Source organism: Schistocerca cancellata, chromosome 12, assembly GCF_023864275.1.
Source record: "Schistocerca cancellata isolate TAMUIC-IGC-003103 chromosome 12, iqSchCanc2.1, whole genome shotgun sequence".
Classification (NCBI taxonomy): Eukaryota; Metazoa; Arthropoda; class Insecta; order Orthoptera; family Acrididae; genus Schistocerca; species Schistocerca cancellata.
Window position 1 is genome coordinate 40,944,638 of NC_064637.1, and position 144,179 is coordinate 41,088,816.

Sequence of the window (144,179 nt, forward strand, 5' to 3'; positions counted from 1 at the left end):
AACAGCCAGTCGGCCAGAGTGGCTGAGTGGTTCTAGGCGCTACAGTCTGGAACCACGCGACTGCTACGGTCGCAGGTTCGAATCCTGCCTCAGGCATGGATGCATCTGATGTCCTTAGGTTAGTTAGGTTTAATTAGTCCTAAGTTTTAGGGGACTGATGACCTCAGCAGTTAAGTCCCATAGTGCTCAGAGCCATTTGAACCATCTACACCTTCTACCTGGTTCATGCATCTCCCCCTCGCCCCATCCCTCTGTTCACCCATCCCTACTCACTGGATTTTTGTAGCCTCGACTTCTTTCTGTGGGGAACCATGAAATCTATTATGTATCTTCATCCGTTCGCATCTAAAATGGATTTCCTCACAAGAATCGTCTGCCCAGCTGTTACAAGCAAAGAAACTCCCAGTGTGTTTGAGCTAGTTCAGCAGTCAGTGCTCTATGGGTGTCAGGGATGAATGGTGTCTGATTGTGCTAACTTCGAACATCTGTTGTAACATTTGACCTGTTTTCATGCTGAACAACATGTGTACTCCTTATGTCCAATAAATGTTTCAAACATATCACTCTTTTCCTTTTTGATCTTCAGCCTCTGCTACCACTCACTTAACTCCGACATTTGTGGCCATGGGTTGCTGTGCAATGCTCAAACTTTGTTGTTCGCCAACTCCCTCAGAAGTTGGCTGCAACATTTCTGGGACACCCATATAACAGGTAACACTCCCTTGCAGTACACCTGAAGTCCTTTTCATGTCTGAAAATTTCTTTCCGTTAATAGCGAAATACTGTGTTCTATTTGCTACTACTAACTCTCCAATCCAATCACATAAGTGCTCTGCGATTCATGTCATTTCAGTGAATCTAATTCAGTTGTCAAATGTAAGGAGTAATAACTGTAGTACTTTACCAGAACTGTGGCATGCTTCCCCTGAACAGAGCGCTAGCGACTGGCTGAGGGGTCTGCAGGTACTGTTGGACAGGTCGTTAGGGTCCATCTGAAACCCCTCCAGGCAGGAGCATGTGTTGGTCGCTGTGCAGTTGGCGTTGACACAAGTGGCCTCGCACATGGGACGACAGGTGGAGTTGGTGGCGTCTTCAGGGTCGAGCTCGTAGCCATCCAGGCACTCACATGTGTCAGGCAGCACGCAGGTGGCATGGAGACACTCAGGGGTGCAGATGGGCAGGCAGGTGTTGTTGAAAGCTTCCCCACCGGCTTCCGGGCTCATGGGGGTGTTGCTGTAAAGATAAATGAAGTGGTGTGATATGTCGCTTAATGACCTACAGGCTACTAGGTAATTGCGTAGAGTTGCCAAGTTACTTATTTATAGAAACCTTACAGTAGTATCAAATAGAAATGAGTTATATCATTTCCTCTCCATCCCTGTGTACATTCCCAGCAGTGAAACATCATAACTGTAACCTGGCAGCCCAGCAGCACCAAAGACGATGGATTTCACAGTAACAATGTTATTTTAAGAAAATGATGGTTTACAGCCAATCAATATTTTTGAAAATCGTGATTTTCATAATATTTGTATCTCAGTATCTCAAACAACAGTTCACCATCAGGTAAAAAAAAGACATTAATTGCAGGATATGCATCAAGTCATGATAATTTGTGTCAAGATCAACATTATACCTTAACTGCAAGATTGTGGAATATAGAAAAGTACCTAATTCATACACATGGTAAAATGTAAACACTGTGAAGCACATGTCCAAATTCTTACATGCTACTAACTTTGCACATTCCCTCTGCTCTTAACATTGCTGTAAAACTAATGTACTGTAATCATAAAAGTGTTGTTCAGAGATGAATACAGGCATATGATATAAATATAATTTCGTATGGATAATTCCGTATGTAGAAGCCAAAACAGAATTGAGTCTTGTTTAGATCTTGTATTTAAGACAGATGGATAAACTGTAGATACTTTAAAACATTTGTTCTGGTAAACACTGAAAGTCAATCTCCCAGCACTATTCGAAAATGTCCTTAGAAATGGCTTGAACAAAAACAAAACTTTAAAAATTATTCTACACTGAAGTCCTAATCACATGATGTGCATGTTAGTATCCAGCAGAGGTGCTGATGACCATGTTGTTGCATGCCCTCAAATCCATCATCATCATCAGTATCCTCTTTGTTCAAAGAGAGGGCTGTTAATTGACTGGTGTCAAAGGAAAGACAAGTAAATCATGTCTGAGGAGAATGGTGTTCATCTATAGATGAAAGTTACGCATCTCTTCAAGGCGCTAGTCATTTTAAATGGGCGTCACAGTACATACAGGTATATTCGCTAATGAAATTCGTCACAAATAATAATAATTTGAGAACAACGATGATGTCCAGACCAACAACGCTAGAGGGGAAAAGTGAGAATTATTACCCATTACTCAAGCTGTCAGTGGCTCACGAAGGCATTAAATACAGAGGAACAAAAATCTTTGATCATTTGTCCAATAAAATAAAGTGCCTGACAGGTAACAAAGCAAATTTTAAATCTAACCTAAAATCATTTCTATTCCGTGGACAAATTTCTAAGGAAATTGGTAAACTGTAAAAAGAAAACTTTGTTTTTAAGTATAGCTAAAAGAGGAGGATTAAAAGCTAATGTTCTCATTAATGTTAACACTAATCATGTGTACATTCCCTGTGAAGTGATTCGTTACACATTTCCATAAAAGAATCGTTCAAATGATCTATGGAACAAGCAAATAACTTTCTGAAGGAGGATTATCCTTTAGTGGGACTGTCAATCTCCTACACAATGAAATATTTTTATATATGATGACATTACCTGCTAGACTCTAGGCTGCTGTTGGATGGCATAGGACCCACATAGCCATCAAAGCAGCTGCATGTGTCCGGAGCTGTGCAATGGCCATTGATGCAGGCCAACCGGCACACGGGCAGACACGTAGAGTTGGTCGCGTCCTGAGGGTCCAGCTGGTAGCCCGGGTGACAGCGGCACGTGTCCGGCGCCACACAGTCGCCATGTGAGCACACGTGCTGGCAGATGGGGCTGCAGGTGGAGCTGGTGGTCAACTCGTAGCCCTCGAGGCAGGCGCACGTGCCGGGTGCCACACACTTCCCATTCTTACACTCGACTTTACATGTCGGACGGCAGATGTACTCTGTCTCCGTCTGCTTGTCGAACACATACCTGTGCAGGAAAATTGGGATGGTCAAGTATTTTTAACTGTGTGTTACTAATGCACCAGCCTCTGAATACTGTGCATTTTATCTTTAAATAGCTCAGACAGGTTCTCCCTTTCTGACCTAATAACCCATGCTGATTTTTACCCATATTAGCATTTATAGCCCTAGCCCACTATATTAAAGATGGGTTAAGGGTTCATTATCTCACATCCTTCCTATATTCAGACGCCAAATTACTTACAGCACCCAGATATATCTGTTATATCCTACCCATGCACTTCCCACAATTCTACAGGACATTGTCCCCACAGTCACTGTCTCCGTATCTTTTCCATTTCACCATCCTTCCATAATAAACTAACATGGAACTGGTTATACCAACTAATTTTATTACATAATTACTACCACCAACTTTCTCACGATATCATAACACCTATGGTATCAACGTCAGAGTCTTTCATATTTACATCAGTTTTAACTTGACGACCATACCCGAATTTTTCCCTCAATTCTTTCCAACCTTGGGTCACTGTCATGTCATTCTCCCACAACCACCAAATCCTATCCCAAGAAGAGTTCCTGTCCCTGAACCAGAACTTTGTGCTACCATTTACATAGTCTTACCAAATACAGTCGTAGACCTGATACCCTCTTTCTACCTACATATAATATTTTTTTTTTATCATCAGCCTTCTGATTGGTTTGACAAATTTCTCTCTTGTGCAAACTCGTAATCTCACAGTAACACTTACAGAACATATCAGTTATCTGTTCAATATACATTGATCAGCCAGAACATTGTGACCACCCTACCAATAGCCAGTATGTCCACATCTGGCACAGGTAACAGTTGCGACGCATCATGGAATGGAAGCAATGAGGACTTAGTAGGCCGCTGAAGGGAGTTGGCATCACATCTGCACACGCAAGACACCTAATTCTGGCAAATTCCTGGAAGGGACTGCAATGAGTTCTCACACCACGTTCAGTCACATCCCAGATGTGATCGATCAGTTTCAGATCTGGACAGTTGGGGGGCCAGCACATAAAGTGGAACTTCTCACTGTGTTCCTCAGACCTGACCACAACACCCCTGGCCTTGTAATATTGGCATTATTTTGTTGAAAAATGCCACTGATTGTCATGAAGGGGTGTACATTGTATGCAGACAATGCACAATACTCCTTGGCCATCATGGTGCCTTGTACGGGCTCCACTGGACTCATGGATGCCCATGTGAATGTTCGCCAGAGCACTGGAGCCACTGCCAGCTTGTCTCAGCCTTACCGTACAGGTGTCAAGGAATTGTTCCCCTGGAAGACGACAGATTCGTACCCTCCCATCAGCATGATGAAGAAGGTATTGGGGTTCATCGGACTGTGCAATGATCTGCCACTGCATCACCGTCCAGTGCCAATGGTCATGTGTCCATTTCAGTTGTAGTTGCCGATGTCTTTGTGTTGACATTGGCATATGCATGGGTCATTGGCTGTGCAGGCCCATTGTTTGGAGTGCAATGTGAAATGTGTCTTCAGACAGTTTCACTCTGCTTAGCATGAAAGTCTGATACTAGTTCTGCCACAATTTGCTGTCTGTCCTGTTTTACCAGTCTGCCCAGCCTACGATGTCCGACATCTGTAATGAGGGATGGCCAGCCAACCCAGTGATGTCTGAATGGGGTTTCAGCATCGCTTCACCACATGTCGAAGACACTCATCACAGCACTCCTCAAATACTCGACAAATCTTCCATTCTCCAAAATGCTCATGCCAGGCCATCACAATCTGCCCTCTGTCAGATAAATTGCATGCCCTCCCCAGTCTACACAAGGACCGCACACTCATTGATACTAGATGCACCGTACATGTGTCTGACTGGCAGTCATTCCTCGCCAGGTGACGCTGCTATTGCCTGGATAGGTTTATATCGATAGTCACAATATTGTGGTCTACGAGTGTATACCAACATCTGTCTTCGCATTTACACTGTTTGACACAAGAAGTGAAGTGCCTGGAAAGGGAGGAGGAAACGAGACGAAATTTTACGGGTTGAGAGAGTATGTGATATTGTTTCACTGATTACAAATTCTGAAATTTGCAAAGAACTCGTCAGTATGACATTGCCTCCCCACTAGCCTGGTGTATGCGTGCACTCATGTGGTAAATTAGTGTGTCATAAAGCCACTGTATCCTCTTCTGAAGCAAACTGGTCCACAGGTGTTGTAAATGGTCCTTGATATTCCGGATATTGGCACTGGGCCCAATGAACATGCAAGACAGCCCAGTACAAGCTCTATCACAGAGAGTTCTGAGCATCTCGCTGGTCACAGAAGTACCTCAACATCACACGGACCATTCACAGAAACATGTGCCATCTGTGGGGAAGTATGGCCTTGTTGATAGACAACACCACAATACTATCATTTCACAGTAACATATGGGGTCAAAGGATGCCTATAGCGTGCCATTACACTACCAGAGTTCCCTCAGTCAGAATCATACCCAGTGGCTCACCAGATCATGACGCATGGAGTAACACCGCTGAGTCTGTTCAAAACACCAGAAGAATGAGACCTCCCCCAGATCACTGCCATACTTGCCGACAATTGTCACCTGGGATAATTCAGATCCCCAATTCATTGCTGAACATGCCGGTCATCAGCAGACCATGCTTCCTGGTCATAGCACTGCTCCAGACATAGTCGTATGTGTTATGATGTTGACAGAAGCATACACATGGAACAGTAATTCCCAAGTCCGACTGCTACTCTCCAACCAATGGTATGGGCTGGTACAGAATGTCACAAGGAATCCATTACTTATCCTTGGATGTGCAGATGCAAAGGCTTTGCAATGCGTTTCATGCACAATATGACAATCGTCCCTTGTGGTAATCTGGTGTGGTCGTCCAGAACTTTGACGACAAGTATGCCTACCCTAACACTCCCATGCAGTCCAACATTGGGCCACCATCACATCGGAATGACTCACAACTTTGGATATTGCATGATTAAAGCAGCTAGGCAAGTGGAGTCCCACAACTAGGCCTCCTCCATCTGTGTTGGGTGCTGATAACACAATGCTGAATGTGTACACAGCATATCAGTATTTATCACAGTGATCACTCAACATTTGACCCTGTTCATATCCCTTGTGTATCCTAACAGGCCTAATTACAGCTCTAAATAACAGAGAATTGCATAACCGCCAATGGTGTGTATGTGTATAAAGGTACAGTGGCAACTGACCATGTCTTATGGGTGCTTCAACTATTTTTTTGTCAGGCAGTGTAATTTTTGTCCCCTACCACAATTTCTTGTGCCATGGAAGTTATTCCCTGATGCCTCAACAGATATCCTATACTTCTGTCCCCTTTTCAAGTCAATATTTTCTGTGTGTTCCTTTCATCACCAATTCTGTGGAGATACTCCTCTATTTTCAGTCATATTAACACACCCTACATACAGAGTGTTTTGGAGCGAATAGAAATAATTTAGGAGGTGATATATAGACTAATTCGAATAAAATATCCCAAATAATGTTTCCAATTATTATTGGTTAGAGAGATATGCTTGGTTAAAGAGGGAAGTTTACATGCCCCATGTGCATGTTCCAGTTACTATGGATTTATCAGTTGTCTATTTGATTTGGAGTTCAATTTGTGAAGTTGCAGCTGAGTTTGGGTAATGGAATTTTTCAGCTGAGATTGTGACTGTGATTCGCTGGCCAATACTACTGAATCATTTAAGTGTGATGCACGTATTTACAGTTTCTGAGTACAGAAATACTACTGTTGCTTGTAGACCATATGTTAAATGATTTACCAATACTGGTGTACCAAATTCAAAGAAGTTTATTCATATTTTCATTAAACTGTGTAAGAGTGGTGGACAGCCCAGCAGTAGTATCTCATCTGAAGATGCTAGTGAACAGTGTGTGGATGAACTGGAAGACTTCATTCAGTTGGTAGAACATAGTCCTTCATCAAGGCCATGCAGAACTGACACAACATATGTAACAGAATGTAACATGTTCACAGTCCATAGTTGTACCCAGCCTACAGTCACAGCCAGACACAGATAATGAGCTGTCAAAGCAACAACTGCCGGCTGCTGGGCCACTTTCATATCGAGCTCTATCCTCGTAAAGAGACTCTCACCTAGAACATTGGCATCCGCAGCTCGTGATCTAGTGGCTAGCATTGCTCCCTCTGGACCATGGGGGTCCCGGTTTCTATTGCCGGCTCAGTTGGGGATTTACTCTGCCCAGGGCTGGGTGTTTGTGCTGTTCTCATCATTTCATCATCATACTTCATGACTGTGTCCACAATTGGACTGTGTCCACAATTGGACTGTGTCCACAATTGGACTGTGTCCACAATTGGGACACTGTAAGGGTACTGATGACTGCAGAGTTGGGCAGCCCACAAACTGAACATCATCATCATAGAACACTGGTGTCATTAAAGACATTTCCACACGACGCAGTCAGTGCCAGACAACAGTATTTAAACCCAACAGGAATGGCCTGTTATAATGAGTACAGTTGACTCATATAATGACCCTAGCCTGCAGAAGTCGACACCATATTCATGACACAGCTGTCAGCTCCACAGCCCTCATCAGGATGTGAACTACCAATGAATGACTGACTGGCCAGGCCCCTGGCAGCCCACAGCTGCTCTCCAGTCAGTGGTTCCACATTCATCACCCTAGCAGTACCACTGATTCAGCCTGCCCAGTCCAGCTATCAGTCAATGCACTGCTTCCCTGCCATCCCACGTCAGCCAACAGGCACCACCCACAATGCTGAGGTAGCAAAATCTGTGCTCTTCAGTCTATAAGTAACGCCAGTGTCTGCATATCTGTTCCAGCACACTCGGATCCAATGGTCATCACCCACCGACTGCTGAATACCCAGTACACATACACTGCTGAACGTTTTTGAGTCATAGTCTTCTGACTGGTTTGGTGCGGCTTGTCATGATTTCCTCTCCCGTGCCAACCTCTTCAATCTAACAGCAGTAATTGGAACATACATCCTCAAGTATTTGCTGGATGTATTCCATTCTCTATTTTCCTCTATAGTTTTCGCCCTCTATGGCTCCCTCTTGTACTATGGTAGCTATTCCCTGAAATCTTAACAAATGTCCTACGATCCTGTCCCTCCTTGTGAGTGCTTTCCATACATTCCTTTCCTCACCGATTCTCTGGAGAACCTCCCTATTCCTTATCAGTCCACAGAATTTTCAACATTCTTCTGGAACACATCACAAATGTTTCGATTCTCTCCATCTCTGGTTTTCCCACAGTCTGTATTTCACTAGCTTAACACTGTGCTCCAGACATATTTCTTTCTCAAATTAAGGCCTATGTTTGATGCTACTAGATTTCTCTTGGCCAGGAAAGGCCTTTTTGCTAGGGCTAGTATGCTTTTCGCGCCCTTCAAATGGTTCAAATGACTCTAAGCACTATTGGACTTAACATCTGAGGTCATCAGTGTTCTAGATTTAGAATTACTTAAACCTAACTAACCTAAGGACAGCACACACATCCTTGCCCAAGGCGGGATTTGAACCTGCGACCGTAGTAGCAGCGCAGTTCCAGACTGAAGCTCCTAGAACCGCTCGGCCACAGCGGCCGGTTCCATGTCCTTCCTGCTCTGTTATTTTGCTTCCTAGGTAGCAGAACTCCTTGACTCCATCTACCTGATCACCGCTAATCCCGATGTTAACTTTCTCAGTGTGGCCATTTTTGCTATTTTCCATTAGCTTCATATTGCTTCGATATGTTTGTTGTCTCATTGTCCGTGTAGAGCTGTACCATGGAAACAAGGACAGGATGATGTTTGGTGGTCGGTATGCTCATTCTATAGCACAAACTGCAACCATAAATTAACTGGGTTCTTTATTCATAAGAATGGAAAGTTTACTTAACTGAATATATTCGTTGTGGTACATGCTCATATGTACAATCCATGTCAGCCTCACTGCTGGTAAAGTACAAAGTCCGCTATGGACGCTGGTACGGTTGCTACGTGCTGCCTTTCTCCGAGTTAGTGGCGAAGCTAACTGCTACAGCGATTCCCACTCGGCTGCTGCTGATGACACTGGAACTTACTCAGTGCGACAGACTCGCCCTTCTTTCCGCAGTGGCGACCTTAAATACTGGCAAGAGGGCATTGGCGGCGCGTTTCCTGTGAGGCTGTTGTTGGCCTCTGTCGATCTTCTCGCAACCTCTTTGCGCATGGTGTTGGCGCCAGCTCACGCCAGCACAGGTCTACTCTCAATTCATATTCTGTACTCATCAGACTGTACATTACATTCATCCGATTCTTCACTTCCATTGAGGGTAGCAATGTCATCAGCAAATCTTGTCACTGATATCCTTTCACTATGAATTTTAATTCCACTCTTGAACCTTCCTTTTATTTCCTTCATTGGTTTTTCGATGTACAGATTGAACAGTAAGGAACCAGACTACAGCCCTGTCTCACACCTTTTTCAGTCCGAGCACTTTGTTCTTAGTTTCCCACCCTTGTTCCCTCTTGGCTCTTGTACATATCATATATCTTTCTCTATAGCTTACCTTTATTTTCCTCAGGGTTTCGAAAATCTTGCACCATTTGACATTGATGAATGCTCTTTCCAGGTCGACAAATATTATGAACGTTGTAATGCATTAATGTAAGAAGAATAGATGCTGAATGATGAATGCATGCAGCTTGCCGCTAACTTTGTGTAATGTTTTGTCTGTATACACGTGTATCTGTTGCCTTTAAGATCCCTTCACTTTCACACATAAATCTATACAGTAAAGTAAGGGCCTCCCGTTTTGTCTTTAGGCTGATCCGTGATAAGACAGGCGAAAAGTTAGACTAATGGAGGCTTATGAGTATTTTCTCTAATTTCATTCGCTCTCTCTCTCTCCTTTATCTATGTACAGTTTTAAATATAATATTTCATTACGTGAAATCAGCCCAATAGAATCTCTGGTGGAGTCCTTCGTCTTAGTATTCAGCGGCTGGCTTGCTGTAAGAGATCTTTACATTTATTATTATTGTTAAGCGCTGCATTCAGTTGGGAAAATCGATCGTTTGAACAATTCGTTCCTTTTACGACAGATTTGGAATTCCAGATGTGTACGAAGCCTTTTTGGACGATTTAACAAAGACTCGGTGATTGCAGGCTCTCTTCGACACAGCTGAAACTTCCCCACTAATTACAGGGCCAACGCGATCATCAATTATTCAGACAAAGAACTCATTCGTTCATTCACTCCAGAATAAAAGGGGTCACAAACCTTATTTATGAAGGAAATTGTATATTCAATCCATCTCCATTACATGTCCATATCTCTGTTGTTTCCAAGTCTTAATTATTTTCCGTTACAATTTCTTTCTCTTCAAACAACCCGCTAGTGGCACAAATGTTAATAGCTCGCTTTAGCGCGAAGAAAAGCAAATATGTCTCTTTTAGAAACCCGTCAATCTTTCAACAGATACTTCCGAAGCTGTCCTAGTTACCCGTCTAACAACCATGGAGAATACATACATGTATCTCTGTTATTCCAAAGAATAAACGCACTAGAAAATACTTTGGCGTCGACGAGCTGCCGCCGCATATGTTACTAGAAAATCAGATCAGATACTTTTCCAAAGTAAATAAATGTGGATGGTTTGATTGACAATGATTAATTGGTGCGTGGTAGAGGGTAATTTTCCGTGGGGAGATTACAACTTGTCTTGATTTTTTTAATGTTTTTTATCCATGATGAACCGCAACGTCGGCCGGCCGGGGTGGCCGAGTGGTTCTAGGCGCTACAGTCTAGAACCGCGCGACCGCTACGGTCGCAGGTTCGAATCCTGCCTCAGGCATGGATGTGTGTGATGTCCTTAGGTTAGTTAGGTTTAAGTAGTTCTAATTTCTAGGGGACTGATGACCTTACAAGTTAAGTCCCATAGTGCTCAGAAGCATTTGAATTTTTTGAACCGCAATGTCCAAACTGTCTCTATGGTGCCTTTATCTCTCCTAAAGCCAGACTGATCGTCACCTGACACATCCTCAGTTGCCTTTTCCATTCTCCTTTGTATGGGCAGCAATGTGGATGCATAAGCTCTTAAGCTGATTGTGCGATATTATCGCACTTGTCGGCTCTTGTAATATTCGCAATTGTGAGTGTGAGGTTTTTCTGAATGTCAAATGGTAGGCCCTATATCGCGACACTCATACAACAATTTTAGAAATTATGGTGGAATGTTATTACATCTTCTGCCTTCTTCGATCTTAAGTCTTCGAAAGCTCTTTTCATTTCTGATTCTAACACTGGATCTCCCATCTTGACTATATCGACTCCAGTTTCTTCTTCTATCACTTCATCAGATTAGTCTTCCACGTAATGGAGGTTTTAGCAACAGACTGGCTGTCCATATCGTCTGCTCGTCTGCACCTCCAAACACCTCCGGCAGCGACCCACTCACCGACACCTTCCTATCAGTACCAATAATACAGGGTGTTTCAAAAATGACCGGTGTATTTGAAACGGCAATAAAAACTAAACGAGCAGCGATAGAAATACACCGTTTGTTGCAATATGCTTGGGACCACAGTACATTTTCAGGCGGACAAACTTTCGAAATTACAGTAGTTACAATTTTCAACAACAGATGGCGCTGCAAGTGATGTGAAAGATATAGAAGACAACGCAGTCTGTGGGTGCGCCATTCTGTACGTCGTCTTTCTGCTGTAAGCGTGTGCTGTTCACAACGTGCAAGTGTGCTGTGGACAACATGGTTTGTTCCTTAGAACAGAGGATTTTTCTGGTGTTGGAATTCCACCGCCTAGAACACAGTGTTGTTGCAACAAGACGAAGTTTTCAACGGAGGTTTAATGTAACCAAAGGACCGAAAAGCGATACAATAAAGGATCTGTTTGAAAAATTTCAACGGACTGGGAACGTGACGGATGAACGTGCCGGAAAGGTAGGGCGACCGCGTACGGCGACCACAGAGGGCAACGCGCAGCTAGTGCAGCAGGTGATCCGACAGCGGCCTCGGGTTTCCGTTCGCCATGTTGCAGCTGCGGTCCAAATGACGCCAATGTCCACGTATCGTCTCGTGCGCCAGAGTTTACACCTCTATCCATACAAAATTCAAATGCGGCAACCCCTCAGCGCCGCTACCATTGCTGCACCAGAGACATTCGCTAACGATATAGTGCACAGGATTGATGACGGCGATATGCATGTGGGCAGCATTTGGTTTACTGACGAAGCTTATTTTTACCTGGACGGCTTCGTCAATAAACAGAACTGGCGCATATGGGGAACCGAAAAGCCCCATGTTGCAGTCCCATCGTCCCTGCATCCTCAAAAAGTACTGGCCTGGGCCGCCATTTCTTCCAAAGGAATCATTGGCCCATTTTTCATATCCGAAACGATTACTGCACCACGCTATCTGGACATTCTTCGTGAATTTGTGGCGGTACAAACTGCCTTAGACGACACTGCGAACACCTCGTGGTTTATGCAAGATGGTGCCCGGCCACATCGCACGGCCGACGTCTTTAATTTCCTGAATGAATATTTCGATGATCGTGTGATTGCTTTGGGCTATCCGAAACATACAGGAGGCGGCGTGGATTGGCCTCCCTATTCGCCAGACATGAACCCCTGTGACTTCTTTCTGTGGGCACACTTGAAAGACCAGGTGTACCGCCAGAATCCAGAAACAATTGAACAGCTGAAGCAGTACATCTCATCTGCATGTGAAGCCATTCCGCCAGACACGTTGTCAAAGGTTTCGGGTAATTTCATTCAGAGACTACGCCATATTATTGCTACGCATGGTGGATATGTGGAAAATATCGTACTATAGAGTTTCCCAGACCGCAGCGCCATCTGTTGTTGAAAATTGTAACTACTGTAATTTCGAAAGTTTGTCTGCCTGAAAATGTACTGTTGTCCCAAGCATATTGCAACAAACGGTGTATTTCTATCGCTGCTCGTTTAGTTTGTATTGCCGTTTCAAATATACCGGTCATTTTTGAAACACCCTGTATATACGAGAGTATGAAGGACATCAGGCACGAACAGCCTTTATCCTTGTTTACAGCGGATTCTACACCCGCGAGAAGGAGACGACAGTGAACGTTTGAAACTTTTTCACTTTCTAATTGCCAACCACCAAGTAATCACGTAGACACTGTTTACTGATGAAGCCATTTTCTCTCATGACTGTATCAATAATAGTTGTAACTCACATTGGTGGTCCGACGAAAACCCACATACCTTTGAGGAGACATTTTCAAGAGCGCCTCTCTGTAAATGTGTGGAGTGACGCAAGAGATAATGAGTTCATTGGGCTTTTCGAATTATTACATCATCTTTCAGGACCTTGATATGTACACTGTCTTGAACCTGAGTTTCCATAATTATTGGAAGAGTTTTTCTTTGGCCACAAAGATAGGTGTTACAAATTAGGCTCACCGATAAGGTAAATCGGCGAGGAAAGGAATATATGAAAAAGAGTGACAAGAAGAAGGGACAGGAGGGTAGGTCAGCTGTTAAGACTGCAGGGACTGGCTTCCATGGTACTAGAGGGAGCTGTAGAGGTAAGAATTGTGCAGGATACATCCAGTAAGTAATTGAGGACGTAGATTTCCGTTGCTACTCTGAGGTGAAGCAGCTCGCTCGGGAGAGGAATTCGTGGCGGGACGCATCAAACCAGTCAGAAGACTGAGTACTCAAAAACAAACAAAAAAGGATGTGACCCTCTAGTGTGACAGGGATCCCACACATTCTAGTCATCTCGTGACTCATCATCTGAACCTAACATTCCGTGGAAGATGGACCGGCAGAGAGAGTCATATTGCTTGGCCACCTACATCCCTGGAATTTACCTCATAAGGTGTTTGTCTATGAAGATGCTTGAGAATCGAAGTGTGTAAATAAGAAAAACTGAAGACGGAACGTCAAGATGAATACATACGAGTTACATCAGTGTTATGAAGAGAATTCAGTATTGCGTTAAAGCAAAGGTGTGATTCTGCGTTTTGTTAACGTTTCTGTATGTATTTGTTAGGGGTACCTTGTCTAACAGCTGAATTCCTGTGAGCAATAATGATTGGCTACATGTTGTATAGAATCTTCTATTCGAATTAGCCTTTAGTTATCACCATCTAAGATATTTGTTGTTACTCCTGAAATACCCTGTGTACTGGGTCAAAATGATAACTCCAGAATGAGATTTTCACTCTGCAGCGTAGTGTGCGCTGATATGAAACTTCCTGGCAGAGTAAAACTGTATGCCGGACCGAGACTCGAACTCGTGGCCTTTGTCTTTCGCGGGCAAGTGCTCTACCTTTCTTTCAGGAGTGCTAGTTCCGCAAGATTCGCAGGAGAGCTTCTGTTAAGTTTGGAAGGTAGGAGACGAGGAGATACTGGCAGAAGTAAAGCTGTGAGGACGGGACGAGAGTAGCGCAGGTGGTAGAGCACTCGCCCGCGAAAGGCAAAGGTCCCGAGTTCCAGTCTCGGTCCGGCACACAGTTTTAATCTGCCAGGAAGTTTCAAAATGATAATTGTTTACAATGTACCACAGTGGTGCAGGCGAAGTAGAAAGGAGCAAATCGGCATGGGACTCTTTGGGGTCTATTAACCCGGAACATAACCTTAAATTCCCCTAGAGAAACTGCCTAAGCGACAGTGCATGCACGAAACGAGAGCTTTTGGCTAAAATCGTCCTTGAATGTTTAAAAAATCCTGTTCTTGCACTTAAAAATGTAAAATTGACGTTTGTGATAATTTGTACTCGCCTGGGTCCGCTGCGTCGTATATGTCATGTAAGGACATTATACTGGGCGCTTATAATTAAGACTTCCCTAGTTAATATGTTATAATACAGAAACTAATTACCGTATGAGGACCAAACTTGGTAGCATTTATGTCAAGGATATGGGACGAGAAATAATGCAGAATCCATTCAACTGAAATACTTTGAATGTGCTGCTACGGTTCATCATACCATTACATACCAGTATCATTACTGCTACAAAAGGGAGTAAAAAAAATGGTTCAAATGGCTCTGAGCACTATGGGACTTAACTGCTACGGTCATCAGTCCCCTAGAACTTAGAACTACTTAAACCTAACTAACCTAAGGACAGCACACAACACCCAGCCATCACGAGGCAATGAAAATCCCTGACCCCGCCGGGAATCGAACCCGGGAACCTGGGCATGGGAAAGGGAGTCAAAACGGCGCCCATCACAGTCAAGAAGAGACTGAAAGTGCAGGGTTGCCTTCTGCACAGCAGAACGAAGCATGCCCGTAGGTATGCTGGCTGCCTCTCTTGATATGCTGCTCTTCAGATCAGCACATGTGTGTGTATGTTCCCCTGGTAAGCCCTGTCAGAGTAACCCTACAACCAAAAATCACAGGGAGTGAGATCAGATGATCGTGCTGGTCAACTATTTGGAAACGACTGGCTGATAATTTGATCGTTTCCAAATATGTTTCGGAGAAGCAGGTGAACTTCTCGAGCGATGTGCGGTGGGTCCCCATCTTGCACGAAAACTATTGAGTTTAATGCGTCTCTCTGCTGTAGGGCGGGTATGACATACTGGCGAACCATATCGCAGTAACGCTGGCCAGTCACACTGCACGTGTTTGGTCCTTGAGCGCCAACCTGTTCAAAAAAGAATGGGCCAATCATGAACGTAACCGTGAAGCCATACCATACGGTGACACGTTCACCATACAGAGGAACTTTATGCACAGTGATTCCGGAGGACGACGGTTCAATCCCGGGTCCGGCCATCCTGATTTAGGTTTTCCGTGATTTCCCTAAATCACTCCAGGGCAAATGCTGGGATGGTTCCTCTAAAAGGGCACGGCCGACTTCCTTCCCCATCCTTCCCTAATCCGATGAGACCGATGACCACGCTGTCTAGTCTCCTTCCCCAAAGAACCAACCAACCAACTATGCACAGTGACTGGAGGTGAAGATCCCCAGACTCGGTAAATCTGTGTGTTCGCCTCACCCATCAGAGAAAAATGAGATTCGTCTGTCCATAAGATGATCCAGGGCCAGCCCTTGTAAACTTCAATCGCTGCAGGAAAGTGGGCAGTGTAATCAACAAGTCGTTGTGCTTCCTGTGGTGCAAGCTGCTGTGAGATATGGATCTTGTACCATTTGAGAATGGTTCGAAGCACCTTCCGTACAATGGACCACGGGATGTTCAGCTGTCGTGACTGAGTTCGCGCACTGCCTGATGATCGGGAATTGCGCACAGCGTTGTCTGCCATAGCAACAGCGATTTCATCAACCATCTGTGGTCAGCCTCTTCCCGGAGCGACGTCCGGATCTTCAGTTGATTCGAACTTCTTCATCGTACTCTGCACAGCAGGTGGAGAAAGAGGATCCTTCTGTAATCCTTCCAGCCGGTGACATTCTCGATGTGCAGCTGCAGCATTACTGTTGTTTTGATAACAGACCTTCACCATTGCTGCCCTGCTCCTTTTATCCAAGCTCATGTTGACACGTCAACAAGTGCTCTGCGACTGGTCGGGTGTGTGAGACAGTGAATCACGATGAGTGATCACGACTCCTGGTGGTCATAATTGGAACTGGACAGTGGCGCTGTGACTCATGGAAATCTACATCTACATCTACATCCATACTCCGCAAGCCACCTGACGGTGTGTGGCGGAGGGTACCTCAGTATCTCTATCGCTTCTCCCTTCTATTCCAGCCTCGTATTGTTCGTGGAAAGAAGGATTGTCGGTATGCCTCTGTGTGGGCTCTAATCTCTCTGATTTTATCCTCATGGTCTCTTCACGAGATATACGTAGGAGGGAGCAATATACTGCTTGACTCTTCGGTGAAGGTATGTTCTCGAAACTTTGACAAAAGCCCGTACCGAGCTGCTGAGCGTCTCTCCTGCAGAGTCTTCCACTGGAGTTTATCTATCATCTCCGTAACGCTTTCGCGATTACTAAATGATCCTGTAACGAAGCGCGCTGCTCTCCGTTGGATCTTCTCTATGTCTTGTATCAACCCTATCTGGTACGGATCCCACACTGCTGAGCAGTATTCAAGCAGTGGGCGAACAAGCGTACTGTAACCTACTTCCTTTGTTTTCGGATTGCATTTCCTTAGGATTCTTCCAATGAATCTCAGTCTGGCATCTGCTTTACCGACAATCAACATTATATGATCATTCCATTTTAAATCACTCCTAATGCGTACTCCCAGATAATTTATGGTATTAACTGCTTCCAGTTGCTGACCTGCTATTTTGTAGCTAAATGATAAAGGATCTATCTTTCTGTGTATTCGCAGCACATTACACTTGTCTACATTGAGATTCAATTGCCATTCCCTGCACCATGCGTCAATTCGCTGCAGATCCTCCTGCATTTCAGTACAATTTTCCATTGTTACAACCTCTCGATACACCACAGCATCATCTGCAAAAAGCCTCAGTGAACTTCCGATGTCATCCACCAGGTCATTTATGTATATTGTGAATAGCAACGGTCCTATGACACTCCTCTGCGGTACACCTGAAATCACTCTTACTTCGGAAGAGTTCTCTCCATTGAGAATAACATGCTGCGTCCTGTTATCTAGGAACTCATCAATCCAGTCACACAATTGGTCTGATAGTCCATATGCTCTTACTTTGTTCATTAAACGACTGTGGGGACCTGTATCGAACGCCTTGCGGAAGTCAAGAAACACGGCATCTACCTGTGAACCCGTGTCTATGGCCCTCTGAGTCTCGTGGACGAATAGCGCGAGCAGGGTTTTACATGACCGTCTTTTTCGAAACCCATGCTGATTCCTACAGAGTAGATTTCTAGTCTCCAGAAAAGTCATTATAGTCGAACATAATCATGCACCCCATGCTCCGGACATTAATGCTACCAACTCTGTGTGACGGTACGTCACATAAATGGACATTTGCAGAAGGGGAAAGGAAGTTTTTGTTATGAGACGTGTGAATTATAAATTATTTCAAGGCTGTGTACGTGTGCGCGATGTATAACAAATAGTAAAGAACGTAAGTTGTTGTTATCAAAACACAAATATCGATGTAATTAACAAAACACAGTTTTTTTGGTATAATCTCTGTGTAACATAGGCGATGAAGATAAGACTATGCTTTGATTGAACTATACCTCCTATTTTTGTTTCGTCTAGCGGTAGGCCGCCATTGTAGTGCTGTCTGATAATTAACGTAATTTTTATCTGTATTTTTGAAAAATATGATAGAAATTGTTATTAGAAAGTGAGTGTTATTGACTTAGTTCTCACCTCTCATGATAGCAACCGTTAATTATAATCAACAAAGTTTTTACAGGACTTCGTAGTGCAGGGAGCTCATGTCCCCTACCAGGATTTAGTCAGCCATTACGCTGACGATTCATGTTATTAAATGTAAATGCGAGAGACTTCTCATTTTTGATCTTTCATTAATTTCGAAGTTAAAATTAATTTCAGTTACCAAAATTCACAGCACTGAATGACTTCAGTATGTTTCATTTTGGCCGCCTAACGGCAGATGAGATTCTCTCCAGTTTTGCCTTGCAAATAATGAACAAGAAATATTGAAAATCATTACATTCCGCAATATCTCAGTTATTCTTTATGTAATTTGGTACACAAATAACCAGTAGCCTCTGAGTCCCATATTAATAATTACAGTTTGCGTAAGAATACGCATATTTCCCTTTCTAAAGCGCTCACGCAAACTATTTATTAGAAGCCGGTGAGTCGCGCGCTGTGTTTAAAAAATATTATATCGTACATACTTCGGGGCAGCCGATGTCCGTACGAGTGTTATCGCGGTGTAAGTTAATTAAAAGTCTCGTGCTAGCCCACAGTATTTAAAGCCACCCAAAATCAAAATCATAAAATATATAATTATAAAAATAAAAATATACACTTATACCGCGATATTTGGTACTCGTGTGGTAATTAGTTTCCGTGTAATAACGAGTTAAATATGGAAAGTTAAATTGTAAGCTCATGGTATATTATGCTAGGAGACCAATACGCTACTGTGTTGTTTACTGTAATAGGCTTACTTTGGCCTGGTGGCCACCTTCCGGTTATCTGTGGAAAGTAGACAGTTTGTTCAATATTTCTAACTTTGGTGTAGATGATGATGATGATGATGATGATGATGATGATGATGATGATGATGATGATGATGATTAGCAGGAGGAGGAGGAGGAGGAGGTCGATGCGGGAGACCCGCACCGTCGTACTAGGCAATGTCCTAGCGTAGGTGGTTTGCCACTGCCTTCCTCCGATCGTAACGGGCATGAATGATGGTGATGGAAGACAAGACAACAACACCCAGCCAAATGGAGCCAGGGAAAATCTCTGACCCCGCCGGGAATCGAACCCGGGCCACCGAGCGCGGGAAGCGAGGACGCTACCGCCAAGACCACGAGCTGCGGACAAAATGAAATGACCGTATGGCATTGTTGGCCGGGAGGCCCCATTCGGGGGAGTTCGGCCGCCGTATTCCAAGTCCTTTTTAGGTGACGCCACACCGGCGACTTGCGAGTCAGAGATGATAAAAAAGATGGACACACAACACCCAGTCCCCTGCCGGGAATTGAACCCGGGCCACCTGCGTGGTAGGCGGTAACTCTACCGCTACGCCTAGCAACCGGACAAAGGTGTAGATAATTTAACGTATTAGGGAATTACGGTTTGCTACGTACATCAGGTGGCGTTCATATCCATATTACATCGATGTCTCACTTCCTGTCACACTAGTGGTTCAGATAGCTCTGAGCACTATGGGGTTTAACTTCTGAGGTCATCAGTCCCCTAGAACTTAGAACTACTTAAACCTAACTAACCTAAGGACATCACACACGCCGGCCGGTGTGGCCGAGCGGTTCTAGGCACTTCAGCCTGGAACCGCGCGACCGCTACGGTCGCAGGTTCGAATCCTGCCTCGGGCATGGATGTGTCTGACGTCCTGAGGTTAGTTAGGTTGAAGTAGTTGTAAGTTCTAGGGGACCGATGACCTCCGATGTTAAGTCCCATAGTGCTCAGAGCCATTTGAACCATTGAACATCACACACCTCCACGCCCGAGGAAGGATTCGAACCCGCGACCGTAGGTCGCGCGGTTCCAGACTGTAGCGCCTAGAACCGCTCGGCCACTTCGGCCGGCTGTCACACTAATGTATAAGTTTCCTCCTGTAGTGTTGGTGCAGCAATAGTAGGTCTTAAACTTTTGATGGAGTAGTTATTTGTGAAGTTCTGGCATTAAGACACTATCTGGCCCAGCGAATTTAAAAAGAAAGAAATTAAATTACATACGAGCGTAAAACCACATAAACACGAATCGTATAAACAATATGATATACCAGGTAGGAACAAAGATACGAGCCATAGAATTCCATAGAAGCAAACAGCCTGCAGCCGTATAACGCCGCAGAGTGAACTGTCAATACTGTTGTCAAGTAACGTTATGAGAAAAACTTTCGTAATTCGACAACTTCACAGATAACTGCTCCAGAAAAAGTTTAAGGGGCTCCGGAAAGGCTCAAAATCATGAAAAGTTCAATTTTTACTTTTTGCGTTTTCTGAATCTGCAGACTATTACATTTTAATAGATATATAATTTATTCAATTCCGAAGACTACAACTATTTTTTTTGAAATGTGTTCTACATGGGCGTGACCCACTGTGGCGCTGTTAAACTGCTGTCAAATGGTGTTATTATTAACGTCCGTGTTCATCAGGTACATTTTAGTGATGTGAGATAAAGTATGTGTTGTGGCTAACCTGTGATGGTTCAATATGTATCGCTGGTGTGATTGTCGATTGTTTCATGTTTATTTACTCCGTCGTTATCTCGAAAATATTCGTAATTAATTCTGTTTCCTGAGTGTCTGTTTTGTTGAAGTATAATAATGAGTAAAAGTAAAGTTGCTGTTGCGACTTTCAATGATGGCAACATTGTAAGGTGCAAGGTATTTAGAAATATGGGAATGAAGATAGGTTCTAACATGGTACGAGCGATGCTTACTTTAGACAAGGAACGCCTTCGGGCTGCAGACAGGGCTGTAAAGAGTCTAGAAATACAAGCAAGAGTAAACAGGAGGAGGAACAAGAGGAAGCTAGAGGAGGAGTTTGCAGAGGATGAAGATAATCCATCCTATGGGCCTGGAATGCACTAAAAAGTTAATCCAATCTTTGTCGCTCGATTCCCAAAACTTTTATTTTCTCATACTAATTACATGTTTTCTAAGGACCTTCCAAACATATTTGTTTCAAACTTTCAGTAAATGTTACACAGTACCTTCTGCATAATTTAACACAGCCTTTTTCCAAAAAACTGTATATTTTTGAATATATAAATAAAAAATTGCAAAAAACTGTTGTGAATTTTCATTACAATTGAAAAAAATCATCTTTAATAACTGAACTAAAATTTTGTAAAATCCCTGTGTTACGTTGTAGCCCATATTCCAATAAATAATCTGTAAAAAGTTCAACTTCCTACCTCAAATACTTTGTGAGGAAAGATGTAATTTATAAGCGTTATTTTAACATTGCAAGTATAGGGCGTTCCGGAGCCCCTTAATACCTACTATAGCACAACCAACACCAAAGGCCCTGAATTATACAGTAGCGTGACAGCAACCAAGACATCGATGTCATGTGGATATCAAGACTACCTGATGTACGTAGCAAACCATTATTCTATAATGCGTTTAATTAACTACTTCAAAATTTGAAATACACTACTGCCCATTAAAATTGCTACACCAAGAAGAAATACAGATGATAAACGGGTATTCATTCGACAAATATAGTATACTAGAACTGACATGTCATTACATTTCCACGCAATTTGGGTGCATAGATCATGAGAAATCAGTTCCCAGAACAACCACCTCTCGCCGTAATAACGGCCTTGATACGCCTGGGCATTGTGTCAAACAGAGCTTGGATGGCGCGTACAGTTACAGCTGCCCATGCAGCTTTAAGACGTATTGTGATGAGCCAGTTGCTCGGCCACCATTGACCAGACGTTTTCAGTTGGTGAGAGATCTGGAGAATGTGCTGGCCAGGGCAGCAGTCGAACATTTTCTGTATCCAGAAAGGCCAGTACAGGCCTGCAACATGTGGTCGTGCATTATCCTGCTGAAATGTAGGGTTTCGCAAGGATCGAATGAAGGGAAGAGCCACGGGTCGTAACACATCTGAAATGTAACGTCCACTGTTCAAAGTGCCGTCAATGCCAACAAGAGATGACCGAGACGTGTAACCAATGCCACCCCATACCGTCACGCCGAGTGATACGCTAGTATGGTGATGACGAATACACGCTTCCAATGTGCATTCACCGCTATGTCGCCAAACACGGATGCGACCATAATGATGCTGTAAACACAACCTGGATTCTTCCGAAAAAAAATGACGTTTTGCCATTCGCGCACCCAGGTTCGTCGTTGAGTACACCATAGCAGGCGCTCCTGTCTGTGATGCAGCGTCAGGGGTAACCGCAGCCATGGTCTCCGAGCTGATAGTCCATGCTGCTGCAAACGTCGTCGAACTGTTCGTGCAGATGGTTGTTGTCTTGCAAACGTCCCCACCTGTTGACTCAGGGATCGAGACGTGGCTGCACGACCCGTTACAGCCATGAGGATAAGAGGCCTGTCATCTCGACTGCTAGTGATACGAGGCCGTTGGGATGCAGCACAGGCGTTCCGTATTACCCTCCTGAACCCACCGAGTCCATATTCTGCTAACAGTCATTGGGTCTCGACCAACGCGAGTAGCAATGTCGCGATACGATAAACCGCAATGGCGATAGGCTACAATCCGATCTTCATCAAAGTTGGAAACGTGATGGTACGCATTTCTCCTCCTTACACGAGACATCACAACATCGTTTCACAAGGCAACGGTGGTCAACTTCTGTTTGGGTATGAGAAATCGGTTGAAAACTTTCCTCATGTCAGCACGTTGTAGGTGTCGCCACCGGCGCCAACCTTGTGTGAATGCTCTGAAAAGCTAATCATTTGCATATCACGGCGTCTTCTTCCTGTCGGTTAAATTTCGCATCTGTAGCACGTCATCCTCGTGGTGTAGCAATTTTGATGGCCAGTAGTGTATTATACGTTAGTACGTATTTCCCATCACGCCGAAATAACTTTTTGTAATAAACAGTGTAATCGAACAACGCAGCGTCTTAGTCTCATAGCGTAATAAACACTGAAGAGCCAAAGAAACTGGGACATCCTCGGAATATCGTACAGGGTCTCCGCGAGCACGTAGAAGTGCCGCAAGACGACATAGCATGGACTTGACTAATGTCTGAAGTCGGTCTGGAGGTAAATGAGACGACGAATCCTGCAGGACTGTCAATAAATCCGTAAAAGTACGAGGGGATGGAGATCTCTTCTGAACAGCACGATGCAAGGCATTCCAGATGTGCTCAATAGTGTCCATGTTTGGGTAGTCTGGTGGCCAGCGGAAGTGTTGAAACTCAGAAAAGTTTTCCTGGAGCCACTCTGTAGCAATTCTGGAAGTCTGGGATATTGAATTGTCCTGCAGGACTTGCCCAGGTTCGTCGGAATACACACTGGACATGAATGGATGAAGGTGATCAGAAAGGATGCTTACGTACGTGTCACCTGTCAGACTCGTATCTAGACGCATCAGGGGTCCCCAATCACCCCAACTGCACACGCCCCACACCATTACAGAGCCTCCACCAGCTTAAAAAGTCCCCTGCTGATATGCAGGGTCCATGGATTCATGAGCTTATCTCCATACCCGTACACGTCCATCCGCTCGATACAATTTGAAACGAGACTCGTCCTACCACGCAACATGGTTCCAGTCAACAGCAGTCCAATGTCAGTGTTAAGAGGACCAGGCGAGGCGTTAAAGCTTTGTGTCGTGCAGTCATCAAAAATACATAAGTGGTCCTTTGACTCCGAAAGCCCGTATCGATGATGTTCCGTTGAATGGTTCGCACAGTGACACTTGTTGGTGGCATAGCATTGAAATGTGGAGCAATTTACGCAAGGGTTGCACTTCTGTCACGTTGAACGATTCTCTTCAGTCATCGTCGGTCCCGTTCTTGCAGGATATTTTTCCGGCCGCAACGATGTCGGATTTGATGTTTTACCGGATTCCTGATATTCGCGGTACATTCGTGAAATGGTCATACGAGAAAATTCTCTCTTCATCGCTACCTTGGAGATGCTGTGTCACATCAATCGCGCGCCGACAATAACACCACGTTCAAACTCGGTTAAGTCTTGATAACCTGCCAGTGCAGCAGCAGTACCGTATTTACTCGAATCTAAGCCGCACTCGAATCTTAGCCGCACTTGAAATCTGAGACTCGAAATTCAAGGGGAGAGAAAAGTTTTAGGCCGCACCTCCAGCTCGAAACAAAGTTGGTCCGTTGAAATATGAGACACAATTTAGGTCGAATGAATTACGATATAGCTACAGTAGTTCGGTTCGAGTTGAAAGCTTAGCAGTTAAGCTCTACCAGGTAGCCACTGCTATGCGTCAGGCGCTCCGTCCGTGTTTATACGGATACCCTTCCTTTTTCACGTGCTTCGTCTGGTTTGAATCGATTGCTTATTTTGCTTTGATCTGATAAGTGCCGTTTTCTATGTTATAGGTGTTTACGTCAGTCACTCTAAGCTGAAAATGCATTACTATACTGTGTCATGCATTGTTTGTCGTATTCTGATGGTGCGTGTTTATGGCCTGTCGCTGCTCGCGGCATGGCTTGCTTTTGTGCGCGCTACCGCCGCCTACAATTAAAAAAAGAGAGGAATCGTCTCATTAGCGAAACAATGGCAAGAGACTGCTATTTGTTGTTACTTACACTGCTGCTTTCTTTGATAATGATCAACAAGAACCAAATAATAGGCTGCGTATGATAGAACATGTTCTGAACGAGAGTTTGGCGAAAATTTTTCTCCATTTGAAAATCTTTGCGGCCGCTTCTTTAGTACATCAAATTCTGCACAGAAATTAGTCATCTTAGATTTAAAACTCTAGTCAGTTGCCGTGCTTCATTTCTGACTGTATCACTATTAGGCATAAGAGTAATACGAATATAAACATGACACGATACGTATATTCTTCCGCGTTTGCTATTGTCTCACTCTAGTTTTGTAGTTTATTTGGCAGACAGGATTTAAATGAGACAGAAGCAAACACGAAAGAATACATGGCAAAATGTTTATATTCGTATTATTCTTATGGTGAAGAGAATAGTGTATGTGATTCACATTTCATCAGGTTCCTATTAGCAACCATCTCTTGTCACAGGTAGGAAAAAATTCAGAACGTAGAGTTGGCCATATTGACAAAAATCCCAGTATTACCAGTCGGATTTTCGTAGTACATTGAAATTCGAAGATGAACAGTACGGAATTTGTATTTACTTCGTTGGATAATGTATGAAAATGCAGTGGTCGAAACTCGGGCGGAGAAAAAAAGCTCGTCTTCCAATTTTTTTTTTAATTTTATTTACTGACGCAGAGGTTTTGGCGCCAGTATTTATCTTTGTGCCTACAACGGATACCTGTGTAGCGCTATATACGTATATTCGACGGCAGAAGTTGGTTGTGGCGGCACCTATCAACATTTTTCAGAACTTCCGCTTGCTTTGCACTCGATTCTAAGCCGCAGGCGGTTTTTCGGATTACAAAAACCGGAAAAAAAGTGCGGCTTAGATTCGAGTAAATACGGTAACCGATCTAACAACTGCGCCAGACACTGGTCGTCTTATAATGGCGTTCCGATCGCTGCGCTGAATTCTGCCTACATATCTCTCCATTTGAATACGCATGCCTGCACCGGTTTTCTGGTGCTTACGTGTATAATGTGTGCACCCTCCAGGGTAGCCGAGAGTGATTACGCGCTACTTCTTGGACTCTGGCAGGAGCGCCGGCCCTGGATCGAATCGGCCCAACAGACTAACGACGTGGGCTGGTCTGACTAGCCTAGATGTGGTTTTTAGGCGGTTTTCCACATCCTGCTAGGTTAATACCAGGCTGATCTCCCCGTTCCAGCTCAGTTAGATGACTCGCAGACATTTGCAACACGTTCACACCTTTTCATGGATTACACTTGGTGCAGACAGCTGGGGTACAAACATTCCGTCTTGGGGGGTGGGGGGAGGGGGGTGGCGGCAGAAAAGGGCATTCGGCCACCCCTTAAAATTAACACGCCAAATCCGGTTAACCGTAACAGCAAACCCTGCAAGTCGGGATAAATGGTTGGAAAGAAAGAGAGAGAGAGAGAGAGAGAGAGAGAGACAGAGAGAGAGAGTGTAAATTATATCCTACAAAATTCAGAATTATAACAGCATAAAATTAACAAATAAATCATTTCTTTGTCTGCCCTTCTTACTATAAAGCTTCTGTGTTTGTAAGAGATAAGTTTAGCTCGAACTGTAAACGTAATTAGTTTTTGCATAACATTTCCAAAAGTATTTCTTTTTTATTATCCTCATGGGGAAGTTTAAATAGTCATTTTAACGAAATGGTCGACTAAGCTGGTAGCATAAGAGATAATGAAAAACTGGTGTAGTACGCGCGAGTTGTAGCATACTTGTCTTTCGTAGGCCAGTCTGAGGTTTTTTTTCCCCTCAGCTTCATAAATCGCAAGTGTGCTTTATCAAATTGTTAGTCTCGGTTTCCCTGGCACTACTGTGGGTATACAGTAGACAGTTATCATTTGCATCCTCTATATCTAGAACTTAGCACTGCTTATGCATTGTAACGAAATCTACCTAAATTAATTCGTATTTAGCTGACCAGTCTGGGACGGTAGCACATAGCACAACGTGGGAAATGAATAGAGGCAGAGCCGTACCGAGGTGAGCTGTACAGATTTAATAATATAACGTTACTTAATTGAGCTATATGGGTGAAAAATACTGCATACAACAAATTAAATTTATCACTGTAGTAAATTAACAACAAATTGCGTAACTCTCTAGAACAATTGGAAGTGAAATAAATCTAGGCTTTTTGTTTATGGCAGCTACTGTACATGATGTATAATAAAAAAACATTTTACTTCCTTTTTGTATATTATTGGTACCGTAGAGTATGAATTAGTAACTGAAAATAAAAGAGAAAAGTTACAATTAATTGTTGAAAACACATTCATTTCAAAGAAATGTGCTTTTATTATAATTTTACTTTTCCATTTCCTTACTTTGAGCGAAGCAAACTCATTAATTATGTCACTGACAAATTTAGCAGATATATCGTATTCCATCGACAAGCAAGCTGAATTTGCTAGTCTGCTTCACCTGTGCCCTACGTTAAGTGCATTATTTGTCATCTTTAACTTTCAAAAACTGCTTTGATAAGTCTTCAGTCACTGAATTACCACAAATACCCTCAAAGAGATTTCTATGTTTGGATAAACATCTCGTAACGCATAGTTTGTAGGAAAAATATTTTAAAATATCAAAATGGCAAGTTGTGTCTGGGTTCATCAGTTATTTTTACTGGAATTTGAAAGCCACTGTTTCTTTAACTAGTTTCGTTAACTACCTCAGCTGTGTCGATATTTCTGCTACATTTGGCACAATAAATTTGCTGCGTATTTTCCAAAATGAGATACAGAGCTTTCATTTGACTTATTCCTGACGGCAAACAAAAGTGAGATGAGATGTTGTGTTATATGTGAGATCTATTTCCCATTGCACTTTCAAATACTTTCCCATTGCACTATCAAATACTTTCAAGCACTCTAGCTTAAAGAGCTACATTGCAGTCCTCAGATGGAAGAGATCGGCAAAAACCAAAGCATTCGTCAAACAGCATATGTGTTTCAACATCATGTCGCCAAATTTGAAATCCTACGATACCATAGGGAAGTAGCAACTGAGGTGTCACCGCCAGACACCACACTTACTAGGTGGTAGCCTTTAAATCGGCCGCGGTCCGTTAGTATACGTCGGACCCGCGTGTCGCCACTATCAGTGATTGCAGACCGAGCGCCGCCACACGGCAGGTCTAGAGAGTCTTCCTAGCACTCGCCCCAGTTGTACAGCCGACTTTGCTAGCGATGGCTCACTGACAAAATACCCTCTCATTTGCCGAGACGATAGTTAGCATAGCCTTCAGCTACGTCATTTGCTACGACCTAGCAAGGCGCCAGTACCAGTTACTTTTGATATTGTGAATCATGTACCGTCAAGACCGACGTTCATCATCAATGGATTAAAGTTAGGTATTCCACCAGCTACGACCGCTTTCTAAATTCTAATTTCCTTGTCCTGTTCCAGACCTCACGGCAGCCTGCGTGAGCTAAAACGCGTGCATTTCGGCCTCCTCTAGTAATACGGTGTTGGCTCTCCTGCCAACCACAACAGCAAGAACTACTCCATTATTTAACAGGAGCTGGTTGTGCAGGTACAACATGTACTGTTGACACATATCCCACATGACACCTCCGAAGCATCAGTTATTTATTTATGATGTTAGTTGGAAGAAATGACACGGTGGCAACAGTGAGAGTTTACAATCACGAGCCAAAAGAAACGCTTCTTCTCACTGGCAGAAGTCAGGCACACGTGGGGCAAGAGAACTCTGGCACTTCTCCCAGTTAATTCTTAAAGCGTCTTTCTTTATTTTCGGTCAGATTTTGCGGCTCCCCCTCTCCTGCACCTGCGCCATTGGTGTGAACCTATCTCGCCAAGGCCTCGGTGCAGCCCTGTATAGGAGAGGTGCCCGAATGGATCCCTGTGGAACACCATTCCTCCGATATCTTTGTTTCCCCATAGCAAATACTTCTAACCGAAGTCGCATAAAGAAGACCGCAGTGGGAGGGTTGCAAAACGTGGATACTGAATAGGAGAGATGCCAGAATCGATCCCTTGCCAGATAATTTAGTATCCTTGCAATAAATATACAGGTTTATTCCAAATGATGGACCCACTTTCAAAACTACGTATTTATTCAAGTATAAATCCAAAATGAACAAGCTTTACGCTAATGAAAAGAGGAAGTTTCAATTTTTTCATGATACACTCCTGGAAATTGAAATAAGAACACCGTGAATTCATTGTCCCAGGAAGGGGAAACTTTATTGACACATTCCTGGGGTCAGATACATCACATGATCACACTGACAGAACCACAGGCACATAGACACAGGCAACAGAGCATGCACAATGTCGGCACTAGTACAGTGTATATCCACCTTTCGCCGCAATGCAGGCTGCTATTCTCCCATGGAGACGATCGTAGAGATGCTGGATGTAGTCCTGTGGAACGGCTTGCCATGCCATTTCCACCTGGCGCCTCAGTTGGACCAGCGTTCGTGCTGGACGTGCAGACCGCGTGAGACGACGCTTCATCCAGTCCCAAACATGCTCAATGGGGGACAGATCCGGAGATCTTGCTGGCCAGGGTAGTTGACTTACACCTTCTAGAGCACGTTGGGTGGCACGGGATACATGCGGACGTGCATTGTCCTGTTGGAACAGCAAGTTCCCTTGCCGGTCTAGTAATGGTAGAACGATGGGTTCGATGACGGTTTGGATGTACCGTGCACTATTCAGTGTCCCCTCGACGATCACCAGTGGTGTACGGCCAGTGTAGGAGATCGCTCCCCACACCATGATACCGGGTGTTGGCCCTGTGTGCCTCGGTCGTATGCAGTCCTGATTGTGGCGCTCACCTGCACGGCGCCAAACACGCATACGACCATCATTGGCACCGAGGCAGAAGCGACTCCCATCGCTGAAGACGACACGTCTCCATTCGTCCCTCCATTCACGCCTGTCGCGACACCACTGGAGGCGGGCTGCACGATGTTGGGGCGTGAGCGGAAGACGGCCTAACGGTGTGCGGGACCGTAGCCCAGCTTCATGGAGACGGTTGCGAATGGTCCTCGCCGATACCCCAGGAGCAACAGTGTCCCTAATTTGCTGGGAAGTGGCGGTGCGGTCCCCTACGGCACTGCGTAGGATCCTACGGTCTTGGCGTGCATCCGTGCGTCGCTGTGGTCCAGTCCCAGGTCGACGGGCACGTGCACCTTCCGCCGACCACTGGCGACAACATCGATGTACTGTGGAGACCTCACGCCCCACGTGTTGAGCAATTCGGCGGTACGTCCACCCGGCCTCCCGCATGCCCACTATACGCCCTCGCTCAAAGTCCGTCAACTGCACATACGGTTCACGTCCACGCTGTCGCGGCATGCTACCAGTGTTAAAGACTGCGATGGAGCTCCGTATGCCACGGCAAACTGGCTGACACTGACGGCGGCGGTGCACAAATGCTGCGCAGCTAGCGCCATTCGACGGCCAACACCGCGGTTCCTGGTGTGTCCGCTGTGCCGTGCGTGTGATCATTGCTTGTACAGCCCTCTCGCAGTGTCCGGAGCAAGTATGGTGGGTCTGACACACCGGTGTCAATGTGTTCTTTTTTCCATTTCCGGGAGTGTATTGTATATCAGTTTCATAATTGGTAATTAATTAGTTTTAATAATTATATAATAATAATTATAAATGTGATAGGTGTTATAAATGTTCAATGTGGCCACATCGACGCGGTAGCCAAACTCGCCCAACACACGCGGAAGTGTATCTGCTGTTGTTGAGTGCACGGCAGCAGTGATCCGGTTCTGCAGATCATTCAGAGTGGTCGGTAGAGGCGGGACGTAAACAGCGTCCTTCACGTAACCCCATAGGAAACAGTCACAGGGTGTGAGATCAGGAGGTCTCAGAGGCCAGAAGTGCAGAGCCAGGTTCTCAAGTCCCCTGCAAGCAATCCAGTGCTGAGGAACGGAGTTATTCGAAAAGCCTCGTACATCACGGTGCCAATGGGCGGAGCTCCATCCTGTTGGAAAATGGAGTTCTGGGAATCTTCCATAACTTGAGGGAACAGCCATTGTTCCAACATATCCAGGTACCTGATTCCCGTTTCAGCTCTTTCCGCAAAATAAAATGGTCCCTACACCTTTGCACGGGTACAGCACAGAACACGTTGATCTCTGGTGAGTCTGTTTCGTGTTGCAGTGGTGAATGTGCATTTTCCAACCCCCATGTGAGCGAACATTGTGTCTGTCTGTCTTTTCCACTTAAGTGGAACGTCGCTTCATCGCTAAAAACTACGCGATGAAGAAATGCGTCATCCTCCATCTTTGCTAGCACATAACCACAAAATGCGAGACGCTTCTCTTTGTCATTTGGGTTGACAGCCTGCACAAGTTGTAATCGGCAGGGCTTGTAGAGCAAACGCCATCTCAGAAATTTCCATACAGTCGGTTACGGTATTCGAAGTTCTCGACTGGCTCTGTTGGTAGACATACTGGGACTGCGCACAGAAGTTTCTCGAATCCGTCAGACATCATCCTCTGACACACGCTGTCAGCCGTTTTCCTTTGCACACACTCCCAGTCTGTTTAAGTTGCTTAAACCGACAGCTAATGCTTTTGTGAGTTGGTGGTCTACTACCGAATTTAGCACGAAATGCCCGCTGCACTGCAATTTGAAACTCACTTTTCGTGAACTCAAAAATGCGGAAAACGTTGTGCCCACAGTCGCTATCTCACTCACAACTGACAGTGAAACGGAATGACGGCTCTATTGCCGCGCTAACTCCACCAGCCCCTTCTGAAACCATCACCGCCCGCCAAAAACTTTGAAACTTCCTCTTTTTATTGGTATAAAGCTTGTTGATTTTGGATTTGTACTTGATAACATACGAAATTTTTGAAAATAGGTCCATCATTTAGAATAACACTGTACCTAACCTAGATCGCATTTAGCAGACCACAGTGTGCGGATTGCAAAAACCCGCCAGGGTATCCGAGAGCACTAAAGAGCTGCTTCCTGGACTGGGGTAGGCACGCCAGGCCCAGATCGAATCCGCTCAGCGGATTAACGACGAGGGCCGATGTGCCGGCCAGCCTGGATGTGGTTTTTAGGCGGTTTTCCACATCCTGTAAGGTTGTTGTTGTTTGTTTGGGGGGAAGAGACCAAACGGCGAGGTCATCGGTCTCATCGGATTAGGGAAGGATGTCGGCCGTGCCCTTTCAAAGGTACCATCCCGGCATTTGCCTGGATCGATTTAGGGAAATCACGGAAAACCTAAATCAGGATGGTCGGACGCGGGATTGAACCGTCGTCCTCCCGAATGCGAGTCCAGTGTGCTAACCACTGTGCCACCTCGCTCGGTCCTGTTAGGTGAATATCGGGCTGGTCCCCATGTTCCGCCTCAGCTACACGGCTCGCAGACCTATGAACACATTCACATTATTCCAGGGATTACACTCGATGCAGAGACAGTTGGGGTGCACTAGCTCCGTCCCAGGGGGTACAGAGTGGCGGTAGGAAGAGCATCTGGCCACCCCATAACCATTAACATGCCAAATCTGATTAACGATGGCTGACCCTGCGGGAAAAGGCTCAAGCGATAGATAGTGAGAGGTGGCATGAGCCCCCTCTCATATTTCTATCTTACGATTCTCCTCTCTAATTGCATGCGGTGGAAAGTTGCTATTCCTTCACACGCGGACTTCCCACGCAGCGTCTCTCGTCACCTGGGTGGTCCAGTGACAGGCGGGCTCTGTTGACTTTGAAACGGTAAGCCGACAGGTGTGAGGGAGTCGAGTGAATGCTTCCCAGACGCCGACATTGTCAAGAGGCACGCCCGCAGGGCCTGAAGTAGCGGCTGGGCTAGAGGTTCCGCTACTTCGCAGAAACTTAGCGAAAACACTTTCTGGCGGGCTACCAGCGAGGCGTGGGAATGACTTGTGTACCCAGGCAGCTGTGGCGGAAAAATTCCCGCGCTTTCTGCAAAATAGTAACTGTGATTGGCTTGCTCAGGGCATAGCTCCGTGACGTAGCAAGATCGACGCAGAAATTGGAGCCAAGAATCTCCATTGGTGGAATGGTAGTGTTCCGGCAATGGAGTGGAATTTTCCGCCGGTTTTCGAGTTGCTGATTGGAACGTTTAACCACGGCCACTGTCGTGGGGGCGGGAATGTTCTGTGTTCGGTTTTGTACGGGTGCTCTTGTGGGTAGTCGGCTCTCGCCTTTCGGGCGAGGACGTCGAAGCAACCAGCCATCGGCTCCGGTGCGCCAGATCGTGTTCTGGCAGTTAAGAAGACAGTTTGGTAAGGTATATCCGCAGCACCGGCAGACAGGGATTTTCCTAGGTGATAATCAGAGCTCAGCAGAGCGCGCCTGTTCGTCTTTTTCTAACTTTGTTCTGTCTTGGGTAGCAGGAATTAATGTTGGGTTGGCTATGTGTTTGAGTTGCAAGGAATTGGCTGCACATACCACTTCGTCATAATCCTCACAATCTAGTTTAGGGACAACTTCACATTCACAGCGTTTGTTTGAGTCTCCAATTTGAGCCAATTTGATGTATTATAAATGTTTCATGTGTTTTTGTTTATTATTTTGTGTTTAGTCTTAATAAATCATATTGTTATTTTGGACAGAACTTTCATTCTGTTAATCGGTAGAGCAACCCCATCATTCCTCACTATGTTAATGAAACCTTCGTTTATTTAACTTATTTATCAAATTAAATTATTGCAGGTGCCAAACTCTCTTCTACTCCACTGGCAGGGTTGATTAGAGTCAGTTCGCGTATTTTTTTTATCCTTGTGCAACAGCAAAAGTTGGAGTTAGAATAGGGGGGGCTTAGAGCATCATGTACATATGTAGATTCTAGAAGAATTGAGTGTTAAATACACTGCTAGCCCCGGCACCTCGCAATAGAACGATAGATAGTGTGCAGATTGCAAAAGCTGGACACTGGGTGTTAGAGGTACCAGAATGGACCCCTGTGGAACACCATTCATCCACAGTGGTGCCAGAACGGATCGCTTTGGAATCCTACACAAGTTTCATAGACACTGGATAGTGGAGCACTATGTGTTGCCAGAGAGGCACTCACCCCCGCAGACACTGGTACTGCTCCGTGGCGACGCACTCGGCCCCGCGAGGCTGGAGCTTGCACAGCGGGTGGCATCCGCTGGAGTCCAGCCCTCCGTAACCCTCCAGGCAGCCGCAGCGGCCGGGCGCCACGCAGCGGGCGTTCTTGCCGCAGCCCACGGCGCACACCGGCTGGCACGGACCACCCTCTGGAAAAGGGAGAAGCGCCCTGAAGAGGCAGCGGCGCTGCTGTCCGAAACGTTCTCTAATACAGGGTGACACAGAAAAACGCGTACAGTTTACAAACTTAGCCGTTTTGGAACTGTTTCCACCCTTGGTCCAAAAATCAATGATTCTACGCTTTTGAACGTCACACAAATAACTTCATTTCCAAATGTTCAAATGTGTGTGAAATCTTATGGGTCTTAAACTGCTAAGGTCATCAGTCCCGAAGCTTAAACACTACTTAAACTAAAAAACCACTCAAAAGAGGGAAGGCCACTGGACCTGATGGGATACCAGTTCGATTTTACATAGAGTACGCGAAGGAACTTGCCCCCCCCCCCCCTTCTTTCAGCGATGTCTAGAAGAGCGTAGCGTTCCAAAGGATTGGAAAAGGGCACAGGTCATCCCCGTTTTCAAGAAGGGACGTCGAACAGATGTGCAGAACTATCGACCTATATCTCTAACGTCGATCAGTTGTAGAATTTTGGAACACGTATTATGTTCGAGTATAATGACTTTTCTGGAGACTAGAAACCTACTGTGTAGGAATCAGCATGGGTTTCGCAAAAGACGGTCGTGTGAAACCCAGCACGCGCTATTCGTCCACGAGACTCAGAGGGCCATAGCCACGGGCTCCCAGGTAGATGCCGTGTTTCTTGACTTCCGCAAGGCGTTCGATACAGTTCCCCACAGTCGTTTAATGAACAAAGTAAGAGCATATGGACTATCAGACCAATTATGTGATTGGAATGAAGAGTTCCTAGATAACAGAATGCAGCATGTCATTCTCAGTGGAGAGAAGTCTTCCGAAGTAAGAGTGATTTCAGGTGTGCCGCAGGGGAGTGTCGTAGGACCGTTGCTATTCACAATATACATAAATTACCGTGTGGGTGACATCGGAAGTTCACTGAGGCTTATTGCGGATGATGCTTTGGGGTATCGAGAGGTTGTAACATTGGAAAATTGTACTGAAATGCAGGAGGATCTGCAGCGAATAGACGCATGGTGCAGGGAATGGCAATTGAATCTCAATGTAGACAAGTGTAATGTGCTGCGAATACATAGAAAGATAGATCCCTTATCAATTAGCTACAAAATAGCAGGTCAGCAACTGGAAGCAGTTAATTCCATAAATTATCTGGGAGTACGCATTAGGAGTGATTTAAAATGGAGTGATCATATAATGTTGATCGTCGGTAAAGCAGATGCCAGACTGAGATTCATTGGAAGAATCCTAAGAAAATGCAATCCGAAGACAAAGGAAGTAGGTTACAGTACGCTTGTTCGCCCACTGCTTGAATACTGCTCAGCAGTGTGGGATCCGTACCAAATAGGGTTGATAGAAGACATAGAGAAGATCCAAAGGAGAGCAGCGCGCTTCGTTACAGGATCATTTATTAATCGCGAAAGCGTTACGGAGATGACAGATATACTACAGTGGAAGACTCTCAGTAGCTCGGTACGGGCTTTTGTTGAAGTTTCGAGAACATACCTTCACCGAGGAGTCAAGCAGTATATTGCTCCCCCCTACGTATATTTCGCGAAGAGACCATGAGGATAAAATCAGAGAGATTAGAGCCCACACAGAGGCATACCGACAATCCTTCTTTCCACGAACAATACGAGAGTGGAATAGAAGGGAGAACCGATAGAGGTACTCAAGGTACCCTCCGCCACACACCGTCAGGTGGCTTGCGGAGTATGGATGCAGATCTAGATGTAGATCCTACGGATGCCCGAGGGAGGACTCGAACCTCCGCCGGGACCAGCCGCACAGTCCACGACTGCAGCGCCTAAGACCGCTCGGCTAATCCCGCGCGGCACTTCATTTCCGCCTTGCGACAACGACTGCACTGTTATCAGCCTCCTACAACACGCTTTATATACCCTCACATGCTACTGCTTCCACCTGCCGTATAAGAGTGCTTATTGCTCCTTGACGTCGAACACGAATGGTGATAACATTAATAGTAATGGATCGAGTACGACTAATGAATGGCTAGAGCTGTAAACTCATCAATTTTGCATTCTTCATTCTACAAACGTTCTGCAATACGTCTCTGGTTGCATGACACACGTCCAAGCGGTGGTCACGTTCGTTCTGTAACTCATGTACAGGGTGTTTCAAAAAAGACCGGTATATTTGAAACGGCAATAAAAACTAAACGAGCAGCGATAGAAATACACCGTTTGTTGCAATATGCTTGGGACAACAGTACATTTTCAGGCAGACAAACTTTCGAAATTACAGTAGTTACAATTTTCAACAACAGATGGCGCTGCGGTCTGGGTAACTCTATAGTACGATATTTTCCACATATCCACCATGCGTAGCAATAATATGGCGTAGCCTCTGAATGAAATTACCCGAAACCTTTGACAACGTGTCTGGCGGAATGGCTTCACATGCAGATGAGATGTACTGCTTCAGCTGTTCAATTGTTTCTGGATTCTGGCGGTACACCTGGTCTTTCAAGTGTCCCCACAGAAAGAAGTCACAGGGGTTCATGTCTGGCGAATAGGGAGGCCAATCCACGCCGCCTCCTGTATGTTTCGGATAGCCCAAAGCAATCACACGATAATCGAAATATTCATTCAGGAAATTAAAGACGTCGGCCGTGCGATGTGGCCGGGCACCATTTTGCATAAACCACGAGGTGTTCGCAGTGTCGTCTAAGGCAGTTTGTACCGCCACAAATTCACGAAGAATGTCCAGATAGCGTGATGCAGTAATCGTTTCGGATCTGAAAAATGGGCCAATGATTCCTTTGGAAGAAATGGCGGCCCAGACCAGTACTTTTTGAGGATGCAGGGACGATGGGACTGCAACATGGGGCTTTTCGGTTCCCCATATTCGCCAGTTCTGTTTATTGACGAAGCCGTCCAGGTAAAAATAAGCTTCGTCAGTAAACCAAATGCTGCCCACATGCATATCGCCGTCATCAATCCTGTGCACAATATCGTTAGCGAATGTCTCTCGTGCAGCAATGGTAGCGGCGCTGAGGGGTTGCCGCGTTTGAATTTTGTACGGATAGAGATGTAAACTCTGGGGCACGAGACGATACGTGGACGTTGGCGTCATTTGGACCGCAGCTGCAACACGGCGAACGGAAACCCGAGGCCGCTGTCGGATCACCTGCTGCACAAGCTGCGCGTTGCCCTCTGTGGTTGCCGTACGCGGTCGCCCTACCTTTCCAGCACGTTCATCCGTCACGTTGCCAGTCCGTTGAAATTTTTCAAACAGATCCTTTATTGTATCGCTTTTCGGTCCTTTGGTTACATTAAACCTCCGTTGAAATTTCGTCTTGTTGCAACAACACTGTGTTCTAGGCGGTGGAATTCCAACACCAGAAAAATCCTCTGTTCTAAGGAATAAACCATGTTGTCTACAGCACACTTGCACGTTGTGAACAGCACACGCTTACAGCAGAAAGACGACGTACAGAATGGCGCACCCACAGACTGCGTTGTCTTCTATATCTTTCACATCACTTGCAGCGCCATCTGTTGTTGAAAATTGTAACTACTGTAATTTCGAAAGTTTGTCCGCCTGAAAATGTACTGTTGTCCCAAGCATATTGCAACGAACGGTGTATTTCTATCGCTGCTCGTTTAGTTTTTATTGCCGTTTCAAATATACCGGTCATGTTTGAAACACCCTGTAGTAGCACCATGTCAATGTTCATCACAGCAGCATTGATGTCCTCTCTGGACTGTAACAGCGTTCTTGTCATTGGCGATACATAAACAGAGTCCTTAGTGTAACTCCTAACGAAAAAGTCACAATACGTCAAGTCAGGCGACCTGGAGCGGCCAAAGGGACAGAGTCGTGTGATCTGGACAACAATGACCAACGTGGAAGTTCGTCGTTTAGGTAGCGACCATTGTCGATGCTCCAATGACGGCAGTGCCCCATGCTGTTGCAAGATGAAATTCTCCGAGTCAACAGTCAGTTCTGGAAACAACCACAAGTGTCAAGGTCAGAGGTAGCCGTCACACTCTTCTCACAGACGAAAAACGGCGATTCAGCTTCGTCTGTGACACTCCACAGTAAACATTAACTTTCTGGGTATCACGTTCATGCAACACAATTTCATGAGGATTCTCATTGCTCCAACCTTCTCACAAAAATTGAAGGTTATTTCTTACGTGAACATCAGCTTGGAGGCGAAATGTTCGTCCTTTGCTTCCTGTTCTGTGATGCAAAATTGATGGCGCCAGCCATAATCTTCCGGTTCTGATAGTGGCTCGAGCTGCAAGCGAAACGGTTTGAAATGTAACCGCCATCGCCGACTGCTCCACACAGTTTACTGCAGTATTCCAAGTTTGTGTTTTGCCAGGACCGAACGTTTTTTACGTCGGCGACGGAATTTTCCCTCGCCATCCCCACACACTACTGCCCGTAAAAATTGCTACACCAGGAAGAAATGCAGATGATAAATCGGTATTCATTGGACAAATATATCATACTAGAACTGACATGTGATAACATTTTCACGTAATTTGGGTGCATAGATCCTGAGAAATCAGTATCCAGAACAACCAGCTCTGGCCGTGATAACGGCCTTGATACGCCTGGTCATTGAGTCAAACAGAGCTTGGATTGCGTGTACAGGTACAGCTGCCCATGCAGCTTTAACACGATACCGCAGTTCATCTATAGTAGTGACTGGCGTATTGTGACGAGCCAGTTGCTCGGCCACCGTTGACCAGACGTTTTCAATTGGTGATAGATCTGGAGAATGTGCTGGCCAGGGCAGCAGTCGAACATTTTCTGTATCCAGAAAGGCCCGCACAGGACCTGCAGCATGCGGTCGTGCATTATTCTGTTGAAATGTAGGGTTTCGTAAGGATAGAATGAAGGGAAGAGCCACTGCTCGTAACACATCTGAAATGAAACGTCCACTGTTCAAAGTGCCGTCAATACGAACAAGAGGTGACCGAAACTTGTAACCAATGGCACCCCATACCATCACGCCGGGTGATACGCCAGTATGGCGATGACGAATACGCGCTTCCAATGTGCGTTCACCGCTATGTCGCCAAACACGGATGCGACCATCATGATGCTGTAAACAGAACCTGGATTCATCCGGAAAAATGACGTTTTGCCATTCGTGCACCCAGGTTCGTCGTTGAGCACACCATCGCAGGCGCTCCTATCTGTGATGCAGCGTCAAGGGTAACCGCAGCCATGGTCTCCGAGCTGATAGTCCGTGCTTCTGCAAAAGTCGTCGAACTGTTCGTGCAGATGGTTGTTGTCTTGCAAACGTCCCCATCTGTTGACTCAGGGATAGAGACGTGGCTGCACGATCCGTTACAGCCATGCGGATAAGATGCCTTTCATCTCGACTGCTAGTGATACGAGGCCGTTTGGATCCAGCACGGCGTTCCGTATTACCCTCCTGAACCCACCGATTCCATATTCTGCAATGATTGGATCTCGACCAACGCGAGCAGCAGTGTCGCGATACGATAAACCGTATTCTCGATAGGCTACAATCCGACCTTTATCAAACATGGAAACGTGATGGTACGCATTTCTTCTGCTTACACGAGGCATCACAACAACGTTTCAGCAGGCAACGCCGGTCAACTGCTATTTGTGTATGAGAAATCGGTTGGAAACGTTCGTCATGTCAGCACGTTGTAGGTGTCGCCACCGGCGGCAACCTCGTGTGAGCGCTCTGAAAAGCTAATCATTTGCATATCACAGCATCTTCTTCCTGTGGGTTAAATTTCGCGTCTGCAGCACGTCATCTTCGTGGTGTAGCAATTTTAATGGCCAGTTGTGTAGATGCTGGCACAGTTGGTCGGCTGGTACTTTCCAATTACAGTGACTACCAGTACTACTAAACAGTCAATACCAACGCACAACGCTCTGTTTACACGGCGGTTCTTTTCCAAAATTCCTTTTGAATTCACACTGCACTCTTATAACAAATAAACATCTGTTGGTCTGTCGTTTTTTTGTAAAGACACTGCACTCCCGACACCAAGTACTGAGCAGAATGCGAACGCTGCGAGTTTACAGTTCTTATAACGCTGTTTTGACCGCGACTCACACTTCGAACGTTTCGGAGATACTGCGCAGATCCCATTCGTTGTCAAGCACAACAGCGCAACCTGCCCCCATAGCTAGCATCTGCATTTATGTTCAGCCACCTATGTTTCACCGTGTTTCCATATGTTTGTCCAGGATCTGTGTATCTCGTGGAAACACCGTGAAGATAAAATTAAAGACATTCGAGCTCACACAGAGGCTTACCAACAACAGCCCTTCCTCCACCTTTTTAGTGGCTGTAAGAGCAATGGGAGGAAGGGGTTATAATGTTTATGGTCATAGGGTGTACTCAATGAGTGATACCTAAGATTACGCAGTGTTGGGCAATATGTTCCCACTGGTGTGTGTGTGTGTGTGTGTGTGTGTGTGTGTGTGTCAGAGGGAGAGAGAGATTGGGAGGGAGGGGGAAGAGAGAGGGGGGGAGTAAGGAGGGGGGCAGAAGGAGACCGGGAGAAGGTAAACAAACTTGGGGACACATAGCGTCCGAGGTCACGTGGTATTACATCATCCAAGGCAGAAGATGGCCAGTGGTCGACTTCAGATGGCAGCATATATACAGGTGACAAAACGGAGGGCTTTGATTGGCCAAAAACGCAATGAAGAACTTTCCTACCCTGTGTCAAGGTAACGAGGCTCCAGTGGGGAAGGAATGACATAGTTTAGTGGTTGTGTCTCGGGTGTAGGTCCCGTTGATCACCACAGGATATGCCTTATCAGCTAAATTGTGGCGTTCTTTAGAGTTTGTTAAATGTGTCATTGTTTCAACAGACCATAAGACCATTGTGATCCGCATACGGCACAGGTGGATAACTCATTGTGTAAATGTGCTTTGTAAACCACTACAAAGGAAATTACTAGAATTAAAAATGGCATCCCTTCGAACAACGTGCGCGCCTTGATTCGACCACTAACAGCATTTTACATCGTCGCAGCTATTCACCCAGATCCTGAGCCAGGCGAATCCACGGCCAGCGCTTCTATTGTGCAGAGAGGACACAGTCATCCGAAAGATGGAAATCAGTGAGTGTGTCCACGAGCAACATCGCCGAGTTGAGAAGGTCTGTCACCACTAGCTTGCCGGCCGCGGTGGCCGAGCGGTTCTAGGCGCTTCAGTATGGAACCGCGCGACCGCTACGGTCGCAGGTCCGAATCATGCCTCGGCCGTGGATGTGTGTGATGTCCTTAGCTTAGTTATCTTTACAGGGTGTTTCAAAAATGACCGGTATATTTGAAACGGCAATAAAAACTAAACGAGCAGCGATAGAAATACACCGTTTGTTGCAATATGCTTGGGACAACAGTACATTTTCAGGCAGACAAACTTTCGAAATTACAGTAGTTACAATTTTCAACAACAGATGGCGATGCGGTCTGGGAAACTCTATAGTACGATATTTTCCACATATCCACCATGCGTAGCAATAATATGGCGTAGTCTCTGAATGAAATTACCCGAAACCTTTGACAACGTGTCTGGCGGAATGGCTTCACATGCAGATGAGATGTACTGCTTCAGCTGTTCAATTGTTTCTGGATTCTGGCGGTACACCTGGTCTTTCAAGTGTCCCCACAGAAAGAAGTCACAGGGGTTCATGTCTGGCGAATAGGGAGGCCAATCCACGCCGCCTCCTGTATGTTTCGGATAGCCCAAAGCAATCACACAATCATCGAAATATTCATTCAGGAAATTAAAGACGTCGGCCGTGCGATGTGGCCGGGCACCATCTTTCATAAACCACGAGGTGTTCGCAGTGTCGTCTAAGGCAGTTTGTACCGCCACAAATTCCCGAAGAATGTCCAGATAGCGTGATGCAGTAATCGTTTCGGATCTGAAAAATGGGCCAATGATTCCCTTGGAAGAAATGGCGGCCCAGACCAGTACTTTTTGAGGATGCAGGGACGATGGGACTGCAACATGGGGCTTTTCGGTTCCCCATATGCGCCAGTTCTGTTTATTGACGAAGCCGTCCAGGTAAAAATAAGCTTCGTCAGTAAACCAAATGCTGCCCACATGCATATCGCCGTGCACTATATCGTTAGCGAATGTCTCTCGCGCAGCAATGGTAGTGGCGCTGAGGGGTTGCCGCGTTTGAATTTTGTACGGATAGAGGTGTAAGCTCTGGCGCATGAGACGATACGTGGACGTTGGCGTCATTTGGACCGCAGCTGCAACACGGCGAACGGAAACCTGAGGCCGCTGTTGCATCACCTGCTGCACTAGCTGCGCGTTGCCCTTTGTGGTTGCCGTACGCGGTCGCCCTACCTTTCCAGTACGTTCATCCGTCACGTTCCCAGTCCGTTGAAATTTTTCAAACAGATCCTTAATTGTATCGCTTTTCGGTCCTTTGGTTACATTAAACCTCCGTTGAAAACTTCGTCTTGTTGCAACAACACTGTGTTCTAGGCGGTGGAATTCCAACACCAGAAAAATCCTCTGTTCGAAGGAACAAACCATATTGTCTACAGCACACTTGCACGTTGTGAACAGCACACGGCTACAGCAAATAGACGACGTACAGAATGGCGCACCCACAGACTGCGTTGTCTTCTATATCTTTCACATCACTTGCAGTGCCATCTGTTGTTGAAAATTGTAACTACTGTAATTTCGAAAGTTTGTCCGCCTGAAAATGTACTGTTGTTCCAAGCATATTGCAACAAACGGTGTATTTCTATCGCTACTCGTTTAGTTTTTATTGCCGTTTCAAATATACCGGTCATTTTTGAAACACCCTGTAAGTAGTTCTAAGTTCTAGGGGACTGAAGTCCCAAAGCGCTCAGAGCCATTTGAGCCATTTGGACCATTAGCTTCTGTGACCAGTATTGCTAACACACGGGTAGTATTGAATCGTAGGGGATTTGGTAGTACCAAAAATGCACTTCTCCTCGCACCTTTAAGTTGGATTGCCGAGTACAGAAGTAGATCTGCAGAGATTACTGTGCAAGGATAGTGATATTCCTGGCTGTAGCCGCCAGTGTTTTATTTTACCTGATGCAACTTGATACAGACAGCTTGATAAACACTGCTGAGGCACATTCCTTAGAGAGAGGTCTGATGTTTCTGGCCAAAATGTACAGAGCAACCAGAAGCAGAAATAGATGACAGGTTATCCTATAAATTATGTGTCCCTTGGGAAGCCACATAGCCACGCGGGATTAGGAGAGCGGCCTAAAGCGCTGCAGTCATGGACTGTGCGGCTGATTCCGGCGGAGGTTCGAGTTCTCCCTCGGGCATGGGTGTGTGCGTTTGTCCTTAGGATAATTTAGGTTAAGTAGTGTGTAAGCTTAGGGACTGATGACCTTAGCCGTTAAGTCTCATAAGATTTCACACACACATTTTTTGAAGCCACATATGGAAACTGGAGAGGTCTGGAGAAATTGAATAAGACTCTCTCCCCGTTCTTTCCACCAGCCTGTCGTCTTCTAAAAGTTGTGACTCCAGCGCAGAAGACAGATCGTCGTTCGTGGGATCTTCTTCAGCGGAGTTTGCTATTCTGTCAGTTCCACCTGTGATTGTGCTTTTTGCAGAATGCCAAAAAAATGGTTCAAACGGCTCTGAGCACTATGGGACTTAACTGCTGAGGTCATCAGTCCCCTAGAACTTAGAACTACCTAACCCTAACTGACGTAAGGACATCACACACATCCATGCCCAAGGCAGGATTCGAACCAGCGACCGTAGCGGTCGCACGGTTCCAGACTGTAGCGCCAAGAACTGTTCGGCCACCTTGGCCGGCGCAGAATGCCACATGCTCCCACGGAACTCGTTCGTACTGTACCACCTGTCGCTTGTGCCTCACTCCACTTTTGTACCACATGCTTCGCATCAAGGCGAGGCTCTAGTAAAATAAAATACTCGAGGCCACACCCAGGAACATCACTATCCTTGCATAGTAATCTCCGCAGATCTGTGAGGGTCACTCCAAAAGAAAAAAAATGGTTCAAAATGGCTCTGAGAACTATGGGACTCAACTGCTGTGGTCATAAGTCCCCTAGAACTTAGAACTACTTAAACCTAACTAACCTAAGGACAGCACACAACACCCAGCCATCACGAGGCAGAGAAAATGCCTGACCCCGCCAGGAATCGAACCCGGGAACCCGGGCGTGGTAAGCGAGAACGCTACCGCACGACCACGAGATGCGGGCACTCCAAAAGAAATGCACACTATTTTTGTAAACATACAATTTTCATTCTGCATGTGTGAAAGTTTGAAAGTTTTACAGTGTATAGATACATCCTTCCCGCTTGTTTTCAAATTTAGTTCAACCTGTTCCCGTGAGTGGCGCCGTCACAGCATGTCTTCAACATGGCTGCCACACTTGATGTTCATCAGAAGCAACGTGCTGTCATAGATTTCCTGTGCTGTGAAAACGAGACTGTGGGAAATATCCACAAGAGGTTGAAAAAGGTGTACGGAGATGCTGCTGTCGATCGCAGTACAGTTAGTCGGTGGGCAAGCAGGTTACGTGACGAAAGCGGGCACGGCAGTATTGAGGATTGTCCTCGCAGCGGCAGGCCTCGTACTGCACACACTCCAGAAAATGTGCGGAGAGTTAACGAATTGGTGACTGCTGACAGACGCATCACAGTGAACGAATTGTCACGCTACGTTGGGATAGGGGAAGGAAGTGTTTGCAGAATACTGAAAGTGTTGGCGTTAAAAAAGGTTTGAGCTAGTTGGGTTATCAGGATGCTGACAGTGGCTCACAAAGAAGCAAGAAAAACGGTATGCAGCGAACTTTTGGAACAGTACTAAAATAGCGGAGATGAATTTCTCGGAAGAATTGTGACAGGTGATGAAACATGGCTCCATCATTTTTCACCAGGGACGAAGACGCAATCAATGGAGTGGCATCATGCAAATTCACACAAGAAAAAAAATTCAAAACCACACCTTGTGCTGGAAAAGTTATGGCTACGGTGTTTTACGATTCCAAAGGACTCTTGCTTATGGGCATCGTGCCAAGTGGAAACACCATAAATACTGATGCATATGTAGCGACACTGAAGAAACTTCAGCAGGATGTTTTGCTGTTGCACGACAATGCACGGCCACATGTCAGTCAAAAAACCGCGGAAGCGATCACAAAACTCGGATGGACAACACTGAAACACCCGCCTTACAGTCCTCACCTGGTTCCCTGTGGCTATCATCTCTTTGGGAAACTGAAAGACTCTCTTCATGGAACAAGGTTTGAAGATGATGACTCCCTTGTGCACGCTGCCAAACAGTGGCTCCAACAGGTTGGTCCAGAATTTTACCGTGAGGGTATACAGGCGCTGGTTCCAAGATGGCGTAAGGCAGTTGAGAGTGATGGAAATTATGTGGAGAAATGAAAATATTGTTCCTATAGGATGTATCTATACACTGTACGCCGGCCAGAGTGGCCCAGCGTTTCTAGGCGCTACAGTCTGAAACCGCGCGACCGCTACGGTCGCAGGTTCGAATCCTGCCTCGGGGGGAAGGATGTGTGTGATGTCCTTAGGTTAGTTAGGTTTAAGTAGTTCTAAGTTCTAGGAGACTCAGAAGTTAAGTCCCATAGTGCTCAGAGCCATTTGAATCATTTTTACACACTGTCAAACTTTCAAACATGTAGAATAAAAGATGGATTTAAAAAAATAGTGTGCATTTCTTTTGGGATGACCCTCGTAACCTGTACTCACCACCTCACCTTGTAGTGCGAGGGGAAGGGTACTTTTGGTATCACCATCCCCCCATCCCCTACGCCTCAGCACTGCCCCCGTGTTAGCAAGACTGCCCACAGAAGCTGTTGGTGACAGACCTTCTGAACTTAGCGATGTTGCTGGTGGACACACACACGTCCGTCGTAGCAGGCTGTGGGTAACAGACATACACTGACCTCCATCTTCCAGATGACTGTGTCCTCTCTGCACAGTAGGACCGTTGGTCGTGGATTCGCCTAACTCAGGATCTGGATGGATAGATGTAACAGTGTAGAATGAAATGAAGTCTGACAGGAGCTAGTGGTCGAATCATAGCGAGCACTTTTCTTGAAGGGATGCCATTTTTAATTCTAGGAATTTCCTTTCTGGTGGTTTACAGAACACATTTACAGAATGACTTATCCATCTGTGTCGTATGCACATTACAATGGTCTTACACTCACTCACATATCGCACTGAAACATTGAACTAACTCGAAGCAGCGCCACAGTTTAGCTGATAAGGCATATACTGTCGAGATCTACGTTCGACACACGACTGCTCACCTCTGCCATCCCTTCACGACTGCCGCTTTCTTACCTTGACACAGTGTAGGAACTTTCTTCCTTGTGTTTTGGGCCAATCAAAGCCCTCCGTTTTTATGTCTGTATATACACTACTGGCCGTTAAAATTGCTACAACAAGAAGATGACGTGCTACACACGCGAAATTTAACCGACATGAAGAAGATGCTGTGAAATGCAAATGATTAGCTTTGCAGAGCATTCACACAAGGTTGGCGCCGGTGGCGACACCTACAACGTGCTGACATGAGGAAAGTTTCCAACAGACTTCTCATACACAAACAGCAGTTGACCGGCTTTGCCTGGTGAAACGTTGTTCTGATGCCTCGTGTAAGGAGGAGAAATGCGTACCATCACGTTTCCGACTTTGATAAAGGTCGGATTGTAGCCTATCGAGACATTGCTGCTCGCGTTTGTCGAAATCCAATGACTGTTAGCAGAATATCGAATCGGTGGGTTCAGGAGGGTAATACGGAACGCCGTGCTGGATCCCAACAGCCTTGTATCACTAGCAGTCGAGATGACAGGCATCTTATCCCGTGGCTGTAACGGATCGTGCAGTCACGTCTCGATTCCTGAGTCAACAGATGGGGACGTTTGCAAGACAACAACCATCTGCACGAAGAGTTCGACTACGTTTACAGCAGCATGCACTATCAGCTCGGAGACCGTGGCTGTGGTTACCCTTGACGCTGCATCACAGAGAGGATCGCCTGCGATGGTTTATTCAACGACGAACCTGGGTGCACGAATGTCAAAACGACATTTTTTCGGATGAATCCAGGTTCTGTTTACAGCATTACGATGGTCACATTCGTGTTTGGCGACATCGCGGTGAACGCACATTGGAAGCGTGTATTCGTCATCACCATACTGGCGTATCAACCGGCGTGATGGTATGGGGTGCCATTGGTTACACATCTTTGTCATCTCTTGTTCGCATTGACGGCACTTTGAACAGTGGACGTTACATTTCAGATGTGTTACGAGCCGTGGCTCTACCTTTCATTCGATCCCTGCGAAACCCTACATTTCAGCAGGATAATGCACGACCGCATGTTGCAGGTCCTGTACGGGCCTTTCTCGATACAGGAAATGTTCCACTGCTGCCCTGGCCAGCACATTCTGCAGATCTGTCACCAACTAAAAACGTCTGGACAATGGTGGCCGAGCAACTGCCTCGTCACAATACACCAGTGACTACTCTTGATGAACTGCGGCATCGTGTTGAAGCTGCACGGGCAGCTGTACCTGTACACGCCATCCAAGCTCTGTTTGACTCAATGCCCAGGCGTATCACAGCCGTTATTACGGCCAGAGGTGGATGTTCTGGGTACTGATTTCTCAGGATCTATGCGCCGAAACTGCGTGAAAATGTAATCACATGTCAGTTCTAGTATAATATATTTGTCCAATGAATACCCGTTTATCATCTGAATTCCTTCTTGGTGTAGCAATTTTAATGGCCAGCAGTGTATGTTGCCTTCTGGGGTCAACCACTGGCCATCTTCTTCCGTGGATGATGTAATTCCACGTCACCAGGGACGCTGTGTCCCCCCTCTCCCGTTTACTTACCTTCTCTCTCTCCCCCTGCCTCCCTCGCCACCTCTCTCTCTCTCTCTCTCTCTCTCTCTCTCTCTCTCTCTCTCTCTCTCACACACACACACACACACACACACACACACACACACACACACACACACTCCAGTGGCAACATATTGCCCAACATTGCGTAATCTTAGGTATCATTCATTGAGTAGAATCTATTAACATAAACATTATAACCCCTTCCTCACACTGCTGTCACAGTCACAAAAAAAGGTGCAGGAAGGGCTGTGGTTGGTAAGTCTTTGTGTGAACTCGAATATCTGTAATTTTATCTTCATGGTGTTTGCACAAGATAGACAGAGGCTGGACAAACATATAGAAACACGATAAACGATGGGTGCTTGAACATAAATGTAGATGTCTTCTGTGTTTTGTGATGAAATCTTGTTCTGCCTCGGTGCCAGTGATGGCCACATGATTGGTAGGAAGGGGCCAGCTGAGGCCCTACAACCAACTTGTCTGCACGATAGACACACTGGACCTACATCTGAAGTTAAGTGTATCAAGAGTTGTGGCCTTAGTATCCAGAGACCCACTGTGGTCAGACAGGAGCAGCAGGTACTCACCCTGGTGGCTGTAGCCCGGGTCGCAGGTACATGTGTGCAGGTCCGTGCAGGAGCCGTGTTCGCAGCCCCGCAACTCGCACGGACTCAGGCAGCTGTTGTCTGCTGGTGCTGCCAGGTAGCCCTCCTTACAGCTGCACCTGTCGCACAAGTCGTTAATATATTGAGTATCCAAAATAAAACTGGCTCTGAAAATACACTGAAGGGAAACAATCTCAACACCAAGAAATATTTAATGTAGAGTAAAGAATTCTGGAATACATTTGTCCAGGTACACATTCAAGGGATTAACATTGCAAGATAAAAAAAATGGTTCAAATGGCTCTGAGCACTATAGGACCTAACTTCTGAGGTCATCCGTCCCCTAGAAGTTAGAACTACTTAAACCTAACTAACCTAAGGACATCACACACATCCATGCTCGAGGCAGGATTCGAACCTGAGACCATAGCGGTCGTGCGGTTCCAGACTGTAGCGCCTAGAACCGCTCTGCCTCTCCGGCCGGCATTTACAATATCACAGGTTAAGGTAAGCGAGAGTTCAGCCATTGAAAATGTAAAATGCTGGTATATTAATAACTGATGTACCGACCAGAATGTTGCATTCAAGCATGCAAACGTCCATGGACTGTTGCACACGTGCCGCATGTCAGTTTATGGGATGGAGTTACACTAATGGCCATTAAAATAGCTGTACCAAGAAGAAATGCAGATGATAAACAAGTATTCATTGGACAAATATATTATACTAGAACTGACATGTGCCGGCCTGAGTGGCCGAGCGGTTCTAGGCGCTACAGTCTGGACCCGCGCGACCGCTATGGTCGCAATTTCGAATCCTGCCTCGGGCATGGATGTGTGTGATGTTCTTACGTTAGTTAGGTTTAAGTAGTTCTAAGTCTAGGGGACTGATGACCTCAGCTGTTAAGTCCCATAGTGCTCAGAGCCGTTTTTTTTTATGTTGCAGCATTAGTCAACCACAATGCTCGCTAGACCCAGTAGCCAGCGTTAGCTGTGCCACCGTGACAACCAAAATCTGCCCTCCCGATTCCACGGCAAGCTATGCTTTCAAAGTGCTACATTACGATCCTACTGTGATACGAATCGCACCCCAAACCGTAACTTCAGATGCAGGTCAAGCAGACAAGTTGATTGCAGGCCGTCAGCTGACCCCCTCCTATCAAACACACGGGCATCATTGGCACCGAGTGGTGTGCGTACTGTTAAGACCTTCAGTACACACACCGTCTGATTATTTGACTTGTCGCTCTTACAAAGTAGGCGAGTGTCAGCAATATGTCTCGTGGTCTTATCGTGGCGTGTTTATCTTCTGCCGTTAGGTCAGACGATAGAAATGCCACTTGCACGCTTAGAGTAGCAGATTGACGGTGACCAACTTTAAACAGAACTTGATTAATTTTCACACACATTTATTAAAATAATAAAAATCATAAACCTTACTTAACTTGATTCTGGATGCTATTTACAATTGACAATCTGAAGTTCCTTTGGTCTTGGTACTTTAATCTTATTCTCACATATATCTCTGATACTTGACCAAAGTGTCTATGCATTTATCTTCATGGCTATGTACAGGAATATGGTAATCTTATTAGGCGCAGACTGAAACTTGACTATAGACTGGTACAGACAAATGTAGACTGGTACAATCTGGTGCAGACAAATGTAGACTGACTAATCGGAGGTCTGTACACTCGTTATAACATCTCGCGCATTTATGTATCACTGCGCGAGTGTGATCCGCGAGGAGAAAAGGTTCTACGTTAGCAGAAATCTCATTGGCTGCATTACATATTAATACGTGGATCGGCGGAAGCAGAATTCGGTCCATCTCTATGGCAGCGCCATCTCGTAGTGCGGAGATGGACGAGCGCTGCGCCTGCACTGTTGTGCTTAGCGGCGCGCGCTCTAGTGGGAGAGTTGTGTACGCACTGACTACGTGGAACTATGTACACAACACACTGAGGCAGGACCAGCTTTCATCAGAAAACACAACAGACATCCGCCCAACCCTTCAACAAGCTGTCGCTTGACACCACTGACCTGCGGTCCGTCCTGTGTGTCCTCAGCGGTACTTCCTGATGAGCATATTGAACCGCCCTCCTCCATTTGTTCCGGTCCCTTGTCCATTTGAAGCTAGACTACGGGTGTTTCGTTTATGCATCTGCACGTTCCTCCCTCGGACGCCTTCTCAATACTATCCACCATCGTGGCATCCGTTTGGCCACTGGTGCCTTTAACACTCGCCTGGTTGACTGTCTGTATACAGAACCTGCCAAAGTACCGCTGTTCTACCACAGTGACTTTCTCCTCAGCAGATATGCAGACCGCTAGTCTGTCATGCGTGGCCACCCATCCTATGCCTCCTTCTTCGATGACTCCTTTGATAGCCAGTATGGGGCACATTCCTTTTCTCTGTTACCTCCTGGCCGGCCGCTGTGGCCGAGCGGTTCACGGCGCTTCAGTCTGGAACTGCACTGCTGCTACAATCGAAATTTCGAATCCTACCTCGTGCATGGATGTGTGTGATGTCCTTAGGTTAGTTAGGTTTAAGTAGTTCTAAGTCTAGGGGACTGATGACTTCAGCTGTTAAGTCCCACAGTGCTCAGAGCCATTTTTTGAACCTGCTGACAGACGGCTACATAGTGATCATCGGAGGGATTGGAAGAACTCATGGGCTGAGGTACGAGGACTGCAGCCTTGGCAGCAGCGTCAGCAGCCTTGTTTTCTGTCAGATCCACATGACCAGAAACCCAGGTAAACACCTCAGTGGCTCCATCAAGAGTGAGGAAGTGACACCTTTCATGGACTCGTTGCACTAAAGAATGGACAGTGAACAGCACACAGACGCTCTGAATGGCACTGTGTCTGAGCAGATGAGGCAATTGAGAAGCCTGTGTCTCCGGATGTACTCTGTGGCCTGATACAGGGCGAAGAGCCCTGTTGTAAGTACTGAGCAGTGTTCCGGAAGCTGATACTGTTTGTCGGTGCCAATGACAAAGGCACACCCGACACGAAGATCAGTCCGAGAGTCATCAGTGTACACAAAGGTAATATCGCAAAGTTCCGTGCGAAGGTTGTGGAACTGAAGGCGATAGGAATCGAATGAAGGCCAAGGTGAACATGGGCCATTGGACAAAGCCAAGGTGGTAAAGGGTTTACACCCACCAGGAAAGTGCCAGGCAGCGTGAAGTTAAGCTGCTGGAGCACAAGCTGAAACCAACTCTAGGAGCTAACAGAGAAGAGGAATTTGCCCCATACTGGCTATCAAGGGAGTCATCGAAGAAGGAGGCATAGGATTGGTGGCCACACAGTTCAAATGGTTCAGATGGCTCTGAGCACTATGGGACTTAACATCTGAGGTCATCAGTCCCCTGCCAGCTGGGGTGATCGAGCGGTTCTAGGCGCTACAGTTCGGAACCACGCGACTGTTACAGTCGCAGGTTCAAATCCTGACTCGGGCATGGATGTGTGTGATGTCCTTAGGTTACTTAGGTTTACGTAGTTCTAAGTTCTAGGGGACTGATGACCTCAGATGTTAAGTCCGATAGTGCTCAGAGCCATTTGAACCATTCTTTCACCAGTCCCCTAGAACTCAGAACTACTTAAACCTAACTAACCTAAGGACATCACACACATCCATGCCTGAGACACTCTCGACCTTCTCGCCGTGAGATCATATTAGTTAGGTTGCAAATCGCGCACTGTCTTCTTACCCATCGCCACTTGTTACGTGGCGCTCCCTCACCACTTTGTGCTCATTGCGTCCAACCTTTGAAGGTCCTCCATTTCCTGACGGAATACCTTTTTTTTTTTTTTTTAATCCCTTACGTTCTCGTTTGTGTTTGCTGTCTGAGTTATCGGCCGTTTTAGCGAACAACGCGCGGGGTGTCGACCGCGTTTTTTTTTTTATCCGTCATAGCAATATAAGCACTCCGTCTTCAGGCCACAACTGGCCCATCAGGACCATCCGACCGCCGTGTCATCCTCAGTGGAGGATGCGGGTAGGAGGGGCGTGGGGTCAGCACACCGCTCTCCCGGTCGTTACGATGGTATTCTCGACCGAAGCCGCTACTGTTTGGTCGAGTAGCTCCTCAATTGGCATCACGAGGCTGAGTGCACCCCGAAAATTGGCAGCAGCGCATGGCGGCCTGGATGGTCATCCACACGGCTTAACTTCGATGATCTCACGTGAACCGGTGTACCCATTGCGGCAAGGCCGTTGCCGTCGTAGCAATATAGCGAACGACATTTAATTTTTAGTTCAAGATATCCGTTTATCCATGGGGTACTTTATACAGCTTTCTCCACGTCAACTGGGAATAACGTGTAGTCGTTTTTAACTTCTCTCTTTGTGTTTGTCTTCTACAGCTTTGACATGGGAGCATATGACCCTCGTTTCTGCGCCCTTAAACAAAACAAACAACAACAAACGACACCACTGAAGTTGCAGTTGGTGTCGGTCTGGAGTCAGTGAAATACACGCTGCAGGGCGTCTGGCTCGGCGCTGCCCTCGAAGTAACGGACAGGTGGTTGTGTCACTGTGGTGCCAGCTGCTGCTCAAACTGCTGCTGCAGATGTAGCACGATGCGCCAGGGCCACCCGCCGGACACTGTGGCCCTCACTCTCTGTAATTAGAGATGGGCAAAACTGTTCTTTTCAGAGATCGGATCAGAACAGTTCACTCCCTGAAATGAATTAGCTCTTTTTCATGACTCATCACTCATTTACAATAGAAAATAAATGGAAGGAACATTGCCCTTTAAACTTGGTTTATTCCAGTACTGTACCTGTATTTTGATCTTATTTGATCCTATTTTGAAGTAACACAGATAATGAGTAAGAATTTTGTATTGTTTATTGAAATTTCCACGATATGACAAAGTTTTTGATTATTGATTTATTTTGCACTATCGTGGTTTTTTGGGTGATCGGAAAATGTTGTAACTTGAGATTTACATTAACAATATATTTGGCTATAATGTATTAAAATTTCACTAACCTCATTCAAATACATCGCAAGCCATATATTTTTAAAGTGAATGTTTCCTTCTGAAGACGCCTAAAATCGCAAAATCCGTACCACAATAAGAAAAAAAATATAAATTTGACTGTAAAACGAAAGTGCTCCATATAGCCTTACGCAGAATAAAACAAGGAAAATATTGGTGTATCACATTTTGCGATACGTTTATCGGTTCGCTCGTAATTAAAGCGTAAATTCGAGTGTCCATAATAAAAATCCTATAGTAAGAGGAGTCGTCAGCAACCTAATCTGATCAGTTTAAACAAATAAAAATAAAATAAAAACAAATGATGTATACATAACATAATAATGTAATATACATAGCGGTATTACTACGAAGAACAATATCCAGTAGAGACGAACTCCGATGCAGAGGCGCTGAGTCGAGCAGCTCGAGCTGCGAGCTGTATTACTGCGTGAGCTAAGACCGCAGAGACCAGCCGTGACACCTGAGTTGCTTTTGTTACACTCTGGCTAGAGTCGAGAACGGTGGGGAGTTCGTTGAGCGGGCGAGTTCCGAGGGTGGGGGGAGCGGTGAACTCACCCGCTCCGAGACAAATCGTCCGTTCCCTTGCGAGCAGGTTGTTGCAAGTAGTTCCTATGTTACCCGCTAGGTGGCTCTCTGTCCTGTTGCTCGCATCAACTGCCCAGAGGGAAGGACGTGCGACTGAAACGATCGCCGACAGAGTGCGATGCTAAGTTAAGCTGCGCCAGACACTCACTGCACGCAGCAGAGGACGCACAGACACGGCACAGCATATGTGAAACACAAAATCCAATGGTGCACTGCACAATGCAGGCAGCCAAGGTAGAAGCAGGGCAGAGGCCGGCGCTGGCTGTGTTGTGTGGCGTGCACTGTGCTGTGACCAGCAGAGGCGTTGCTGATATGCTCCGTCTCTCTCTCTCTCTCTCTCTCTCTCTCTCTCTCTCTCTCTCTCTGCCGTGGGAAACGTTTGGAGCTACCGTTCTTTTTTTCTGAACCACTGATTGTTCACTCCTTTGAAAGATTCAACTCCATGAATTAGTTCAAGAGCGGATCCCCCATCTCTATCTGTAATGCCATGTGGTTGTCTGGAGAATGGCCTCCTTGCGACTGGACATTCTCGGGACCACCACTGCCAGCAATCATGAACAGCGGCTACATTCCTGCCAGGTCTTCCTGCAACATCACGGAGGAAACATCCGGCTTCTCATAGCCCCCTTAAACGACCTAGTCCAAAATCGGTAAGGTGTTGGCGTCTTTGTCGCCTTAAAGGCATTCTTGAGCAACTATACAGGGTGATTCAAAAAGAATACCACAACTTTAGAAATTTAAAAACTCTGCAACGACAAAAGGCAGAGCTAAGCGCTATCTGTCGGCGAATTAAGGGAGCTATAAAGTTTCATTTAGTTGTACATTTGTTCGCTTGAGGCGCTGTTGACTAGGCGTCAGCGTCAGTTGATGCTAAGATGGCGACCGCTCAACAGAAAGCTTTTTGTGTTATCGAGTATGGCAGAAGTGAATCTACGACAGTTGTTCAGCGCGCATTTCGAACGAAGTATGGTGTTAAACCTCCTGATAGGTGGTGTATTAAACGTTGGTATAAACAGTTTATAGAGAATGGGTGTTTGTGCAAAGGGAAAAGTTCTGGACAGCCGAGAACGAGTGATGAAAATGTAGCACGCATCCAGCAAGCATTTGTTCGCAGCCCAGGAAAATCGACTCGCAGAGCTAGCAGAGAGCTGCAAATTCCACAATCAACTGTATGGAGAGTCCTACGAAAAATGTTAGTTATGAAACCTTATCGTCTGAAATTGGTTCAAGCACTGTCTGCAGCTGATAAGATTAAAAGAATCGATTTCTGTGATTTTATCCTTGCTCAAATGGAAACAGATGAATCTTTCGTTTCAAAGATTGTGTTTAGTGATGAAGCAACTTTCCACACTAACGGGAAAGTCAACCGTCACAATGTCTGTATATGGGGCACTGAGAATCCGCGGGAAACAACTCAGTATGAACGTGACTCGCCTAAGGTGAACGTTTCCTGTGCCGCTTCAGCCAATAAAGTTTTTGGTCCCTTTTTCTTCGAAGGTGCTACTGTAACTGGACTACAGTATCTGGAGATGTTAGAAAATTGGCTGTTCCCTCAGCTCGAACAAGAAGCACAACAATTCATATTTCAGCAGGATGGAGCGCCACCACATTGGCACTTATCTGTCCGTAACTACCTGAACGTCAACTACCCGAGGCGATGGATCGGCCGCCAGGCAGCCCGTGACAGAGCACTTCATCACTGGCCTCCAAGAAGCCCTGATCTTACCCCCTGCGATTTTTCCTTATGGGGGTATGTTAAGGATATGGTGTTTCGGCCACCTCTCCCAGCCACCATTGATGATTTGAAACGGGAAATAACAGCAGCTATCCAAACTGTTACGCCTGATATGCTACAGAGAGTGTGGAACGAGTTGGAGTATCGGGTTGATATTGCTCGAGTGTCTGGAGGGGGCCTTATTGAACATCTCTGAACTTGTTTTTGAGTGAAAAAAAAACCTTTTTAAATGCTCTTTGTAATGATGTATAACAGAAGGTTATATTATGTTTCTTTCATTAAATACACATTTTTAAAGTTGTGGTATTCTTTTTGAATCACCCTGTATATGAAGGTATTATCTGTTCCTGAAAGAACAAATACCATTGATGACCGCGCAGCTTCTCTAGAATAAAATAATAATTAAAGCGACAACCTAGCTGCAAACAGGCGTTCATATACATCAATGGGGACAGCTGAAAATGTGCGCCCAAACCAGTACTCGAACAACCTGGGATCTCCTGCTTACATGTCAGACGCTCTATCCATCTGAGCCACCGAGGGCGCTTTAGATTAATCTGCCACGAGTAATGAGTGTGATGGGCAAACATGTATTAGGTGCACTACGAATGTAGCGATGTGGACATGTTGGGAATGTGGGTCTCACGGGTAGCGTGCAAGGGATAAGTCCCTGAAATCGCAGTATCCTCTGTGCCCTCGGTGGCTCAGATGGATAGAGCGTCTGCCATGTAAGCAGGAGATCCTGGGTTCGAGTCCCGGTCGAGGCACACATTTTGACCTGTCCCCAATGATGTATATCAACGCCTGTTTGCAGCTAGGGTGTCCACTTAATTATCATTTCATTCTTGACTAACATCACCTCACCATGTCCAATCTCAAAGGTAACTAACGCTCACGACCGTTACACCGTGTATTTAAAGCAAACCCTCATAGCGGCGCCAATAGCGCCAGTCTTGCGCAGCTGTCACGAAACCTGAATAGACATCTTTCAGAAATAGAAATATTCGTTTAAAAAGTTTTCGATGGTCTTCAGCTACAGTCAAACAATACTTTTTAATAGTAAACTGCCATTTGACTGTGTATTATTTTACGTATCTTCCGTTCTACACTCCTGGAAATTGAAATAAGAACACCGTGAATTCATTGTCCCAGGAAGGGGAAACTTTATTGACACATTCCTGGGGTCAGATACATCACATGATCACACTGACAGAACCACAGGCACATAGACACAGGCAACAGAGCATGCACAATGTCGGCACTAGTACAGTGTATATCCACCTTTCGCCGCAATGCAGGCTGCTATTCTCCCATGGAGACGATCGTAGAGATGCTGGATGTAGTCCTGTGGAATGGCTTGCCATGCCATTTCCACCTGGCGCCTCAGTTGGACCAGCGTTCGTGCTGGACGTGCAGACCGCGTGAGACGACGCTTCATCCAGTCCCAAACATGCTCAATGGGGGACAGATCCGGAGATCTAGCTGGCCAGGGTAGTTGACTTACACCTTCTAGAGCACGTTGGGTGGCACGGGATACATGCGGACGTGCATTGTCCTGTTGGGACAGCAAGTTCCCTTGCCGGTCTAGGAATGGTAGAACGATGGGTTCGATGACGGTTTGGATGTACCGTACACTATTCAGTGTCCCCTCGACGATCACCAGTGGTGTACGGCCAGTGTAGGAGATCGCTCCCCACACCATGATGCCGGGTGTTGGCCCTGTGTGCCTCGGTCGTATGCAGTCCTGATTGTGGCGCTCACCTGCGCGGCGCCAAACACGCATACGACCATCATTGGCACCAAGGCAGAAGCGACTCTCATCGCTGACGACGACACGTCTCCATTCGTCCCTCCATTCACGCCTGTCGCGACACCACTGGAGGCGGGCTGCACGATGTTGGGGCGTGAGCGGAAGACGGCCTAACGGTGTGCGGGACCGTAGCCCAGCTTCGTGGAGACGGTTGCGAATGGTCCTCGCCGATACCCCAGGAGCAACAGTGTCCCTAATTTGCTGGGAAGTGGCGGTGCGGTCCCCTACGGCACTGCGTAGGATCCTACGGTCTTGGCGTGCATCCGTGCGTCGCTGCGGTCCGGTCCCAGGTCGACGGGCACGTGCACCTTCCGCCGACCACTGGCGACAACATCGATGTACTGTGGAGACCTCACGCCCCACGTGTTGAGCAATTCGGCGGTACGTCCACCTGGCCTCCCGCATGCCCACTATACGCCCTCGCTCAAAGTCCGTCAACTGCACATACGGTTCACGTGCACGCTGTCGCGGCATGCTAGCAGTGTTAAAGACTGCGATGGAGCTCCGTATGCCACGGCAAACTGGCTGACACTGACGGCGGCGGTGCACAAATGCTGCGCAGCTAGCGCCATTCGACGGCCAACACCGCGGTTCCTGGTGTGTCCGCTGTGCCGTGCGTGTGATCATTGCTTGTACAGGCCTCTCGCAGTGTCCGGAGCAAGTATGGTGGGTCTGACACACCGGTGTCAATGTGTTCTTTTTTCCATTTCCAGGAGTGTATATAGATTTCGGCTTTTATATCATTATCAAGCACAATGCTAAAAGTTGTTAGGCCATTACTATCTTACATCTGTTAAAACTTTCGTATATATCACACAACTTCTCCTTGGTAATGCAATCTTTTCTTCTGTCAGTTTAAAACAAGGATAAGAAAAATTCCACAACTGACAGGATGGTAGCAGATCTACAGCTGCAACCTGAGCATTGACACTGAACAGTGAGCTAGCCGAGCACCCACCTGCCTGGAGCAGAACACTCCTGCCTCGGAGGACAGCCTCCTTCACAGACGGGTTCACAGTCGTGCGATTGTGACGCCCTGCTGTAGCCCGGGCAGCACTCCACCTCGGTCCTGTATGACTGAATCACCTGAAAAACGCGGAAGGTGCACATTGACGGGGGCAGTTCTCAGCTATATTATGAGACAAGACTATGAGCCACATGTGCCTACGGTGGGTTGGCAGTTGTTGGATTATGATGCAGCGCTGTAGCCGGGCCAGCACTCCACCTCGGTCCTGTATGACTGAACGACCTGCAGAACATGCAGGTTTCAAATTGACTTGGGCAGTTCTCAGCTATATTATGAGACAAGGCTAAAAGCCACATGTGGCTGTGGTGAGTTGGCAGTTCTCGATTCATGTTGCCCCGCCATAGCCTGGGCAGCACTCCACCTCGTTCCTCTATAAGTGGACCACCTGCAAAACGTGGAAGTTGCAATGACTAGGACAGTACTCAGCTATATTAAGAGACATGACTATAAGCCACATGTGCCTACAGTGTGTTGGCAGTTGTAGTATTACGATGCAGCGCTGTAGCCTGACCAGCACTCCACCTCGGTCCTGTATGACTGAACCACCTGCAAAACATGAAACGTGGAAACTGACAGGGGCAGTTCTCAGCTATATTACAAGACAAGACTATGAGCCACTTGTACATACGGCGGGTAGGCAGTTGTCAGATCTTGGTGCCCCACTGTAGCTTGGCCAGCAGTCCAACTTGGTCCTGTATGACTGAACCACCTACAAAACGTGGAGGGTGTAAACTGACATACTACAGTTCTCAGCAATAATATGAGACAAGACTATGACCCACATATGCCTACGGTGAGTTGGCAGTTGTCAGATCATGATGCCCCACTGTAACCTGACCAACTCTCCACCTCGATCCTATATGACTGAACCGCCTGCAAAACATGGAAGGTTCAATTTGACATAGGGCAATTCTCAGCTATATTACAAGAGTATTAGCCACATGTGCCTATGGTGGATTGGCAGCTGTCTGATTATGATGACCTACTCTAGCCTGGGCAACACTACAGCTTGGTCCTGTATGACTGAACCACCTGCAAAACAAGGGGATGCAAGATTGATTGGGCCTGTTCTCAGCTATGTTACGAGACAAGACTAGGACTCACATGTGCCTACAGTGAGTTGACAGTTGTCAAATCATGATGCCCCACTGTAGCCTGGCCAGCACTCCCCTTGTGTCATCTGTAACTGAACCACCTGCAAAACATGGAAGATGCAAATTGACATAGGGCAGTTCTCAGCTATATTATGAGACATGGCTAAAAGCCACATGTGGCTGTGGTGAGTTGGTAGTTCTCGGATCACGTTGCCCCGCCATAGCCTGGGCAGCACTCCACCTCGATCCTCTATAACTGGACCACCTGCAAAACGTGGAAGGTTCAATTTGAAATAGGGCAGTTCTCAGCTATATTACAAGACAAGACTATGAGCCACTTGTAGATACGGGGAGTTGGCAGTTGTCGGATTATGATGCCCTGCTGTAGCCTGGCCAGCACCCCACCTCGGTCTGTATGACTGAACCACCTGCAAATCATGAAAGATGCAAATTGATGTGTGCAGTTCTCAGCTATATTAAGAGACAAGACTCTGAACCACTTGTGGCTATGGTGGGTTGGCAGTTGTCAGATTATGATGTCCTGCTGCTGTAGCCTGGCCAGTACTCCACCACAGTCCTGTATGACTGATCCACCTGCAAAACATGAAACATGCAAATTAACAAGGGCAGTTCTCAGCTATATTACAAGACTCTGATCCACTTGTGCCTACAGTGGATTGGAAGTTGTGGGATTATGGTGTCTTGCTGTAGCATGGCCAGCACTCCACTTCAGTCCTGTATGACAGAACCACCTGCAAAACTTGGAGGGTACAAACTGACGGGGGCAGCTGTCAGCTACATTACATGACTATGAGCCACTTGTGCCTATGGTGAGTTGGCAGTTGTTGGATTATGATGCCCTACTGTAGCATGGCCAGCTCTCCACTTTGGTCCTGTATGACTGAACCACCTGCAAAAATGAAGGGTGCAAGTTGATGGAGGCAGTTGGCAGCTATATTATGACAACACTATGAGCCACTTATGCCTACGGTGGGTTGGCAGTTGTCGGATTATGATGACCTGCTGCTGTAGCCTGGCTAGCACTCCACCTCGGCCCTGTACAATTGAACCACCTGCAAAAGAAGGGGATGCAAAATTGATGGGGGCCGTTGTCAGCTATGTTACGAGACAAGACTATGATTCAAATGGGCCTGCACTGGGTCGGCAATCATCAGGCTGAAATGCTCTGCTGTAGCCCAGGCAGCACTCCACCTTGGTCCTGTATGACTGTGTCATCCACAAAGCACATGGGTGGAAAATTCACAAGGCTAGTTCTCGACTGCATTATGGGACTGGACTACGAGTCAGTCACGCTTACAGGGGTCAAAACATTAGGATCACTGCCCTCCTGGAAAGTGAATGCGCATGTTGGGATACTGAGCAGGTAAAGAGGTAGGGACGACATACAAGTGGAACAAATTCGAATGCGGTATCGTTCTAGGGACGATATGGGCCACAAAAGGGGTAAAGTTTAAGTAGACTGTAAATCGTGGTCTGGAGAATTATTTGCCTAGTAGATGGGTCAAGGGCAGAAAAGCCTCACCATGGTCTAATAACGAAATCCGTAAACTGCTGGGAAAGCAGTGCCTGTTGCACTCACAGTTCAGAAGAGAACGCGCAAATGATGACAAGAAAAGGTTAGCAGAGATTCGTGCGTTTGTGAAAAGACTTGTGCATGAAACTTATGATAGCTTCTACCATCGTACCTTACCTGGCAGAGAACCCGCAAAATTTTGATCATATCTGAAGTCGCTAAGGCTTCCATTCAGTCCTTTGTTCGCCAGTCTGGTGTGTCATTTGAAGATAACAAAACGAAACCCGAAATTTTAAATAAGTCTTTCAAGCAGGAGAATTGTACAAACTTAGTCATTTGACCATCGGATCATCTTCCGTATGGACGACATAGTAATGCCTGGCATAGAGAAACAACTGAAAGTTTTAAAAACAAACAAGTCGCCAGGTTAAGATGAAATCCCATTTCGGTTTCACAAAGATTAATCTACGGCATTGGACCGTTACCTAGGTAGGACATACCGCGCATCTCTAGCACAGTCCAATGGTCGAAACGATTGTTAAAAAGTATAGGTGTCTCCTGTATATACGAAGGGCAAAAGAACAGGCTCGCAGAATTACAGACCAATATCCCTAATGTTGACTTGATGCAGAATCCTTGAACGTATTCTCAGCTCGACTGTAATAAATTTTCTTGAGACCGAGAAGCTTACGTCCAGGAATCATCATGGTTTGCGAAAGCATTTCTCGTGTGAAAATAAACTTGTCCTTTTCTCACAATACAGCCGTGTGAACTATAGATGAAGGGCAACAGGCAGATTCCATATTTCTAGATTTACGAAAAGCGTTTGACATGGTGCCCCCACTGTACGCTGTTCAAGAAGGTACAAGCGTACGGATTAGGTTCCCAGATACTTCAGTGGCTCTAAACCTTTTTAACCAATAGAACCCAGTACGTCGTCATCGATGGCGAGTGTTCATCAGAGACGAGAGTATCGTCCGGAGTGGCCCAGGGTCGTGTGATGGGAACACTGTTGTTCTCCGTGTAAGTAAATGATTTGGCTGACAGGGAGGGCAACAACCTGCAGATGTTTGCTGATCATGCTGCGGTGTACAGTAAAGTGTGGAAGTAGAGTGACTGTAGGAGGATGCAAGATGACTTAGAGAAATTTTCTAGTTGGTGTGATGAATGGCAGTTAGCTCTAAATGTAGAAAAATGTGAGTTAATGCGGATGAGCAGGAAAAACAAATCTGTAATGTTCGTATACAGTATTACTAGTGCCCAGCTTGACACAGTCACATACACTCCTGGAAATTGAAATAAGAGCACCGTGAATTCATTGTCCCAGGAATGGGAAACTTTATTGACACATTCCTGTGGTCAGATACATCACATGATCACACTGACAGAACCACAGGCACATAGACACAGGCAACAGAGCATGCACAATGTCGGCACTAGTACAGTGTATATCCACCTTTCGCAGCAATGCAGGCTGCTATTCTCCCATGGAGACGATCGTAGAGATGCTGGATGTAGTCCTGTGGAACGGCTTGCCATGCCATTTCCACCTGGCGCCTCAGTTGGACCAGCGTTCGTGCTGGACGTGCAGACCGCGTGAGACGACGCTTCATCCAGTCCCAAACATGCTCAATGGGGGACAGACCCGGAGATCTTACTGGCCAGGGTAGTTGACTTACACCTTCTAGAGCACGTTGGGTGGCACGGGATACATGCAGACGTGCATTGTCCTGTTGGAACAGCAAGTTCCCTTGCCGGTCTAGGAATGGTAGAACGATGGGTTCGATGACGGTTTGGATGTACCGTGCACTATTCAGTGTCCCCTAGACGATCACCAGTGGTGTACGGCCAGTGTAGGAGATCGCTCCCCACACCATGACGCCGGGTGTTGGCCCTGTGTGCCTCGGTCGGATTGCAGTCCTGATTGTGGCGCTGACCTGCACGGCGCCAAACACGCATACGACCATCATTGGCACCAAGGCAGAAGCGACTCTCATCGCTGAAGACGACACGTCTCCATTCGTCCCTCCATTCACGCCTGTCGCGACACCACTAGAGGCGGGCTGCACGATGTTGGGGCGTGAGCGGAAGACGGCCTAACGGTGTGCGGGACCGTAGCCCAGCTTCATGGAGACGGTTGCGAATGGTCCTCGCCGATACCCCAGGAGCAACAGTGTCCCTAATTTGCTGGGAAGTGGCGGTGCGGTCCCCTACGGCACTGCGTAGGATCCTACGGTCTTGGCGTGCATCCGTGCGTCGCTGCGGTCCGGTCCCAGGTCGACGGGCACGTGCACCTTCCGCCGACCACTGGCGACAACATCCATGTACTGTGGAGACCTCACGCCTCACGTGTTGAGCAATTCGGCGGTACGTCCACCCGGCCTCCCGCATGCCCACTATACGCCCTCGCTCAAAGTCCGTCAACTGCACATACGGTTCACGTCCACGCTGTCGCGGCATGCTACCAGTGTTAAAGACTGCGATGGAGCTCCGTATGCCACGGCAAACTGGCTGACACTGACGGCGGCGGTGCACAAATGCTGCGCAGCTAGCGCCATTCGACGGCCAACACCGCGGTTCCTGGTGTGTCCGCTGTGCCGTGCGTGTGATCATTGCTTGTACAGCCCTCTCGCAGTGTCCGGAGCAAGTATGGTGGGTCTGACACACCGGTGTCAATGTGTTCTTTTTTCCATTTCCAGGAGTGTAGAAAATCTACGCAACCGGTTGGCAGATTTTTACATATTTTCCAAATTTGTGTCTATGTTTGCTGCAAACGTCAGCCATGTTCAAATTTGTAACGATATATCGTTTTCAACAGTATTCACCACCGGAGGCGCTGCAACTCTTTTTACGCCAGGGGGCAGCAGGTATGCTTGAGTGCGTGCGCACTGCATCTGGTGCACGCGGTGTTGTACTTCCAATGCATATAAAGGTGCAGTCATTTGCGAGTGGCATCAGTTATCGGCGAGAGCAGCGTAGCTTTTCTCACCTGATGATGGCGGCCAGGTAGGCCGCTGAAATATTGTGGTCAGATGACAGTTTGATCCGGCTGGAAACCCGACAAGAATCGGATACACATCGGTGATGCTGTCGTATGCCATCTCTGTGCCCACGAATAACTGGTCTGTAAATTACGGGAACTGTGTGAGCTGTGCGCGGGCATCTGGTGCGACAAACCTCTGGAAACCTACCAGGGGTTTATCGAGTCCAAACTACTCACAAGGGAACATCCCCATCGCACCCACCTCAGATTTAGTTATAAGTTGACACAGTGGATAGGCCTTGAAAAACTGAACACAGATCGATCGAGAAAACAGGAAGAAGTTGTGTGGAACTATGAAAAAATAAGCAAAATATACAAACTGGATCGTCCATGTGTAAGATAGGCAATATTAAGGGCAATGTGAGGCGAGGAGCTCCGTGGTCCCGTGGTTAGCGTGAACAGCTGCGGAACGAGAGGTCCTTCGTTCCAATCTTTCCTAGACCGAAAATTTTAACTTTTTATTTTAAGTTTATGTGAAAAACTCTTATGTTTTCATCACTTTTTTTGGAGTGATTATTACATCCACAAGGAAACCTAAATCGGGCAAGGTAGAAGAAACTTTTCACCCAGTCGCCAAGTGTACTAGTTAGGTGGGTCGACAACATATTCCTGTCATGTGACGCACATGCTGTCACCAGTGTCATATACAAAATATCAGACGTGTTTTCCTGTGGAGGAATCGGTTGACCTATGACCTTGCTTGCGATCAAATGTTTTCGGTTCCCATTGGAGAGGCACGTCCTTTCGTCAACTAATCACACTGTTTTGCGGTGCGGTCGCAAAACACAGACACTAAACTTATTACAGTGAACAGAGACGTCAATGAACGAACAGACAGATCATAACTTTGCGAAAATAAAGAAAGCAAAATTTTCAGTGGAGGGCAGATTTGAACCAAGGACCTCTCGTTCCGCAGCTGTTCACGCTAACCACAGGATCACGGCGCTCCTCGCCTCACATTGCCCTTAATATTGCATATCTTACGCATGGACGACCCAGTTTGTATATTTTGCTTATTTTTTCATAGTTCCACACAACTACTTCCTGTTTTCTCGATTGATCTGTGTTCAGGTTTTCAAGGCCTATCCACTGTGCCAACTTATAACTAAATCTGAGGGGGGTGCGATGGGGATGTTCCCTTGTCAGTCACTGTTGTGTTGCGTTCCAAAGGTGGACCAAAACGCTGATAAGGGGGGCAGGACGTCAAACTGGCAGACTTGGGGCACAAGAGGCGCCACAGCACATTTTAATTTCTACAGTCTATACTTTTACAAATGAATTCATAAAACTTTGTCACCATGACCAGGAAGGATTGAGGACTCACACTCATCGCAGTGGAAGTTCGAAAACGGAGCAAAATACCTCTTTTTACATGTGAAATTTCATCATTATTTCACTTACTATTGGTTGTATTTGTTGGTATTGGTACACTTTTCTTCCTAAGTAAGAGGGATTCTTCGATGAATTTTTCATAGCATACTGACAGTAGTTACAGGTGTATGAAACTCTAGAATATTCCAAATCTGTTAAAAATCTGTGGAAAAATTGAGATAATTAATTATAAAACTTGAGGTTTTTACTAAACATGAAGTTCAAAATGTAACAGTTCATTCTTTTTTTTCATAAATTAAATAACTTCTAGAGTTTCATACACCTGTAACTATGGTTTGTATGCTGTGCAAAAGTCATCGAAGAATCCCTCTTACTTAGGAAGAAAAGTGTACCTATAGCAACAAATGCAGCCAGTAGTAAGTGAAAAAATGACGAAATTTAACATGTAAAAAAATGTGTTTTGTTACGTTTTTGAGCTTCCACTGCTATGAGTATGAATCCTGAATCCTTCCTGGTCATGCCGTTAAAGTTTTATGAATTTATTTGTAAATGTATACACAGTGGAAATTAAAAAGTCCTGTGGTGCCTCTCCTGCTCCAAGTCGGCCCCTTTGACATCCTTACCCCCTTAAGCAGAAGGTTATTCTGCTCATCAGTGTACACTTATAAGCCAGAACATCATCTCTCCTGACCTAGTATCGATATAAACCTGTCCAGGCGAGAGCGGCGTCACCTGGCGAGGAATGACTACTAGTCAGACAGACACACGCAAGGTGCATGTACGAGGTGCATTCAAGTTCTAAGGCCTCCGATTTTTTTTCTAATTAACTACTCATCCGAAATCGATGAAACTGGCGTTACTTCTCGACGTAATCGCCCTGCAGACGTACACATTTTTCACAACGCTGACGCCATGATTCCATGGCAGCGGCGAAGGCTTCTTTAGGAGTCTGTTTAGACCACTGGAAAATCGCTGAGGCAAGAGCAGCACGGCTGGTGAATGTGCGGCCACGGAGAGTGTCTTTCATTGTTGGAAAAAGCCAAGAGTCACTACGAGCCAGGTCAGGTGAGTAGAGAGCATGAGGAATCACTTCAAAGTTGTTATCACGAAGAAACTGTTGCGTAACGTTAGCTCGATGTGCGGGTGCGTTGTCTCGGTGAAACAGCACACGCGCAGCCCTTCCCGCACGTTTTTGTTGCAGTGCAGGAAGGAATTTGTTCTTCAAAACATTTTCGTAGGATGCACCTGTTACCGTAGAGCCCTTTGGAACGCAATGGGTAAGGATTACGCCCTCGCTGTCCCAGAACATGGACACCATCATTTTTTCAGCACTTGTGGTTACCCGAAATTTTTTTGGTGGCGGTGAATCTGTGTGCTTCCATTGAGTTGACTGGCGCTTTGTTTCTGGATTGAAAAATGACATCCACGTCGCATCCATTGTCACAACCGACGAAAAGAAAGTCCCATTCGTGCTGTCGTTGCTCGTCAACATTGCTTGGCAACGTGCCACATGGGCAGCCGTTTGGTCGTCCGTCAGCATTCGTGGCACCCACCTGGATGACACTTTTCGCATTTTCAGGTCATCATGCAGGATTGTGTGCACAGAACCCACAGAAATGCCAACTCTGGAGGCGATCTGTTCAACAGTCATTCGGCGATCCCCCAAAACAATTCTCTCCACTTTCTCAATCCTGTCGTCAGACCGGCTTGTGTGAGCCCGAGGTTGTTTCGGTTTGTTGTCACATGATGTTTTGCCTTTATTAGACTGTCGCAGCCACGAACGCGCTTTCGACAAATCCATAACTCCATCACCACATGTCTCCTTCAACTGTCGATGAATTTCAATTGGTTTCACACCACGCAAATTCAGAAAACGGATGATTGCACGCTGTTCAAGTAAGGAAAACGTCGCCATTTTAAGTATTTAAAACAGTTCTCATTCTCACCGCTGGCGGTAAAATTCCATATGCCGTACGGTGCTGCCATCTCTGGGACGTATTGACAACGAACGTGGCTTCATTTTAAAACAATGCACATGTTTCTATCTCTTTCCAGTCCGGAGAAAAAAAATCGGAGGTCTTGGAACTTGAATGCACCTCGTAGTATCACTGAGCGTGTTGTCCGTGTTTAGAATGGGGAAGGTGCGCTATCTCTCTGAGCTTGACCGAGGGCAATTTGTGATGGCCCGGAGGCTCGTTACACGCATTTCGGAAATTGCACGACTTATCGGCCGTTCGAGAAGTGCTGAGGTGAGTGTCTTCAACATGTGACGTAACCAAGGTGAAACCACGTCCAGACCTCGTAGAATTAGGCAGCCACCCCTCACCGCAGACTTTGGACGTCATAGGCTAGGCAGACTGGTAAAACAGAACAGGCGGCGAACTGTGGACTATTACAGAAGAGCTTGTATCACAATACATGGACTCTTGAAGCTGGTAGCAGCACCAAACAAACAAAGAGTTGATAATTAATTGAAAGCCTCAGCTGCTGACAGGTGTTGTTGATATACCGTGATGGGGACAGCTGAAAATGTGTGCCCCGACCAGGACTCGAACCTATTAGGTACATTATGTATGTAGATTGTGGACAGTTGGGAATGTGGGTCTGACGGGAAGCGTGCAAGGGATAAGTCCCTGCAGTTGCGCTCTTCATCTGTGTCCTCGGTGGCTGAGATGGATAGAGCGTCTGCCATGTAAGCAGGAGATCCCGGGTTCGAGTCCCGTTCGGAGCACACATTTTCAGCTGTCCCCATCGAGGTGTACCAACAACACCCCTCGGCAGCTGAGGGTTCCTAGAGAATCTGCACGGTCATCAATGAATCTGTTCTTTCGAGAACAGTTACTGTCTTCACATATAAACAAAGAGCCCTGTTACTACAAGTGTGCAGTTGTGTTGTAGGAAGAGGCTATTGGCCACCAAATAACATGCTCTTCCTTGATTCGTATCGTACAGTGGCGACGAGCACAAAACCGAATGAATGATGCATTTGCTTAAATTCATGGGCCATTGCTCAGAAAACCCCAAAAAAAGCATTTTTCACCATTTTGTTTTTCGCCGTCAGCCTCGGATGAAACCCCTGGCCGCGGATACCAAGACGGCTATGCGCCGCAAATTGCTGAATTTTTTCCGATATGTACCTAAGACTCGTATCAAAAAATGGTTCAAATGGCTCTGAGCACTATGGGACTTAACATCTACGGTCATCAGTCCCCTAGAACTTAGAACTACCTAAACCTAACTAACCTAAGGACAGCACACAACACCCAGCCATCACGAGGCAGAGAAAATCCCTGACCCCGCCGGGAATCGAACCCGGGAACCCGGGCAGACTCGTATCTGGAACTACCTTGAAAATTTTCTTTCTCTCTTTATCCATTTCCAAGATATAGAAGTTCCAACTTACTCATGTGGTGACTGGACGTACCGTTAATAGACGTAGCAGGCTTTCTACATCTACATGCATACTCTGCAAATGACATTTAAGTGCCTGGCAGAGGGTTCATCTGAATTGCTTCGACGTCATCCTGTAATCCGACATGGTCGGAACTACGAATATTGCAGTGGCTCACACTAGTCCCCTGTATGTGGCCTTCTCCAGAGGTGAGTTACACTTATGTAAAATTCTCCCAAATAACTGCAGTCGACCAGTCGCTTTCTCTACTACCAAACTTAAGTGCTTGTTCCAAACACAGCATGTGAGTAACACAAACTGCGAATCACTCGGAACGAGGCAGATGGATGCTCTTGAAAGAAGATCACCGTGCTGTGTGGTCTCCGGTGGACCGACTCACCTTCGAGGTCTTGACAGTCTGCCAGAAGACGCGGTTCTTGCTGCATCTCCCGCTCCAGCAGAGTGTGTAGTAGGTGCGGATGATTGGTCTGTACTCCACATCAAAAGCTGTCTCCGTGAACCTGCAACATCACAGTTTTTCTCAAAAAAATGGTTCAAATGGCTCTAAGCTAGAGTGCTGCAACGCTCCATGTTTGACCGGTCACGGCTCGCCTGTTGACGGGGGGACCGAGCCGCTCGTGTCCGGCCCCACACGACTCGGCTCGGTCACGTACTCGCCCCATGTCTGATGTCCGGACTCCGGACACGCGGATAACCGAGCATGACCGGTCACCGCCGACGTCGCACCTAGCCTCGCCCCGGCTCGCTGCACTGTGCTGTACAATTCCAACGCCTCTCTCTCTCTCTCTCTCTCTCTCTCTCTCTCTCTCTCTCTCTCTCTCTCTCTCTCTTTTAAGACAAAAGTAACGTTTCCAAGAACGGGTACGTGACACAGCTAAATTCATGAAGCATTTGGAAAGTAAAATGATATTTCAATACAATCGCGGATAGAAGACGAGTGTCATTTCCAAACAGAAGATCTATTTTTCCTTTCATTAACAGGAAACATTGAATAAGTGCTGTCCCTGTAATATAAAAGACAACCATCTTCACAAAGAAAGCATACAAAGAACATTCAATATTTACAGACGTAACTTGTCATACTTTTCACTTGTCTGCAACGGAAACAAAATTATAGTTATTGTTGATCAGTAAATCACTAACGCGTCCCGGATTTAACTGGCTGACATCTGGCACGTTAACTTCTCCATAATGCGCACCTAGATGTATTAATTCTTTGCCTAGTTCTCTGAAACCTTCACTGGAACCAGCATTAAAAGGTCTCACATCGTTAGCACAGATTGCAACACACTTTGCTGTAATACTATTTTTTTATTACTGCCGGTATCCCTGAAGGAGCTGTACCTTTGTGAGGTTTCTTGCAACTATGTTTCTTTAAATGAGTGGTTTCCAACTGGAAACACACTAATGTTGAGCAGTTTATGCACGATACGTACCCAGTAGACGCACTGTTTTCGTCTACAACTAACAGAAATGTACTCCATACTTGGCTTTTTAGACCTTCCCTTTCTTCAATGTGTAAACATTGGTTTCAATCTTACGTCTTAACTGCACTGGCTTCCTCGCGCTGCATGATTGCAGAGAGAGAGAGAGAGAGAGAGAGAGAGAGAGAGAGACCACAAATGAGAAGCCCGTACTGGCTGCAGTCTCACACGGGTAATGAAACGTATAAAGTGTTTGAAGTTATGTGCTACGTATTCGGTCACGGCTTCTATGCTCGGTCACTAGAACTAGTGCGGGCAGCCTATCCAGTTAGGGTGTGCTCGCCCCATCTCGTATTTTGTGCTCGCTTACTCGGTCATGCAGGACTCTACTCTAAGCCCTAAGGGACTTAACATCTGAGGTCATCAATCCCCTAGAACTTAGAACTACTTAAACCTAACTAACCTAAGGACATCACACACATCCATGCTCGACGCAGGATTCGAACCTGCGACCGTAGCAGAAGCGCGGTTCCGGACTGAAGAGCCTATAACCGCTCCGTCACAGCGGTCGGCAGTTTTGCTCAAGGTGCGTCAACGAGAAGCACGTCGCGCTCGCACGATGCAGCTCAGAACTGCGCAATTGGCGTGGAACCACGCGGCAGAGAGACGAAGAGAGGCGAAGGAATTCGCAGAGAGCTGAAGGGAGCTCCCGCACAGTGAGCTGGGCAGCTCTAAATGAAGCACAGATGTAAGAGTTAGGGTCTGTCAGGTGACGATCAACTTGGTTTTTGGATCGGTAAGGACACAAGAGAGGCAGTTCCGACACTACACTTGATACTGGAAGCCAGACTTCAAACAAATGAATAAAATTTTATGCATGTAACCAAGTGACTGTCCTGGAACCCTGAACCCAATATTACCCATATAAAGGCTTCCAGTGTCAACAGAAAATGCGATTTATTTACTTAACCTGGTCTGATTACAGCCATCAGACCCTGTCTTATATCGGACAGGGTTACAACAGCCACTAATAGTGGCAATAATAATGCCAATAATTTACTAATAATATTTTTAAAAAATAATAATCAAACAATAAACACCAGATATTACAGCAAGCATATTATTAATGATCCCAATACCACAATAGATAAATGCAGACTTTGCAAACAACAAATAGACAGTAGATCACATCACAGGCGGATGTCCAATACTAGCAAATACAGAATACCCCAGAAGACATGACAATGTGGCAAAAATAATACATCAACAGCTTGCCTTACAACATTAACTTATAAAACAACACGTTCCCACATACAAATATGCACCACAAAAAGTACTGGAGAATGATGAATACAAATTATACTGGAACAGAACCATTATAACAGATAAAACAACACCACATAACAAACCTGACATCATACTCACCAATAAAAAGAAGAAAGTAACACAACTAATCGAAATATCCATACCCAATACAACAAATATACAGAAGAAAACAGGAGAAAAAATTGAAAAATACATCCAACTGGCTGAGGAAGTAAGGAGATGTGGCATCAGGATAAAGTTGACATTATACCAATTATACTATCAACTACAGCACACAATATCCACCACTACATCAACGCAATACAGCTACATCCAAAATTATATATACAACTACAGAAATCTGTAATTATTGATACATGTTCAATTACCCGAAAGTTCCTAAATGCAATGTAACATAAACTGTACAGTTAAAAGGAAGTCACGCTTGATCAAGGTCTGCGTCACTTTCCATTTTAACCAGACATAACGCCTGAGAAAGGAAAGAAATAATAATAATAATAATAATAATAATAATAGTAATAATAATAATAATAACAATAATGATGGCGACAGATACAATAATAATTTGCAGGTCTGTAAAATAGATGTTTTTTTGATATAGCGAGTTATGCGAAAAATTAATTTAAGTGGTGTTGGAACGCCCTATCTCGATAATGTTAAATTTAGTGACATGGCTTCCCTGTATTTCAGGAACTTATGTAGCCATTGCCATGAAACTTTTACAGGAAATTAAACTGTACGTTCTGAGTCTACTGAACTACAATAATTGCATTTCAGCTGCTCCTTTCGCAAATACAATTTTTTAATTACTCGGTTAAAATTGTGTGTACATTTTTTGTACGTTATCCTAAATAATTTTAGTTATGCATAACATTACGTTCTTCTTTTAGTTCAGTAGACTCAGGATATATATGTTACTACTCCCTGAAAATTTGAATACTCTACTCGAAGTAGTTTCTGAGATTTAGGGGAAAATGCAACAGAAAATGTAAATTTTCAGAAACGGCTTCTAAAGTTGCAAAAGACTGTAACTCACTTAATATATGCTTGTATTTTTTATTTTTAGTCGCTCAGAAGCACCCTGCACCCTACTGTATATCATCCTCTTGATCTTTTTCCAAGTCGTTTCTCCTTTCCTTCTTTCTGGAGTCCTTAGTTGACAACTGTGCTGAATACTCTGCTTTATCAATGCGAACCTTGTCTATCCGTTCAAGTTCTGTGATGCTGTTTGCTCCGGGATTAATTCCCGTACGCCTTAGCACTTTCACCCTACCAGTGTTGCCATCATTAAAAGCAATAACAGCATCACTAACCCCCACTTTAGTGTATTCATTTCAACAAAACATTGTTTGGTAAGCGAGTTCATTTAAGATTATTGAATGACTCATTGGGATTTTTAGTCTGACCGTGCAGACACAAAAATGGCTCTGAGCACTATGGGACTTAACATCTATGGTCATCAGTCCCCTAGAACTTAGAACTACTTAAACCTAACTAACCTAAGGACATCACACAACACCCAGCCATCACGAGGCAGAGAAAATCCCTGACCCCGCCGGGAATCGAACCCGGGAACCCGGGCGTGGGAAGCGATGCAGACACATGTTCAGTAATTCAGGATTTGCCAGGTCTTTGTAAATAGGTTTTATGATATCTATGACTGCTGCTGGGATGGAATTTTCATGGCTGTTTGAGTACTGCGCATTGCAGTAATTGCACCATGAATCAGGTCCAGGAGGTCAAAGGTGGTGTACTGGTTTTTCATCAGTTGACAGTCTGTGGAAGAAGGTAGCCCATACCGCCTCCTTCATTATCAATAAATCCTCAGTATTATTTCTAATGGACGTCCCACAGTACTGCCGTAGTTCATCAATTATTTTGTCTGTTAGCGTGCCTCTTTTGGTTTTACCATCAGAGTGTTTCTTGTCTCTCAAACTTTGTTTCAACTTCCTCAACCAGGTGCCCATCCTCTTCTGGACATGACCTTTATAACACGGAAACCCACAGCCTTCTATATAAAAAAATTACCGATTTTATTAGATCTTGAAGCAATGCATGAAAAAATTTTAACATTTTCAACCAGTGTAGATTATATTTTAAAAATAATATAAAACACTTCTCATTTGAGTTTATAAGTGAGATATATATAATTTTATTCGGAAAATTGCAAATTTTATAATGAGATACCAATTCTAAAATTTGAAAAAATTTTTTTTTCGTTCTAACTCCCCTTAAGGTGACTATAGTGGATAAGAGCACCGAGAAATGAGGAAGATCAGATTGGAAAGAGGGATATACAAGGGTAATGAGAGCTTACAGGGACAATTCTCGATACATCACATAATTACTTACTGAATTTAAAAGTTTAAAATGCTCTCATAATCTACTCATTAAGAGGTACACTGTCCAGTCACATTACGGTGGCCACATGTTGCTAGCACACTGGACTCGCATTCGGGAGGACGATAGTTCAATCCCGCGTCCGGCCATCCCGATTTAGGTTTTCTGTGATTCCCTAAATCCCTCAAGGCAAATGCCGGGATGGTTCCTTTGAAAGGACACGGCCGACTTCCTTCCCCGTCCTTCCCTAATCCAATGAGACCGATGACCTCGCTGTCTGGACTCCTCCCCAAAACAACCCAACCCACCTGTTGCACAGCACAGGCTGCAGTGAGAGGTGCAGGAAGAGAGTGAGTGAGGTTCTGGCAGGTACTGTTGAGGGGCGACTGTTGGTAGCCCCATCACTCACCTGGCTGGTCAGATGTTCGACAAATGCACGTGTATTGTCCTGTACACACGTCTGCAGCCATCATTCAGCCCTGACATCTATGGTCCTTCATGCTCCACAGTTCCCTGAGCGCTGGTTTTCGATGGTGCCAGTCTGCTATGCAGAGTATATTTTAACCAAGGCTGTATGCGAACATTTACAGAGTTAAGCATTTCGGTAATGCTTTCTGGCAGGTACTGACACGTTGAGGGGCCATGGCGGCTCCAGCGCCGCGGTCAGCTGCGCTAGGTTTCTCGGTTGAGGATCCATGGCCTGTACAGCCCGATTAAGGTGTTCGCACTAATTCTCGATTGGGTTAAATCCGGGGACTTTGGTGTCCAAGGGAATAAGATGAACTCATTCTGGTGCTCTCCGAATCGCGCACGTGTTCTGCGAGCTGCGCTACGTGTTGCATTGACCTACTGGTAGATGCCATGACGGCAAGGAGAAATAAATTGCATGTAGGCGTGGACATTGTCCCTTCCCCCCCCCCCCCCAATTCATACTTGTTTTGATCCATTGTGGGTTCTAGAGCTACAAGATCATCCACAGAATGCCACAACAACATTCTGCAGACCATACACCTGCTCCTCTGCCCCAGACCCTTCTGAAGATTGTTGCAGGGTATTTGCTTCCACACATTTTATGCCATACGCGCCAATGGCCATGTTGTCTAATAGAGCATAAAACGTGATTCATGTCAAAAGGCCACCTGTCGCCACTGAGTGGACGTCCAGCTCCATGCAAATTCCAAAATTAGTAGTCAATGAACAACAGTCACCATAGGTGCATGTACCAGACACTTGCTGCAAAGGCCCATACACAACAACATTTGCTGACCAGAAGACACTGTTGAGGGGGCGACTCTGTTGAGGGGGCGACTCTGTTGAGGGGGCGACTCTGTTGAGGGGCGACTCTGTTGAGGGGCGACTCTGTTGAGGGGCGACTCTGTTGAGGGGCGACTCTGTTGAGGGGGCGACTCTGTTGAGGGGGCGACTCTGTTGAGGGGCGACTGTTGGTAGCCCCATCGCTCACCTGGCTGGTCAGATGTTCGACAAATGCACGTGTATTGTCCTGTACACACGTCTGCAGCCATCATTCAGCCCTGGCATCTATGGTCCTTCATGCTCCACAGTTCCCTGAGCGCTGGTTTTCGATGGTGCCAGTCTGCTATGCAGAGTATATTTTAACCAAGGCTGTATGCGAACATTTACAGAGTTAAGCATTTCGGTAATGCTTTCATCCTTAGCCCAAAAATCAGTGATCACGCCCTTTTTAACATAAGATAAATCGCTCTGTTTTTGCACTACGGAAACGACGACTCCACGGTTTTCCGCGTCCACTCTGCCACCTCCCCCCGCCCCCCCCTCCCCGGCGACACACTTTACACAGTCACTAACTATTGCCACCTAGAATAACTCCAAAAGTATGACAGTACCTGAAAAGTTTGTGGGACAAATGTTGCATGAGACAACAGGACAATAATATGACGTTAGTTTTTTGTTGCTAGATGAGGTCGCGTCAGAGATACGAAGGTCAACTTTTTTTTAAATTTTTTTTTAAATGGGGTGCTATAGTTTGGTACTTATTTTCTGATAGCGCCTATCGAGAAGTATCCAATGATGTGTAACAGTAAGGTCTTTGAAAGGTCAAAAACGTAGCATGAACGTCCATTTACAGAAGGTGTTTGAAGTGACGACTATTAGTATCAGTGCAGTGCTGCAATCTTCTTATCATGGACTGAGTGGTATTCCTTGTCACATCGACACTTATCAAAACACATGCTCTGACAATTCCCTCTTGTGTAGCGTGCAAATAGTAAACATTCGCCGAATACGGCGTATCCAACTAACGTGCAATTGACATGTAAACACCATTCGACGGTCGTGTGACTAGGGCCTCCCGTCGTGTAGACCGTATGCCGGGTGCAAGTTTTTCGGTTTGACGCCGCTTCGCCGACTTGAGCGTCGACCCATTCGACGGTTTCGCAGTAAAATAGTAATAGGAACGGTAAGAGTAGTATCGTGGAATCAAGCGAATGCGAATGATGTATTCCTTCGAAGAACAAGTCGCTACGCTTCTCATTTACAGAGAACGCCAACGAAAGTCAGTGAGAGCTAGAGACTTATACGCTGAAAGATATCCTCAACGTACTCACCCTACACGACGTACATTTAAATATGTGTATGATAAATTGAGAACAACAGGATCTTTAACGCATCGGAAACGTATCCGGCAAGGGAAAGTTACTAACGACGAAACGGAAATCGGTACTCTTGCCACTGTGGTTCGAGATCCTTGTGTAAGTCCGCATCAAATAGCAACGGAATCTGCCACGAGCCAGAGAATTGTTGTTAGAGTTCTGCATCGCCTTACCATATCAGTCTCCACCAAGAATTGACAGGTACGGATTGTATGCATCACATTGAATTCTGACGATGGGTTCAAGTTCAGAGGAATGACACATTTATTAATTTGATTTTGTTTACTGACGAGGCTACCTTCACGAACCATGGAAATGTTAATTTGCATAACATGCATTATTGGACAACTGAAAATCCATGTTGGCGGCGGTAAGTTGCACACCAAGAACCGTGGTCGGTGAATGTATGGTGTGGGATTCTGGAGGACGGAATTATAGGCCTCTATTTCACCGAAGGAAATCTTAACTGTAGGAAGTACACCACATTAAGAGACATTAGGTCTGTTATTGGAAGAAATACCTTTAGGAACAGGGAACAGAATGTGGTATCAACACGATTGCTGTCCGGCACATTTTTCGATGACGGCTAGAAATGAGTTGCAGAGACAATTCCCAAATCGTTGGATTGGACACGGAAGAGATGTGTCGTGGCCGGCTCGTTCGCCGGACTTGACGCCTCTGGATTTTTTTGTGGGGATCCGTAAAAGACATTATTTATAAATACACTCCTGGAAATGGAAAAAAGAACACATTGACACCGGTGTGTCAGACCCACCATACTTGCTCCGGACACTGCGAGAGGGCTGTACAAGCAATGATCACACGCACGGCACAGCGGACACACCAGGAACCGCGGTGTTGGCCGTCGAATGGCGCTAGCTGCGCAGCATTTGTGCACCGCCGCCGTCAGTGTCAGCCAGTTTGCCGTGGCATACGGAGCTCCATCGCAGTCTTTAACACTGGTAGCATGCCGCGACAGCGTGGACGTGAACCGTATGTGCAGTTGACGGACTTTGAGCGAGGGCGTATAGTGGGCATGCGGGAGGCCGGGTGGACGTACCGCCGAATTGCTCAACACGTGGGGCGTGAGGTCTCCACAGTACATCGATGTTGTCGCCAGTGGTCGGCGGAAGGTGCACGTGCCCGTCGACCTGGGACCGGACCGCAGCGACGCACGGATGCACGCCAAGACCGTAGGATCCTACGCAGTGCCGTAGGGGACCGCACCGCCACTTCCCAGCAAATTAGGGACACTGTTGCTCCTGGGGTATCGGCGAGGACCATTCGCAACCGTCTCCATGAAGCTGGGCTACGGTCCCGCACACCGTTAGGCCGTCTTCCGCTCACGCCCCAACATCGTGCAGCCCGCCTCCAGTGGTGTCGCGACAGGCGTGGATGGAGGGACGAATGGAGACGTGTCGTCTTCAGCGTTGAGAGTCGCTTCTGCCTTGGTGCCAATGCTGGTCGTATGCGTGTTTGGCGCCGTGCAGGTGAGCGCCACAATCAGGACTGCATACGACCGAGGCACACAGGGCCAACATCCGGCATCATGGTGTCGGGAGCGATCTCCTACACTGGCCGTACACCACTGGTGATCGTCGAGGGGACACTGAATAGTGCACGGTACATCCAAACCGTCATCGAACCCATCGTTCTACCATTCCTAGACCGGCAAGGGAACTTGCTGTTCCAACAGGACAATGCACGTCCGCGTGTATCCCGTGCCACCCAACGTGCTCTAGAAGGTATAAGTCAACTACCCTGGCCAGCAAGATCTCCGAATCTGTCCCCCATTGAGCATGTTTGGGACTGGATGAAGCGTCGTCTCACGCGGTCTGCACGTCCAGCACGAACGCTGGTCCAACTGAGGCGCCAGGTGGAAATGGCATGGCAAGCCGTTCCACAGGACTACATCCAGCATCTCTACGATCGTCTCCATGGGAGAATAGCAGCCTGCATTGCTGCGAAAGGTGGATATACACTGTACTAGTGCCGATATTGTGCATGCTCTGTTGCCTGTGTCTATGTGCCTGTGGTTCTGTCAGTGTGATCATGTGATGTATCTGACCCCAGGAATGTGTCAATAAAGTTTCACCTTCCTGGGACAATGAATTCACGGTGTTCTTATTTCAATTTCCAGGAGTGTAGATTGCAGCACTGCATTGATACCAATGCTCATCACTTAGAACACCTTCTGTAAATGGATGCTCATGCCACCTTTTAGACCTTCGTTGGCCTTCAAAGACCTTACTATTACACATCATTGGATTAGTCTCAATAGCAGCTATCAGAAAATAAATAGCAAACTATAGCATCCCACTTCAGAAAACAAAGTTGACCTTCATATCTCTGACGCGACCCCACCTAGCAACAAGAAACCAACGTCATATTATGCCCCTGTTGTCCCATGCAGCTTTTGTCCAACAAACTTTTCAGCTTCTGTCATACTTTCGGAGTTATTCTCGGTGACAGTAGTTAGTGATTCAACCTGTATTATCTTCACTCCTTTGCTAAAACCTGCTGTCTGTGAGTGGTTATTCAGCGTTCTCGTCTAATGTAGGCAGTAATGATATCACGGTGACTGGACTATGACATAAGTATTACAGTTAGACAATGTGTGGTTCTCTTGAGGCCTAATAACTGCCGGCGCAAATACCCGGATTATATTTATCTAGAATTTGAGAATGACAGCACTTTGCGACTTCCAACAAACTTCACACATAAAAAAAGGCTCTGAGCACTATGGGACTTAACTTCTGAGGTCATCAGTCCCCTAGAACTTAGAACTACTTAAACCTAACCAACCTAATGACATCACACGCATCCATGCCCGAGGCAGGATTCGAACCTGCGACCGTAGCGGTCTCCCGGTTACAGACTGAAGCGCCTAGAACCGCTCGGCCATACCAGCCGGCCTTCACACATAATTTCAAACCTTCATAGAACTGATTAAAACTGTGTGCCGGACCGACACTCGAAATCGGGACCTTTCTGCAAGGTCCGCAGGAGAGCTTCTGTGAAGTTTGGAAGGTAGGAGACGAGGTACTGGCGGAATTAAGGCTGTGAGGACGGGTCGTGAGTCATGCTTGGGTAGCTCAGTTGGTAGAGCACTCGGCGTGTTCGTCTCTGACACCTGCCACAAAATGAAGAAAGGAAAATGTTCACCTACAACATTTTCGCTGTTCATGGAATATAACTCTGCATCTGACATTACGTTTTAATTTATTACATCTTTACTACTGAATCTATTCCCAACATGCTCTGCATATAGTATTCACTTGTAGCACTGATTGTACCTCCAAAATTGTATCATACTATGGCAGATAATTCAGAATATAATGATCTCATGAACATTGAGATCCGTGAAAAACTTGCTATTGCTTAAAATGGAGCACAAATTACCGGAACTATATTCATCTAGTGTTTCATAATGAGAGCACTTAGGCCTTCCAACAAACTTTAAGCTTAATTGCAAATCTTTCTGGAACTACACTCCTGGAAATTGAAATAAGAACACCGTGAATTCATTGTCCCAGGAAGGGGAAACTTTATTGACACATTCCTGGGGTCAGATACATCACATGATCACACTGACAGAACCACAGGCACATAGACACAGGCAACAGAGCATGCACAATGTCGGCACTAGTACAGTGTATATCCACCTTTCGCAGCAATGCAGGCTGCTATTCTCCCATGGAGACGATCGTAGAGATGCTGGATGTAGTCCTGTGAAACGGCTTGTCATGCCATTTCCACCTGGCGCCTCAGTTGGACCAGCGTTCGTGCTGGACGTGCAGACCGCGTGAGACGACGCTTCATCCAGTCCCAAACATGCTCAATGGGGGACAGATCCGGAGATCTTGCTGGCCAGGGTAGTTGACTTACACCTGCTATAGTTAACTTCTCTGCAGAGAAATTCGAAGTCAAATTTAGAAAAGCAAATAAAAAAACCATCTCACTGGTGTCTGTTTGTGGATGCCACATTCCTAGTCTGGCCACATGGTAAGAAAGCTTTGGACGAATACTTTGGTTTTCTAAATAATATGAATCGAAACATCCAGCTCACCACGGAAATAGAAAATGACAACAAAGCACCTTTCTTGCATATCCTAGTTATGAAATGGACAGATGAAAGTTTGGAACATAAGGTTTTTCAAAAGTAACGCACACGGTTAGATATTTACATAAGAACTCTAATCACCATCCACAACAAAAGAGAGTTGCCATTAAAACAGGATTTGCACGTCGAAACACCTGGACACCGAATCAAAACATATAAATTAGGCTTTCGTGAAAAATGGGTACTCCTGAAAGGAAGTAGGCCTACACAGAATTCTACGACCAAATAACGGAAGGACGAAGGACAAGGATGAAAAACGGCGAAAGAATACAGTTGCTTTCTCTTTTATTAAAAAAGTCACAGATCAGATCGGAAAGATTTTATAGACACACGACATTAGGCCGGGATTCAGAAAATAGGTCAAGCACTCCCATCTGTAAAGGATAAAGGCTCTCTTCTGTCAGCATGTGGCATATATAAAATTCCGAGTACGTGTGGTACAGTTTATATTGGAACAAGCAAGAGAAGCGTGAACACACAGGTAAAGGAACACAAACGTCTCGGCCGACTAGGTGAAAATAGACAAATTGGATGTAGCAGAGCATCCTCTTCATTGAGGAAGTTACGAAAGCAAGTTTTATGAAACAAAAATTTTATCTTCGACGACGAACTATGATCCACGGAGATGTAGACAAGCATTTGAAATATATAAGCTAAGGGATAATTTTAATAGGAAAGAAGAAACCACGAAACTAGTAACATGTGGACAGAGCTGTGCAGAATCGCTAAACAGTTTCTTATCTTTGAGAAGACGACAATCGATTGGTACCTGTCGGGCATTATATGTTATTGGGCAAATGCTCAAACATTTTGTTGTTGCACAATGAAGTCCTTTCTGAGCCACAGACAGTTTTAGTAATGGGTAGCGAAGATAATTTTCTCCTCCCAGTGGTGTAGCTATGGACAGCACTGTTCCTTTAGAATTGTCATTCATTATTTATTTCAAATTTCACTATCCAATGTACTCCGACAGTGCAGTTAAAATGGCTAACTCTCTGAACATGGACCCACATGAAGACCGCGGGTCAACACGCATCATTCTTATTATTCGGTTTTTTGCAATCACTAATTTCTTCTTATGTGTTACCCTGAAATTTATTTCGTAAGACATTAGTGAGTGTAAGTCGTTTATTTCAAATACTAGCCATTATAAACGAGCAAAAGCAGCTGAACAAAATTTTTTGAGAATCTCAGTAATGTACAGTTGAAGTACGCCGAAAATTTTGAAGCATTTCACTCTATTTACTGACTCCTAATCACGTACTACTTCAGCTGTTGATATGACTAGTTGTTGCACAGAATTGACTACAGCTTGAGTTCTCAAAATTTAGGGAAAGTCCATTTTCGGAGAACAACCTACTAATTCTTTTAAAAATTCGATTAACCATCTCATCTGCGGCTTTTCGTCTAATGGGATTTATTATATATAACACCAGTCATCATCATCATCATTTAAGACTGATAATGCCTTTCAGCGTTCAGTCTGGAGCATAGCCCCCCTTATACAGTTCCTCCATGATCCCCTACTCAGTGCTAACATTGGTGCCTCTTCTGATGTTAAACCTATTACTTCAAAATCATTCTTAACCGAATCCAGGTACCTTCTCCTCGGTCTGCCCCGACTCCTCCTACCCTCTACTGCTGAATCCATGAGTCTCTTGGGTAACCTTGCTTCTCCCATGCGTGTAACATGACCCCACCATCTAAGCCTGTTCGCCCTGACTGCTACATCTATAGAGTTCATTCCCAGTTTTTCTTTGATTTCCTCATTGTGGACACCCTCCTGCCATTGTTCCCATCTACTAGTACCTGCAATCATCCTAGCTACTTTCATATCCGTAACCTCAACTTTGTTGATAAGGTAACCTGAATCCACCCAGCTTTCGCTCCCATACAACAAAGTTGGTCGAAAGATTGAACGGTGCACAGATATCTTAGTCTTGGTACTGACTTCCTTCTTGCAGAAGAGAGTAGATCGTAGCTGAGCGCTCACTGCATTAGCTTTGCTACACCTCGCTTCCAGTTCTTTCACTATGTTGCCATCCTGTGAGAATATGCATCCTAAGTACTTGAAACCGTCCACCTGTCCTAACTTTGTTCCTTCTATTTGGCACTCAATCCGTTTATATTTCTTTCCCACTGACATTACTTTCGTTTTGGAGATGCTAATCTTCATACCATAGTCCTTACATTTCTGATCTAGCTCTGAAATATTACTTTGCAAACTTTCAATCGAATCTGCCATCACAACTAAGTCATTCGCATATGCAAGACTGCTTATTTTGTGTTCACACATCTTAATCTGACCCAGCCAGTCTATTGTTTTCAACATATGATCCATAAATAATATGAACAACAGTGGAGACAGGTTGCAGTCTTGTCTTACCCCTGAAACTACTCTGAACCATGAACTCAATTTACCGTCAACTCTAACTGCTGCCTGACTATCCATGTAAAGACCTATAATTGCTTGCAAAAGTTTGCCTCCTATTCCATAATCTTGTAGAACAGACAATAACTTCCTCCTAGGAACCCGGTCATATGCCTTTTCGAGATCTATAAAGCATAGATACAATTCCCTGTTCCACTCATAACACTTCTCCATTATTTGCCGTAAGCTAAAGATCTGGTCCCGACAACCTCTAAGAGGCCTAAACCCACACTGATTTTCATCCAATTGGTCCTCAACTAATACTCGCACTTTCCTTTCAACAATACCTGAGAAGATTTTACCCACAACGCTGATTAAAGAGATACCTCTGTAGTTGTTACAATCTTTTCTGTTTCCATGTTTAAAGATTGGTGTGATTACTGCTTTTGTCCAGTCTGATGGAACCTGTCCCGACTCCCAGGCCATTTCAATTATCCTGTGTAGCCATTTAAGACCTGACATTCCACTGTATTTGATGAGTTCCGACTTAATTTCATCCACCCCAGCCGCTTTATTGCACTGCAATCTATTGACCATTTTTTCCACTTCCTCAAATGTGATCCTATTTCCATCATCATTCCTATCCCATTCTACCTCGAAATCTGAAACACTACTGATCGCATTTTCACCTACATTGAGCAACTCTTCAAAATATTCCCTCCATCTGCCCAAGGCATCCACAGGATTCACCAGCAGTTTTCCTGACCTGTCCAAAGTACTTGTCATTTCCTTCTTACCTCCCTTTCGAAGACTGCTAATTACACTCCAGAATGGTTTTCCAGCAGCTTGACCCATAGTCTCCAACCTGTTTCCAAAGTCTTCCCACGATTTCTTCTTCGATGCTGCAATTATCTGTTTGGCTTTGTTTCTTTCTTCAACACAGCTTTCTCTATCTACCTGGGTTCTGGTATGTAGCCATTTTTGATACGCCTTCTTTTTCCTTTTACAGGCTGCCTTGACTATATCATTCCACCAAGCTGTTTGCTTCATAACACCAGTATCGTCCGCAAAAACTACCAGTTCTACCTCTTAACTTTTAAATGGAAGGATATTCATGTATACACTGAAGAACAAAAGAAATTGGTACACCTACCTAATATCGTTTAGGGCCTCCGCGAGCACGCAGAAGTGCCGCAACACGACGTGACGTGGACTCGACTAATACCTCAAGTAATGCTGGAGGGAACTGACACCATGAATCCTACAGAGCTGTCCATAAATCCGTAAGAATACGAGGGGGTGGAGATCTCATCTGAATAGCATGTTGCAGGAGACCCCAGATACGCTCAATAATGTTCATATCTGAGGAGGTTGGTGGCCAGCGGAAGTGTTTAAACTCAGAAGTGTCCCTCGAGCCGCTCTATGACAACTCTGGACGTGTAGGCCGTCGCATTGTCCTGCTGGAAATGCCCAGGTCTGTTGGAATGCACAGTACACATGAATGGATGCAGATGATCAGACAGGATGATTCATCTGTCACAAGTCGTATCTAGACGTATCACGGGTTCCATATCATTCCAACTGCACACGCCCCACACCATTACGGGCCCTCCACCAGCTTGAATAGTCCCCTGCTGGCATGCAAAGTCCATGGATTCATGAGCTTGTCTCCATACCCGTACACGTCCGTTTGAAACGAGACTCGTCCGACCAGGCAACATGTTTCCAGTCATCAACAGTCCAATGTCGGTGTTGACGGGCCGAGGCGAGGCGTAAAGCATTGTGTCGTGGAGTCAAGAAGGAAATACGAGTGGGCCTTCGGCTCCGAAAGCCCATATCGATGATGTTTCGTTCAATGGTTCGCACGTTGAAACTTGTTGTTGGCCCTGCACTGAAATCTGCAGAAATTTGCGGAAGGTTTGCACGTCTGTCACGTTGAAAGATTCTCTTCAGTCGTCGTTGATACCTTTCTTGCAGGATCTTCTTTCAGCCGCAGCGATGTTGGAGATTTGATGCTTTACCGGATTCCTGATATTCACGGTACACTCGTGAAACGGTCGTACGAGAAAATCCCCACTTCATCGCTACCTAGGAGATGCTGTGACCCATCGATCGTGCACCTACTGTAACACCACGTTCAAGCTCACTTAAATCTCGATGACCTGCCATTGTACCAGCAGTAACCTATCTAACAACTACGCCAGAAAATTGTCTTTTCTGCCTGTTTACGTATCTTTGTATTTGAATACGCATGCCTACACCAGTTTCTTTGGCGCTTCGGTGTATAAGGACCAGGAGTGGATCTAAGATTTAACCCCGTGCGGTTCCCTTTGTGTTATCTCCCCAGTAAATAAAGTTTTCTACCCTTACAGCATTGTTTTAATTATTCAGCACAACGTTTTGCATTCTCTTCGTTAAGTATGATTCGATTTGGTTATGTGTAACGGCAAACTTGAGTTCTTCTGAGAATGTGACATGACATACACCATCAAACGCATTAGAAAAATCAAAAAATTCCAGTTTGTGATATTTTATTATTTAATGTTTATAATTTTTTATGAGAGAATTCTCAATCGCCCTATTGTTCTGGACTCCGAAGGGTGAATCTGTTATCTGAATTCTTTCTACTTAAATGTGGAGCTACTGTTGTGTACATCACTTTTTCGTTTCCTTTGAAAAATGTCAGTAAGATTATTATACGAGAACCACCGTTTGTTGATAGTGTAATAGCTTTGTTGAATTATTGTTGTTGCTAGGGATGCAAAGAAAAATATGTGAAAGGAGGGATAGTAACTTTTCACGGGTACTACGTTAGAAATTTCGAGATGCATTATAATTAAGGCTTGATTCTATAGACCTATTTTCCTACGATTTTATGACTATATAATAGATATTACGGCTCGTACAAAAGCTTACAAACAATCACTTTCTCTCATTAATTTGCTAGTGGAACAGGAAAGGAAATGGTTAGTTGTTTCAGCAAATACTATCCTCCGTGCATTTAGCAGTGACTTGTCGATTACGTATATAGATCTGAAAGACGGGATATAGAGTGGGAGTCTGTAATTGTCTTCGTATGTTGTTGTTGTTGTTGTTGTCTTCAGTCCTGAGACTGGTTTGATGCAGCTCTCCATGCTACTCTATCCTGTGCAAGCTTCTTCATCTCCCAGTACTTACTGCAACCTACATTCTTCTGAATTTGTTTAGTGTATTCATCTCTTGGTCTCCCTCTACGATTTTTACCCTCCACGCTGCCCTCCAATGCTAAATTTGTGATCCCTTGATGACTCAGAACATGTCCTACCAACCGGTCCCTTCTTCTTGTCAAGTTGTGCCACAAACTCCTCCCCAATTCTATTCAATACCTCCTCATTAGTTATGTGATCTACCCATCTAATCTTCAGCATTCTTCTGTAGCACCACATTTCGAAAGCATCCTGACACTTAAATCTATACTCGATGTTAACAAATTTCTCTTCTTCGGAAACGCTTTCCTTGCCATTGCCAGTCTACATTTTATATCCTCTCTACTTCGACCATCATCAGTTATTTTGCTCCCCAAATAGCAAAACTCATTTACTACTTTAAGTGTCTCATTCCCTAATCTAATTCCCTCAGCATCACCCGACTTAATTCGACTGCATTCCATCATCCTCATTTTGCTTTTGTTGATGTTCATCTTATATCCTCCTTTCAAGACACTGTCCATTCCGTTAAACTGCTCTTCCAAGTCCTTTGCTGTCTCTAACAGAATTACAATGCCATCGGCGAACCTCAACGGTTTTATTTCTTCTCCGTGGATTTTAATACCTACTCCGAATTTTTCTCTTGTTTCCTTTACTGCTTGCTCAATATACAGATGGAATAACATCGGGGACAGGCTACAACTCTGTCTTACTCCCTTCCAAACCGCTGCTTCCCTTTCATGCCCCTCGACTCTTATAACTGCCATCTGGTTTCTATACAAATTGTAAATAGCCTTTCGCTCCCTGTATTTTACCCCTGCCATCTTTAGAATCTGAAAGAGAGTATTCCAGTCAACATTGTCAAAAGCTTTCTCTAAGTCTACAAATGCTAGAAATGTAGGTTTGCCTTTCCTTAATCTGTTTTCTAAGATAGGTCGCAGGGTCAGTATTGCCTCACGTGTTCCAACATTTCTGCGGAATCCAAACTGATCTTGGCCGAGGTCGCCTCCTACCAGTTTTTCCATTCGTCTGTAAAGAATACGCGTTAGTATTTTGCAACTGTGACTTATTAAACTGACAGTTTGGTAATTTTCACATCTGTCAACACCTGCTTTCTTTGGGATTGGAATTATTATATTCTTCTTGAAGTGTGAGGGTATTTCGCCTGTCTCATACATCTTGCTTACCACATGGTAGAGTTTTGTCAGGACTGGCTCTCCCAAGGCTGTCAGTAGTTCCAATGGAATGTTGTCTACTCCTGGGGCCTTGTTTCGTCTCAGTTCTTTCAGTGCTCTGTCAAACTATTCACGCAGTATCCTATCTCCCATTTCATCTTCATCTACTTCCTCTTCCATTTCTATAATATTGTCCTCAAGCACATCGCCCTTGTATAGACCCTCTATATACTCCTTCCACCTTTCTGCTTTCCCTTCTTTGCTTAGAACTGGGTTTCCATCTGAGCTCTTTATATTCATAAAAGTGGCTCTCTTTTCTCCAAAGGTCTCTTTAATTTTCCTGTAGGCAGTATCTATCTTACCCCTAGTGAGGTAAGACTCTACATCCTTACATTTGTCCTCTAGCCATCCCTGCTTAGCCATTTTGCACTACCTGTCGATTTCATTTTTGAGACGTTTGTATTCTCTTTTGCCTGCTTCATTACTGCGTTTTTATATTTTCTCCTTTCATCAATTAAATTCAATATTTCTTCTGTTACCCAAGGATTTCTACTAGCCCTCGTCGTTTTACCTGCTTGATCCTCTGCTACCTTCACTACTTCATCCCTCAGAGCTACCCATTCTTCTTCTACTGTATTTCTTTCCCCCATTCCTGTCAATTGTTCCCTTATGCTCTCCCTAAAACTCTGTACAACCTCTGGTTTAGTCAGTTTATCCAGGTCCCATCTCCTTAAATTCCCACCTTTTTGCAGTTTCTTCAGTTTTAATCTACAGCTCATAACCTATAGATTGTGGTCCAGGTCCACATCTGCCCCTGGAAATGTCTTACAATTTAAAATCTGGTTCCTAAATCTCTGTCTTACCATTATATAATCTATCTGATATCTTCTAGTATCTCCAGGATTCTTCCATGTGTACAACCTTCTTTTATGATTCTTGAACCAAGTGTTAGCTATGATTAAGTTATGCTCTGTGCAAAATTCTACCAGACGGCTTCCTGCTTCATTTCTCTCCCCCAATCCGTATTCACCCACTATGTTTCCTTCTCTCCCTTTTCCTACTCTAGAATTCCAGTCGCCCATCACTATTAAATTTTCGTCTCCCTTCACTACCTGAATAATTTCTTTTATCTCATCATACATTTCATCAATTTCTTCATCATCTGCAGAGCTAGTTGGCATATAAACTTGTACTACTGTAGTAGGCGTGGGCGTCGTATCTATCTTCGCCATAATAATGCGTTCACTATGCTGTTTGTAGTGGCTTACCCGCATTCCTATTTTCCTATTCATTATTAAACCTACTCCTGCATTACCCCTATTTGACTTTGTGTTTATAACCCTGTAGTCACCTGACCAGAAGTCTTGTTCCTCCTGCCACCGAACTTCACTAATTCCCACTATATCTAACTTTAACCTATCCATTTCCCTTTTTAAATTTTCTAACCTACCTGCCCGATTAAGGGATCTGACATTCCACGCTCCGATCCGTAGAACGCCAGTTTTCTTTCTCCTGATAACGACGTCCTCTTGAGTAGTCCCCCCCCCCCCCCCCCCCGGAGATCCGAATGGGGGACTATTTTACCTCCGGAATATTTTACCCAAGAGGACGCCATCATCATTTAATCATACAGTAAAGCTGCATGCCCTCGGGAATAATTACAGCTGTAGTTTCCCCTTGCTTTCAGCCGTTCGCAGTACCAGCACAGCGAGGCCGTTTTGGTTAGTTTTACAAGGCCAGATCAGTCAATCATCCAGACTTTTGCCCCTGCAACTACTGAAAAGGCTGCTGCCCCTCTTCAGGAACCACACGTTTGTCTGGCCTCTCAACAGATACCCCTCCGTTGTGGCTGTACCTACGGTACGGCCATCTGTATCGCTGAGGCACGCAAGCCTCCCCACAAACGGCAAGGTCCATGGTTCATGGGGGTAGGGTCTTCGTATAATACGTGTCTTCGTGTAATATGTGTCAAAACCATTTTGTTTACTATAAAGTTACAGTAGGAGACTATGTTAAGTGTGTCTAGGACATGGAGAATGATTATGTGTGATTTATATTTTAGTTTCCCGAAGGATGAACAACGAGAAAAGATGTGGCTCCAGAAAATAAGGAGGAGTAATTTTGTCCCCACAAAATAGTCTAAAGTATGTTCAAAACACTTTGAAGCGGCATGTTTAGACAGAGAAAAATTTGGACGTGTATGGCTGAAGGTAGATGCTATACCAACTATTTTTAATTTTCCACAGCACCTACTACCAATTTTTGCATTCAGCTTAAATACATTTTCTGCACAAATCAAATTAAAAAAACAGAATAGTGTAGCTAATCAAAGTACACATTCATTTTCTTTGGTGTATTTTGCCTTCAATTTATTTTCTTCACCATTTCATTAAGAAGCGCAAAAAAGTAGTAAACATGTCCCCAAACTCTTTCATTTGTGTCACTTTCCACTTCCCTTAATGGTGATATGGGTTGACTGTTACATGACCAACTGTATTTGCTTTACAGTACATTTATCCTCCGATCGCCTTTTTTCCCCCTTCTTACTCAGTCTACTATTTATTTAATAAACTGGGAGCAAGTACGTAACATGCGTTGAATAAATCCTTAAAAGTGTCACCAGTAAGAAAAATTGTGCTTTAGGTCGCAAAAACGAGAAAATAAATACACAGAAATAGCAGAAAAAAGGACGAATTAGCAGGGATATAATCGCTAATGTGCGGCAAATTCAGTGTTTTTCGGATACTTGCAAAAGTACTAGCGCACTGTCAAGTCGTTTTGCAAGACTATCACTGCAAAAATGTACGTCAGGCTCTGTAATACTATAAAGTGCCGTATCATACCGAAAACTACCAAAAATCGAGTGCGTCTGAACTGTGACACCTATCGCAAGGTATCAAATGGATACTGTTAAAATGTCTGCGCAACATATATACTCGTAAATAATCCACGACACGTACGAAAATAATCCGTTTGAACTAGGGATGTGGTGACATTCGAAATATACAGGGCGCTATACGGACAAACACACAACGTCCCGAGCACACGTGACCAGGCCGGCAATGTATGTTGACAACACAAAATTTATTCTGCGCATGTGAATGCTCACTCCAGAGATATTTACTCTATGACGGAACCTTCGACCATAAATATAATAGACTGGCCCTGACGTCATTTTCGTGGCTCCAACATCTCTGGGCTGAAATCACGTGAATGTTGGCAAAACATGGTTGTTTCGTGCTGCGCTTATGGCTGTACTCAGCGTTTTGTCGGGGGAAATGGCATTACATTTCACGCATAAGTGTTTCTATGATAGTGCAGATGCGTTTATTGAAATATGCTGAAGTGTTTTTTACACTTGAAATAGAGTATCACGTAAATTAAGGTGTTGAAAGTGATGCCTGTATAGTCAGACTCATATTACATTTTGGAAAGTATTTGCGATAAATTACAGAAGTAAGTATAACTGTTTCTCGTTCCTACTCTTAGATTCCCTAAGGATGAAAACCGAAGGAAGCTTTGGATACAGGCCCTGAAACGGAAAAACTTTAAGCCATCTGCACATACGCGCCTTTGCTCGAAGCACTTCGCGGAGAAGTGTATTGATAGGTTAGTCATTATTTACAATGTATATTTATAATTTATATTTACAGTGTCTGTCATTTTTAAACCTAGGCTCCAAAATTATTTTCTGAAACTTCAAAGTCTCACCTTTCAACTAAAATATTTTTTAAACTGATATTTTAAACTTTTGTAAAAATAGTGGGAACTGAACCTTTGAAGTGCACCTAAAATTGATACTATAAAATGGACCTGCTCCTAAAGTCGACAATTTTGGCACCTATAGTTGACATAATTCCCATATCCCATTTTCTTTTGTAAGTGACTAGAGCTCAAAACGCGGCGAATCCAATTTTTAAAGTTTTGACACGAGCCCACTCTTACTGTCTAAAAGAATTTTAACGACATTTTACTTTAATTGATAGTTAATAGTAATTTCGTCCCGCTGCCCACCAGAGTGGCGTTCGATGCATTTGTTAGATTTTATAAATAGTACTGTGAACAAATCCAGGTCAAATGTAGTCCTGGCATAATTTTTCACAAATAAGAAAGTAATTTTTGTTGGAAGAGTTTGGCAGTCAATTGAGAAATGTGGGTAAAATACGATACAAACATAGAATGGCAGACCGCTGATTTGAAATCCCGCCACGTTTTGCCAACAGTCACGTGGTTTATGTTGGAGCCACACCAGCCCTATAGCTTCTGCACAGCAAGGCCAGTCTACTAGTATCTATGGTCGAAGGACGGAACGGATGAAAACATTGTATAACGTACGTGCGTTTATGTTTTTATCTCTGACAGACGTAGAGATGTTTAAAGGTCTTTGAGTGGAACAGCTGTATGGCTAGTTGGCAACGACGCATACGTAACGGGATGTTACAATCGAAAGTAAGCGAATGATAGTTTACTTTCGTTAGATAGTGAACAGAGACGTGTGTGTATTGCTAGCCAGCAGTCATTACGATTGGTGTAGCATTACCGATGTCACGGTGAGTCCTACATGTGTGACAATGCATTTTTTCTGCTTGCGTGTTTTCAACTCTGCCTGATGCCAGAATACTTTTATGGGAAGTAGTGCTACATGGACAGCACTGACGGGTGGCCATTACAAGGATGTTAGCATATGAAATAATACGAAATAAATATTCGTGTTCTTCTTTACACGGAGCGAGGTGGCGCAGTGCTTAGCACACTGGACTCGAATTCGGGAGGACGACGGTTCCTTCCCGGGTCCGGCCATCCTGATTTAGGTTTTCCGTGATTTCCCTAAATCGCTCCAGGCAAATGCCGGGATGGTTCCTTTGAAAGGGCACGGCCGACTTCCTTCCCCGTCCTTCCTTAATCCGATGAGACCGATGACCTCACTGTCTGGTCTCCTCCCCCAAAACAATCAATCAATCTTCTTTACAAAACTTGATGATAGGATATTGTCTTCAGGGAAGATCGTGTTTTTGATTTAAATGAATAGTACATTTGGACAACACGTGCGTTTTAATCTCCGTACTAATTTCGTGATGTTCTTGCACTATGGCTTCACAACAGATTTTTATTATTTTTTCTTCATGGTACATGGTCGCTGTGGCAGGCTGCCTATTTAACGACTTGTAGTAGCAAAAAACTTTGGTTTTCGATATTTGATGTAATACTGACCAAATTTAAAAAGGTAAACTTAAATTATATTCATCAAACGTCGGACAATGAGAGCGACTTCCAATAATCTTGACACACAATTTGAATGAGCATGTTAGGACTGTGCTAGGAAAGGCGATTGATCGACTTCAGTTTATTGGAAGGATTTTAGAAAAGAGTGACGAACCTGTAAGAGAGGCCGCATATAGGTCGCTGGTGTGACCGACTCTTGAGTACTGCTCGAGTGTTTGGGATCCGTACCAGGTCAGATTGGAGAGAAAAATATGGAAGCAATTCGGAGGCGACATTGAAGCAATTCAGAGGTGGGCAGCTAGATTTGTTACTGACAGGTTAAAAAAAACGTGAGTGTTACAGAGGTGCTTCGGGAACTCAAATGGGAGGGCAGATTACATTCTTTTCTAGAAACACTGTTGAGAAAGTTTAGAGAATCGATATTTGAAGCTGACTGCAGAACTATTCTACTGCAGCCAACGTGCTTTTCGCTTGAGGACCATGAAGATTCATCGGAGGTGTATAGATAGTCGTTTTTTTTTTTTCCTCGCTCTGTTTGCGAGTGCAGCAGAAAAGGAAATGACCGAGGTTTGTGCACTACCTATATAGATAGATGTAGATTAAGAGGTGTAATCTTACGTTCGAGGGTAAACAGGCAAAATGGCTCATGACGTGCAAATTACCCTAACTATATTGATCCAGTATCTGACAATGAGCGCACATAGCGGCGACCAATGAACTTTACACCCAATTTAGAGCGAAACTTTTTCTGGCTGACAATCCCACAAAATAATGAAAGAAAAAGGGTTTACGCTTACTACATCATGCTGTTGGTTGCAGTCAAACTTGAGCATCAGGCACGACGTTTTCATTTATTACTTCTACTACAAATTCTATACGCAGAACGTTTTGCAGCCATTGTCCACATACACCACTGAAAGCATCTGCAAAATTATATCATTGTAAGATATACCGTTCAGGACTTATTGCGTCATAAAGACTGAGATGCGTGAAAACCTGACTTTTTCTTAGAACGGAGCGCAAATTATCGAGACTATAGGGTGGTTATAAATAACCTTTCGTTGCTTGAGAGGGTCCCCATGAGAAACGAGAAACCGCAGGAGAATAAAACTTCGTGGAAGTATTTCTAGAGACATGCTTAAGAGTAATAAACAATAAACCATTGAAAGACACACGTTTTAATTTCCAAATATATGATGATTGCGTACCATGTTTACGTACCAGGTGACGAACGTTCCCGAATGTGACAACCCTCTGCATCTACAACAACTTGGAACCGCACTAGAGACACCATTTGAGAATTGTTCGTCGAAGTTTTCGAATGTTGGACCATGGAATGTTCGTTCAGTTGTCGTGACACGCCTCCTGTGTGTCCAGCATTCCCAGCCGTGGCAACAGTAACTTCTTCAACAACTTGTGGCGGAATTGGCCGTTGTCCTCTGCGAAGAGGAATTCCCAAATCACCAGTTAATTCGAACTTACAAATCACGTTCTTCAACTCCTGTGCGGGAAGAGGACCTCTCCGTATTCCTTTAACGCATCGGTACTCCCTAAGAGTAGCGGCGCTATTGCTGTTGTTTCGATAACACAGGCTTACGAGTAAAGCCCCGCTCAACTTGTCCCCATGTTGATTGCCTGCAGCTATGATGCACACTGATGCCTGTGGCCCAACCCTACGTCACCGTACCAGTACCGGCGCCAAACGGCAAGTTATGACACTAACACTATTAACAAAGCAAATCCTGCATCGCACAGTCTGATTTATCATTCCTATAAAGTCTGGTACCCATATGACCCCATGGCCCAAATAGCGAGGGTTTAATTATAACCACCCTGTATAGTCATCTAGTGTCCGCCCCGATAGCTGAATGGTCACCGTGATGGACTGCCGTCCTACGGGTCTACGTTCGATTCCCAGCTGGGTCGGGTATTTTCTCCGCTAAGTGACTGGGTGTTGTGCTGTCTTCATCATCATTTCATCCCCCTCCGGCGCTCAGGTCGCCCAATGTGGCGTCGCATGTAATAAGACCTGCACCAAGGCGGCCGGACCTCCCCCTTAGGGGCCTCCCGGCCAATGACGTCAAACGTTCATTTCATTTCCGTAGTCCTCCAGTATTTGATAATGAGAGCATGTGGCAATTTCCAACGAATTTTAAAACATTATTTTAAAGCTTTCCTACATTTTTCTCTCGCGTATATGATTAACGCCGAATATTTCATGCATTTCATCAGTGCTTCCCAACTTTTCCCCTCAAGGGGGTTCACAACTCTGAGTATACGCTTGGCTACCACGAGCCCAGCCTTTGCAGCATTAATTCCTTTCCGTGCCGCATGCTTATACTTCCACCATCCTTTTGCCACTCTGCCTCTCCATCAGATGATTTTCTTGGTGCCGACCTGTTTGGCCTAGTTTGTGATTGGGCTCTGAGTCTCCAATTCTGGCGTATTCTACAACTTTTCATTAAATAAACACGTGGTCGCCATTGTTGGGTTCGACCTGCCATCAATTTTCAAAATTCTCCAGAAGTGCGGACTGTGCAGAGAAAGTTGCCAAATGTGGTGTGTCCTGCACCTTTGTGCCTGTCCATCTGTACGCCCTTCCCATTAATACAGTAATACACTCATCCGTCCTGTTGTGGGGTGGTCGCCAAGTACCTGCACAGTGATAGTCCCCTGACCACACAGGGATCACAGTGTTGGTGCCTGAGCTGAAAACTCCCCATGTATGCCAAGGAGCACGTGCCCATCGTGACTGGGGCATGGGAACTGAGCAACGGATTACTGGCTGGATAGCCATTGCTGAGGCTGGATGGCGCCCAGGGGGAGAGCCTCAATTTGGTGGCAGCATGGCAGATCCCACAAATCAAGTGGCTGAAGTTATCTCCCACTGGTGGTCATATGGCCCCAGCGGTCTCTATGAAAGGACAGTCCTCTTTCAATGCGGATGTTAGTTCCCTCAATACACTGTGGGAGGAATGTAGGGCTAAGTGGCAAGGACACACAATGCTTGTGTGTACAGGGACTGATGGTGGTTCCTTCTTGGCACAAAGCCCTTGTTCTTTGTGAAGAACTTAGAACACAAATTTTGGAAAGTGGCTCCCATCTCTAAAATAAAAAGTGGTGTCAGTTTCGATCAAAACGGCATCCCCTGCCCAGTCACAGTCACTGCTCGCTTGTAACAAGCTGGGCGCCGAGCCGGTGACTGTCTCTCTCTGTAACACTCCAAATTTATTTCAGGCATTATTTTCCACAGAGACCTGTTCTTACAATCTGATGATGATCTAAGCGCCAACTGGGAATGATGGGGTGTACACTTCATCTGTTGTGTATATAATTGGCCAAAAGACATTAGGGTTGCTACCAGTACCTTAATGTCAGCCTCTGAGCACGATTAATTGCCTTAAAAGGTGAAGGTGAAACAGTATGTGTACTCCCCCACACATGTGGCGCTTCAAGTGCTTGAAATTTGCACACATTCTAAACATTCTGCGTGGTGTCTGTCTGTTCTATAACGTGTCTCCCTACCACTTTCGCGCAACGACGCTCTAGTTTGAACCTGGGACCTGTTGCTGGTAAGGAGACGTCAGACCACACATGACATGTAGAATTCAGAAGAATTCAGTGAGACTAGCGATGATATAACCAAATACTTAATGATTTCAGCGTCAGCTCCACTGCACTCCCTGTAAAAGAATCTTAATACTAACTAAATTTAGTGGAAGGGGTTCAAGGCTTTCCTATTTTTAGTTAGCTGGTAAAATAACGTCGAAAAAGCAGTTAAGTTTACCATTGGAATTTTTATTCTACTCACAAAACATCGTTTATAAATTGCACTATTGATAAAAGGAAATGTTTTAATACAGGATTGTAAAAACCAACTGCGTTCAACAAAAATGTGAACGAATATTCCCTGAATGGCTTTCCAAGTTCTACAATGGATCGAAGGATGACCTATGCCATATCACATCTATACTCTAGGTTTAAATTAAGTTTCACAAAAGAGAAAACTACACTCATGGAAATTGAAATAAGAACACCGTGAATTCATTGTCCCAGGAAGGAGAAACTTTACTGACACATTCCTGGGGTCAGATACATCACATGATCACACTGACAGAACCACAGGCGCATAGACACAGGCAACAGAGCATGCACAATGTCGGCACTAGTACAGTGTATATCCACCTTTCGCAGCAATGCAGGCTGCTATTCTCCCATGGAGACGATCGTAGAGATGCTGGATGTAATCCTGTGGAACGGCTTGCCATGCCATTTCCACCTGGCGCCTCAGTTGGACCAGCGTTCGTGCTGGACGTGCAGACCGCGTGAGACGACGCTTCATCCAGTCCCAAACATGCTCAATGGGGGACAGATCCGGAGATCTTGCTGGCCAGGGTAGTTGACTTACACCTTCTAGAGCACATTGGGTGGCACGGGATACATGCGGACGTGAATTGTCCTGTTGGAACAGCAAGTTCCCTTGCCGGTCTAGGAATGGTAGAACGATGGGTTCGATGACGGTTTGGATGTACCGTGCACTATTCAGTGTCCCCTCGACGATCACCAGTGGTGTACGGCCAGTGTAGGAGATCGCTCCCCACACCATGATGCCGGGTGTTGGCCCTGTGTGCCTCGGTCGTATGCAGTCCTGATTGTGGCGCTCACCTGCACGGCGCCAAACACGCATACGACCATCATTGGCACCAAGGCAGAAGCGATTCTCATCGCTGAAGACGACACGTCTCCATTCGTCCCTCCATTCACGCCTGTCGCGACACCACTGGAGGCGGGCTGCACGATGTTGGGGCGTGAGCGGAAGACGGCCTAACGGTGTGCGGGACCGTAGCCCAGCTTCATGGAGACGGTTGCGAATGGTCCTCGCCGATACCCCAGGAGCAACAGTGTCCCTAATTTGCTGGGAAGTGGCGGTGCGGTCCCCTACGGCACTGCGTAGGATCCTACGGTCTTGGCGTGCATCCGTGCGTCGCTGCGGTCCGGTCCCAGGTCGACGGGCACGTGCACCTTCCGCCGACCACTGGCGACAACATCGATGTACTGTGGAGACCTCACGCCCCACGTGTTGAGCAATTCGGCGGTACGTCCACCCGGCCTCCCGCATGCCCACTATACGGCCTCGCTCAAAGTCCGTCAACTACACATACGGTTCACGTCCACGCTGTCGCGGCATGCTACCAGTGTTAAAGACTGCGATGGAGCTCCGTATGCCACGGCAAACTGGCTGACACTGACGGCGGCGGTGCACAAATGCTGCGCAGCTAGCGCCATTCGACGGCCAACACCGCGGTTCCTGGTGTGTCCGCTGTGCCGTGCGTGTGATCATTGCTTGTACAGCCGTCTCGCAGTGTCCGGAGCAAGTATGGTGGGTCTGACACACCGGTGTCAATGTGTTCTTTTTTCCATTTCCAGGAGTGTATCAAAATGGTCTACAGTGATCCTCAATTATCTGTAATTACTTATCTAACTTGTCGTAAATTACAGTGGCTGATGTGGTTTCTCAATAACTATACAACAGAAAAATCATCGCGTTTCAGATTTTTTACTTCAAGTGGCAAATGTGAACACCATGAGCTTTAATTGACGATCGACACTAGTATTATGCAAAGGGGATGTAACAGATAAGACTTCTGCAGTTCTGAGTGAAGCCTTATGCGCTCAAAAATGTGGCATCGCGTACGTTCATTACCTTGTCAGTGTTCGTCAGGGGGCGATGGACAGCACAGCTCCGCTCAGCTCGCCCTCTCGGAAGCACTTCCCCTCAACTCTCCTCTAACTTCTCCTTACTATAATTTACCGAAGTTGGTTTAAAAAAAACTATCTGGCTGTGTTTTTATCTGACCAATCAGGGTCTCAATGTTAACCTTAAGCTCCGCCTACAAAAATTCTGTCTATCCAATGAGTAACGTTATACTTTTCGTGGTGGGGCAATGTTTTTACAGTTTGCAACGTAACAGAGACGCGAAAAAGTCTCACGCTAAAACTTGCAGATGGTGTGGTCCTTTTAGCGTTATCTTAAGGTCTATACTGTTCTTCTGGAGCGTTCTAGCTTTTAACATGGTCTGGGGGGTGGTCCTAACGTAACAGAGACGCGAAAAAGTCTCACGTTAAAACTTGCGGATGGTGTGGTCTTAGCAGTTAGCTGGCGACGTGGGTGTCCGTCCCTTATCGTAGGGCCTTGTAGCCTACACGACTCTGCTCTCGGCTTCTGTTCTCGTTTCTCCCCTCGGAACTGCATCTGTCTCACGGTGGGAAGGTATGACATGCATTTAGGCATTCTTGTGTTAGTCTGTGGTATTGCATTTGCTTACTCGTATTACTTTGGTTAATTTAATGTCACGATTTATTCGGAGCTATGTGACTACTACTGGGTTTGCTTATCATGTCAGGGTTTTCATGGAAGGTGTTGGATTTGCCTGACACCTTACATCTTCACGTTGCAATGCTAGCCCCATCTGTAGAGGTTGTGGATGTGCACTGCGTGCAGATGCTCCCTGTACACCTCCCAACATCTGTTGAAAGCATCAATCTCCCTGCTCACCAGAATGACACTGTTTTCCAGAGAGAAAAGAAAATACAAGAATATAAGACTCTGAACACACTCGGGTACCGAGAGGCCAAGAAGCAGTACGAGCAGTTGCCCCCAGCATGTCAAACGATGTCATATGTTACAGCTATGACTACGTCATCCCCTTTGGCGACGATACTGCCGCCTGTTACACCTCCTATACTGGACCTTCAGCATCGCTCAACCATGCCTGCTCCCCTGGTGGTTGGGGGCTCCCCTCTTGCTGATTCCCCCACACCTTCCTTGGGATCAATAGTTTCCCACCCACAAGGGACATTGGTCCCCACCTCCTGGCTGAAGACAAATCACCTCCCTCCAGATTCTCTCGCCAGGAAGGGGTCCCTTGGAACACTTTGGAAGAAAGTTTTTGCCAGTCTATAATCAGACACCAGCCAGTGACTCAAGCTGCTGGTTGTAGTGCTTTGCGATCATCATATTTACCAGAAACTGATTCAGAGAAGCCTTTGCAGTCATCTACACCCTAAGGAGAGGAAAGACAAGAAAAAGTCCTCCAAGGAGGAGGGAATTCCAGTGGCTCTCATGCCACGAGATCCCACCCATTCCACTGCTGGGAGCAAAGCAGAGATCCCGGCAGTCCCTGAGGTCTTGGTTTCCACGACAGAATGGACCCCGGAACTTACGTATATTGATGCCATACTCCCTCAGCCAGTTACAGCAGGTGACCCTAAGGCATAACCTGCCCTCTTGGTCCCTTCATGGCCTCACTGTACATCGACAACATTATCCTCCAGTGGAATCGTAGTGGTTTATCCACTGAGCTTTTAACCACTTCACCTGTCTTCTGCATTGGGATCTTCCGAATGCGAAACTTCAATGAAACTCGGCACACTGCGCGAGTTGTAATTTGTGCTAATTCACCTGCGGTACGTTTTTAGATATAGATCTTAATCGTTTCATAACCTGCTGCAGAGTGACTAAAATGACTCGCAGGAACTTCTCTTTTATAAGATTGTTGTTTTCTGCCTTTTTACAAATCACAAATAAAGATTTATGCATCTGAAAAAATGTAAGATCCTTCTAAATGTGGACTTTTAGATAAAAACAGTAACTGTCTCATTTGCCTAAATACGGGATTCTACTTCAGAAAAAATGTTTTAAATGCTGCAGTTATTTATGTGTGTCTTTCCTCTATTCTGCCCAAAACTTAGTAACTTGGTAGAAGCTTAAATGTGAACAATGATAACGAAGCTTTATATTACAGGTATCTTGAAATCAGCATAGTTTTTGGGTAAACTAATTACACAAATGGCTTCTAATTAACAACAGTCTGACAATATTATAATAGCCAATTCTTGTCATCCAATGGCCCATAAACTAGCACTTTTCCATTCAGTGATTAATAGATTAAATAACCTACTATTAGGAAAGCCAACATTTCAAAAATAATTTAACGCATTTCGTTATATAGCCTATACAAATGATTTTGATTCGAACATAATCACAAAATTATACTACAAATGTGAAACACCAAACCAGAACATAATACATAGCGATATATGTCTAACTCGAGAAACATCACTGACACAGAAAATAAAAAATCTGCATCAGAATTAACGCACTGTTTAAAGCCACAAATATTCAACTACCCTTCAAACCATTAACAATCTTCCAATAAAATTACGTTCCGCTACCACAACAACATCGAAATATTATGGCACAGGCATATATAAAATCACTTGAGGCAGCTGTAATAGCTTTTACATTAGCGAAACAAGAAGAAATTTTAACGTGAGATATGAAGAACACATTAGAGAGAGCGAATATAATCAGTCTCTCTTCTTTCCGCACTGGAAAAATCAAAATCACTCTGCTGATACTATCGAAAATGGACTACAGATTCTGCACAGACAACCGAAAGGTTTTTCAGTGAACATTCTTGGATAATTAGAAATCGGTATACACAAGAGAAAATACCCACAAGAAATATTAAACGAACATACAGAATTTAACTACTACTTCAAGAACTTCATTGAGCTTTTAGAACACGAAAACGGGTAAATCGGAAGTATAATATGCAACCGACGACAATCGTAACAAATTTTAGTTAATAAAATAATGTCGCTGTCCACTTGCATGATCTTTGTACACATATAGCGTCATAAGAGTGGAACTGTCAAACTGCTGTAACGTCGTAATTAAAATTTTATTTTCAACATCTTGACATCGTTTACCATCTTATTAAAGCAGTGACAGTTATAAAACAGCCCACTAGCTACGTAATATGGGCGTCACATCAATCTAAACGTGAGTGCAACACAGTTCTTTAATATAAATGACATTAGCATCGATACGTGTTCTCACCTAAATTGTAATTGCAAGTACTTAAAAATAGCGATGAAGCCGAAATGGTCTGTGGTAAATAAAGATTACTTATTAAAAGCAGCCATCCGGTGCATCCACGCTAATAATCATGCCGTTATCAGTCTGATTAAAATTATTTGGTAGTTGACACTTCACGTGTTGGAGGCGTCTTCCTCCAATCAGAGCGGTCAGTGTCACGCCTGAACTGTTCACCGTTCCCAAACTTCAACAACAAACGGTCAGTTCCTTGCCTGGCTTTTTTTCAAGTTGCGTTTGGATCCCGAATTCTGGGTCCGGCACTTGTATTTCGCATTTCGGAAATACACACACACACACACACACACACACACACACACACACACACACACACACACACACACAAACGATACGAAATATGAACATTTCTCGTACACACCTCTAACCAATGACGGCTGGATTCTTTCGCACAAGAAACGATTCGGCTTCACATACTCAACTATCTTCAGAGATCGGCCTACAGTAGGTAAGCTTTATACGACTTGGTATACAACCGACCTTATTGAAGGCAGAAAAATGATCGTTGCAACTGGATATATACACTACTGGCCATTAAAATTGCTACACCAAGGAGAAATGCAGACGATAAACGGGTATTCATTGGACAAATATATTATACTAGAACTCACATGTGATTACATTTTCACGCAATTTGGGTGCATAGATCTTGAAAAAAAAGTACCCAGAATCACCAACTCTGGCCGTAATAACGGCCTTGATACACCTGGGCATTGAGTCAAACAGAGCTTGAATCGCGTGTACAGGTACAGCTTCCCATGCAGCTTCAACACGATACCACAGTTCATCAAGACTAGTGACTGGAGTCCTCCGCCGGGAGCAGCCGCACAGTCCATGACTGCAGCACCTTAGACCGCTCGGCTATCGGCCACCATTGACCAGACGTTTTCAATTCGTAAGAGATCCGGAGAATGTGCTGGCCAGGGCAGCAGTCGAACATATTCTGTATCCACAAGGGCCCGTACTGGACCTGCAACATCCGGTCGTGCATTATCCTGCTGAAATGTAAGGTTTCGCAGGGATTGAATGAAGGGTAGAGCCACTGGTCGTAACACATCTGAAATGTAACGTCCACTGTTCAAAGTGGGGTCAGTACGAACAAGAGGTGACCGAGACGTGTAACCACTGGCACCCCATACCATCACGCCGGGTGATACGTCAGTATGGCGATGACGGATACACGCTTCCAATGTGCGTTCATGGCGATGTCGCCAAACACGGATGTGACCATCGCGATGCTGTAAACAGAACCTGGATTCATCCGAAAAAATGACGTTTTGTCATTGGTGCACCCTGGTTCGTCGTCGAGTACACCATCGCAGGCGCTCCTGTCTGTGTTGCAGCGTCAAGGGTAACTGCAGTCGTGGTCTCCGAGCTGATAGTCCATGCTGCTGCAAACGTCGTCGAACTGTTCGTGCAGATGGTTGTTGTCTTGTAAACGTCCCCATCTCTTGACTCAGGGATCGAGACGTCGCTGCACGAACCGTTATAGCCCTCCTGAACCCACCGATCCCATATTCTGCTAACAGTCATTGGATCTCGACCAACGCGAGCAGCAATGTCGCGATACGATAAACCGCAATCGCGATAGGCTACAATCCGACCTTTATCGAAGTCAGAAACGTGATGGTACGCATTTCTCCTCCTTACACGAGGCATCACAACAACGTTTCACCAGACAACGCCGGTCAACTGCTGTTTGTGTATGAGAAATCGGTTGGAAACTTTCCTCATGTCAGCACGTTGTAGGTGTCGCCAACGGCGCCAACCTTGTGCGAATGCTCTGAAAAGCTAATCACTTGCATATCACAGCATCTTCTTCCTGTCGGTTAAATTTTGCGTCTGTAGCACGTCATCTTCGTGGTGTAGCATTTTTAATGGCCAGTAGTGTATATAAGTACGTAGTGTCGTGGTGTTCGGTGGTGCGCTGGAAAAATCATAGACAACAGTGTAAAAGAATGCGGGTTCAAGTATCGGCAGGTGATAACGTAATTTCTTTTCTTTTTTTATATCTTTACCTAAATAACTCTTATTATTATTTTCAATTATTGGTTCTCCCCCCATGAACCATGGACCTTGCCGTTGGTGGGGAGGCTTGCGTGGCTCAGCGATACAGATGGCGATACAGAGGGGCAGCAGCCTTTTCAGTAGTTGCAAGGGCAACAGTCTGGATGATTGACTGATCTGGCCTTGTAACAATAACCAAAACGGCCTTGCTGTGCTGGTACTGCGAACGGCTGAAAGCAAGGGGAAACTATGGCCGTAATTTTTCCCGAGGGCTTGCAGCTTTACTGTATGATTAAATGATGATGGCGTCCTCTTGGGTAAAATATTCCGGAGGTAAAATAGTCCCCCATTCGGATCTCCGGGCGGGGACTACTCAGGAGGACGTCGTTATCAGGAGAAATAAAACTGGCGTTCTACGGATCGGAGCGTGGAATGTCAGATCCCTTAATCGGGCAGGTAGGTTAGGAAATTTAAAAAGGGAAATGGATAGGTTAAAGTTAGATATAGTGAGAATTAGTGAAGTTCGGTGGCAGGAGGAACTAGACTTCTGGTCAGGTGACTACAGGGTTATAAACACAAAATCAAATAGGGGTAATGCAGGAGTAGGTTTAATAATGAATAGAAAAATAGGAATTCGGGTAAGCTACTACAAACAGCATAGTGAACGCATTATTGTGGCCAAGATCGATACAAAGCCCACACCTACTACAGTAGTACAAGTTTATATGCCAACTAGCTCTGCAGGTGATGAAGAAATTGAAGTAATGTATGATGAAATAATAGAAATTATTCAGATAGTGAAGGGTGACGAAAATTTAATAGTCATGGGTGACTGGAATTCGGTAGTAGGAAAAGGGAGAGAAGGAAACGTAGTAGGTGAATATGGATTGGGGCTAAGAAATGAAAGAGGAGGCCCCTGGTAGAATTTTGCGCAGATCACAACTTAATCATAGCTAACACTTGGTTTAAGAATCATGAAAGAAGGTTGTATACATGGAAGAACCCTGGAGATACTAAAAGGTATCAGATAGATTATATAATGGTAAGACAGAGATTTAGGAACCAGGTTTTAAATTGTAAGACATTTCCAGGGGCAGGTGTGGACTCTGACCACAATCTATTGGTTATGACCTGTAGATTAAAACTGAAGAAACTGCAAAAAGGTGGGAATTTAAGGAGATGGGACCTGGATAAACTGAAAGAACCAGAGGTTGTACAGAGTTTCAGGGAGAGCATAAGGGAACAATTTACAGGAATGGGGGAAAGAAATACAGTGGAAGAAGAATGGGTAGCTTCGAGGGATGAAGTAGTGAAGGCAGCAGAGGATCAAGTGGGTAAAAAGACGAGGGCTAGTAGAAATCCTTGGGTAACAGAAGAAATATTGAATTTAATTGATGAAAGGAGAAAATATAAAAATGCAGTAAATGAAGCAGGCAAAAAGGAATACAAACGTCTCAAAAATGAGATCGACAGGAAGTGCAAAATGGCTAAGCATGCATGGCTAGAGGACAAATATCAGGATGTAGAGGCTTATCTCACGAGGGGTAAGATAATTACTGCCTACAGGAAAATTAAAGAGACCTTTGGAGATAAGAGAACCACATCTATGAACATAAAGAGCTCAGATGGAAACCCAGTTCTAAGCAAAGAAGGGAAAGCAGAAAGGTGGAAGAAGTATATAGAGGGTCTATAGAAGGGCGATGTACGTGAGGACAATATTATGGAAATGGAAGAGGAAGTAGATGAAGATGAAATGGGAGATAGGATACTGCGTGAAGAGTTTGACAGAGCACTGAAAGACCTGAGTCGAAACAAGGCCCCCGGAGTAGACAACATTCCATTGGAACTCCTGACGGCCTTGGGAGAGCCAGTCCTGACAAAACTCTACCATCTGGTGAGCAAGATGTATGAAACAGGCGAAATACCCTCAGACTTCAAGAAGAATATAATAATTCCAATCCCAAAGAAAGCAGGTGTTGACAGATGTGAAAATTACCGAACAATCAGTTTAATAAGCCACAGCTGCAAAATACTAACACGAATTCTTTACAGACGAATGGAAAAACTAGTAGAAGCCGATCTCGGGGAAGATCAGTTTGGATTCCGTAGAAATACTGGAACACGTGAGGCAATACTGACCTTACGACTTATCTTAGAAGAAAGAATAAGGAAAGGCAAACCTACGTTTATAGCATTTGTAGACTTAGAGAAAGCTTTTGACAATGTTGACTGGAATACTCTTTCAGATTCTAAAGGTGGCAGGGGTAAAATACAGGGAGCGAAAGGCTATTTACAATTTGTACTGAAACCAGATGGCAGTTATCAGAGTAGAGGGGCATGAAAGGGAAGCAGTGGTTGGGAAGGGAGTAAGACAGGGTTGTAGCCTCTCCCCGATGTTATTCAATTTGTATATTGAGCAAGCAGTAAGGGAAACAAAAGAAACATTTGGAGTAGGTATTAAAATCCATGGAGAAGAAATAAAAACTTTGAGGTTCGCCGATGACATTGTAATTCTGTCAGAGACAGCAACGGACTTGGAAGAGCAGTTGAACGGAATGGACAGTGTCTTGAAAGAAGGATATAAAATGAACATCAACAAAAGCAAAACGAGGATAATGGAATGTAGTCAAATTAAGTCGGGTGATGCTGAGGGAATTAGATTAGGAAATGAGACACTTAAAGCAGTAAGAGTTTTGTTATTTGGGGAGCAAAATAACTGATGATGGTCGAAGTAGAGAGGATATAAAATGTAGACTGGCAATGGCAAGGAAAGCGTTTCTGAAGAAGAGAAATTTGTTAACATCGAGTATAGATTTAAATGTCAGGAAGTCATTTCTGAAAGTATTTGTATGGAGTGTAGCCATGTATGGAAGTGAAACATGGGCGATAAATAGTTTGGACAAGAAGAGAATAGAAGCTTTCGAAATGTGGTGCTACAGAAGAATGCTGAAGATTAGATGGGTAGATCACATAACTAATGAGGAAGTATAGAATAGGATTGGGGAGAAGAGAAGTTTGTGGCACAACTTGACCAGAAGAAGGGATCGGTTGGTAGGACATGTTCTGAGGCATCAAGGGATCACCAATTTAGTATTGGAGGGCAGCATAGTTTTCATCATCGTATTGACGTTTCTTATTTGTTCTTATTTCTCCTCCTATCATTCTTCTCTCTTTTGGAATCTGCTTGTGTCACCTGTAAATGAGTTCCAACTTTTCGGTTGGTATAGCGTTAGCTCGCGTAGCAAAATCGGGAAATTACAACTTGCTTTTAGTGCTGAAACAGGTATTTTTTTCGTGTCTTGAGTTAGTTGGTATAGGTCAGCTGTAGAAGCAGTGAAGAAAGCGAGCGTGATTAATAGTTCTGCCGCAAATTCCTGACAGCCGTTTTCTCCGATAAACTGCAGATACAGACGCTGTGGTTAGGTTAGGATACGAGTATACATTCAGGACTACAAAACGCTTTGTCTGTGCATTTCAGACACTGGTCATTTAAAATCAGCTGTGGGCAGAGTATATCGCGTTTCCGCCGTACCTGACGTCAGTAGCGCTTGTGAAGTGAGACGTTGTTTGCTTGTCGAATTTAACCGAGCGGTAGCGGATGTGTGATAGACGTCAACTATCAAGTAATTTTAAACGGACTATAAATGAATGTCCTGGATGATACAGACATATCCTGAATTAATATCAAGATTCCTGGTACAATACGTTTTGTCGTGTAGGTGTGTAACAAAAACGCACAGCAAAAATTGCAGGATACATTCCTAACATCTACAGGATGAAGAAATTACGTTGTATGAGCATGAGTCTGGAAACGCTTAGTTTTAATGTTACGACTCATTTCCTCCAACTCATTAATCATGGCAAAGACGCATAAACAGAACGCACCAGCATATCACATGTACAGGGTGTTTCAAAAATGACCGGTATATTTGAAACGGCAATAAAAACTAAACGAGCAGCGATAGAAATACACCGTTTGTTGCAATATGCTTGGGACAACAGTACATTTTCAGGCTGACAAACTTTCGAAATTAAAGTAGTTACAATTTTCAACAACAGATGGCGCTGCAAGTCATGTGAAAGATATAGAAGACAACGCAGTCTGTGGGTGCGCCATTCTGTACGTCGTCTTTCTGCTGTAAGCGTGTGCTGTTCACAACGTGCAAGTGTGCTGTAGACAACATGGTTTATTCCTTAGAACAGAGGATTTTTCTGGTGTTGGAATTCCACCGCCTAGAACACAGTGTTGTTGCAACAAGACGAAGTTTTCAACGGAGGTTTAATGTAACCAAAGGCCCGAAAAGCGATACAATAAAGAATCTGTTTGAAAAATTTCAACGGACTGGGAACGTGACGGATGAACGTGCTGGAAAGGTAGGGCGACCGCGTACGGCAACGACAGAGGGCGACGCGCAGCTAGTGCAGCAGGTGATCCGACAGCGGCCTCGGGTTTCCGTTCGCCGTGTTGCAGCTGCGGTCCAAATGACGCCAACGTCCACGTATCGTCTCATGCGCCAGAGTTTACACCTCTATCCATACAAAATACAAACGCGGCAACCCCTCAGCGCCGCTACCGTTGCTGCACGAGAGACATTCGCTAACGATATAGTGCACAGGATTGATGACGGCGATATGCATGTGGGCAGCATTTGGTTTACTGACGAAGCTTATTTTTACCTGGACGGCTTCGTCAATAAACAGAACTGGCGCATATGGGGAACCGAAAAGCCCCACGTTGCAGTCCCATCGTCCCTGCATCCTCAAAAAGTACTGGTCTGGGCCGCCATTTCTTCCAAAGGAATCATTGGCCCATTTTTCAGATCCGAAACGATTACTGCATCACGCTATCTGGACATTCTTCGTGAATTTGTGGCGGTACAAACTGCCTTAGACGACACTGCGAACACCTCGTGGTTTATGCAAGATGGTGCCCGGCCACATCGCACGGTCGACGTCTTTAATTTCCTGAATGAATATTTCGATGATCGTGTGATTGCTTTGGGCTATCCGAAACATACAAGAGGCGGCGTGGATTGGCCTCCCTATTCGCCAGACATGAACCCCTGTGACTTCTTTCTGTGGGGACACTTGAAAGACCAGGTGTACCGCCAGAATCCAGAAACAATTGAACAGCTGAAGCAGTACATCTCATCTGCATGTGAAGCCATTCCGCCAGACACGTTGTCAAAGGTTTCGGGTAATTTCATTCAGAGACTACGCCATATTATTGCTACGCATGGTGGATATGTGGAAAATATCGTACTATAGAGTTTCCCAGACCTCAGCGCCATCTGTTGTTGAAAATTGTAACTACTGTAATTTCGAAAGTTTGTCTGCCTGAAAATGTACTGTTGTCCCAAGCATATTGCAACAAACGGTGTATTTCTATCGCTGCTCGTTTAGTTTTTATTGCCGTTTCAAATATACCGGTCATTTTTGAAACACCCTGTAACTCTATCACAGGATATTTTCAATATGCCCTCCGTGGGCATTGATACATGCATCAGCCCCTCGTCCTAGTGAATCTCGAGTGTGCTGATGTATACCTACAGTATTGTGTATATTTTCACAGACTTCCATAATATGGGCACGGAGACTGCAAAATGTCTATTTGGGTTCCACACACAAAAGCTTTCAAATGGGCCCACAAATGAAAATCCAGTGGGTTTCGGGCCAGAGAGGGCAGAGGCCATGGAATTGGTCCATCTCGACATATCCGCCCGTCACCAGATCTGTTATTCAGAAGCCAATGGACATTAAAATGAGAAGGTACTCCATCGTGCATAAATTACATGTTTTGTTGCACAGCTGAAGGCGCGTTTGCTAACAAATCAACTAGAACATTCTCTACGAAATTATGACAACTCTGTCTATCGAGCCTGGTTTGAAGAGAGTCACCAACAATGCCGGCCCAAACATTAACAGAAAATCTCTGTTTATGACTTGCTTCAACAGCTGCGTGAGGACTGATGTCTGCCCATACAAGCAGAGGGTCAATTCTTGTGTCGGTTTCCACCCATTGGCTTTGTGCAATGACGTAATGTATGACGTCACATTGTTTGTCGCAGATTGCAGTAGTGAGTGTTAAAGCTGTTTCTCTGGACTTCTTCGTTACGCTATGCAGGTTATTCTGCTTACCGATTCCAGTAAGTTCACAGATTTGTGGGCGGGATTTTCACATTTGGTATTACTCTCTTAAGTACTATGAAAAAGCAAAATGGTTAGATTCGGTGTCTGTGACATTCGTTACTACTTCATAGTAATTAAGAGATCAATAAGGACTCCAGAAACCCTACAATAACCTAGTCCACACATTTGCTGCAGAAATGTCCAAAATTATCACCCAGCGGATGCTTAGTATCGGTAACTAGAATTGAACTCCTGCATAGGTCAATTCAAGTTACCGATTCCAGTATTCGTTACTGTTTGTGAATTTTCGACGTGTGTACTTGCTTTTCTTTCAGGATTTTGTGTGTCGGCCTCTTCACACTTCATGCTGCTGCTTCATGTATGTTATCATTTATTATTACATTTTCCCGTTGATCTGTTACATATAGTTTTTCCCGCCCCAAATCCCCACTTTCCTGCCCTTCCCCCGTTGGATTCAATACTTCATATTAAAAATTAACGACATTTCATAACATTACGAGTTCATCATGCGCTATTCTGAAATGCGCCGGCCGGTGTGGCCGAGCGGTTCTAGGCGCTTCAGTCCTACTGTCGCAGGTTCGAATCCTGCCTGGGGCATGGATGTGTGTGATGTTCTTAGGTTAGTTAGGTTGAAGTAGTTTTAAGTTCTAGGCGACTGATGACCTCAGATGTTAAGTCTCATAGTGCTAAGAGACATTTGAACCATTTTATTCTGAAATGCAATTTCAAGATTCCCTGTGCTTTTCTGCTCGCATAAATTACGATCATAATTTACATTAGACATTAATATTGGTTTTTCGTTCTTATTATTATTATTTTCGTTATCTTCCACTCGTTTCAATGTAATTCATAGGTCAGCAATCGCGTAAAATGTGGTTGTAGTTTTATGGTGCGTTATATTCATTTGTTTGCGGTATGATCTTTTGCTTTCATAGATTACCTCGACGTAGCATCTTTGGCTCAGGTGTAACGTCTTTGCTGAAAGCCAACGAGTCGAATCGGGCACTAGAATTTATCCCATGCCGATTGTGGTAATTCATAATCTGATCTCGTTGAAACGACGCCTCATCTGTGAACAGCACCGTTGCACTAAAATTAGAGTTGGCAGTTTGTTGAATAAACCATTTGCAGAAGAGTACACGTGCGGGAAAATCAGCTGCTAATAGTGCCTGCACACGCTGTAAATGGTATGGATACAGCTGGATCTCATATAACAGTCGCCAGGCAATCACGTGGTCAGCGTTCAGTGTTGCAGCTACATGTCTTGTGCTGACACAAGGCTCGTCGACAGTTGCGTGAAGAATTGTATAATGTAATAAAAAATAATAAATGTTTAGATACATGGAAATAATGAGATAGTTCCACATAAAAGAAATAGTCTTTCTCTTGTTGTAGATTTATGCTTAGCAATTAATAATACTATGGCCGATCGCAGTATCCACCTACAAAATCTTGACGTGTCCATCATTCATTTTGTAGTCGGATCTTCGTAATAACACAGGTGGCTTCTTGGATTTTTATACGGGGTGTTCAAAAAGTCTCTCCGCGGTGCCGTACGATTGTTAGCCGCGCGTGCCGTATGCCGCAGTGAATATACCGAAATGAAACTCACTGAAATACAAGTTATTAATTTATTGAATATTCATCTTTACTTACAGATTTTCACGTTAAGTGTTGAAAGTGTGCTCCCCCCTCCCCCCCTGTTGCTGAATACACAGTTCAATTCGTCTAATCACGTTTACAAACACAAGCTGTAACATTTCTTCTGTAACAGTAGCAGTAAAAGTGGCTATTGCAGTTTTCAATTCATCGATGGATTTTGGACGGATTTTATAGACAGTTGCTTTTGGTGCACCCCAGAAGGAAAAGTCAGGTGGTGTTAGGTCAGGCATTCGTGGAGGCCAAAGTCCCTGTGAAATTCTGCGATCACCAAAAACATCAGCAAGCAGTGACATTGAAACGGGAGCTGTATGTGCGGTTGCACCATCTTGTTGAAAATAACCGTTCAGTATTTCACTCCTATGAATGGGTACAGAATATCATTTCAGATTCGTTGTGCGTTTATTGTTTCGTTGAAAAATATGCGACCCACAATCCGACGTCTAGAAATTGCGATCCAAACTCCTATTTTCACACAATGAAGTGGTTCCTCATGAATACACAATGAATCTGCGGTATTCCACATTCGAGAATTTTGCGAGTTCATGTACCTGGATAAATGAAACCACGCCTCATCAGTGAAAAACGTTTCATTAAGAATATCCCTTCCGTTTCATTGAACGAAATTTTTGAACCATTGACAATAATGCAGTCTCTTGGCATGATCAGTACTTTTCAGTTCTTGCACGACTGTCACTTTGTACGGGAAAAAGTTCTAATCCTTTCCTTAGAGCTGTGTGTGCCATTCCGACACTAACATCGATTTCGTGGGCGGCTTTTCTTACTGACTTGTTCCGACTCGTGGACATTTTATCGGAATTATCGAGTAGTTTATCCTCAGACAAAACGCTAGGACGACCACTTCTCGGTGCATCTGTCACTGAACCCGAACTTCGAACTTAATTAGTCAAATCTCGCACAGTATCGCGATGTTGGAGTGTTGTCTCCGGGAAAACTGAATTAAATGTTTGACGAACTGAAACTGTATTTTCCGCTACTTTGAACACTTGTTCGACTAAAAACACACGTTCCAATGGTTAGGATTTTAACAGTGACAAAAACGAAACAAAGGGACTAAACTTAAACGTTCACGTCAGCACGTAACGACTGTGGTGTCACCGCCGGACACCACACTTGCTAGGTGGTAGCTTTAAATCGGCCGCGGTCCATTAGTACATGTCGGACCCGCGTGTCGCCACTGTCAGTAATTGCAGACCGAGTGCCACCACACGGCAGGTCTAGAGAGACGTACTAGCACTCGCCCCAGTTGTACGACGACTTTGCTAGCGACTACACTGACGAAGCCTTTCTCTCATTTGCCGAGAGACAGTTAGAATAGCCTTCAGCTAAGTCCATGGCTACGACCTAGCAAGGCGCCATTAACCATTTCTATAGAGCGTCTCACTTGTATCATCAAGAATGCTGTATACAAATGATGGAGTAAAGTTAAGTATTCCAGCAGCTACGTACTTTTCTTGATAGCATTCATTACGTATCCTGTTCCAGACTTCACGCCCGTCTGCGTTAGATTATAGCGTGCATTTCGGCCTCCTCTATCTACAAGGTGTTGGCACATTTGCCAACACATCAACGATACACATCAACGATACTACTGACGCTGGCTGAGATAAACGAAACAGTGGAATGTTGGGAGAGGTGAAGAATCATACGGCACTGCGGACAGACTTTTTGGACACCCCGTATATGACGGTACTACTTGTATTAATAACTCAATTTTTCACTGGTGAAATACTGCTATATTCTTTCTTCTACGTACATGAAAAATACAGACTTTACACTTATTCTCACAACCAAAATGGCTACCGCGGATTTCGCTCTAAAATAACGTGCGTCTACCATCGTTCATTAACAGTGAGCGAGTTGTTCTTACCGAGGAACAGAAAAAATCTTATGTTTTTTAACACTTGAAAATAAAAAATACATGATGGTAGGTGCAGGCTCTACGCTGAGCTATCGCTTCATCTCTTCTCTTGGCTTTGAAGAAAACGAAAACACAAAAGCTAGAAATGCAAAAGTTACATGATTGCTGCCTCCCGTTGCGGTGTCTTCGTCTTTCTAGGTCTCTCCCGGTAGCGATTATCGGGCTTCCCTAAGTCGAAGGTCAATGCCTTCAAATGTTTTTCTGTCGGGGCACCTTCGTCCTGGAAATCTGCCAGTACAAGCGTTTAGCCCGAGCACCATTGCCGTCAGCTAATCCATGTATCAAACGGGCTACTGCCATCTCTGCATTTATGTACACTGCCTCTGCACGAGCCGACTCTGTGATTAATACTACGTAGTGCTTGCAACCTTCGACCATAGATACTAGTAGACTGGCCTTGCTGTGCAGAAGCTATAGGGCTGGTGTGGCTCCAACATAAACCACGTGACTGTTGGCAAAACGTGGCGGGATTTCAAATCAGCAGTCTGCCATCCTATCTTTGTATCGTATTTTACCCACATTTCTCAGTTGACTGCCAAACGCTTCCAACAAAAATTACTTTTTTATTTGCGAAAAATTATGTCAGAACTAAATTTTACCTGGGTTTGTTCACAGTACCATTTATAAAATCTAACAAATACATCGAACGCCCCTCTGGTGGCCAGCGGGAAATAATTACTATAAACTATCAATTATAGTAAAATGTCGTTAAAATTCTTTTAAACGGTAAGAGTGGGCTCGTGTCAAAACTTCTAACATTGGATTCGCCGCGTTTTGAGCTCTAGTCACTTATAAAAGAAAATGGGATATGGGAATTACGTCAACTATAGGTGGCAAAATTGTCGACTTTAGGAGCAGGTTCATTTTAGAGTATCAATTTTAGGTGCACTCTAAAGGTTCAGTTCCTACTATTTTTACCAAAGTTTAAACTATCAGTTTAAAAAAAATGATATTTTAGATGAAAGGTGAGACTTTGAAGTTTCAGAAAATAATTTTGGAGCCTACATTTATTTAATAGTATCAGAAGGTAGAAAGAAATTCTCTTCATGTGTCGACTATAGGTGCTCTTACCTTATTATAATCTCACTTGTATATACAAAAAGGCGCGTATGTGCAGATGGCTTAAAGTTTTTCCATTTCAGGGCCTGTATCCAAAGCTGCCTTCGGTTTTCATCCTTAGGGAACCTATGAGTAGGAACGAGAAACAATTATACTTACTTCTGTAACCGAATTATCACAGATACTTTCGAAAATGGGATATGAGTCTGACTTTACAGGTATCACTTTCAACACTTTAATTTACGTGACACTCTATTTCATGTGTAAAAAACATGAAAGTCACTTCAGCAGATTCCCATAAACGCATCTGCACCATCATAGGAACACTTACACGTGAAATGTAATGCCATTTCCCCCGACAAAACGCTGAGTACAGCCGTAAGCGCAACACGAAACAACCATGTTTTGCCAACATTCACGTGACTTTAGCCCTGAGATGTTGGAGACACGAAAATGACGTCAGGGCCAGTCTATTATATTTATGGTCGAAGCTTGCAACGGACTTACTGATCGCTGGAACAGCTGATGTTACACGTAAACAAACAATCACGTACGTCGCATGGCAACAGGGACATGTAAAACAAAACACTGGCGGTGCACAACGTAGGCAGAAGTCGCCACGAGTGCACGTTACCCATGATTGTAACATTCTGTTCTTGAATTTTTCCCATGATCAATGAGTTTGGGGAAGATGATTTGTAACATGCAAACAAAGCGTTTCATATAACACAATTTCTTCATCTACGTGTGAGAAACGTGAAATTCGTGCCGCACATTTTTGTTACACTCTATAAATGTTATAATCTCGAAGATATTTGGAAGAAAATAATACGTTTGTTTATAAATAAATCTTCTGCTACCAGTCACGATTTTTCTTTATTTGCCGGCCGAAGTGGCCGAGCGGTTCTAGGCGCTACAGTCTGGAACCGCGCTACCGCTACGGTCGCAGGTTCGAATCCTGCCTCGGGCTTAGATGTGTGTGATGTCCGTAGGTTGGTTAGGTTTAAGTAGTTCTAAGTTCTATGGGACTGATGACCACAGCAGATAAGTCCCATAGTGCTCAGAGCCATTTGAACTATTTTTTTTTCTTTATTTAGTTTTTGCACCACGTGTTTCGGGAAATGATTACCATTTTCAAGTCCTTTTTCTGTGTGTATTAAGTCATTTCTAACGATGTCTATGTGTGAGTCTGCTTCAGTTCGTTGACTTTTACTGCAATATATAAGAAACACGCGATTTTTTAGTTGGTTATCGATTCTTTTTGGTGAAGTTAGTGGCGAAATTTAGAACAATTTGTACTTACAGTTTTCTAATGGTCCGTTTGTGGAGAGTCTCACACACTAAACACTCTAGACTATCACACACTAAACTCTCTAGACTCAGCACAAATGGACCATTAGAAAACTGTAAGTACAAATTCTCTAAATTTCACCACTAACTTCACCAAAAAGAATTGATAAACAACTAAAAAATCGCTTGTTTATTATATATTGCAGTAAAAGTCAACGAAATGAAGCAGACTGGAAACCCAGAATCTATTCTGTAGGAATCAACATGGATTCCGGAAACAGCGATCGTGTGAGACCCAACTCGATTTATTTGTTCATAAGACCCAGAAAATATTAGATACAGGCTCCCAGGTAGATGCCGTTTTCCTTGACTTCCGGAAGGCGTTCGATACAGTTCCGCACTGTCGCCTGATAAAGAAAGTAAGAGCCTACGGAATATCAGACCAGCTGTGTGGCTGGATTGAAGAGTTTTTAGCAAACAGAACACAGCATGTTGTTCTCAATGGAGAGACATCTACAGACGTGACAGTAACATCTGGCGTGCCACAGGGGAGTGTTACGGAACTATTGCTTTTCACAATATTAATAAATGACCTAGTAGATAGTGTCGGAAGTTCCATGCGGCTTTTCGCGGATGATGCTGTAGTATACAGAGAAGTCGCAGCATTGGAAAATTCCAGCGAAATGCAGGAAGATCTGCAGCGGATAGGCGCTTGGTGCAGGGAGTGGCAACTGACACTTAACGTAGACAAATGTAATGTATTGCGAATATATAGAAATAAGGATCCTTTATTGTATGATTATATGATAGCGGAACAAACACTGGTAGCAGTTACTTCTGTAAAATATCTGCGAGTATGCGTACGGAACGATTTGAAGTGGAATGATCATATAAAATTGTTGGTAAGGCGGGTGCCAGGTTGAAATTCATCGGGAGAGTCCTTAGAAAATATAGTCCATCAACAAAGGAGGTGGCTTACAAAACACTCTTCCGACCTATACTTGAGTATTGCTCATCAGTGTGGGATCCGTACCAGATCGGGTTGACGGAGAAGATAGAGAAGATCCAAAGAAGAGCGGCGCGTTTCGTCACAGGGTTATTTGGTAAGCGTGATAGCGTTACGGAGATGTTTAGCAAACTCGAGTGGCAGACTCTGCAAGAGAGGCGCTCTGCATCGCGGTGTAGCTTGCTGTCCAGGTTTCGAGAGGGTGCGTATGTGGATGAGGTATCGAATATATTGCTTCCCCCTAGTTATACCTCCCGAGGAGATCACGAATGTAAAGCCGGCCGGTGTGGCCGAGGGGTTCTAGGCGCTGCAGTCTAGAACCGCGCGACCGCTACGGTTGCAGGTTCGAATCCTGCCTCTGGCATGGATGTGTGTGATGTCCTTAGGTTAGTTAGGTTTAAGTAGTTCTACGTTCTAGGGGACTGATGACCTCAGCTGTTAAGTCCGATAATGCTCAGAGCCATTTTTGAACCACGAATGTAAAATCAAAGAGATTCGGCGCGCACGGAGGCTTTCCGACAGTCGTTCTCCCCGCGAACCATACGCGACTGGAACAGGAAAGGGAGGTAATGACAATGGCACGTAAAATGCCCTCCGGCACACACCGTTGGGTGGCTTGCGGAGTATAAACGTAGATGTAGATGCAGATTGACAACATCAATAGGAAGGGCTTAATACACACACAAAACGCACTTGAAAATGGGTATCATTTCCCGAAACGCGTCGTGCAAAAGGTTTAAAGAAAAATCGTGAACTGGTAGCAGAAGATTTATTTATGTTTTCACAGCCGCAGGCTTTCAAAAACCATTTATAATGGATCAAATCAAATTGCAAGAAACTAAACATTTTTAATAGGGAGGGGGAGAAAAAATGACGCGGGGGGGAAGGATCCACCAGCTTTGTTACAGGACGAAGAAGATAGTTGCATCAAGGGGGGTTGGTAGCTCGCAGCAGGTACGTACGCGACTTTCCTGGTGCAGGTGTGGTTTGCCGCGGTGCCAGTCGTCGCCAGCAGAAACGTGAAGACGGCTGTCAGCGCGGCAGATGTTTCCAGGACGACAGCCATGGCGCACTGCTGTTTGCCCGCTTCGACTACTGACGGTCAGATGGGGATGCGGCAGGCGCGTGAGTCAACTTCCTACGGACCGCGCTATCTCTACGCGCAGCGCCCGCGCCGCGACAACTTCCCTCTCCCACAGCGTCTCGCGCGCGTTTTTGCTCTATCTCACGCGCTGTCTCTTTAATTTTAACACTTAGATGTTGTTGTTGTGGTCTTCAGTCCTGAGACTGGTTTGATGGAGCTCTCCATGCTATTCTAACCTGTGCAAGCTTCTTCATCTCCCAGTACTTACTGCAACCTACATCCTTCTGAATCTGTTTAGTGTATTCATCTCTTGGTCTCCCTCTGCGATTTTTACCCTCCACGCTGCCCTCCAATGCTAAATTAGTGATTCCTTGATGCCTCAGAACATGTCCTACCAACTGGTCCCTTCTTCCTGTCAAGTTCTGCCACAAACTCCTCTTCTCCCCAATTCTATTCAATACCTCCTCATTAGTTATGTGATCAACCCATCTAATCTTCAGCATCCTCCTGTAGCACCACATTTCAAAAGCATCTATTCTCTTCTTGTGCAAACTATTTATCGTCCATGTTTCACTTCCATAATGACTACACTCCATACAAATACTTTCAGAAATGACTTCCTGACACTTAAATCTATACTCGATGTTAACAAATTTCTCTTCTTCAGAAACGCTCTCCCTGCCATAGCCAGTCTACATTTTATATCCTCTCTACTTCGACCATCAGTTATTTTGCTCCCCAAATAGCAAAATTCATTTACTACTTTAAGTGTCTCATTTCCTAATCTAATTCCCTCAGCATCACCCGACTTAATTCGACTGCATTCCATTATCCTCGTTTTGCTTTTGTTGATGTTCATGTTATATCCTTCTTTCAAGACACTAACCATTGCGTTCAACTGCTCTTCCAAGTCCTTCGCTGTCTCTGACAGAATTACAATGTCATCGGTGAACCTCAAAGTTTTTATTTCTTCTCCATGGATTTTAATACCTACTCCGAATTTTTCTTTTGTTTCCTTTACTGCTTGCTCGATATACAGATTGAATAACACCGGGGACTGGCTACAACCCTGTCTCACTCCCTTCCCAACCACTGCTTCCCTTTCATGTCCCTCGACTATTATAATTGCCATCTGGTTTCTGTACAAATTGTAAATAGCCTTTCGCTCCTTGTATTTTACCCCAGCCACCTTTAGAATTTGAAATAGAGTATTCCAGTCAACATTGTCAAAAGCTTTCTCTAAGTCTACAAATGCTAGAAACGTAGGTTTGCCTTTCCTTAATCTTTCTTCTAAGATAAGTCGTAAGGTCAGTATTGCCTCACCTGTTCCAACATTTCTACGGAATCCAAACTGATCTTCCTCGAGGTAGGCTTCTACCAGTTTTTCCATTCGTCTGTAAAGAATTCGTGTTAGTATTTTGCAGAACACTTAGATAGGAACATCTTTATACACTGTGTTCTGGAGAACAACCGCCTGCGAAGCTGATAGGGAGTTGGAACTTCCGCCTGTGGGGTGAATATCATTTTTTTCTGACATTTTTGAATACTGGGATTCATCTGAAAATTTAAAATGGATTGTTGAAACATATAGATTTAAATTTTTATTCGATTTCGGAAAGAAAATCCATGAGTCTAAACAAAGTTTTATTAATCTTATATGAAATGCGAGGGTTGGAATTTTGATAGTGGCAACTAATTATTTACAGCTCGTACAAAACAGATACGTGTTTCAAAGTTTTACTGACTTTCAGAGTAGTCTCCATCATTGTGTATAACCCGTTGCCAGCGATGTGGAAGTCGTAGGATACTGTTAGCAGTGCCAGTTGTGTTGACAGTTGCAGCGGTGCGGTCTATTGCCCGACTAATTTGTAGCAGTCCTTAAGCGAATGCTGTGAAGTGTTTCCTTCACTTTAGAAATCGAGTTGAATTCACTAGGACTTAGGTCAGGGGAGTGCAGTAGGTGGTATAGCACTTAGCAGCCCCATCAGTCAAGCAAATCAGTAACAGCTTGCTCTGTACGTGCTTGAGTATTGTCCTGCAAAATGATTGTCAGGTCCTGCAGAAAGTGTCATCACTTCTGTCTCTATGCTGTTCATTTTTGGAAGACAACCTACGACCATCTTAGAGAAAGAAGCGTTGACAGTTTGTGCAGGACCTGGCCATCATTTTGCAGGACAATGGTCAAGCACGTACGGTGCAAGTTGTTACTGATTTGTTTGACTGATGGGGCTGCTAAGTGCCATACCACCTACACCACTCCTTCGACTTAAGCCCTCTTTGAGATCAACTCGATTTCTAAAGTGAAGAAAACACTTCACGGCATTCGCGTCAGATCTGCCACAAATTCGTCGGGCAGTAGACCGCGCCGCTCGAACTGTCAACACAACTGGCACTGCTAAAAGTATCCTATGACTTCCACATCGCTGGCAGCGGGTTATACACAATGCTGACGACTACTTTGAAGATCAGTAAAATTTTGAGACATGTATCTACACTACTGGCCGTTAAAATTGCTACACCAAGAAAAAATGCAGATGATAAACGGGTATTCATTGGACAAATATTTTATACTAGATCTAACATGTGATTACGTTTTCACGCAATTTTGGTGCATAAATCCAGAACAACCACCTCTGGCCGTAATAACGGCCTTAATACGCCTGGGCATTGAGTCAAACAGAGCTTGGATGGCGTGTACAGGTACAGCTGCCCATGCAGCTTCAACACGATACCACAGTTCATCAAGAGTAGTGACTGGTGTATTCTGATGAGCCAGTTGCTCGGCCACCATTGACCAGACGTTTTCAGTTGGTGAGAGATCTGGAAAATGTGCTGGCCAGGGCAGCAGTCGAACATTTTCTGTATCCAGAAAGGCCTGTACAGGACCTGCAACATGGGGTCGTGCATTATCCTGCTGAAATGTAGGGTTTCGCAAGGATCGAATGAATGGTAGAGCCACGGGTCGTAACACATCTGAAATGTAACGTTCACTTTTCAAAGTGCCGTCAATGCGAACAAGAGGTGACCGAGACGTGTAACCAATGCCACCCCACACCGTCACGCCGGGTGATACGCCAGTATGGTGATGACGAATACACGCTTTCAATGTGCGTTCACCGCTATGTCTCCAAACACGGATGCGACCATCTTGATGCTGTAAACAGAACTTGGATTCATCCGAAAAAATGACGTTTTGCCATTCGTGCACCCACGTTCGTCACGAGTACACCATCGCAGGTGCTCCTGTCTGTGATGCAGCGTCAAGGGTAACCGCAGCCATGGGCTCCGAGCTGATAGTCCGTGCTGCTGTAAACGTCGTCGAACTGTTCGTGCGGATGGTTGTTGTCTTGCAAACGTCCCCATCTGTTGACTCAGGGATCGAGACGTGGCTGCACGATCCGTTACAGCCAGGCGAATAAGATGCCTGTCATCTCGACTGCTATTGATAAGAGGCTGTTGGGATCCAGCACAGCGTTCCGTATTACCCTCCTGAACCCACCGGTTCCATATTCTGGTAACAGTCATTGGATCTCGGCCAATGCGAGCAGCAATGTCGCGATGCGATTAACCGCAATCGCGACAGGCTACAATCCGACCTTTATCAAAGTCGGAAACGTGATGGTACGCATTTCTCCTCCTTACACGAGGCATCACAACAACGTTTCAACAGGCAACGCCGGTCAACTGCTGTTTGTGTATGAGAAATCGGTTGGAAACTTTCCTCACGTGAGCACGTTGTAGGTGTCACCACAGGCGCCAACCTTGTGTGAATGCTCTGAAAAGCTAATCATTTTCTTATCACAGCATCTTCTTCCCATCGGTTAAATTTCGCGTCTGTAGCCATTCATCTTCGCGCTGTAGCAATTTTAATGGTCAGTAGTGTATGTTGTGCGAGCTGCAGTTGCCACTATTAAAGTTCCAAGCCTCGTATTTTAGCTATATAGAAATACCTAGCAGTGTCGCTCTGGTAGTCCTGACATACACTAACACAGGAATTTGCAACACATGGTCAGTCTGAAGGGTCATATCCCGTGTTTATCGTATCTGGCACATTATCGTCAGAACTGAGTGTGTTCACTTTTCCGGTTGGGTGGTCCTGTTCCACTTCAGTAGTAGAAGTTGTATTCTCTTCATACAGAATTACCTGATCCGGTCCGTTTTCGGATATTTCTTAGTTTGTGTCGTGATTTACCAGTGACAAAGCTCTTTGTCAAGAACATATGAACCACCAGAGTCGAATTCAGGAAACACCTCCTACGTCATCTGCATAAATCGTCTGCTTCTGGTAGATGGTTTCGCAGGTATTTTTCCAGCCATTGCACTCTGCAGCCTGAGTAAGGAACCAATACAAGCTAGGACTTCCTTTTTTAAAGAAATTAACGAAACCAGTTGTAAAAAGAATAGCTATCTGTATTCACGAACTAGCAATCAAAAAACGATAGTAAGATCATTGAGCCACAATAAATGAAATCAAAACTGATACTATGGAAAGTACTTACCTATTTACAGAAATTTTTGGGATGAGTTAAATTGTACTACATAAAGAAAGAGCAACACACTAAAACGAACTAAAACCGCACAGAACGTAAGTAATTTAGTTGTTGTCATTTCATGAACAAAGTTATTCAGTCTAAAATCCTCGAAGCAAACTTACTAAAACCTAAATTGCGCTGTGGGTTAGTTAGGTAACTGAAAATGTCATGTAAAAGAGCTTAAAGAATAAGTTGCATTATCCACGTGTGAGGCACAATAATTTGAATATTTGCTGTTGCCCGGAACATCCGCCTATGAAGCAGGGTGGGTCTGGAATGGAAACAGGTTTTTCAGGTAAATCGGCTCGCCGAAATCACCTGATCCTCACTACACTACTCCTACATAGCAAAGGAGATTCTCCTAGCTAGCTAGAACCATGGGGCCATTTGCAGCGCCTCTACCGGAACAAACGTGAACCATATCTGGCTGTCAGACTGACGTTCTATTCTAAGAGTTAATGACTTCTGAAGAAACGGACATTGTTGGCGATTTCGCAGCTGCTAGATTTAATGGTTTCTCTTACACAGATTCCTAAGAAATGATTGTATGGCTTTCACATATTGTTGTAACGTTGCTACACATATCCTCTTTCAGAATGTGGGTCAATGAAGGTTTTAATCTGGAGACGGGAATACAGCTTCCGTCGTTGAACTTTCTCACGTCCATATGGGGCGAGACTCTGAGGCTGAAACGAATGGAAACTAATCTGTGACGCATTCTCATCTCTCAATGATTCACCAGAAAACAATCACTATTTCAACGTTTAGTAGAAATTCACGGTTCTGGGGGAAGAAAATATTTTTTCAACTTAATTTCTGGAACAAAAATCACATTTATTTCAGAATAACCCCTTTTTACTTTGATGTTAAGGGTGTTGCGATGTATGCTGTAACTGCAACACAGATATCAATCATTTCTGTCAGTGGCAAGAGGCACCTGCTAGCAAATCTTAAGGTGAAAATGGAACATACTCAATATTACCTATCATCTAATAAAGTAGCAACCACCTAACATAGGTATCTAGGTACCTACAAGTACGTTTCAAAAATAAATAACAACGGCTCCAATGCGAGGTGGCGCAGTGGTTAGACACTGGACTCGCATTCGGGAGGACGACGATTCAATCCCGCGTTCGGCCATCCTGATTTAGGTTTCCCGTGGTTTCCCTAAATCGCTCCAGGCAAATGCCGGGATGGTTCCTCGTTCCACGTCCATGTTTTGTACACAGAACAGTCTTGCACAGCTCACAAGACAATTCTACCGCCAGGCCGTGTCCGTCACGTGACAAATTAAACACGGCGAATCCCGCCCGGCCTAGCCCGGGCCCGTTGACGTTTCCCTTGCTCGGCCCGGCCAAGTGGGGCCCGCTATATTTGTTTTAATGATGTTTTAGTTGTCGATGTTGTGACCGCCGATACTCGGACGTGTCTCGGCGCGGACACGGTCCGGACATGTGTGTCCCGACCTGTAGGCGCTTCAGTCTGGAACCGCATTACTGCTACGGTCGCAGGTTCGAATCCTGCCTCGCGCATGGATGTGTGTGATGTCCTTAGGTTAGTTAAGTTTAAGTAGTTCTAAGTCTAGGGGACTGATGACCTCAGATGTTAAGTGCCATAGTGCTTAGAGGCGTTTTTATGACGATAGTGTGTTGGTATGAATGAGTGAGTGAGAAAGGGCAGCTGGGAGTGGAGTGTGTGTGTGTGTGTGTGTGTGTGTGTGTGTGTGTGTGTGTGTATGTGAGAGAGAGAGAGAGAGAGAGAGAGAGAGAGAGAGAGAGAGAGAGAGAGAGAGAGAGTTACAGTTAGGGGAACGTGTGGAAGTTGGAGGTGAGGTTTAAAAAAAAAAAAAAGCACGAGTATGTTCGCATGCCAAAATTCTTAAAGATGCTGAGGAGAGCAGAGTGGACCGCTGACCCCTCAGTTTTCAGTCAGAGTCTTTGAAAGAGGATCCTATTCGCCTTTTTTTTGTGCTCCGATAGGAGCATTTTTCCGCTGGTATTAATTACAGTGACATCGATACCAAGTTAGCTTTTTGAAAGAGAACTCTAGGAAAATTCTGCTGTTAGTACTCCACGTGCCTCGAGGGACGGCCTTAGAACGTATCAGACGCCTTACGCCTCCCGCAGCAATGATTACCACTGCTTTCCCAACATTTCCGTTCCACTGCAGCACTGATAACTGGGGACAGCAGCGCTTGTAACATGTGCGACATCCCGTTCCGACTCCTTCACATCTACCGTCATACACTGTTCGACTCATCTCCGTTCTAGATCTGCAGCGTGGATGGAAAGTTCCTCGCTTGTTTATTTACAGGGTTTGATGCTGTGTGGAGATAGTACCACTTTACACAGACAGATAGGGTGGCTGTATGAACTTTATGATAGTGCGTATTTCTTGAAGAATCATAGCATACACAGTTCAGTAGTCGTTTGGCTGCTACCGACAAGTGTTGTTACGGTGACACATTCCTTCTAAGTAGATCACCTTCAGTTGACAGACCTCTACCTGGTTTGTCATTCGATATTGTTCTTACGTATTCCTGGTATTTCACCTAATAAATTAACGTTGTCTGTAACTTTGGAGTAGACAGATGAAAACAGACAATCTAGTAAAAGCTTGATTTTCTCCAGTTTAATCGATTTACACATTCAAACTTCCTGGGAGATAAAAACCATGTGCCAGACCGAGACTCGGACTCGGGATCTTTGCTTTCCGTAGGCAAGTGCTCTACCGCTGAGCTACCGAAGCACGACTCACGACCCCCACTCCCTCCCCCCCCCCCCCCCCCCAGCTTTACTTCTGCCAGAACCTCATCTCGTATTGTCCAAACCCATTTGAGTCGGTAGAGCTCTTCACAGCAAAAGGCAAAGGTCCAAAGTTCGAGTATCGATCCTGCACGCAGTTGTAATTTGCCAGGAAGTTTCAGTTTTTAATTTTGTCTTTATACTGCTGTGTGGTTATTTGTGTTGATCGTCTTTTTAAGGGTAATTAAGAAATACTTGCCGCGCGGGATTAGCAGATCGGTCTAGGGCGCTGCAGTCATGGACTGTGCGGCTGGTCCCGGCGGAGGTTCGAGTCCTCCCTCGGGCATGGGTGTGTGTGTTTGTCCTTAGGATAATTTAGGTTAAGTAGTGTGTAAGCTTAGGGACTGATGACCTTAGCAGTTAAGTCCCATAAGATTTCACATACATTTGAACTTTTTTTTTTTTTTAATACAATCAAAACGTGAACATGTTCATTCCCAGATACAAAGCCTCCATACCTGTGGACTGCCTAACACAACAGGTGCTCCGACATTGGGTGTTGATCCACAAATCAGGGTTTGGGTTGATAAAGGTGATAGTAATATTAGTGACGGTAACAGAGATGGACGACCAACAAAAGTCACACAAAACATTGAAGTTTCTCATACTGACAAAATGGAAAGAGCGATCTATGTTTAACTTGGAAAAAACTTTTTACAGCCAAGATCGCATTAATTAATATTTACTATTGACACCCGGTTTCGGCTGTTGAAACTGTCATCTTGTGATCTTTTCGTTATAAATCGTATTCCGTTATGGTTTTATCACTCATGCCATGTCGTCATTATGGAGTACGATTTATAATCAAACATTTGTTCAGGATTAGAAGACGACAATTTCAGCTGTCGAAAGCGGTCGTCAATAATAAATATTAATTAATGCGATCTTGGCTACAATTTTTTTCGCATGAAAATGAAAAACGAAAGGAAATGGTAAAGAATAAAACTGGCGTCGGTACTCGGGCAGTTCCAAACGTCTGACTTTTCTCATATGACTACCAGGAAAGAAAGAAGACCACTGGTAGAACAACTGTAAAAATGGTTCAAATGGCTCTGAGCACTATGGGACTTAACTGCTCAGGTCGTTAGTCCCCTAGAACTTAGAACTACTTAAACCTAAGTAACGTCACACACATCCATGCCCGAGGCAGGGTTCGAACCTGCAACCGTTGCGGTCGCGCGGTTCCAGACTGTAGCGCCTAGAACCGCTCGGTCACTCTGGCCGGCAACAACTGTGAAAGACTTTGTGGACAATCCTGGGGAAAACATGTTTATGTCCAGCCAACAAAGCCCACGGTGTTAGGGAAAAAATATTGTTGATTATCAGGTATTTTGTGAAACAATGATCTCTCATGATTTCTGCAATGCCAACCCTGAAAGAAGCAGGAAAATGCACATTTTGTTTACAGACGAGCTTTAGCCAAAGCGCAAGAATCACTAACGTCGATTTGCAACAGGATTTTGGAACGTGTACTGTGTTCGATCATTATGAACCACCCCGAAGAAAACGATTTATTGACAAATAGCTGTGACGGGACTGAGACGGTACTCCGTAGGCACGCTATCAGATCAGCAGTAGCTTGTGGGGAAGAGTGTCAAAAGCGGATCCGTACAAATGAACCAGACAAAACTTCCCCAGGCCACAGATAAAAGCAAGGATTAAAGACAATGGTCGATGGTGTCACCCACATCTGCATCTATGTGAGTAATCTGCAATTCACAATTAAGTGCCTGGCAGAGGGTTCATCGAACCGCCTTCAATCTATGTCTCTACGTTCCACTCTCGAAGAGCGCGGGAAAAACGAACTCATAAATTTTTCAGTGCAAACTCTGATTTTTCTTATTTTATTATTATGGTCATTTCTCCCTATGTAAGTGGGCAAAAACAAAATGTTTCATCTTGGGACAAAGCAGGTGATTGAAATTTCATAATATCTTGCCACAACGAAAATCGCCTTTGTTTTAATGATTGCCACCGCAGTTAGCGTATCTCTCCCCTATTCCACGATAGTACAAAGCGAGCTGCCCTTTTTTTACTTTTTCGATGACCTCCGTCAGTTCTATCTGATACGGGTCCCACACCACACAGCAGTACTCCAGAATAGGGCGTACAAGCATAGTGTGAGCAGTCTCTTTAGTAGATCTGTAGCACATTGTAAGTGTTCTGCCAATAAGAGGCCACCTTTAGTTGCTTTCCCTTATCTGCGTGGTCATTCCGATGTAAGTTATTCATAATTGTAATCCTTAAGTATTTAGCTGAATTTACAGACTTTAGATTTGCGTGATTTATCATGTAACTGAAATTTAGCGTATATCTTTTAGTACTCACATGGATGACCTCACACTTTTCATTATTTACAGTCAACTACCACTTTTCGCACCAGATACCTAGTTCAATAATTTTGGAAATACTTTTGATCCTCTGATGACAGCATCATCTGCAAACAATCTAAGACTACCACTCACACTGTCTCCTACGTTCGTTTACATCAGGATCAGTACAGGGCCTATAACACTTCCTTGGGGAACGCCGGATACCACTTCCGTTTCACTCGATGACCTTCCGTCAGTTACTACGAACTGTGACATTTCTGACAGGAACCCGCCAGCCCAGTCTGTGGCTATGGAAAAACTGAACGGCATTCGGTTGACGCAAAACGGACGGTCAGTGGTAATTATATATGAAGGTAGTATCTGTTCCCGAAAGAACAGTTACCGTTGATGACCATGCAGCTTTCGCTAGAATGAAATGATAATTAAATGGACACCCTAGCTGCAAACAGGCGTTGATATACTTCATTGGGGACATGTTGAAAACCCCCGATCGGGACTCGAACCCGGGATCTTCTGCTTACATGGCAGACACTCTATCCATCTGAGCCACCGAGGGCACAGAGGCGCACTACGAATGTAGTGTTGTGGACATGTTGGGAATGTGGGTCTCACGGGGAGCGTGTAAGGGGTAAGTCCCTGCAGACGCACTATCCTCTGTGCCCGCGGTGGCTCAGATGGATAGAGCGTCTGCCATGTAAGCAGGAGGTCCCGGGTTCGAGTCCCGGTCGGGGCACACATTTTCAACATGTCCCCAATGAAGTATATCAACGCCTGTTTGCAGCTAGCGTGTCCATTTAATTATCATTTCAGTCAGTGGTAATTATTATCGGGAAATGATTTCTGTACTGCAGCAGTCCAGAATGGTCTTTTCCTAAACCCAGACAATGCTGTTCTTATCCAACATGGAGCTACAGCCCACACAGCCAAACAAAAAACAGCGCTTCTGAAGAGAACATTCCCTGTTGTTTGGGATGAGTGTTCTGGAAACAGCCCAGACCTAAACACTCTAGCGCACCAGTGGGCCAAACTAGAAGGTGCAGTCATCAAAGGACCTCACCCACGCAACACAGACCAGCTTATTGCACGTGTTCAGGAGGAATGGAGCTCTCTCACCCTAAAGAGACAACAATGCTTCCAGAGAGTTTTGACATATGAGTTGAAGAATTTCTTCATAATCAGGGACGGCATACAAAATATTGAAAAATTGAACAGATGATAGTCTAAATTGTTCATTCAAATGTAGTAACGTTGAAACCTTCCCGTCTCCTCTGTATTTTTTTGTTGCTGTTGTTGTTACACAACTTTCCCTTCTACAATAACCTATGAAACCTTTCCTTAGGATTTTTATCTCTTGCTTAATAATAACAAATGAAGTCTTCCCTTTGAAATTTACTCTCTTTCTCAATCTTCGCATACAAATTTAATTGCTGCTTATTAAAAGTGATTTTCTGGTTATTTCGACGAAACATAGAATGTGTCGTGGCCCTCAGTCGTTACCTGCAATAACCCAAAACTGTTCCTTACCTTTTTTACTGTTACTGGATCGCCATCTGACTGCTACATCGAACTGCGACATAAATATACTTACTCTGTTTTACTATACTCTCTTAGCTGGTGGTGGGCTGTCATAATAAGTGGCTGTATTTATTATCAAGGCTGACGTTATTCTTTAATTAATTTGACTGAAGTTACGTAATTCATAGTTAACTTTTTCTTGACAACAACAAAATTTTTGCAAAGTTTTACGTTGATGGTTTTTGGGTTGGATTATAATCAGTAATGAAACATTGCTGGCAAAAATTAATTATATTCTGAAAACGTTTCTTCAAATATTTACTGCTGGTAATGAAATGATTTTACAAACGTTCAAATGGGACTTACTTTTTACAATAATCTTACAACTGGCATTGCGCAAACATACCTTCAGTAGTCTTGAGTTTCTCTAAGAAAATAATTCAATAATATTAGTTCCTCTTATGATAATAGTTAGCTGATGTCTCTGTACATCCGTTTATAATCTCTTGTAAATCATAGCTGGTGGCTGGCAGACACACCGCTCCTCTCGCTTCAGACCTGCTACCAACTCGCTTCACATCTCGCTTACTACTGACTTCTGCGAACGCTAAAGTGCGGTCTTTTCTGCCAACAATGCTTTCTGGTGCAGACAATCCCTGCTGCCATTACAAAATGTACCAATGCGCGGTCTTTCCCGCTCTTTTCTTAAAATGTATCCATACGCGGTCTCTCCCGCCCTTTTTAAAATTATATCAGTTTGCGGTCTCTCTTGCCAACAATACTTTGGTGCAGACATTCCCTGCCACCACAATTATTTCCAACATGACAATTATTAATTATTCCTACTTAATCCTATTAATAAAATATAAACATCTTTCATAAATTGTGATTTGACAGTAGACAATAGAAATATACACGTCTTACAACGTGTCTTGCTAAAAAATCCTTTGTAATAAAAATATTCTGAAAATTGTAAATTCATAGTACGCAAGCCGCTGTGGAATGCATGGTGGAGGACATAGCGTACAAATTTGTTGACTCTCCTACATGAAGGATTGCGGCGAACCTTATTCACCCCGGTACCTCGTATGTACGAGAACTAATGGGGAGTAGGTGGAGGCCTATCCAAAATGCACTCTGGGTCAGTCTTGATATAGTAGCATACTCTGCCTAGTCACGGGCTTTATTCCCTTGTAACAAGTTACGGGATGTTTCTCTTACCATAACGCCCCGTAAGAGCGTAAATATGGTTCAGGGTATTGTATTCCACAGGGACCTTCTTTTGCAGTCTGACGACTAGCTGCGCGCCAATTTAGAGCGGCGAGGTGTTCACTTCGTGCGGCGCGCCCATCGGGGTCCGAAGGATAATCAGGTTGCCACCAGTGCCTTCATCTTGGCCTTCGAGGGTGGCACCTTCCTGTATCCAAGTTGGTGCCTCCCATAGCTCCCCCGATATCCAGGAGAATGGGAACCGCAGGGCTCTGTATTGAGTGTATCACTATTTTTAGTGGCCATTAATGGTCTAGCAGCAGCTGTAGGGCCGTCCATCTCAAAAAATGGTTGAAATGGCTCTGAGCACTATGGGACTTCACTTCTAAGGTCGTCAGTTCTCTAGAACTTAGAACTAAACCTAACTAACCTAAGGACATCACACACATCCATGCCCGAGGCAGGATTCGAACCTGCGACCGTAGCGGTCGCTCGGTTCCAGACTCTAGCGCCTACACCGCACGGCCACTCCGGCCGGCAGGGTGAGTTTTATCATTTGCTCTAAGTTTCAGCACATGTCCTCTGCCCCTGTGTCCTCCACCCTAGTAGTGTTGGGGTTTTAATGTGTTGCAGAGTGGCTGTCTTTTCCTTTTTATACTCATGGTCAGCCAGCCATGGTAACCTGCTTTCTTGTTTTAATCTCTTCTACCTGTTTCTTGCGTCTTTCTGGTTTCCTTGTCCCCTTTTGTCCATTAATTGTCTGTTGCCGTTCATTCGTTGTTGTGGTTTTTCCTTTCATTCTGTTTTGTGTTGTCTCATTGTCTTATTCTCACCCTTGTGGCATTGTTTTATTTGGAACAAGGGACCGATGACCTCGTAGTTTGGTCCCTTACCCCCTGTTTTAAACCAACCAATCATCTCCTACCCGCGCCGGTTGCCTACAAAGCGAGAGAGAAATGACTATCTGTATAACACTATAGCTCTCTGCTCAAGACCCAGGTTTAATCCCTTGCCTGTATGTTTCATTGGTAGGATAGAAAATGCGTGCGCTCGGCCCCATGATGTCAATTGAACAACTACTCGAGAGAGAACTCAAAAACGCCAACAACGGTCATAGGATCGGTGTGTTGAACCCACGTCTCTTCACACTACATTCAATGGCGCCGCTGATGTAGGACGACTCGGCGGTCGGTCGGTTCCGATTGATCCATTATGGCCGGAATGTGGCCCTTTACTTTGCTTATTTGTCTTTATTTTTCGAGTCCAAGACATATAATAATTACAAAAACTAAAAAATATTGCTTCACGTAACAAATTTGCAAAATTAAATATGTACAGTAGTATTTATGACACAGATTCAATAACATATACAAACAAGCAGCAGATAAACAAGCAGCTAGATGGTTATATTTTTTTCTCTCTATCACTCTGTACATTCTCTAATCTCTTTTATCTTATACTCATGATCCTTAGACCAGGTATATGTTGGTTATTAAAATCTAAACTTTCACGGCCGGAAATATCATGTCCATTATAATTATCCGGGCTGTTATGCCGTGGTCGGTTGATAAATTCTGTGGTGATTCCCAACGTTTCGTCTCCGACTGCGTGAGACATCTTCAAGGGGGTTCGTAGCTTGATGGAGGGTCCAACACACACACTGGCTCCCTACTGACTGCCGCTAAATTCCGTGTCCGCGCGCCCCCGCGCCGCGGCGTGACGTCACGTGTTTTGAAAACGTCAGGAGGAGGTAGACGGCAAACTACATTTCCTCGATGTGCTTGTGTTTAGAAACGAAAATGGTAGTTTGGGCCACTCAGTGTACCGCAAACCCACGCACACGGACCGTTATTTGCACCGGGATTCGAACCACCACCCACAACAGAAGCGGGGTGTTATCAAGACGTTAGCGGACAGAGCTAGAAATATTTGTGAACCTGAGTTGCTCGACGCTGAGATGGAACATCCCCACAATGCACTAACGAAGAACGGATATTCGTCCGCCAAAATAAAACGTGCGTTGAGGCAGCCACGCAGAAATCATACTGACGTACAGGCTACTGCAAAATCTAAGGTTTTCCTGCCGTTTGTTAAAAATGTAACGGAAAGAATAGGGAGGATCTTGACGAAGCAGAATATTACCGTAATTTACAAGCCCACCAGGAAGATACAGGAATACCTTAGGCCTGCCAAGGACGCTCGCAAACCATTGGAAAAATCTGGAGTGTATAGGATCCGATGCAGCTGTGGTGATGTTTATGTGGGTACCACTAAAAGAACTGTTTCTAAACGTTTGGAAGAGCACAAGGGAAACTGTAGAAGAGGAGAAACGGAACGATCAGCTGTTGCGGAGCATGCTTTCCAGCCAGGGAACCACAATATTCGTTTCGAGGAGACGCAAGTACTAGCGGCCACGAGCGGATATTACGAAAGGCTCTACAGGGAGGCAATCGAAATCGCTAAACACCCAGATAATTTCAACCGAAAGGAGGAGGGCGTCAAATTAAACGGTATATGGAAGCCGGTGTTAAAGAAGATGTGTACCACTCGTCCACTATTGGGTGATGGCAACGGCGATCGACGGCGACGGACAGCGGCCAATTGCACTGACGTTTTCAAAACACGTGACGTCACGCCGCGGCGCGGGGGCGCGCGGACACGGAATTTAGCGGCAGTCAGTAGCGAGCCAGTGGGCGTGTTGGACCTTCCATCGAGCTACGGACCCCCTTGAAGAGGTCTCCCGCAGTCGGAGACGAAACGTTGGGAATCACCACAGAATTCATCAACCGACCACGGCATAACAGCCCGGACAATTATAATGGAGATGATATGTTGGTTGCAGCACAATGGGCGCACACTTATTTCTAAATATGGGTTCTCTAAATTCACCCAACAGGATTTCGCAAGGCTGGCTTTCTTCCAAAGATTTCTATTTGTGTTCGTCAGGTATTTCTGATATAGTTCCGCAACTGCCATATCGTCCTAACCGAGCGTCCCGAATTCTTTCGTTGTCTTTCGTGACATCTGCTTCAGAAAGATCCAAACCATGGAACAGCACTCCAGAACTTGTCATACGCACACATCGTAATGGGGTCGGGCAAAAATATGCCAGCACCAAAAACGTAGAACATTACCATGGCTAATACGGTGTAGGAAATATGAGTGCATTCAAAACAGCTCCAGTCGTCGCGGAATAAATACAGTTCTTTTCAAGAGAATTTTATACCATTCTTCCTGCAAAATAATGGCGAGTACAACCTACGATGATGGAGATGGGTAGCGATAACACACCCTACTCTCAAAAGTAGATCTCAGTGTCTTAATAAAATTGATGATGAATTTGGTTTGTAGGGCGCTCAGCATCTTGGTTACCAGTATCCATACAAGTGCCCAATCTTTCCAGCTCCAGTATCGCCACTTCCCGAATGATTACGAGGCGATGAGGACAGCATAAACACCCGGTCCCTGGTCAGAGAAAATCCCCGTCCCGGTCGGGAATCGAACCCGAGACCCCGTGATCCAGAGGTAAATAAAAGAATCCAAGAACTTTGTTGATCAATCTCAAACCGAATAACTGCTCGCATAAGGGCCAGGCGTAAACAGCGAGCTATTCACTTGCTCAGCCTGTGAAGTTCTTTCTCTTGAATAAATCATCCAATTTTTCAAAAATTGTAATAACCTGTATGTTTGTACAGCTACATCACATCTGTGGATTTTCATCCGCCGCGCGGGGTTAACCGAGCGGTCTTGGGCGCTGCAGTCATGGACTGTGCTGCTGGTCCCGGCGGAGGTTCGAGTCCTCCCTCGGGCATGGGTGTGTGTGTTTGTCCTTAGGATAATTTAGGTCAAGTAGTGTGTAAACTTAGGGACTGATGACCTTAGCAGTTTAGTCCCATAAGATTTGACACACATTTGAACATTTTTTTATTTTCATCCCCAGAGCTATCGTGCCAAATCCTGCCCAACTGGCGTGTTAGATCGTCAAAATCCCGAGCTGTCTGGAGAGCTCTGTCCATAATGTTTCGCACACTCTCAACCGAGGAGGTGTACGACGACCTTGCTTACCTACGTATGGTTTGGCAAGCAGGAAGACGGTAGTACACACTCTCGCCGTGTGCGGGCAGGCATTATTTTGCTGAAACTTTAAATCCAGGATCGCCTGCCATCTTGGGCCACAAAACGGGACGTAGAATATCGTCAACCTGTCGCTGTGCTGTGAGGCTGGCAGCCAAAGGACTCTTGCTGTGAAATGAAATGCCATCCCAGACCGTCACTTCTGGCTGGTCTGTCCATCCAGTGGGCGTCTCTAGACATGTCTTCACTCGGGAGGACACCCTACAACTCTATTAATCAACGCAAAACCGAAGAGCCGCAGGTAGACCAACGAGTTATTCGCGTGCTCAGTTTGGGAAGCTCTTTCTCTTCAATAAATCATATAATCTTTCTGAAATGGTAATTATTTGTTTGTCTGTGTATGTACATCCCATCTACCGATTTCAACGAAAAACATGTCAAATTTAAACAGACGCAAAATTTGGCGATCTTTTTCAAAAGCTCGAATCTTAGTGCGGACTTCAATGCGAGATGCTTACAATAGTTCCAACAACGAAACTTTGTGCCGAAACCTGGCAGAAAATCCAGAGATTCTGGTTGTATGTGAAGTATGCTAGCGGGAAGATACAATCAATGCCTTCTCTGCGCGATAGCAGTGCAGGTACTATGGAAGGCAGTGCTGCCAATGCAGAGCTACTAAACCCAGCCTTCTTAAATTCCTTCACCAAAGAAGTAGAAGTAAATATTCCAGAATTCGAATCCAGCTGCCAACATGAGTAGCATACACTCCTGGAAATTGAAATAAGAACACCGTGAATTCATTGTCCCAGGAAGGGGAAACTGTATTGACACATTCCTGGGGTCAGATACATCACATGATCACACTGACAGAACCACAGGCACGTAGACACAGGCAACAGAGCATGCACAATGTCGGCACTAGTACAGTGTATATCCACCTTTCGCAGCAATGCAGGCTGCTATTCTCCCATGGAGACGATCGTAGAGATGCTGGATGTAGTCCTGTGGAACGGCTTGCCATGCCATTTCCACCTGGCGCCTCAGTTGGACCAGCGTTCGTGCTGGACGTGCAGACCGCGTGAGACGACGCTTCATCCAGTCCCAAACATGCTCAATGGGGGACAGATTCGGAGATCTTGCTGGCCAGGGTAGTTGACTTACACCTTCTAGAGCACGTTGGGTGGCACGGGATACATGCGGACGTGCATTGTCCTGTTGGAACAGCAAGTTCCCTTGCCGGTCTAGGAATGGTAGAACGATGGGTTCGATGACGGTTTGCATATACCGTGCACTATTCAGTGTCCCCTCGACGATCACCAGTGGTGTACGGCCAGTGTAGGAGATCGCTCCCCACACCGTGATGCCGGGTGTTGGCCCTGTGTGCCTCGGTCGTATGCAGTCCTGATTGTGGCGCTCACCTGCACGGCGCCAAACACGCATACGATCATCATTGGCACCAAGGCAGAAGCGACTCTCATCGCTGAAGACGACACGTCTCCATTCGTCCCTCCATTCACGCCTGTCGCGACACCACTGGAGGCGGGCTGCACGATGTTGGGGCGTGAGCGGAAGACGGCCTAACGGTGTGCGGGACCGTAGCCCAGCTTCATGGAGACGGTTGCGAATGGTCCTCGCCGATACCCCAGGAGCAACAGTGTCCCTAATTTGCTGGGAAGTGGCGGTGCGGTCCCCTATGGCACTGCGTAGGATCCTACGGTCTTGGCGTGCATCCGTGCGTCGCTGCGGTCCAGTCCCAGGTTGACGGGCACGTGCACCTTCCGCCGACCACTGGCGACAACATCGATGTACTGTGGAGACCTCACGCCCCACGTGTTGAGCAATTCGGCGATACGTCCACCCGGCCTCCCGCATGCCCACTATACGCCCTCGCTCAAAGTCCGTCAACTGCACATACGGTTCACGTCCACGCTGTCGCGGCATGCTACCAGTGTTAAAGACTGCGATGGAGCTCCGTATGCCACGGCAAACTGGCTGACACTGACGGCGGCGGTGCACAAATGCTGCGCAGCTAGCGCCATTCGACGGCCAACACCGCGGTTCCTGGTGTGTCCGCTGTGCCGTGCGTGTGATCATTGCTTGTACAGCCCTCTCACAGTGTCCGGAGCAAGTATGGTGGGTCTGACACACCGGTGTCAATGTGTTCTTTTTTCCATTTCCAGGAGTGTACATTGTGTTCGAACATTATGAACTACCTCGAATAAAAACTGTCTATTGACACTCAGTCAACACGGATCTTGAAAACATCATTCTTGTGAAACACGACTAGCTCATTACTCGAACAGAGTGCTGGGTTCTATCGACAAGGGATTTCAAATGGATTCCGGCCGTATTTCTACATTACCGGAAGGATTTTGACACTGTACCACACAAGCTTCTTGTAGTGAAACTGCGTGTTTATGGAATATCGTCTCAGTCATGTGACTGGATAGCGTGATTTCCTGTCAGAGAGGTCACAGTTTGCAGTAATAGACAGAAAGTTATCGAGTAAAACAGAAGTGATTCTGGCGTTCCCAAGGGTAGTGTTACAGGCCCTTTGCTGTTCCCTGTCTATATAAACGATTTGGGAGACAATCTGAGAAGCCATCTTAGGTTGTCCCCCTGCGGGTCTCGGGGTCTGAATAGGCCCGAGATACATGTTGTAAGAGTCGACTAAAAGGTGTCTCATAAGTTCCAGCCTTTATGTGACCCCTGTAGCGTTTGACCTCCATTTTTCAAAATTTTTCCGAAGAGCAAGCCAACTGGGGAAGGGCACCTTACATGGTGCATCGTGTCCATCGTGCATTGAAATCTTCAGCCCACTTTCTCGTCGTCGCATTGCAGTCCCGCTCATTCTCCATTTCTTGGGCGAGGACACCGTCCTGGGTGGGTTTTCCACCATGACCTATGCAGTGTCACTTTCTGTGCCGACGATGACCTTGGACTTCTCTTCACTTCATGTCCGGCATGGTAGCCAGTTCGTTGTGGTGGGGCGGCCATGTACCCTGTTGGTTGTAGCCCCCTGCCAACACAGGGAACGCTCTACTGATGCCTGCGCCGTTAACTCCCCACATGCCAAGGAGTAGATACCCGTTACCGTGGGGCATCGGGACTCCCGGCAATGCCCATCTTGCCAGGTGGCCTTTGCTGTGGCTGGGAGGCACCTGTGGGGAGTGCCCCTGGTCGGAGTTGGGTGACATCAGGGCGGATGACATGCCATGAAGCATACTACGTAATCTCTTGCTGTTGGTCCACCGCCAGCAGATTTAAGCGGCAAAGTCTAACTTCAATGCTAAGAAATATGACCCCAAATCGTTCCCCTCCCTAGCCACACCATGGGAGGAACGCCAGGCTCAGGATGGCAGTGTAACTTATTCGCCCCAGTGCCTTGTATGTACGAGAACTGATAGGGAATCTTTCATGTCCATAAAGCCTCAGATTTTGTGGGGTATTTGGAGGACAAGTTTGGGGAGGTGGAGGACTTGTCCACAATACGCTCTGGTTCAGTTTTCATAAAAACAGCATCCTCTGCCCAGTCACGGGCATTGCTCGCTTGTGGCAAGTTGGGGGATATTTCTGTTACCATTACGCCCCATAAGAGCTTAAATATGGTCCAGGGTATTATATTCCACAGCTACCTTCTTTTCCAGTCTGACGACGAGCTCCGTGCAGGTATTCATTTCGTCCAGCGCATCCATCGGGGTCCGAAGGATAACCAGGTTGCCACCAGTGCCTTCATCTTGGCCTTCGAGGATGACACACTGCCCAAGAAGGTCAAAGTGATGGTCTACTGCTGTGATGTCAAGCCATATACCCTCCTCGGTGTGGTGCTTCAAGTGCTGGAAGTTCGGCCATATGTCTTCCCATCGTACTTCCAGCCCCACCTGTCGAGATTTTGGACGTCTATCGCATCCCAGTATTCCATGTGCCCTGCCTCCCACCTGTCAAGTGTGGAGAGGATCATTCACCTTGCTCACCAGATTGCAGGATTTTACAGAATGAGATGAAAATCATGGAACATAAGACCCTGGACCCACTGATATATACTGAGGCTATGAGGAAATTTGAGCGCCTACATCCTGTGGCTATGGCTCGTGGTAGTTACTCGGCCATTGATTTATCAATTTGCTGCCCAGGACTTCTCCCATCTATCCACTGGAGAGCACATGACGACTTGTGAGGTAGTGACCACTTCCCCATCTTCCTGTCACTGCCCTGGCGTCTGGCCCACGGACGCCTGCCGCTGCGAGAAGAGTTGTCGCACCGTCAGTTCCTCGAATTCCGGTCGCCTCTCAGAACTGGGAGACTACACCTGCCCCCTTGATGGTGGGGGCACCTGCTTCCCTGTAGCTCCCACACCACCTACTTCAGGAACAACACCCTCCCCCCCCCCCCAATCATTGGGGATTTCAGTCCCCACTTCTGAGCCAGAGCAGCGTAAGGCTTCTTTGGCTCCTCTCGCTAGGAAGGGGTCCTGTGGGTCACTTCCTTCCCAAGTTTCTGGTAGTGTGAAATATTACACCCGCCAGTGACTGAGGACCCTAAAAGCAGCTGGTCGTAGGTTTCACGCTCATCCTCAGTCCCAGAGACTAATTCAGTGGAGTCTTCCCAGCCAGGGAAACCCAGGGAGCAGTGAGAGAAATCGAAAAAGAAGACCTCGAAGAACAAGGAACTTGCGGTGGCACCCGCACCACCGCTACCTACAAGCTCTGCGTCTGAGGATGGGGAGGAGATTCTGGCGTCCGCTGAGGACCTAGATATCGTCAGGCCCTCAGACACAATAGATATAAACTGCTCATGCAAAACGTCCGTGGCAGCAGGTGACCCTAAGGCGTAAACTGCCTCATTGAATGTTCCATACCTTCCCAGTCTCACGATGACGTCATCCTCCAGTGGAATTGCGGCAGTTTTTTCCACCTCTACTGCAACTGATACGCTTTACACCTGCTTTCTGCATTGCCCTCCTGGAAACCTGGTTCCCAGCAATGCAAACCCCTGCCCTCCACAGCTATAAGGAATATTACAGGAACCGTACTGACGATAATCGAGTGTCAGGTGGAGTTTGCATTTATGTCCTAAACTCGGTCTGTAGTGAAACTGTGCCCCTTCAAACCCCTCTTGAAGCTGTGGCTGTCAGAATACAGACGATGCAGGAAATAACTGTCTGCAATGTATATCTTCCTCCATATTGTGCAGTACCCCTAAACGTAATAACTGCACTGATTGAGCAACTCCCTAAACCTTTCCAACTTTGGGGAGATTTTAACGCCCATAACCCCTTGTGGGTTGACACCGTGCTTACTGGCGGAGGCAGAGACGTCGAAACTTTACTGTCTCAGTTCGACCTCTGAAATACTGGGACCGCCAATCATTTCAGTGTGGCTCGTGGTAGTTACTCGGCCATTGATTTATCAATTTGCTGCCCAGGACTTCTCCCATCTATCCACTGGAGAGCACATGACGACTTGTGAGGTAGTGACCACTTCCCCATCTTCCTGTCACTGCCCTGGCGTCTGGCCCACGGACGCCTGCCCAGATGGCCTTTAAACAAGGCGGACTGGAAAACTTTCACCTCTGATGTCACCATTAAATCTCCCCCACACAGTAACATCGATGTGATGGTTGAGCAGGTGACTACCACAATCGTTTCTGCGGCAGAAAACGCGATCCCTCGCTCTTTAGGGTTCCCCCGGCGAAAGACAGTCCCTCGGTGGTAGCCGGAAGTCACTGAGGCAATTACAGAGCGTCGACGAGCACTACAGCGACAAAAGTGGCACCATTCCCTAGAGCAGGCTGTTCCAACCGAGCTCCAGGGAGCCGGAGCGCTCCGGAGCGCTCACTGCGGCAGCTCGGAGCCCGCGTGGAGGGGGAAAGCGAACTCACTGCCCCCTGGCCGCATGCAGCCGCAACTGACGCAATAATCCGTGTTCAATGACAGCTATGACTAGCCGTGGGAGCCTTGTACCTCTATTGGAGGATACCTTTTTGTTCATTGAGAGGGGTGGTCGTACGCAGTGTCTTGTATGCCATAAAGTATTTAATTCTGCGAAGAGGTAAAATATACAACGACATTATACACGTCTTCAAGTAGCGCACTACGATCAGGTAGAAGGCGTTGCACGCAGAGAACTGGTAGCCAGGCTTAAGAACGACATACCAGAAGACGTAAGTCTAAAAACGGTTTCGTAATACGGAGGGTATCAAAACGTGCAACATAGTTCGTGTTCTGTAATGCGTTTATAATTTTCAGGCGAATGAGAGTAGAGAAAACACTACTGAATGTGCCATTCGAGTAAGCTACAGGGTCGCTCACATCACTGCGAGGTCGCTGCAGGAAAAAGGCGGAGAGCTTTGTTGCATTTTCGCTAGCGCTTGACGAAAGCACCGACATATCGGACTGTGCTCAGCTTGCAGTCTTTGTGCGTGATGTCGACATGGAGCTGCAAGTAAATGATGAACTCTTGGATGTGGTACCATCCGATTACAGCGCGACAGGACGTGACATTTTTAAAGCTGTTTGTGAATCAGTGGACAATATCAATTTGCCGTGGGATAAGCTCCATTCTGTAGCGAGAGACGGTGCACCAAAAATGATTGGGCGTCACCCAGGTTTTGCTTCTCGTTTGAAAAATAAACTCGGGGACGAACTCGGGAAAGACATTTTGACTCTTCATTGTTTTATTCACCAAGAGGCACTGTGTGCTGAAACAGTAGAGCCTGGTGGCGTAATGAAAGATGTCGTGAAGTGTGTGAATTCTGTGCGGCGTCAAAGTATGAATCATCGCCAATTCAAAGGATTCCTGAAAGATATGGAAGCGGAGTATGGGGATATACCTTACCACAGTACAGTTCGTTAGCTGAGTCGGGGAAAAGTTCTTGATGTTTTCTTTGCCATTTGTGAGGAAGTATCCCTTTTTCTCGAAATGAAAGGCAAAGAAATGCGTTTTCTGGAAGGTATAAAATGGATATCAGACCTGGCGTTCCTAGCTGACATAACTATGCATCTCAGTAATTCAAATCTGTCATTGCAGGGCAAAGGGCAGCTAATCGTTGACATGCACGACCAGATCAAAGCGTTCATGGAAAAGTTACGTTTATTCGAGAGGCAGATGAGTAATGGACATTTAACGTTCTTCAATCGTCTTGCTTCTTTAAAACTACCTGAAGGTACTACTTTCGGCGATTACCAAGCAAAGTTAAAGCAGCTCATCACGTCGTTTGAAACACGATTCCGAGACCTCACTAGTTTGGAAATGGAACTTACGGTGTTCAGCACTCCTTTTTCAGTTTCCCCCAATGACTTGTCATCGTCACTTCAGTTGGAGATTATTCATTTGCAAAATTCAACTTTGTTGAAAGAGAGGTACTACAACACGTTGGATTTGTCACGATGGTATCGTTCATTACAGCAAAAACCATTTCCCAAGCTTCACTACAATGCCGCTCAGATCATGTGCATGTTTGGATGTATGTATTGTTGTGAGCTGCTTTTCTCAGCAATGAAGGGTAAAAAGTAAGGAACAATCGTTTCTTCAGGATGCAACAATGAAGACCATCCTCAGCATTAACGCTGCCAACACTTTGACGCCTGATATTTCCGATCTTGTAATGAAAAGAAAATGTCAAGCTAGAGAGGCCCAATAAATGTAGTATGCAATTTCTTTTATTTCATGAACATCGTATATATTCTGGTGTAGCAAGTCACAACGTCTTAGCAGCTAAGAGTATGAGGTTGTCGACCTTGTAAGACGCAGCTGGCACATCAGAACGCTTGCCTTGCCGCCTGCCTCAGCCAGCCGTGCCACGTGCCGGCGTGCCGGCCCACTTGAACGGTCACAGCGAGCGACACGACTCCCTGGAGCAGGGAGCGCTCCGCGGCTCACGACGGAGCCGACGAGCTGGAACAGCCTGCCCTAGAGCATCTGATAGCCTTTCAGCAGCTCCGTGCCCATGTACGCCAGCTTATAAAACGACAGAAACAGAAGTGCTGGGAGAGGTACGACTCGACCATTGGGTGCCATACGTCACCTTCCCAAGTCTGGACGAAGATAAGACGTCTTTTTGGGTACCAGACCCCAACAGATGTGCCTGACGTTACCATCAATGGCGTGCCACGTCCGACGCAAACGCGATTTCCGAGCACTTTGCCGAGCACTGTGCTCGAGCCCCCAGCCTTTCGCACCCTCAAACATCGGATGGAAAGGAAAGTCCTCTCGTTCACTACATGCCACAGTGAACCCTATAACGCCCGATTTACAGAGTGTGAGCTCCTCAGCGCACTGGCACATTGCCCCGACACAGCTCCTGGGCCATATCGGATCCATAGTCAGATGATCAAACATCTCTCATCTGACTACAAGCGACATCGCGTCATCTTCAACCGGATCTGGTGCGATGGCGTTTTTCCATCGCAATGGCGGGAGAGCACCATCGTTCTGGTGCTCAGACCCGGTAAAAACCCGCTTGATGTGGATAGTATTCGTCCCATCAGCTTCACCAACGTTGTTTGTAAGCTGCTGGAAGGTATGGTGTGTTGGCGGTTGGGTTGGATCCTGGATTCACGTGACCTACTGGCTCCATGTCAGGGCGACTTCTGCCAGGGTTGCTCTACCACTGATAACTTTTTCCCTCGATTCTGCGATCTGAACAGTCCTTTCCAGACGCCAACACTTGGTTGCCGCCTTTTTTGATTTACGAAAAGCGTATGAGACGACCTGGTGACATCATATCCTTGCCACATTATACAGGTGGGGTCTCCGAGGCCGGCTCCGCATTGGCCACGGTTGGGCGACCCACGGCTACCTCCTGCACCGTGAGGACCCGCCTGAGTGTCGATGCGGCGCCCATATTCTGGTGGACTGTCCCACTTTGACTGTTCAGCGACGAAATCTTGGGTTACCAGACCCGTTGCCACTAATTTTATGTGACAGCACCTCATCGGCTGATTTAGTTTGACGTTTTACTCATTTGATCTAAGTTTTAGCGCAAGTCCTTTGTTCCATCTGTTCCTCCACCCCAGTGCTTCTAGGATGGAGGTTCTAATGTATTGCTGAGTGGCTGGCTTCTCCTTTTTTATTCTCATGGTCAGCCAGCCACGGTTATCTGCTTTGTTGTTTTAATATCTTCATCCCGTTTCTTGCGTTCCTGTGGTTTTCTTGGCCATTTGTCCATTTACATGTTTGTAGCCGTTCGTCATCCTTGTGATTTTTTCTTTCATTTCGTTTTGAGTTGTCAGTCTCGTTTGTTTTATTCTCACAATTCTGGCCTTGTTTTATTTTTAATCTAATCAACCAACCGTCTTAGGTTGTTTGCAGATGACGCTGCCGTTTATCGACTAATAAAGTCATGATAAG

The 144,179-nt window shown here is 45.3% G+C and overlaps 1 protein-coding gene and 3 non-coding genes across 4 annotated transcripts; 2 read left to right on the forward strand and 2 right to left on the reverse strand.

The window, feature by feature from the left end:
• Positions 1–2,794: 2,794 nt before the first annotated feature.
• On the reverse strand, positions 2,795–118,365 carry LOC126109431 (epidermal growth factor-like protein). Its single transcript, XM_049914463.1, has 6 exons — positions 118,241–118,365; positions 69,789–69,909; positions 58,926–59,053; positions 48,806–48,942; positions 34,113–34,299; positions 2,795–3,164 (listed from the first exon to the last, which is right to left on the reverse strand). The coding sequence occupies exons 1-6, from the start codon at positions 118,342–118,344 to the stop codon at positions 2,795–2,797; spliced, it is 1,047 nt and encodes a 348-aa protein (XP_049770420.1). The 5' UTR covers positions 118,345–118,365.
• Trnat-ugu (transfer RNA threonine (anticodon UGU)) lies at positions 56,850–56,924 on the forward strand. The gene has a single exon. It is a non-coding gene; the product is annotated as a tRNA-Thr (tRNA).
• A 10,148-nt stretch (positions 118,366–128,513) lies between the features above and the next one.
• Trnat-ugu (transfer RNA threonine (anticodon UGU)) lies at positions 128,514–128,587 on the reverse strand. The gene has a single exon. It is a non-coding gene; the product is annotated as a tRNA-Thr (tRNA).
• Positions 128,588–128,689: 102 nt separating this feature from the next.
• Trnat-ugu (transfer RNA threonine (anticodon UGU)) lies at positions 128,690–128,764 on the forward strand. Its single transcript has one exon. It is a non-coding gene; the product is annotated as a tRNA-Thr (tRNA).
• The last annotated feature ends 15,415 nt before the right edge of the window (positions 128,765–144,179 follow it).

Bases quoted from the DNA above. Each gene is read 5' to 3' on its own strand.
- LOC126109431 (XM_049914463.1), bottom strand. From the start codon at position 118,344: ATGGCTGTCGTCCTGGAAACATCTGCCGCGCTGACAGCCGTCTTCACG. The intron at 69,910-118,240 runs GTACGTACCTGC...GTGATGTTGCAG, and splicing joins ACCTGCACCAGGAAAGTCGC to GTTCACGGAGACAGCTTTTG. The intron at 59,054-69,788 runs GTGAGTCGGTCC...CGCGTTTTTCAG, and splicing joins AGACTGTCAAGACCTCGAAG to GTGATTCAGTCATACAGGAC.